General features: G+C 38.9%; 9 protein-coding genes, 1 non-coding gene and 1 pseudogene across 16 annotated transcripts; 3 read left to right on the plus strand and 8 right to left on the minus strand.

The window, feature by feature from the left end:
• Positions 1 to 583: 583 nt before the first annotated feature.
• On the minus strand, positions 584 to 4861 carry LOC137937090 (protein DCL, chloroplastic-like). Its single transcript, XM_068782142.1, has 3 exons — positions 4323 to 4861; positions 3093 to 3207; positions 584 to 1096 (listed from the first exon to the last, which is right to left on the minus strand). Exons 1-3 carry the CDS (start codon positions 4682 to 4684, stop codon positions 920 to 922), a joined length of 654 nt encoding a protein of 217 aa, XP_068638243.1. The 5' UTR covers positions 4685 to 4861; the 3' UTR covers positions 584 to 919.
• A 2895-nt stretch (positions 4862 to 7756) lies between these two features.
• Positions 7757 to 11264, plus strand: LOC137936898 (malate dehydrogenase, chloroplastic-like). 3 transcript variants are annotated; one of them, XM_068781857.1, is made up of 2 exons: positions 7757 to 7815; positions 9702 to 11264. In XM_068781857.1, exon 2 carries the CDS (start codon positions 9740 to 9742, stop codon positions 10976 to 10978), a length of 1239 nt encoding a protein of 412 aa, XP_068637958.1. In that variant the 5' UTR covers positions 7757 to 7815; positions 9702 to 9739; the 3' UTR covers positions 10979 to 11264. The 3 variants fall into 3 exon arrangements, with proteins under 3 accessions (XP_068637958.1, XP_068637956.1, XP_068637957.1); XM_068781855.1 differs by having other exon boundaries at positions 7799 to 7885; XM_068781856.1 differs by lacking the exon at positions 7757 to 7815 and adding an exon at positions 7913 to 8020.
• A 50-nt stretch (positions 11265 to 11314) lies between these two features.
• LOC137936242 (E3 ubiquitin-protein ligase HAKAI homolog) lies at positions 11315 to 13773 on the plus strand. The gene is made up of 3 exons (XM_068780813.1): positions 11315 to 11325; positions 11863 to 11979; positions 12099 to 13773. The coding sequence occupies exons 1-3, from the start codon at positions 11315 to 11317 to the stop codon at positions 13573 to 13575; spliced, it is 1605 nt and encodes a 534-aa protein (XP_068636914.1). The 3' UTR covers positions 13576 to 13773.
• Positions 13774 to 24668: 10895 nt separating this feature from the next.
• Positions 24669 to 37309, plus strand: LOC137936140 (uncharacterized). The gene is made up of 13 exons (XM_068780696.1): positions 24669 to 25224; positions 27043 to 27217; positions 28744 to 28827; positions 29168 to 29409; positions 30521 to 30734; positions 30918 to 30997; positions 32396 to 32480; positions 32581 to 32712; positions 33574 to 33687; positions 34784 to 34831; positions 35570 to 35648; positions 36601 to 36657; positions 37001 to 37309. Exons 1-13 carry the CDS (start codon positions 25031 to 25033, stop codon positions 37057 to 37059), a joined length of 1563 nt encoding a protein of 520 aa, XP_068636797.1. The 5' UTR covers positions 24669 to 25030; the 3' UTR covers positions 37060 to 37309.
• A 343-nt stretch (positions 37310 to 37652) lies between these two features.
• LOC137937119 (ferredoxin--nitrite reductase, chloroplastic-like) lies at positions 37653 to 44198 on the minus strand (annotated as a pseudogene).
• On the minus strand, positions 43742 to 43813 carry TRNAH-GUG (transfer RNA histidin (anticodon GUG)). The gene has a single exon. It is a non-coding gene; the product is annotated as a tRNA-His (tRNA).
• A 1721-nt stretch (positions 44199 to 45919) lies between the features above and the next one.
• LOC137936380 (glycoprotein 3-alpha-L-fucosyltransferase A-like) lies at positions 45920 to 54003 on the minus strand. 3 transcript variants are annotated; one of them, XM_068780998.1, is made up of 8 exons: positions 53352 to 54003; positions 48977 to 49143; positions 47547 to 47788; positions 47275 to 47379; positions 47009 to 47165; positions 46608 to 46826; positions 46273 to 46534; positions 45920 to 46067 (listed from the first exon to the last, which is right to left on the minus strand). In XM_068780998.1, exons 1-7 carry the CDS (start codon positions 53715 to 53717, stop codon positions 46279 to 46281), a joined length of 1512 nt encoding a protein of 503 aa, XP_068637099.1. In that variant the 5' UTR covers positions 53718 to 54003; the 3' UTR covers positions 45920 to 46067; positions 46273 to 46278. The 3 variants fall into 3 exon arrangements, with proteins under 3 accessions (XP_068637099.1, XP_068637098.1, XP_068637100.1); XM_068780997.1 differs by having other exon boundaries at positions 45920 to 46534; XM_068780999.1 differs by lacking the exon at positions 47275 to 47379 and having other exon boundaries at positions 45920 to 46534.
• Positions 54004 to 57909: 3906 nt separating this feature from the next.
• LOC137936684 (heat shock factor protein HSF24-like) lies at positions 57910 to 59933 on the minus strand. Its single transcript, XM_068781510.1, has 2 exons — positions 59286 to 59933; positions 57910 to 58805 (listed from the first exon to the last, which is right to left on the minus strand). The coding sequence occupies exons 1-2, from the start codon at positions 59487 to 59489 to the stop codon at positions 58140 to 58142; spliced, it is 870 nt and encodes a 289-aa protein (XP_068637611.1). The 5' UTR covers positions 59490 to 59933; the 3' UTR covers positions 57910 to 58139.
• A 3302-nt stretch (positions 59934 to 63235) lies between these two features.
• LOC137937532 (cold-regulated protein 27) lies at positions 63236 to 67975 on the minus strand. 2 transcript variants are annotated; one of them, XM_068782597.1, is made up of 5 exons: positions 67793 to 67975; positions 66820 to 67029; positions 66470 to 66725; positions 63979 to 64058; positions 63236 to 63841 (listed from the first exon to the last, which is right to left on the minus strand). In XM_068782597.1, the coding sequence occupies exons 1-5, from the start codon at positions 67901 to 67903 to the stop codon at positions 63800 to 63802; spliced, it is 699 nt and encodes a 232-aa protein (XP_068638698.1). In that variant the 5' UTR covers positions 67904 to 67975; the 3' UTR covers positions 63236 to 63799. The 2 variants fall into 2 exon arrangements, with proteins under 2 accessions (XP_068638698.1, XP_068638697.1); XM_068782596.1 differs by having other exon boundaries at positions 63940 to 64058.
• A 1262-nt stretch (positions 67976 to 69237) lies between these two features.
• On the minus strand, positions 69238 to 72070 carry LOC137936289 (abscisic acid 8'-hydroxylase CYP707A1-like). Of its 2 annotated transcripts, XM_068780872.1 has the most exons (9): positions 71797 to 72065; positions 71364 to 71685; positions 71038 to 71187; positions 70691 to 70939; positions 70452 to 70541; positions 70259 to 70337; positions 70056 to 70162; positions 69827 to 69945; positions 69238 to 69605 (listed from the first exon to the last, which is right to left on the minus strand). In XM_068780872.1, the coding sequence occupies exons 1-9, from the start codon at positions 71997 to 71999 to the stop codon at positions 69500 to 69502; spliced, it is 1425 nt and encodes a 474-aa protein (XP_068636973.1). In that variant the 5' UTR covers positions 72000 to 72065; the 3' UTR covers positions 69238 to 69499. The 2 variants fall into 2 exon arrangements, with proteins under 2 accessions (XP_068636973.1, XP_068636974.1); XM_068780873.1 differs by lacking the exon at positions 70259 to 70337 and having other exon boundaries at positions 70056 to 70076; positions 71797 to 72070.
• Positions 72071 to 98216: 26146 nt separating this feature from the next.
• LOC137936245 (uncharacterized) lies at positions 98217 to 99929 on the minus strand. Its single transcript, XM_068780815.1, has one exon. The coding sequence runs from the start codon at positions 99927 to 99929 to the stop codon at positions 98217 to 98219; it is 1713 nt and encodes a 570-aa protein (XP_068636916.1).
• Positions 99930 to 104269: the final 4340 nt, after the last annotated feature.

Raw genomic sequence — 104269 nt, forward strand, 5'->3', positions numbered from 1 at the left:
TTAAATCTTCGAGAAGGAGAAGTGCGTGACATGTACGCGACGGATGAAGTGTAGGTCCAGCTAAGCATACGGAGTCCTACGTGGCCGGACCATCTTTGTTTATAAGTACCTCTTAAAACGGAATTATATGAAGAGACGGGATTCGTTTATGTGGACACAAAAAAATTGGTCATCAAGAGGTATGCCCATAATAAAATTAGCAAAAAAACCCCATGAAAGCAAGCACAATCTTAAATAAGGTTAATCATGGGTTTAGAGCGATTAATTAATTACGAATGTGAGCGTGGTAGACGTGTCGTGACGTAGCAATCTAGTCACTTGGGCCAAAAGACACATTAAACTTTGGCATGCAAAGTAGTAGGAAGATGATTAGGGAGAGAAGAGAGTGATTAGAAAGAAGAGGGAGAGGGGTGAAGGGGTTATCATGATGTGTCCATGACTTGGGACATAAAAATGACATTTTTTTCCTAAGGCACTATCATATCTTATCAAATGAGTGAGGGGAAAGAGGGAGAGAAGAAAAGGCAAATATCCCCTGAGACATTGTCTGTAATAACTCAGAAACTCTCCTCTCTGTCCTGAGATGAGTTTAGAGAGAGATGAAATGACATGGTATTAACTAAAATATGCTACAGAATCAGATTATACACACTTAAAAGGTTGCATCAAAGAGAATTACATTCATTTCATAAGGACCAAAGTGATGAAGCAATCAGACTAGGCTTTAGAGCATAAATATCAATAACTATAAACCCGATTTGATCACTTCTCTAAGATGGGATATAGAAAAGGCCCTTGCCAGGAGAAAATGCAACACATGAGATGCCAAGGGAAGGTGAATGCATTACTCACACTCCATACATGAATCTTCCATTGTCGCACTACTTCAAATGGCAATACAACTGTGTTTGATCTTACTTCATTCTCCCCGTCTTCGACGCCTAAAATGTCTAAGAATGAAGGTATCAGCATAAAGGGGGTAATTCTTTTGAATGAGGCCTTTAATGCACTTCCAATATGAGAAATCAATCATCTCCCCATCCTTACGGACTATGAATAAACAACGTGAACTATCAAAGTCTGGATGATATCCAATCTGTAGAGCAGAAATGACGAATTAGCTACAATGTGTTATCACTTTCAGAATCAAAATGTTGTTTCTTTCTTTATTAGAAGAAGTACCTGTTATGTTTTAAGAATTAAGATAGATAGTCTTGTCATAAAAAAAATGCCAAAAAAACTTTTAGAGTAAGAAAATTTAAACAATAATAATTCTAAAGCTCTGGGAAACAGCAATTAACCAAGACAATTCTTGGTCTCCTTTAACAAAAGCAAAGTACAAGAATGCACCAAATATAGATCACTTCCATCCTATTTTTTGACTTTGTAATGCTACTTGGGATTGGAATTCCTTGGTCTTCTTCAACTTTGTAATGATGCAGTATTCTTCTTTATTGCTAGTTTTTTTTTAAAAAGAGAGAGAGAGAGAGAGAGAGAGAGAGAGAGAGCTGTTTTTAGAAACTTATGGCAGCTACAACAGAAGACATGGGTGAACAATCTTGCCCCTCACTCTGCAAACATCCTAGTGGACTGTGTTGCCAGCAATTGTGAGGATCAATAACAGCTTGTTGTGCAGCAGCCAGAAGCTATTCCAGCTTAGATTTCCCTTTTCACTCTGTATCTTTTGTAATTTTTGTCCTTTCCTCTACGCAGCAAGGTTTTTTTAGCAGTGTTGTGTTCGTTGTAGTCCTTATTGTCTCCCTTTAATAAAATTTACTATTACAAAAAAATATAGAAAATATGAAAATTTCCCCCATCGCTCACTCACTTATTAAGTAATCTTGAAAAATGGCATAATTACAGTCAGTCCTAATAAAGATCAAAATATAAAACAAAATGTTTTCCCAAAAAGGTAAATCTTCATTAGTTTAATATTATCATCTGAGCAATCTAATTTAGCCAAATTTCTGGAGACCTTTCCTATATGAACATCAAACAAGAGGGGAACCCATAATTGAAACCATCCTATCATATATTACGTGGGAAAAGGAGTTGAAAGAGCTTGACTTTGACAAAAATCAACAGAAAATCAAGTTAAATTCTTCTTCTTTTTCTTCCTTTTTTTTTTCTTGTGCCAACTCTAGTAGCATAAGAAGTTATTCCAAGAAAAATACTCAAACAGAAAGAAGAAGAAAAGATGTTTTGTCTAGTCACACTATTCAAATCTAATACAGTAGAGGACCTGTTCAACAAAGAAATTTCTTCACCTTGGTATATAATTTTTCATGTAAATACCTTAAAATAGCTCATGTTGTTGTCTTGGACTATGAAGTTTGACACATAATTATGCTTATGCCTTGAGGAAGACCCTCACAAGCTCGGGACCCTCAAAAAGAAAAAATTACCTCAACAAAATTACAAATTCTAAAAGTCCCAAATCATTTTTTAGCAGTCGAGTTGATGGTCATAAATAACAGAAGAACATTCCTGAAAAGAAAAACCCCAAAAAAGTGTTGGACATGTTTTGAGCACTTCCAGCGAGGAAAACAATTTGGAGGCCATTTTGCAGTAAATGGCGTGATATACTAAGAGAGGCTAATGAATTACATTACTCTTCATAAAATGGGACCACAAGGTCATAAGAATTATTCCTTTCTCTCCTTTCCCCTTTTAGGGGACTCTCCGTGCCTATACATTGTCACTCTATCTGTTTATCTGTTACTTTCTGTATATCCATTGTCAACTTTTTGAAGATTTTATAGTGATCATTACAAAAAGTTCTCAACACAAATGCCCATAAAAAGTTTTCACTGACATGCTTAGAGCCACCAAGCAGTAAGTATTCATGGTCTTATAGAATTCTATGAGCACCAATGGTAGTTTTTATAAGTATTCTCTGATGTGTTTCATAAAAAACTAAACCTCCTTTTTTTCTTGAATAGTTTTGGTTTTGTCTTTAATAGTTGACATAAAAAAATATTCAATATTTAGACTCTGTCAAAGGTACTTATGAATCCTGACATGTATGTGGGTAGTTAATGAGAATGTGTGTGTGGGTTGTGAGAGAGATAGAGAGAGAGGAAAAGACTTACAGTGATGTAATCTAGTCCACATCCTATCTTTTTCTGAGCCTCTGGATGATATGGAAGCAACCTTTCCAGAATTGTTTTCTCATGTTCAGGACTTAGTTTGTCACCACTTGCATATCTGCAAAGATAGTTCATATGTGCTATAATATCTTTTTTTTCTTTTGAATCACACATTAAAAATACTAGCGGAGCAAGTAGGAAAACAAGAAAAGATACAGCAAATTATGTTCTCTGAAGTGGAAAGGCTACAATCAAACATATTCAAAGGCAGGGAAGAATCAGATTTAATTGACATCATATGATGCTGAAATTGAACCAAATGTCAAATTGTGTTCAAGTATTTTTACTCAACCTAGAAATCTTCGGCTACTAGTATTTAGGGTCATTGATAAACAAACTAATTGGAAACTACCCTAAAAAACAACAAAATGGCCGTCACTCCTCAGTATTTACAATACAAATGCTTCATCAGTAATTGTGGATGAATGATCTCCAGTAGTAGAGCATATGAAGCTGTTGAAAGATAGTGATAAAAACTTCCAATAGCTGGACTTATGTTATCCACAACATTACAGTAGAACTTGTCTTCTAGTTTCATTAAGGTATTTGTGCATCTTTTGAGTGAACGATAGCCTCTAATACACACTAAGCAATATCAAGAGATATATGGCATACTGGATCCTTCCATTTTCTTTCTTATTTGTGAAAACGTCACTTAACTAAGCCAATAGTCATCCTGAAAGAAAGATTGAAATTGACACCATGCCTGCATGTAAGAGTTTCATCATGGTAGCACAATTCTTGAAGTCCTCTAAATCATAGCTTTTCTCATCCTTTTGGTGGTATGTTTGAGATCATAAACATCGTCGTTTACAGCCATCCCCACCTCCTCACCAAACGCAACGTGCCCAAGAAATGGAATTGATACTTCATCGAGGCCACCTTCTCAATCACTGAAATTTACGCCAAGCATTCAGCCGACCACTAGTTGAGAGTAAGTACCAGACAACCTCTGAACAGCGAAACCGATCAATCTGGATATAAACAGCAGGTGCCCCTGTCACTACTTTAGGTAGTCTAAGAACGAATTGCCACAAGCTTCATTCGACACATTGACAGAATTGACATTCAGAATTGTCGAAACAGCAAAGTTCTAGAGGAAGGAGCGTGTAACAATACCACTAGGAGTCCAGTGATTCAGCCATAAACGCTACTAGAAGATAATTGACTTACCGGCCAGAGTGAAGAATCATTCTAACAAATCCTACTAACGGAACAGTGTCCTCCAAAATTTGGTCTTCCCAATCGACGCACTCGTTCTTGTTCGATTTATAACTGCCCTTGTCTTCTTCGGCCCTAAAACCCGCCTTCGTCAAGGCATCTCCATCGTCCGGCCCCGACACCAACGGCTTCCTCAGCAAGCTTGGTTCCGGGGGTTCTTGCGCCCTGGACCACGCACCTTCAGGTCCGGTTCTAAGGGCATGGAAGCGGCTTAACCGTTGCAATTGAAAAGAATGTGAAACTGAACGAAGCGGGAGAACAAATGAGTTTCTAAAATGGAGAAACGGGGGTGAGACTGAAACAGAGAAGGCCATGGGCGAGGTGGAAAAGAGTGCGGAATTCTGCCCTTTTTCAGACCATTTTTTCTCTGCTTCCCAGATTAACCGAAGGCTTCAAGATCGTTTTTCCCTCCCTTAGCACTAGGATCACCACTGCTACTATAACGGAGGAAAGGGAGGCGAGGCGATAAAGGTTTAGCTATCGTGGCCTTTCTGGATGATTGGATTGGATGTCTTCCGATTACACGTAACCAAGGTTTTGGGAACAAGGGATCGGGGACCCAACTCGGCGCCGCCGATCCCGACTAATCTGCCTGTTAGAGTCACCACTTAACTTTTACCCAATAATTCGGTAAGAAATATAATTAAAAAAATAAAAAACAAAAATAACTAAAAATATATTTATTATTATATATAATATATTTTTATAATTAGTTGAATACCGTAATGATTTTTAAGGCATACGCTTAGTGTGTTGTGGGTCTAAGTTCTTATTTGATAGGAAAAAATATAAATATAAACTCTAAATAGTATAAGCATCGTGGTCTTTTTAATTGAAATTGATATTTGGCGTCGAATGATTCTAAGACTCGACTCACCTGATCCTTTCCTCATCTCAATCGTATAACCTTTTACGAGAGAGATTTTACTAATGTTAAATTTTTTAAAAAGATAAATATTTCACTAACTTGTTATAATTCGAGTATAATGAGTTTTTTTTATAATATAAGAAACAAGTAGAATCCAATTATAATTAATTACCCTTGTCCAGTTATACCCAAAGTTATACACTAAAATATAAGTCCTAAAACAATTAAATAATTCAGCATAAATAAAAGACTAACATAACTAAAACACCTTTAAACTCTTTTGTGAGACCTCTTTCAGTGAACTCCTGTAAGACTCCACCATATGAAGTTTGGTTCTGTGAAACTTCTTTATATGAGAAGCATATAAGAATCTTCTATATTTTCTCTTAAACACTCCCCTTTAAGTTAGAGTTTACAACTTCAACTTGTAATGAAAACGATTGTTGGTCTTCAATATACGTGAACAAAATGATTAATTCAAGTTTTGCAATTTACAAGGGATTAACATGTTTGGCATTTATTGAGAATGTAAAAATTCTCAACAACATTCTCACACATTCCAAAATTAATTAAATTATTTTCACTACTGCATATACACTAAACAATGAGAACACACACACATCAAGTCCAAATTGACCGAAGACCCCTGGTAGAGCCCCATATAACTTCGTTGTCACTATGAACTATACCTCGTCAGTGATGGGGGTGGGGTTTCGTTGGCTAATGGACGCCCGTGTAGGTGACTCAACCTTGTTTGAATTGGACTAAGAACGCGTAATAAAACCTAAACCATAACCATCAAACCCTAAAGTGAAACCCTAAACCCTAAACCCGAAACCATATATACCTCATACTTCCATACCCCGTTAGGCAACTTGTTCCCTAAATTAACCTGCTCGACCAAGAGATCGAGTATTTTTCTATCGTCTTCGAAGGTCCAAATGTCATATGGTCGATCACTTGTTTGCCTTCTTGCAGCCATGTATAATCTAAATCCGAGACGGTCCTCATGGAAAAAACTTTATCGAAAAACCTTTACCTGTCATGGAAACACAAACCATAAAAAAAACCTAAACCATCAAAAAAAACCTAAACCATCAAACCCTAAACCCTATCACCTACTAAAACTCTAAACCCTAAACACTAATTCCAGAACTTAATACCTTAAAAGCCCTAAACCCTACACCTTAATTCCAAACCCTAAACCCAAAAAACCCTAGAGCTTAAAAACACAAAACCCCCAAAACCTTAAAACCCCTAAACCTCCTAAACCTTAAAAACCCTAATCCCTAAAATACCCTAAATCCTTAACCATAAACCCTAAACCCTAATTACATGACCCTTAAATACCAAGCAGCAAACCCTAAAAATAATCCATACACGAATCAAGAATTTAGACTATAAATCGTAACCCTAAATCCCACAATAATGCACAAATAACCCCCAATTAGGCACTGAAAATAAATTTAAATCAAATAAAACACTAATTTAATGAAAAAAATTAGGGTTTAGGCATACCTTCTGAAATTTGGGGAAAACCGAAGCCGAAGGGTGAAATCGATGCCTAATCGAAGTAAAAATTAAGCAATCGATGCCCAAATGTCCAAAATCGAAGAAAATCGAAATGGAAATGGGGAAATCGAACGAAATTGAAAGATATTTTCAGGGGAAAGGAGAATAGCCAGAGAGAGAAGGGAGTGGGAGGCCGAAAGGGAGAAGAGAGGGAGAAGACAGAGAAGAAAGGGAGGTCGGGAGGGATAAGAGAGAGAGAAGCGACAAAGAGCGAGTCCGAAAGAAGAGAGGGAGTCACGGAGACGAGAGAGGGGGTGCGAGAGAGAGGATGAGGCCGAGAGAAGACCGAGAGATGAGGCCGGAGACGAGAGGGAGCTGAGACGGTGGTCGGTGACGAAAATCCGATCGATTTTATGGCAGCAGCGACGTCGGGGGCGCAAGGAGACGAGAGAGGGAGTGCGGGAGAGAGGAAGAAAAAACGAGAAATGACAATGCGTGAGGGGGGGGGGGGGGGGTGGAGAGGAAAAAACCGGCGTCGTGCGTCCTTCAACTCAAAGAAGATCAAACAAGGCCTTCTTCGAGATGATCAAAATTAAACCGTAGATATGAAGGACCCCTTCATCCCCTGCATCGAGATGAAGCTTCATCTGTGCTCCACTAACGACTTCAAGTGTTGAAGGACGTTATGCAGTTGAAGATCATCTCGTCCTTCGAGTTGACTAACCCCTCAAAATGATTAATTCAAGTTTTACAATTTACAGGGGATTACCATGTTTGGCATTTATTGAGAAAGTAAATTAGCGGAATACTAATTCCCATCAATTTACTGGAGATAACAAAAAATGAAGATTTTATATCTAGGAAGATTTTACTCTAAGTGAAGGTTATCTTAAAATGTTTTTCGCCCGTAACGGCGTGTAAGCTGAAGCGTAGCAAGAATATTCCGTTGTGACAGTTAACGCACTTGGACCCCCTTTATAGGAAACATTGACGGGTCCGTTGCGGTGAAGATTAAGGCAAAGTCAGTAAACGCTTTAAAGCCGCTCTCCTGAGATTTAGATTACGGTACTATTCTTTTCTTCTTGCCCTAATTCGACATTGTCTTCTTCTTCAGTTTCGAGGGCAATATAATCTAGTAAGATACCTCGTTTATTTTCTTTGGTCATGGTGAATATTATGACTTCTCTTTGAGCTGCTTATGTGATTTTGTATCCTGTCGTTGTGGTTAGATAGCCGAGCAGCTTGAATTTCTCTATCTTGCTAGAAGTTGGTAGGTTCAGATCCGGAATTTGTAGGTTTTCGTTGTTTCTATAGGTGATTGCGGCTACATGTGTGATCTTGTCTCTCGTCTTCCTCTTAGAGGTCTTGTTTGTTCAGATCCGCAAGGATACGTGAATTGTCACTTTTATGCAGAAGATGAGATGTTTAGGAGATGCGAAGCTTTGCAGTACGAAATGAATTTTTCAATATGAGTGCCTGTAGTAATTCTTTGGTTATGTTTTTGGCTTGTTCTCGCTTTATCCTTGAGACCGAGTCACCCGAAACAATTCAATAGAAATCTATTTTTTTGGTATTTTGTCTGGTTTAGATTTGTATCCCATTTGTCTGAAAAAATTGACTATAACTTAATGAGGTTTTATAAATTTGATTTTTTTATCTTGTTCGAGATTCGACCTATGACACCTGCGTGTTTAGAGTTTTTACAATCCCATTTTCTGATTATTTGTTTGAGTCTGAAATTGATTGGCATTTTTGAAAACTGGATATTCTTTCTTGCACTAGAAGATAGGTTGCTGAAACCGAGGATGTATGTTTACTATATATGTATATGTATGTATGTATTTATATATATAAGTATGTATATATACTTATTTATTTATTTATTTCTGTAGATCTGGATAAAATGGCGTTTTTAGTTTGTTATACCTTGCATCTGTTCTCATTTTCCAAATTGAAATCTCCATTGTTGTTCTTGTAGAATCCTCTCTCTCCCTCTCCCTCTCTCTCTCTCTCTCTCTGAACTTGTAGCTGATTTTGAAAACAAATTCTCTATTTCAAAATCCCCGAATTTCCCAAGCATTTGTGTAAGTCAGGGATTTTGTGAAAATGAATTTGCCTCTGACTTTACTAATGACGGCCAAATTCACAAGTTTTGATTTAGTTATGATATTTAGTAGCTTCAGATTTTCACATTCTCAGAAGCCTGAGATTATTAGTAGGATCGAGTCATGTTCAGAAAAGATAAAGAGAATATAGTTATTAACCTGGTTAAATGAGCGACCTGCTACTTAGATTCTACACTTATGTTGTATCTGTGGGTAACTGCTTATATTTTTTTCTTTTTGACATTGATATGTAATTATTTCATCAATTTCTCATTGCCTTCTTTGTTGACTTTATATTCTATGACAGTGAATTTGTTTGAGCTTGTGTTTCTGTTTGAGTACAATATCTCATGTAATATGAATTTGGTTATGTGAACTTATTCAGACCAATAGAGCTGAAATTCTTTAGACATTCATTGAGATTGAGCACCAAATTACCTTTATTTCTTATTGTAGATGCCACTTGTAGGATGTTATTTTATTTTTTCATTGTTACTAATATATTTTCTGTATGGATTCCAGAAATTGTACACAACAATGCTCAAATTTGTCTTTTGTATTTCTAATTTGTTGTGTTTGATTTGGATGTTCTTTCTCTCAGGTTATTTGTATAAATTATATTAGATTTATATAAAAATCAATGCTAGACGGATTGTGGGTTTTAATGAGGTTACCACAAAAATATTGTAGAATCCACTAGTTTCGTGATTGGAATCACAATAAGTGTCTTATATCAGTGGTTACTTTATTTCATTAGAGATGGATTCTTGACTGGTTGAACTGCTTTCGTCTTTTTTTGTCTGTTTGCATCTTAAATAACTCGTTTTTTTTTTTTTTTTTTTACAGACTGTATCCATATTCCTAATTCATCTGCTGTAGAGAAAATGGCCGCAACTACAGCAATTACCTTTGCTATTGGGCCGGTCACTTCCCATGCTTCCAAGGCCTCAGGGGCGAAGCTCAAACCCCATGAAATGAGGTGCAGCTCAACCAACTATTTGAGGAATTTCAGTGGACTTAAAGCAGCAACAAGTGTGAACTGTGAATCAGAGATGTCCTTCTTGGGAAAGGAGAGCAGTGCTGCACTTCAACAATCTATTGTTGTAAAATCTGCAAAACAAAATCATACATTTGACTATCATCTGCAACCTCGAGCCTCAGGTTTCAAAGTGGCCATTCTAGGTGCTGCCGGTGGGATTGGACAGCCCCTTGCTCTTCTGATCAAAATGTCACCTTTGGTTTCAGCTCTCCATCTTTATGATATTGCAAATGTTAAAGGTGTCGCTGCTGATCTCAGCCACTGCAATACGCCGTCTGAAGTCCTTGATTTTACTGGTCCTGGTGAATTAGGAAACTCATTGAAAGGAGTGGATGCTGTGGTCATCCCGGCTGGCGTTCCAAGAAAGCCTGGCATGACTCGCGATGACCTTTTCAACATCAATGCTAACATAGTGAGGACCTTGGTCGAGGCAGTGGCAGATAATAGCCCTGATGCGTTCATCCATATCATTAGCAACCCTGTCAATTCCACAGTGCCCATAGCAGCAGAGGTCCTCAAGAGGAAGGGTGTATATGACCCAAAGAAGCTTTTTGGTGTTACTACGCTGGATGTGGTTAGGGCCAACACTTTTGTTGCTAAGAAGAAGAACCTAAAGCTCATTGATGTGGATGTTCCTGTTGTGGGGGGCCATGCAGGAGTCACGATTCTGCCTTTACTGTCAAAGGCAAAACCATCTGTGAATTTTACTGATGAAGAAGTGGAAGAGCTTACTGTGAGGATTCAGAATGCTGGGACGGAGGTTGTGGAGGCCAAAGCAGGTGCAGGATCAGCTACATTGTCTATGGCATATGCTGCAGCTAGATTTGTGGAATCTTCTCTGAGGGCATTGGATGGAGACGCAGACGTTTACGAGTGCTCATATGTCCAGTCTGATCTGACTGAGATTCCTTTCTTTGCATCCAGAGTGAAGTTAGGGAGGAAAGGGGTAGAAGCAATAATATCTGCCGATTTGCAAGGATTAACTGAATACGAGTCAAAAGCTCTGGAAGCAATGAAGCCAGAGCTGAAGGCGAGCATCGAAAAGGGTGTGGCTTTTGCTCAAAAGCAGGTGGCCTCTGTTTGAGTTAAAACCCGTGTGTCATGCAACGTAGCGGGAGGATGAATAAGAAGAGGAGAAGAGGAGAAGATGAATAAGAAGAGGAGAAGCGCAGAGTTTGCCCATCGCTTTATCAGTCCCTCTAATTTTGTAGCTTAGAAAAGATATTTTCTTTTCTTTTTCACCCTGGTTCTTTCCTTTGGAAGATGCCTTTAATCAGAGAGAAAGAATATGTTAAACGCCTTTGTGTTCCATTAACCATATGATCTCTCTTTACTTTTCTTATGCCATTTCGTCTTAATTATCAGTCCTATACTGTTGTTGTTGTTGTTGTTGTTTTTGTTCCCAATTTTTACTTTGTGAATGGAGTCTCCGTATGACAATACAGTGGAGCCTTTGTGTTACTGTCATAATCCAATGTTACAAGATAGTTGTAAATGTTACAAGATAGTGGTAGGCTGAAAACACGGGCATTTTTATCCCAATAATATGAATCATAATTATAACATCTTTGATATATGAATTGTAGATTTAATATTATTAAATATAAATTTTATAATTTTTAATTCATACAGTCGACAATATCGTAAATATAACATATTTGATATGCAAATTGTAGTTTAACATCATTGGATACAAAATCTATAACGTCTTATTATATATAAATTATTTATTTATCTAGGTTTAAAAGGAGTCTAAGTACACATTTATTATTCATTTTCATTTAATTCTGATTAATAACTATTTTTATAATATTTATTTAGCATGGTTTTTTATTATATAATATGCTCGACTATCTATTTACAATTATTTAAAATAATTTATTTAATGTTTCATATTTTTTAAATTTCATTAAATACTAAAGTTTTCGTTTTTAATTTTTTGTTCTTCTCGTGGCATATTTTGGCTAGTTTGCTTGCAGATATTATAGTCTCAGCGCGGAGGCGAGTGGCGAGCGTGGAAGTTATTCGGGGATCTTGGGGATCGGTGTCTCCCACCGCGGAGTGCAGAGTCGTTCTGAACCCAAGGTCGCTTTTGCTCTTCCATCCTCTCCTCTCCTCTCCTCTCCTTCGTTCATCTAGGGTTTTCTACAACACCCTTTTGTTTCCTCTGAATAACGACCGATGCTTCAAATCCGTCTGATCAGAGGGGGTGCATCGTCCGAGGGTGGGGGACCGGGGGCCAAACCCTCGGCCGTCGACAACGTCACGGTGGCCTGCTCTGATCACCTCGTCATTGCCGATCTCCCCGTCGGTAAGAGCCTCGGTTCCGTCCCGACCAACGCCGCCGTCGTCAAATCCGTCGGCCGCAGGTCCCGCCGTCTCCTCGGCGAGCGTGTGCATTTTTGTGTCCGTTGTGATTTTCCGATCGCCATCTATGGGCGCCTCAGCCCTTGCGAGCATGCCTTTTGTTTGGCTTGCGCTCGTTCCGATTCGAGCTGTTACCTTTGCGACGAGCGGATTCAGAAGATTCAGACGATTAAAATGCTGGAAGGAATCTATATCTGTGCAGCTCCCCATTGCCTTAAGTCCTTCCTAAAGAAACCGGATTTCGAAGGCCATATCCACCAAAATCATGCCCATCTCCTGCAACGATCCAATGCGGCGGCAATTGACAAGGAAGGGAACAATACTGAGTTGCCTGCTTCTTCCTCGGCTGCAGCTGGGGCTGCTTCTGATTCTCTCCACAGTAAACAACAGTACCAGCCTCCTCTTCCTCCCGGTGATTCACAACCCAGGCAGGCCGTTTTCTCGCCCTCTTCCAATTCTCAGCATACTTACGAGGACAAGACTCGTAGGTACCACCAGTCCAGCCCCAGAGAACCGCCACCAGCAGCAGGGGCGCCCATGCCGAACCCGGCGTTTTATGGTCGACATCCGAACCAACCTTTGCCCTCTGAGCCGCAACGTAGCGAGAACAACCAATACCAACAGGGCTTCGACTGGCAGCCGCCCTTCAACCCCAACAACTGGTTTCCTCCTCAACATCAGAGTGTTGACTACCAGCATGGAGGCACATCTGGGCATTATGGGAGAAATGCTGATCGGTTTCCAGACAAACATTCGGGAGTTCTGCCAGAATCTTCTCCGCTCCCAGATTACCCTCTTATGCATTCTCATCAGCAACAGCAGCAGCCCCAAAATTTTCCAGGACCTGCAAATATGAGTACTCCTGGTCCTCCTTTGATGATGCCATTTGGCTACCATCCTCCTCCTTATGTTGTAGGAGTAACTCAAATGCCTCCTTCTGAGTCTTTAGGTACGGCAGGTCAGGGGCTGACTGGGGGTTATGGGGACTCCCTGACCGATACTAAGCCTGGGGGTCCTGGGCTCCAGGGTCAGGGGAGACCATCATACTATCATGGCGATTACGGTTGGGGGCCTGGAGGAGGTAAAGCAGGGCCGGATGCCCCAATGGGTCCTGGAACTGCAGAATATAATGATGGCAAAGGTATGCTGGCGCCAATGCCCTTGCCATTTCCGCCGCCACATCCACCACTTTCTCATATAAAACAAAGCAAATTTTCATCCTCTGGCGCTGGTGGTGTTGACATGGGTCGGGAAGGTGGTATGGGCTATGCATGGCAAAATGACATGCGAGGGTCTGGAAGTGGCCAAGACTAATGATGCAAGAAATACACTGTCCGCGATGGAGCCATCTCTCTTCTGCAACGGTTAGTTCACTGTTTCTCCTCCTTTTAAATATGAAGAAAAGAGTGTAGTTTGTGTGTGTGTGTTTTTTTTTTTTTTAGCAAATTTACTTGAGAATTCCTAGCTAATGGACCAATTTGATGATATACATAACTAAGATGAAGTGGTATATTTTTCCTTTTTCAATATTGATTACACACACAGTGACACCTGAACCCAGGACCTCACATTAATAACCCCCAAGTGGCCATTGAGCTGAAGGCCCAGTCCACAAAAAAAATAAAAAATCTAATAAAATTATAAAATCAAATATCAAAGGTGGAGAAGGAGCCTAAGGTATTTGGCCAGCATCATTCAATAAAATAAAAAACAAAGAAAAAGGAAAAGGTATGCAGCTAAGATTATAATGTTGCTCCAAAGCAAAGCCCATTGGAAACATGATACTGACAGTTAAAATGGCTAGCCGAGTATTTTCGAAAATTTCATACTTTTATGTTAAATTACTTCTCATGTAATATTGACTTCTTTCTCAACTAAATGGAACGAGCACAGAACAATACTTGCAAATTTTCTAACGACACATGTTGGAACAGATATATCTTCAGATGAGTATGCTGTCAATCATCTTCCATACTCTGACACAATGTGTTGTTGAACTGCTATCCCTACCTACTAAGGCTTCATCATCCAGTGCTGCAGATATAAAAGCAACTTGTTTGGATCATTATGTTAAACTTTGTAAGAGGATGACATTTGTGCTTTCTGCTTAAGCCGTTCAGTCATCTGAACATCAAATTCACAATTAACACAAGGGAGCGGCCTAAACCACCTAAAACACAATGAGCAACTGCATATCATTATTCTTTGAGAGATGGTGCAATTAACTGGTGACTTTTTGAAGCTGATCTGTATTTCACTTTCTGAATGATGACTTTGACAGTGATGGCAAAACATGCCATATAGAATTAAGTTCATGTTTCTATTTATTCCGTCCAACCAGGAAGCAAATATGAAGCCTGGTAATGCAGTAAATTGCATTTTCATTAAAAAAAAGCTGCATTTTGATCTGGATGTGGGATTCGCTATGGGTAAGTCCCTTCTACTTGTACCTTTCCAAAAAAAAAAGTCCCTTCTACTTGTATAATGAGGCTTGAGGTTTTTCTCCCTTCCCTTTGTATTATTTTTAAGGTAAAGTTAAAAAAATAAAAGTTGACCATAGTGCACTAAAAGATAAATTTGTACCATCCAGACAAATAAGCCCTATATTATCTGCAGGAGGTTGAAAAGATCAGTGATAAAAAATGAAAGCTTAAACGATTTATTTAAGAATAATATATTAAATGGATAGTTACAAATTCCTTGAAAGAGGTTTTGAGAAGATGGCCAGAGTGTGAGAAAGTGCAAGAGGAAGTGAGAGAGAGTAAGAGAGGGAGTGAGAGGAAGAGAGAGAGATGTGGACTACTACGACCAAGAGGAGTTTATGAGTTTGAGGACTATGACTTGCAGCAGTAGTTGGATGGCAAAGATGAGCTTGAGCTGGTTTCTGTAGAAATTGAAGAGAATGAAGAGGATGATTGGCAAACTGTAGTAAGGAGAAAGAGGAAGGTAGATGGGAGAGAAAAAAAATCAACACCTGAGTCAAGAACTTCCAATACAAAGGGACTACTCTCGCAGTGGAGGATACAGGACACGACAAAAGAAAATATGTCAAGATATCCATCATCAATGGAGAAAAATGATCCTTCATCAAAATCCTCTCGAAGATTGGCACTCTTTTCCATGTAAGCAACTTTGCAATCTCAAGGACATACTGTCTGTAGCAAAGAAGTCTGGGCTGAAGACTCCCAATTTGTTATCTTTGTCTTTCATTATTGTCAACAGAATGCAAAATAGTTCATATCTGAGGTTCTAAAGTTCTAGCTAGACTCTACATTCCCAAAACCACCTCTGATGGCTTTGATTGGAATCACTTTTTGGTAACATTCAGAGCTTTCATCCTAGAAGAACCGAGACCAGAGCCTCTTCCACTTTTCCACTCCCTGAACCATCTAATCCACCTCCATCAACAACATTCGGATTCAAACCTGGAACCTACCCAAAACCAACCTGGAACCCACCCAAAAAAATCACAACCAACCTGGAACCACTTCATTCTGGAACCCACCCAAAACCAGTCCTATCTCACCTTACCCACTGCCTGGCTTGACAATGGAAGAAGGCTCCTCTCCTATAGCCTAGTAGTGTCAATCAACTAGAACTTGGGGAATCTTGAACAACTTGGTGAATGGCTCTCCACTTTGGGAAACGAAATTACTCCTCATGAGTCTCCTTTCTGTGTAACAGCAAATGGGTCATCCGTGTAGCTAACTGAGAGGATTGTCATACACCTTTATCACATGGAACTCCTCCTCTTTGATCCTCTGTAGAAGCATCTTGAAATGAATCTCCACCCTTCCAACAGGTCCATGCAGCATATGGCTGAAAATCTCAGACCTTCCAATTGAGTTGTGGTATGAGTAAGTGTTTTAGAAGATAACCTCAAACTTCGGCAAGCTGGCCAAGTTGAATCAGAATACCCACACAGAGAGAAGACTTTGCTTTACTTGGATGGATCATTCTGCCTCAACATAACATTAAAGAAACATGGATCAATCCACTAGGGAATGAGGTATACTCCACCCTCCTCCTCCAATCACATGTTCAGTGACCCCAATCCCCATGCCTCTCACATATCGCCATATGGACCCCTCTAACCACTCACATCATGATCTAATAATATCATACTCTACCAATAGTGATTCCCAAATCACGCAAATATCATCTGATCATGATAACACTGATGTGAACAAAATTCCACCAACATCCAGACCATCAACACTTCCCCCCAAAACATAACCTTGCTTTCAGCCTTCCTAGTGGGTTCATTGGAGCCCGATGGGCATACTGGTGTTTTGGGGGGTTTAGGGTTTAGGGTTTGGAAGAAGGGGACAGTTGCGTGATTTTCAATTGACGTATGTGATTGTCGATTAGTTAGCTCTGATGGAGGAATTATGAAGGGGAAAGGAAGAGAAAACAGAGAAGGAGAATTTAGAAGAAGAAGAATAGAGGAGAAAGAAGAAGGATTAGGAAGAAGAAGATAGAGAAAGATGTGAAAAGGAGAAGAAGGGGAAGAAGATGAAGAAGGGAGAAAGAGAGAAAATAGCAGGGGCATTTTATTAATTCATCTTCAAAAGCTACCTTCAATACGTTGTTATAATCAAATCCAGGAAAATAATAATAATAATAATAATAATAATAATTATAATAATCCCAACAACAAAAAAAAAAGTCTTCCCCATTTGCAAGTTTTGGTGTGCGTGTGAATAAATCCGGACCCTGTTTATTGAGGTATTATCCAAACCCCCAAAGTTATACTTGACAGAGTCAAGTTCTCCAATAGTGGAGAGTTGGTGGAGACACTAGTATGCCCATCGGGCTCTAGTGGACTCACCAATTATGGTTGAAATTATTTTTATAATTTATTTTATTTTATTTTATCTTTAGTTTATTCTTCCTAATTTTACTGGATTTGATCAGATATTGATCTTATCTGTTTTGAATTTTAAAATTTTATTTTATTTTTAGTTTATCTTTATTGATTTTACTGGATTTGATAAGATATTGATCTTATCTATTTTGAATTTTAAATTTCTATTTTAGTTATTTATAGGCTGTAATAGCATGTTGAAGGTAGTTTTGAAGATGAATCAATAGAATTCCCCTACTATTTTCTTTCCTTCTCCCTTCTTCTTTTTCCTCCCCTTTTTCTTGTCCTTCTCAGGTCTTTTCTCTATCTTCTTCTTTCTCCTCTATTCTTCTTCTTCTAAATTATTCTTCTAAATTCTCCTTCTTTGTTTTCTCTTCCTTTCTCCTTCATAATTCCTTCATCAAAGCCAACTAATCGACAATTGCATATGTCAATTGAAAATTGCACATTTGTCCCTTATCACTTCCCACTCACATATACCAGAAAAACACCATCAGCACCTCAAACCCAGCTGCTGTCGCCAATACTCCCATCACAATCTTTGGTCAAATAATGGATCACTCACCCTCTAGAAGTGACGAATCGTCCACTGGAAATCCTACTTCTTTGAAGGAAGATGAATTCGGCAACTTGAAATTCAGACGGCTATTTGATGTCAGTGCTTACCATCGGGAGAAATAGATGGTGATAATTTTGATTTGCAACAAGATAAAGGAACAAGCTGACTGAGGAAAGGAAAAGGAATTGCTAAAGGTTTTCCAAGTTAGAAGTGAACCTCAAAACAGAAATAATGCTCATAGCCAAACTCAATTTCAAAGCCAAAAACATCATTATGATGAGGAAGCATGGAGTAAGATGACGAAGAAGAAAGGCAAGAAATGAAGATAGCTTCTCGGAATGTATGAGTAGGAAATCCAAGGAAAAGTGCTTCTATAAGAGACCTGCTTGCGTTGAAGAAGTCCAAGTAGTAATATTACAGGATACCAAAATTTGATCAATGCTTGACTCATTAGTTAAAGATATTTGCCCCATTTCCCAACCTGGTTGGCTTGCTCGTAACACCTGTGGAACAACAGGGAAAATTTTAGTAATCTGGGATACAACTATTCTAGAATCCATTGATAGCAATATTGGAGAATTCTCGGTTTCAATTAAATTCAAAGACAAGACTTTTGGGACTACATTGAGCCTTAGTGGGTTTTATGGGTCGAGCAATTACAGACACCTAACCGAACTCTGGGAAGAGTTGGGCCAAGAACCTCTCAACACCATCAGGTTCAATAGCCAAGAATGTCTCCTGACTCATTGCAGGAGATTTCAACACCATCGGGTTCATTAGCAAGAAGCCCGTCCCCCCTCACCCCCTCAATCTTGTTTGTTGCATAACCTCCTCAATTTGCAAATCCAGCAATTTCATAGGAGTTTTTGGCCTTGAGGAAATCCTAGCCTCAGGAAAAACTTTCACCTAGAGTAACTCTAAAAGGAAAGCCCATCATATCCAAATTAGATCGATTCCTAAGCACTAACAATTGGCTCCAAACCTATCTAGACCTCAACCCTACTTCACGACAGAAAAGTTTCAGACCACTAGCTGTTGTTGCTCGACACAAAGTCAAGCTTCTGGGGGCAATGGCCTTGTAGATTTGGAAACTCTTGGCTGGAGGACAAGGATTGCTGCAAGTTAATGGAGTTTTGGAGGGAAGGTTAGGGCGAAAGGGCCGATCATAGATATCATCTCCATGAAGTTGAAGATCTTGAAAGGGAAGTTGAAGCAATGGCCGCCATCGCTCGAGCTTCGCTCTTCGCCAAGAAGGATGCTTTGCACGCAAAAATTGACTCTCTTGGGGAAGGTAGACCTCTCTCCCTCTTTGAGTTCTCTGATTGCATTACTGCATGCATCACTCTCCAAAATTTAATCAATCATGCTAGGATCAAAAGGAAAAAAATGAACTAAAGTCAAATGGTTGAAAGAAGGGGATGCAAACTCCTGATTCTTTCAATCCATTGCTTTAGCCTGCCATCGATCTAACAAAATTAACTTGTTCCAAGTCAATGCAGAGTTAAAGTCTGACAGACAAACAATCCTTAATGAAAATTAAATCTTTTTTTTCAAGGCTCTACAAGGAAGAATGCTCAACCGCCCTTTCATTAACCAACTCCTTTTAAGATTGCTAATTGAATCCCAACGGATAGGCTGGAGCAACCCTTTGCCTCCAAGGAACTTGAAGACACCTCAGTGATGCCTATGGCTAAGGCTTCTGATCCAGACGGTTTTAATGGGCAATGTAATAGAGTTGTTGAAGAGGAAATATGGAAGAGTCTTACATGACTCTCACAATAAGAAGTCTTACCGAGCCAAAATTATTATGGAAGCAGGTCTCACAGAAGAGTTTCTGTTTAAAGGTGTTTTAGTTATGTTAGTCTTCTATTTATGTTGAGTTATTTAATTATGCTAGGACTTATCTTTAAGTGTTAAAGTTTGGGTGTAATTGGGACAAGGGTAGTTTAATTGTAATTGGACTCTACTACTTTCTTCTATTATAAATAGGGGTTCATGTACTCTGATTACATCAAGTCAATAAAGTTTTTCTCTTTTCCATAAATTCAACAAGAGCAACTTGGTGCTTCATGGCAGAAGATAGAAAAAATATTGATTGATTTACACAACTATTTCTGGATGGCAGTCTGGACACTCTGACTATTAAATATTTAAACGACACCATAGTTTTTGGGGAGAGGCTCAAAGGACCAGGTCTTCCAAATCAAAGATCTTCTTCACATTTTTGAGTTGATCTTGGGTCAGAAGATAAATTGGCAAAAGTCCTCCATTTATGGGTTCAATCTCCCTTCGGTGTAGTTAGATGCCTTAGCTTCCTGTTTTGGTTGCTCCGCAGCCTCTACTTTGGGCACTTATCTAGGCCTCTCCCTTTTCATCGGTAGAATTGCAAGGACTCTTTGTAACCAAATAATAGAGAAGCTCCACAATCATCTCTCTAATGGAAAGGCAAGATGATTTCGAAGGTCGGGCAATTAATCCTCATCCATTCTTGTTTGTATGGTTTCCCTGCCTACCTCCTATCATTTCTCCATTGCCCAACAAGTTGTTGTTAAAGACATTGAAAAAATTATGAGAAGCTTCTTTTGGAAAGGCTCATAAAAAAGCTTCAAACATCACCTAGTAAAGTGGGCAGATGTTTGCAAGCCGAAGCGGCAAGGTGGACGGGGTATTGGAAGAATTAAGGAGACAATTAATGAGACCAACAAAGCTCTTCTCACTGAATGGTGGCTTAATGTGGTTAGCAATCTCCCTTGGATTTCTCTAGTCAAAAGAAAATTAGGAGAGTTGAACGAGCTTTGGCACCTGGGAGGAGGACCTATAAGTCGTCTCTTACCCATTTGGAAGTACATCTTCAAGGCCTTCAGCCAATTCTCTCATTACATTATCTTCTTTGTTGGGAATGTGCATTGCATTCCTCCTTTTTTCAAATGCTTGGCTGCTTGAATCGCCTTCAAGCTTCACTTCCTATGCTTATTCAACTTAAACATGGAGATCATCAGTGCTCCTCTCTGACTTGGTTGTGAACGGTTCTCTCCATAAAGCCTACTAGGGATTTCATTTCAGATGCCATCTAAATGATTTTGAAGTAGTCGAGCTTAGTAGCCTCATAGCTGATTTGGACCTAGTGATATTTCGGCCATCCTGGGGAGACAGATGTATTTGGCACCCACTAGCTGATGACACCTTCTCCCCTGTTATGCCATGTTAGCAGCTTGGTCTCTTTCAGACCCTCTAAAGATTATGTTCTTTGTTTGGAGTGCTCTCTAAAGGAAGATTCTTACAATGGTTAATCTAATTTGAAGAGGCTATTGCATCCCTTGCATCGATTGCCTCCTTTGTGGTCAGGCGGAAGAAACAATATACCATCACCTCTTGCACTGCCGATTCTCTTGGCGATTCTAGAGTGCTTTCTTTAGCCGGTTTCAGATCTTTTTGTGCCTTCCAAGCTCCTTCCCGAGCCTCATCTCCCTCAATGTAGGCCTGCATTTTCCCTTGCGTGGAAGACTATGCTGAAAGTCAGTTTAGCTTTCATTCCCTGTAGCATGTGGAGCGAGCGTAACCAGAGATGCTTTCAGCAATCCTTCCTCTTCTTGGTCAATTGCTGCTGAAAAGTTCTGTGGAAATGTTAAATAAGAGGATATAAAGAGAGAAAATGAAGAGGGAAGAAGAAGAGGAGAAGAGAGACTTCTTGAGAAGAGTCTCGTTGGGGTTTGTCCTTGACCCCCTCTTCTATTTATTAAGTGAGGTTTAGTCAAAGTAAAAAATGCCCATACTGAAGAGCACTTAAATCCTATATCTTCCAATGTACATAATTAAATTAAATGAAACTAAGCCTATTGACATAATTAAACATGTAGAACAAGATAACTTAGACTTTAAAAAATCTACTGATGTGAAAAGACCAAAATACCCCTCAGTAGCTTTTCTAACAGTTCTTTTCCCCAAATCATCTATTGGTTGAAATCATTGAAGCTCTTTGAAGAAGTTGCAACAATTGGTACCTGGTCTACTGGCTCTCCTCTCCCTCTTGTGCTCTAGTTATTGATTTGGATCCTCCTACCCTGGGCGTTATAATCCTTAATTTTGACGGCTCCTCCTCGTTGAGCAATCCAGGTCCTTTAAGGATTGGCGGAGTGTTTAGCAATTCTAATGGGGTGGTGTTAGCCTCATACTTGGGCCCCATTGGCGTCTCCAACTCCACTTCTACTAAGTTACATGCTCTCAAACAGGGGCTCCTAATCTTCCACGGCCCGTTTCAAGGACCATTCAACATAGAAGAAGATTCCAGCAACGTTATCACTTGGTGCACCAAGCAGAAAGATCCTCCTTGGCATCATTGGAATGTATTTTATGAATTCCTAGATCTTGCAAAAAATATTGTTTGTAACTAGACTCATGTCCATAGATCAGCTAATAGGAAAACTGATTTTCTTGCTAATGAAGGGTTTCTTTTCAATCTCATTGTTAGAGATCCCCCTCCCTGATGTTCCTCTTGTTGTTTCCTTGCCTCTGGGCTTAATTAAATGCGCTCTTCTTCTTAAAGAAAAAGATTCCTTGTGAAAGAGAGACTTATTCGATGATTGGAATTTAGTGAACTGTGTTTGGCTTGTGAGGTGGAAGTGATGAATCCCTATGACATATATGAATAAGATAAGAATGTCTTTAATATTAATATTACTTTTAAATTAAATAAAATAAGATTAAAGTTGGAAATTGGTATATATAGGATTTTACTCATTAGATTTTCTTGTGCGTGAGTTTTTTCCCACTGTATTATTTTGACATCTTATCCAAATATTTGTTAGAAATGGAAGAAAAGAATGAATGAGCATGGGCTTTCTTCCCTGAGAAGATGAACGAGAAGTAAAAACCTTGTGGAGAGTTGAGGCAAATGTGAGTGGATGGAGTGCCTTCTTACTTTAATTGCTGGAAAGGAAAGAAGATGTTGATCTTATTCTCTTATCAGGATGCAATTGAAGTCTGTTTGTTAGTTATGTAGCAGTGGAGCTTTCAAAAATTTCGCGCTCTGCTTGATTGACTTGAGAGATTTACTAGAAAGCCATACACCTCTGATTGGTGAAACAAATGGTTACACCCTAAGCTGGATAGCTTCTTGGTGGTTGAGTTAGTGTGATCCTCGTTGATCTCAACCACCATCTCCATCTTTACAGGTGGATGCCTATGGATGTTGTCAATTGGTGTATTGCTTCAAAGGTGAATTGAAATAGGTTCAAGTGGGTTGGTTATGAAAATCTTGGATCTCCTAATGTGAACAAGCCAATGATATTTGTCTGCCCCATATTGGTTAATTTTAGGTTTGCATTGAATCTCCCTTCAGACTATTGATTGAGGTACTAACTTGAAATTTTATGTGATTTATGATTCAGCTTCTAACTCGAAGTTCAATGTGATTTATGATTGTGCTTCTAACTTGAGTTTCTAACTCATTGTGTAACTGACAGATAATAAAATTACTTATTTAACTGGTTGCTTGGTATGGTGGATTTAGACAAAGTTTAGATGTTCAGAGGGTTCAAATTGTTTAGTAACTACAGTCTCTACTTTTAGGTTTACTATATTTATATCCTTTCTTTTTAGAGTCTCTGAAGTTGCTGAATGTGACTAGTTATGTGAAGCGAGTACCAGTGAGCTCAACAGAGAGGACTTTTTAGGTAGATATAGGATTACAAGAGGAGAGAAATCAATTTGCAGAGAAGATACCACTGCAATAAGGGATCTCAATTCGTGCTGCACTCAACTGGTTGTCTGTGGAAGAGGAGAAGGATGAGGGAATTCTTTTCTGACGAAGGTTGGTCTCCATGTTTAGAATTATTTTTATACGGATTTGTAATTATTTTCTCTACTGTCAGGGGATCTCATCTCCCCATTAGTAAAAATAATTCAGCATCAGTTCCATAAGTGTATTTAGTTCTGCGTAGAAATTTATCTTTTTACCCCTTCACCTGTGACACATAATAACATTCTCATAAGACCTTAATGGTAAAGCTGTTTGAAAAGGCTGTCCGAGCTAAACTGCCTGAATTCTATAGAAAATAAAATAAAATCAAATTTTGATCCTTATTATTTTTTAAAATAATTAATAAAAAAAGAATTTGATTATTATCTTACTAATTATATTTAGAAATAATGGTAGTATTTTTTTTTCTAGACCTTACGGGTTGATTCTATTTCATTTTTCGCAAGACAAAGCCTAACCAACATTGGACCGGACGGAACCGTGACCCGGTACAATCTCCAATATCGGACCAAACATCATCGTGTCACCGACATCAGCGACAGTGCTACATGGACCGACTCACCAAAGCTGGCGTTATGCTGGCCTACTCGCGCGACTAATAAATGCGTTCCGCTCTGTAAGGGTCTAGTTCTGTTTCCCATATGGGTCCCACGTGGTGTCCCATGATTCGTTGCTTACTCGGCGTCGCCATCTAATTTTCGACTTTAAGACAGATTACTACCATTTTCCAGCTAACAAAACCCACTCACAAGTCACAGGCACCGCCGGTCTTTACGATAACATGTTTTATTCTACGTTCTTAATGCGAGACTCGTCTGACCGAATACTTTTCCTTTTATCCGCTACGACACCCTGACTCACTAATGACTTGCAATCTGAAAGTAAGTCAGAAGCGTAGCATCTTAACTATGTCTCCCCTTGTATTTATCGAATAAACTTTTGAATTCAATCGACGCCCGCCTTGTCCATCAAAACGGATCCCGGGCGTTCACCGAAGACGTGATAATCAGTTAGAAAGTACTCCAAAAGTCGAGATATTCTTTTCTTCCACAGAGGGGTCCATCTCTCGAAATGAACGGATCCGATTACTTGAACACAACCTGGAGTGGGTCCCTTTCTTGTGTAAATTAACCCGCTATTGAAAAAATCGAGTACTCCGTCGCAGGTGTCCCCATAGATTTACCCGCACTTTCGACTCCGTTTCAGCGTTCTCTCTCTTCCTCCTGCGCGCCGCAAAACGCCATAAACTGTATCTTCTGCTCCACTCCAAACTAGATTTTTTTTTATAAAGAATTAATTTCCGAATCGAAGCCATGGGAGATGATTATAAATTTGGAGACAGATAAGCTCACCTCGATTCCTCACTTTATCCAACGCTTCGCTTTCAGATCTCGCAACGGAAATGATAAATCCTCTCGCTGTTATACACTGGAAAGCTCCTAGTGTCAGCTGAGCTATCGTTTTCTTGTCCCTTTTCCTACAATCCGCGTCGATCGTGCGGGACCACGGAGGATTTTGCGAGCTCTGAGATGTGTACAAGGGGAAGAGCATGAGAGTTTGGATCTGTGATTATTAGAGGTTAGAGATGGAAGGAGGGGATGTTGGAGGCAAGTTGAAGGAAGCGCGGTTTGCGGACGGATTCCGGTCTGAAGGCTTTGTTATCGGACACGAGATGGCTGTTTCGTCTCCCGTGACGAGGCAGAAGGCTGCGGCGGCCAAGCAGATTATTGAGAATCATTATAAGAATTATCTTCAGGGACTTCAGGAACGGAAGGAGCGGTTAGTAGCTCTTTAGTTTGTTTTAGTGCTGTTATAGAGTCCGGGCGAATTGTGCGAATTGGCGTGTGTATGAGATAAATGCGGAGGACGTTTGGCTGCATTCGCGCGAAAGTTTGCTTTTCCTCGTTTGCATGGGCTCTTTTATTTACAGATGAATTCGAATAATAATTGTCTTTTGTGATTGGAGAATTGGTTGGAGTGAGCTTTGTTTGAGTTCGAATGCTGTCTGTGACTGCTTTCTCGTGGTTTCGTATGGTTTTATTTCAGGTTGCATGCGCTGTCTTTGTTTTCCTTGTTGAAATATCATTACTTCAAGCAACTAAAGTTAGTAGGTATTTAATGTTTTGAATTTCTGGAAAAGAGATTTAATGCATTGACTTTATTTTTAATTTGAGTATATTGAGCTTCTATTTATAATACAGGAAAGATATAGAATCATAATGAAATTAAACTACTCAAGTCTCAATTACACCTAGAGTTTGACTCCTAAAGTGTAAGTCCTAAAATAATTAAACAACTGAACATGAATAGAAGACCAAAATAACTAAACCTCCTCTAGTTGATACTCTCATGAGACTTCTTACCATGAGACAGTTAAATTTTGCCATATTAATTATTGCTCTTTGAGACTTCTTTCTGTGAGAGTCATTTTAATATTCTTTCGTATTCATCTTCAATCTTCTTTGACTGAAAAAAATTCTTTATAGATGCAAAATCTGATATACGCTAGTTTTTAAATTTGATATCTTGATTAACATTTGTGAATCCATTCGTAGGGCTGACCTATATACACTAGTTTCTAGTTTTCATTTAACACTTATATCAACCTAAACTTGTCTCCATAAGCAATTGAGACTCATAGGTGGTCCATTTGCGCTTAGGAGATTCAGGCTCATAACTGATTTCATCTATTCTTCTTGATTGAAAGTATTTAGATTTTGAATAACTTCACCAGTTAATTAACTCAATGTAGAATGAAGCAATGTGACAGGAAGCTTATTTCTGTATCTACTTTCTGGTTCTACAATGTAATACTTGTCTACTAATGAGGGAAGTACAGGATTTTTGGTAAAAAAGAATTCATAACTAGTCGAGTTGCTAGACATCTACTTTCTGGTACAACTATGGTAAATGTTTCTGCTATGTGAGGATTACAGATTTTTCGGTAAAAAGAATTCATAACTTATGGAGTCGCTAGACTAGAAGAGATCACTGATTACAAGTGATAGTTCATATGAAATGAAGGGCTAGCATTGATTGCATTTTTTTAGTAAAAAATAATTCATCACTTGTGGAGTTGCTAGTCTGAAATTGATCACTTATAACAAGTGGTAGTTCACAAGAAATGAGGGGCTAGCATTAGATGCTTGAGCTAAATTTTTTATGCATGAGTTGTTGGCAGGTTGATCCACAATCTTAGGTTGATCGAGAATCTTGCAAGACACTCTTATTTGTCCTAATGGTTAGACATGTTATTCTATAAACTTTGACCTGATACTTACTTTTAGTTGAAAGAGAAGCTGGTTCAAAGTGCTGCTGTCATTCAAAATTTTGATTATCAATAATCTCTTGCAATCTTTCTAGTAGTTAATTTTTGTAAGACCATCCAAACTTCATTTGATAACTACCTGCTTTAGCCATTAAGATCCAGAGGAATTAGATTTTGCTAAATAAAAGTCATTTAACTCAGCCAAGTCAATCATAGAGGATGCTTGGCTTGGAATAGCTTTAGGCATCTTGGTTTTCAAGCATCAGACAATATAAACTTCTTATGTTCAGCTTCTTACAGAGATTGAATATCTCTTGTTTTTGTTTCAGACGTCAAGCACTTCAGAGGGAAGCACAAGAAGCTCAGGTCTCAAATGAAGAAGAACAGGAGATGCTTAGAAATTTGGAGCGGAAAGAAACAGAATACATGCGAACACAAAGGAGTAAAGTTGGCATTGATGATTTTGAGCAGTTAACTGTTATTGGCAAAGGGGCCTTCGGAGAGGTAATGGCAAACCTGTGCTGATGAATAATATGCATGTCAGCTCAAATGTTTCGGTTTTGAATACTTAGGATGATTATGTAGTTAGTGGTTTTAGTTCAATAATTCGGTTTTGAGTACCTAGGATGATTACCTATTTAGTGTTTTATTTAGATTGACATTTTAGAGATGCATGATCAGGTCAAATTACTTGAGTGACTGGCTACCTGTGGGTAAGTAGTGATTTCGTGTAGTCACTCTAGCTATTTTTGAAATTCATGACCTACAATGTGGAAAAGACATAAATGTCCCATCCTTTCAATGTTGTTACTACAAGGGGCTGGAAAGAGCTGTCTGCAATTGATGTGGCTCAGTTCCAGAAGCGATAGTCCTATGTTAAGAGGATTAGTGGAGTTGAATTTGTGGGTAAAATATCTCTATTGAAAACTTGATTGCTATCCAATGGATTATAGATAACTCTGTACGATGTGCTCAAAGCTTGTATTGCCACTGTCATATCACTGAATTTGCCAGCCCATGTAGCACTCTTTTTTGTTATTGAGGGCAACATTATTGCTATAAGAGAAAGAAGGCCAGTAAAAAATAGTGTGTAGCAACATGTATTTATACAGGTAAAATCCTCTAATAACTCTTTTACTGATGGTGAGGTTACAAACTTACAAGGTTTAGCCTCTCTCTAGGTAGAAGTTGGATCCATGATACTGCCTTCTAATGCTCTTTCCTATGGATTGCCAGTGTACCATTATGTTATGTTGTGCTTGAACCTGTATGTTATGTTGTGCTTGAACCTGTATGTTATGCGAGCTTTGGTACATTGCACATGTTATCTTAATTAATGGAAAAGTAACAGTCATATTTTGGTTTTGGGAGCTTGTAATTTCTCCAAAAGAGAGCAAGAAGGTCAACCCAACAACTTACATGAAGTACATGTATCTTTAATGTTGGGTCTAGATCCATCTTCAAATGACTAGCCAAAGTTAGAAAACCTCTTCCCAAGTAATAAGAATAGGATCTTTTGAATTTCTGATCCATGTGGGACTACTCTTACACTCTCTCTCTCTCTCTCGCTCTCTCGTGTATGGCTATATGTGGACAGTTTTAGGTAGTGACCAATGTTTAAACACTTGCTCTGATACCATGTTTAAGTTAGCTTTAAGTCCACAAAATGGTTAGTCAAAGTTAGAAATGCCTTTTCTGAAGTGATAAACATACGATTTTTCTAGTCTTGGATCCATGTGGGACTATTATTAACATACGATTGAGGAGCATGAGACATATTTTGTGGGAGGTCTGGAAAAACAGAAAAGATGCAATCATCAGTTCCTATTAGTCTTTTTGATGGACTTGTTTATGAACCCAACTTTTGCTTCCAGACTCGTTACTCTCGTGCAGGATAGAATAAGAAATAAAAACTCATATTATTTCTTTTTGACATTGTAATTGTGCTACTTCTCAGATGGTAGAAAGCCTGTTGTTATTAAGAGTTTGATTTCCTTTGTCCTGAGTATGAGCTTGCTTCATCAATGTAGGTAAGGCTTTGTCGGGCCAAAAATACTGGACAGGTGTTTGCCTTGAAGAAATTGAAGAAATCAGAAATGCTCAGTCGTGGACAGGTATAAGTTACCTATATTTTGTTTGGGCATTCCTATTTGTTGTGAGCATAACTAGTCTACAGGAGAGTTTGAGACCATGGCTAATGCATGTTTAAACCTGTCGATCACTGGAACCTCAAAGGTCTCTTATGCCATAGGTAGATTCCTCAAGGGACACTACCATGCCCATGCATTAAGTGTCTGATTACCAAAACTCATGGTTTATATCAAATCAGTTATCTGAGATATTCTGTCAATAAACCTATCAGGTTGGTGAAATGATTCAGTTTCAAGTAACCAACACATAATCTTCCTTGTCTTTTCTTACTCTCTTTTCACTTTCTTTTTTGTTAAATTTCAGGTTGAACATGTCCGATCTGAACGAAACTTGCTTGTTGAGGTTGATAGCCGCTGTATTGTAAAACTATTCTATTCTTTTCAAGATTCAGAATATTTGTACCTTATTATGGAGTACTTACCCGGTGGTGACTTCATGACACTTTTGATGAGAGAGGATGTCCTTTCTGAAGATGTAGCACGATTTTATATAGCAGAGAGTATACTGGCCATTCATTCCATCCATCAGCATAACTATATTCACAGGTGTGTTATTGGTTTGATTGTTCCCATAGAGTTATTTGTTGTTTTATCTTTGTCATTGTTGTTAATATTTGTTCAAAAATTTGTTAGCATTTGAAACTAAATTAGATTTCTTTGTACGTTGACTACTAAATTTTTTTGGGAAATGCTAATAAAGAAATCCCAATGTAGTACAAGGAGCAAAATGCTAATAAAGAAATCCCAATGTGGTACAAGGAGCGAGGCATTAACCCTCTCAGGAGTCTCTCTTTAGTAAATCCTCGTTTCTCACTGTTAACAAAAAAGAAAAAAGAAAAAAGAAAAAGTATAAGGATTTTTTTTAAAGAAAAATTACTGAGTAGTCTTCTTAGTGCATGGTCTTCTTAGTGCGGCATTAGGATTTCTCGTAATCATGGGTTGATCACAATCAATGGATCTCATTTCTCAACTGTGGTCTTCTTATCTATTGATAGGTGCTAGTTCAACTGAAACCATTAAGATGGTTCATTTTCTTGTCTTTCTTTCTTTCTTTCTTTATTTATTTATTTATATGGAGTTTTAAAAATTACTGAAGGGAAACTAAGAGAAAATACAAATGGAGGATAGAGGTTGCTCTCAAAAGCAGAAAATATATCAGGGGGGCAGCAAATCATGATCTAAGACAAGCTATTCTGTTCGCCCCTCTGTTGTAAGGGAATCAGCAGAAAGCAAAAGTATTAGCAGATTATTAATGTCATTTCAGCTATATCTTGGGCCTTATCATAAAATTGCTGAAATCTGCTGGGAGGATCAGTGGAACCACTTATCCAGCCAATAGCTGATTTTGAAATGCCTCTTGATATTTTAAGTGTTGCTTGTTCTGTCAGTTTCTGAACTAGGATCGATCAACATGAAAATGTATTTAGTAGTTATTCTGAATTTTCTGTAGACGTACGTCAAACTATTTAAATATAACTTAATGAACATCAATATAACATGCTATTCTTGGAGTAATTTACTATATTGCAACTGGATATGTGTAGGTATTTATATTTTCATGTGTGGTATTCCTAGCATAAGTGCAAATTTCATATGGTTCCTTTCTTAATGTTTACGATACTGATAGTGAAAGAACTTAATAAACTTCTGATCATAGAGATATAAAGCCAGACAATTTGCTGCTGGATAAAGATGGTCATGTAAAACTATCTGATTTTGGCTTGTGTAAGCCGTTGGATAAGTACTCCACAATGTTATGGGAAGATGAATCTGCACCTGCTGAAATTGAAGGACTTTCTGGGAGTGAAAGGCCACCTTGGATGATGCCCAAAGAACAACTGCAACAATGGAAGCGGAATCGTCGTGTTCTGGTACTGTTTGTCCCGTCATAAACTTTTCATTTTGTTGCCTATTTTCTGATGCAGTGATTTACCTGTCTGTAAAAATCAGATTACTGATTAAAGGGGAAAGATTCTGATTTTTTCTGCCCACGAGCTATTCATAGGATGGTGAAATAGTGTGTGCCTCATCAGTAGTTCTTATGTGTCTTACAGGCTTATTCAACAGTAGGAACTCTTGATTACATGGCACCCGAAGTGTTGCTGAAGAAAGGTTATGGGATGGAGTGTGACTGGTAAGAAGCATTTTCAAACTTTTTTTTTCTTCAGAGGATGACTCATCTTCAATTTGTTTATAAAGCAAAGTGGAACAAGAAAAAAACACTATACTTTTGGATTATAAGGAAATAAATCATCTTATAGTTTAAGACCAATTTTCTTTCCTCTAGCTTTATTTGGCTTAAATAAGAAAAATTTTGAGGGTATAAATGGGTCAGTATACATGGATATATTTGTTTGATCCCATAGTATCCATTATAAATAAATCTTTTATCAACGGGAGTGACTGAAATGCTTGACAAAAAAAAAAAAAAAAAAAAGAAAAGAAAAGAAAAGAAAAGAAAAAGAAAAGACCAGAGTGACATGATTTGCTAGCCTTCTCTTGTTCAGAGATTTGGAAAATAAGGTTTTTCTTTCCATATCAAGTGAGTCATTATGAGTGCAACTGTTGGAAATAACAGGTGTGGGTAGAATCAGATGGTGTTCCTTATATGATAGTCCCACTCTGTTTTGACACTTGAAAAAATTGTATGCTTGTTTAGGTGTTGACACTTAAATGCTTCTAAATGGTGTACAATGGTATGATAGATAATTTTGACCAATGATTGAGACCACATCAAGTATGGGTTGCATCATGATGCTGGGGGTGTATGCTTACCCATTAAGTGAGAATGCTTCTGTCGGATAAGAGACATGAGGAAGCATAAAAACAAGAATTAAATTGAATGAAATCATTAGAAAATGGGGTTCAATCTCTTTATTTTCTCTAAATGGTGTACAATGGTAAGATAGATAATTTTGCTCAATGATTGAGATCACATCAAGTACGGGATGCATCATGATGCTGGGGGTGTATGCTTACTCATTCAGTGAGAATGCTTCTGTTGGATAAGAGACATGAAGAAGCATAAAAACAAGAACTAAATTGAAAGAAATCATGAGAAAATGGGGTTCAATCTCTTTATTTTCTCTAAACGGTCTAAGATGGTTGGATGGGATGCATCATGATTCTGGTGGGTTTATGCTTACCCATTGGGTAACAACCTTTTTGTCAGATAAGGGACAAGAATTGAATGAAATCATGAGAAAGTGGGGTTGGGGGGTTACAATCTCTGGATTTGCTCCTCTCATTCAATCTTCACAAACCGTCTCTTCAGTTTGTATGCAAATTGATAGCTTGAGATAGATTCTTTTAGTTTGTTAACGATTTGATTTATTATTAGTATGTTTGACAAGAAAACTTTGATCATGTACACACCCACACACACACCCCTTCAGATTGTCACCTCTGTTGATTGGGGGTCTTTTTATCCACCAACAGTAGTTACATGTATTATTGCCGAAGCAATTAATGCTTTCCTGTATTTTATAGCAAAATACTTTTTTTATTCCATACTCTTCCAAATCTATGCTAGGTGGTCTTTGGGAGCAATCCTTTATGAAATGCTTATAGGCTACCCTCCCTTCTGCTCCGATGATCCAAGAATAACATGCAGAAAGGTACTTTTCACTTGACTCTTTTAAAAGTTAACCATTGTTTTGTTTCATGGTTGATATTTCCTCATGAGAAACTTTCTGAACGTTTTTATTTTTGTATCAGATAATTAACTGGAGAACATGCTTGAAATTCCCAGAAGAACCAAAAATATCACCTGAAGCTAGAGATCTGATCTGCCATATGCTATGTGATGTTGAAAATAGGCTGGGAACTCGGGGTGTAGAAGAAATAAAGGTGATTTTCTGTTCCAGTGAAAACATGATGACTTTTCTTTAGTTTCTTCATGGAATTATGAGAAGATGGTAATGATAATATGTGATACTTATTGTTAGTATTTTATACAACTTTCTTGGAATATCAGTAGTTAGTTAGATGCTATATTCTTGATCTTCTGAAATCTGATATGGTTCCATGCAAGGTATTTTATGCCTTTGTAACTAGCTGACAACTCTATAAAATTTATACATATCAGTGGTAATTGTGTGGACATTCATTAACTAATCCGGTCTTTAAGCTTCTTTGCGATGAGGATATACTCATTTGCAGCTGGATACTCCTCCCCTATTTTGTGCTTTAAACCATTGCATTCTATAAATTTTCTTTAATGAAATACAATAAATGCAATACCTCGTCTATTTCCTTATTTGGAAATAAATTGATATGAAATTTTGTGTCGGTATAACTTTATCTTTAAAAAACACTAGTAATGAACAGAGTTACTATGAAAAAACGTGTCCTTTCTGTTTCTTTATTTTCTTTGTAAATAAAGGGTGGAAGGTTTTATAGATGGTTTTATCAGCAAAGAATAGAAGACACAGACTATAGAGTCATGTCCCATTACACCATGTTGGGCCGTATTGATTCTGAATTTTGAATGTTTCAAATTTTTAGTGTTGTCTTTGAACTGAGGCATCACAAGTGTCATGTTTCTTGTCCAAGACGTAGTGCATATGTGGTGATGTGAGCTTTGCACACATTATCCTATGAAGTTCCTCTTAGAAGTGCATATCATGTTTGCTTCTAGTTTTTCATTAATATGGATAACTTTCAGTAGATGCCCAATGTTCTTTATTTTAAGCGTTTTATTTTTGCTAGGCTCATCCATGGTTCAGAGGCATTCAGTGGGACAAGTTGTACGAGATGGAAGCTGCCTACAAGCCTGTTGTTAATGGAGAGTTGGACACACAAAATTTTGAAAAATTTGATGATGTTAGTACTATATTTATCTTTTTTAATAACTGTAGCATTTGGTGCTTACGTTTTTCAACCTAATCATGCCATTATTGCTTATATGAACCCTCTCCCTTCTGTTTCTGTCTATTAGATAGTTGGAATGGATTTGGTAGAAACATTTTGCTAAGGGATTCAGTTTTACATTTCAAAAAACACCATAAGATTTTTGGTCCATGCCATATGCTGGAAGATGTGAGAGGTTTCTGCTGCACATTATTTGTCAATCATCCATTTGGTCATAGATACTTTAAAATAGAGACTGTTATTTTCTATCATATTTAGCTAATCTGTCAGTAAATTTATGATATAGCAAATGTTCTTAATGTAACTCTGGTCATCATTAGTTGATAGAGGGAAAGAAGGCTGTTTGCTTTTATATATGACATCAAATAAAACATTCCTGAAAAATTGATCAACCCTGCTTGTTACATTTCTGTTGCATCCTTGGTAATGGTTCTGCTTACTGGTTTCTAAAAGGTGTAAATTATCCAGAAAAAGGCAGTCAGCGAGATGAAATATTTGAGTCTTTCTTTTTGGATGTCTCAGCTTTTTTACTTTTTTGCTGTGATCGATCATAAGTAAAGTTGGAATAATATTATATTTTGGCAAGGTGAGTTCTCACATCAACACATGCCTCAAATCACACTATTATTATTTTTGAAGCGCTAACTCTCATTGTTTCATTTTACAAAATTTTAATAAAAATAATTGCACTAGTTAAAAAAAAGTCACAATATAATTGTTACATGAAAAATCTTTCCATTTATCAAAAAAGAAAAAAAAAAAAACTCACAAGCATTATTACATATAACCTTTCTTTTCTCAAACTAAACTTATGAGGACTTATGTTCACGTGACACAGGTGTTTGAGATATCTTGGGTAACCACTATTAGGGAAAACAATTCTGACATTATGTGTTGTTTCCATTAAAAAAAGAATATTATGTATAGTTTATTTTTAGCATGCCATATCTTCTGTGCCTAAAACTAAACTCTCTTTATGTGGCCCACTGGGTTGAGATTATACTGTAATGAATCTATCGGTCAAATGCTGAATTTTGTTCTTTTCTAGGTTGAAGGTCCACCACCAGCATTGCCAAGAGGGGGACCCTGGCGCAAGGTATTGACTGTTTTCAATTGAGCGACCTTCAGGAAACATCTTTATCTCTGTGTAGGATAAATGGTCTTTGCATAAGACAGCTAGATACTTCCTTTTGATTTAACCTTTTCACATTTTTTCAGCTTCTCTGTTCAGATTTCAGAAGTTTGAACAGCTTTCATTTGTGACTAAAAATGGCCCTCCAGTTGTATTGGACTATGCAAAACCATCCTATCCAGTCTACTTTGCAAAAAAAAAAAAAAAAAAAAAAAAAACTATAAAAAAATTACTCAAGGAAGATGATATCTATATCAAAGGAAATGTGGAACAGATTCCCCATATGGCTCAAATATGATATGTTTGTGGCTTCTACTCTGTGCAACTGCACACCCATGTTTAGGGCTCTCAAAGCTGCTGCATTTTTACTCTTAATATAGATAAACTTAAGGTCAGACCAAACAGACCTTGTCAGTATTACACTTTGGTGTTGTAATCCATCTAAATTAGTGAAACATCACATGGATTTTTGTTCTTTATTTGGTGTAAAGCTGGAATTTCTGATCGGCAGACATAGCTAACACTAGAGATTTTTCTTATTTATGATTCAGTATTATCTTGCTTAACATTTCTAAAAGTATTGGGACCTGAAGTTGGATGCGAGTCAGTTGACAAAGCTATTGGTTTCATTAGTTAAAGAAATTTCTTGGCTTTTATTTTTTACTTGCTTGATTAATATGTGTATCCTGTGTGTCTGTGCAGATGTTGACATCAAAAGATGCCAACTTTATAGGGTTTACCTTCAAGAAGTCAGACTTAGTTAAATCAATAGGAACCTCTGGTATGCTCATTATCAAACAGTTAGATGCTTAATTTTATGAGACAATTATATCCTTTTTTTTGGTTCACTTCTTATCGCCCCATACTTTTGTATTTATTTCTCCAATCCTTATTCTACAACTAGATTTCTATTTTCTGATTTTATTTTCAATTCACAATCAAAGTAAATGACTTTGGGAAATGCTTGTATTCCCTGATGGTGCCTCTGTTATGCTCGTTATTTAACATTAGATGCTTAATGCTATAAGATAATTATATCAGTTATTTCTGGCGGCATTTTGTTTTGGAATATAATTTTACCATAATCTATATTCTAAAACTTGATTACCATTTTCTGACTTTCTTTTCACTTCAAAAAGAAAGTAAATAATGTTCTGAAATGTTTGTATTCTCTGCAGTGCGGAGGCAAAGTTTTATGCTATTTACTTTTTTTTGGTGATTATCTTCATATTTTTAGTAATTAGTAACTAGTTTGTATTTGTGGAATCTTACTGTGGTAGAGATGATCGATCATGCCTTATAGCATGAAATGACCATGTCCTGGATTATTGATCAGTCAAAACCTTGCCAGTAGGGGACTTAAAACATGATCGATCATACTTGTATTACACAACCAAAGAAAATCTCGATTGATCGATCATCCACTGGTAATGATCGATCAACTTAACTTTTCTTTACCAGCGATAGTATATTGATCGGTGAGTCCATCAATCAATATATCTGACAAAAAAAGTAGCCGTTATGGATCTGATTTGCATATTAGATGTTTTATCTTTGACCCAAATGGATAGAATTCTATAGGCATATCCATTGTTTGACTGCTTTCTGCTGTTTAACATATATGTGCAATTACTGCCAGCTCTGGTGAAGTTTTGCTTAGTTGATAACTATATTGCCATTGCTCGTCTTGATAGCCATTAGCCATAACCTCACAAAAATCTTGCTACTTACAGGTACAGACATGAAACAAAATGGTTCAGTAAAGAGACCATCTCTGACTTCCCTATTTGGTATGGTACTTGCTATGCTTTGTTTAGTATTTTTTATTCTAACATTAGCTACAATGTAAGGGGCAGGACATGCTGCATTCATATATCATTAGCTTTAGAACTTGCAAACAGAGTCTATAACCAACATGTTTCCATTCAATAGAGAGCTGTTGGTATGCCATCTTAACTGTGAGGGAAGAGTTCATTATTTTGAAGTTAAAACTGACACAGATATTGAAGGTTCTCTTTGTTTTTGAAAACATGAATTAGAAAAGATAAGTACCCAACCAGTTAGACTAGTCAGAGGTAGCTAGACAGATTATCGAATCTTTTTCTCATTCTTTGCCTTTCTTTGCTTTGGTAGACCGAGTAGATGTACAGGAAAGCTCGTTTGAAAGCGAGGACCAGAAGAAGCACACCTGAACTTTGTATTCTTTTCTAGTGCTTTTTCTCTTTCCAACTAATCTTGTTACAGCGTTTTCTGTTTACAAAATTTGGATCTTTATCCGTGTGATGGTTCTTTGGGTCAATTGTTGTCAAGGATGAGGTCCATTTGATCTGGTGTCTTGCAGATGTAATTTGAGAGTTGCAAGTGTGAATAATAGCACCAATGGCAAGGGAAGGTGCTACTTCTCCCGCTTCAATCATTCAATCTATTTGTGGGGAAAAGTCACACGGTTTTCTCCTCTCTTCGTAAGTTTTTGGGACTATCTTAGAGGGAGAAGGGGGAGCCCTAGATAAGGAAGGTAGGGCTCTCCCGTCGATGTCGAAATGACTGGAAGGGAAAATTACCCCCTTTTGCGCTTGCGTTACTACTAAGAAAGATGAATTCTTTTCATTCTATTAACAGAATTCTGAACACTTCAACTGTATCCATTCCTTTCTGGTTTCAATTACTGAAAAGTGACAGGGTGAATGATTTTATACAAAGGGTACTGTCTTTTTCTTAATAGACATTGCCTTTTGGGGGGAAAGAAATTATCAAAATCAAAGAGAGAACAAGAACGGAGGCTTCATCAATCTTCTTCTTCTTCTTCCCTCTCTTTAGGCACTGCTCCAAACTCTTCTACCAAAATCTTCAAAACTAACGGAACCAAGTCCTTACAAGGAACAGCTTTCTTATACACTTCCCCCAAATGTGAATCGCTCCCGATTCTCCCACCCAGGAAAACATCCGCTCCTTCCACTACCTTCCCATTTTCATCCCTCGTCATGCAACCCATGAGCCCGATATCAGCCGCCTGAACCTGCCCACAGGTGTTTGGGCACCCCGTCCAGTGCATTCTCACAGGCTTGTCCACAGTAACCAGCTTCTGCACCTCCTCTGTTACCTTCAACGCCCGCGCCTTCGTTTCGATGATTGCTTGTCCGCAGAACTGGTTACAGTAGGGGTGGCTTCGAGCCGAGCCGGTTCGCGAGCCGGCTCGGTTCGGCTCGATTCGATTCGTCATTTTTCGAGCTCGAGCCGAGCTCGAACACCGAAATCGGCTCGTTTACCTTAACGAGCCGAGCTCGACCTAAGCTAGGTTCGGTTCGTTGGCTCGCGAGCCGGCTCGAAATGAGTCGGATCGGCATGAATCAGTACGGGATCGCGAGCGAGCGGGGGAGCGGGAGCGGGAGCGGGAGCGAGAGCGAGGGGGGGAAAAATTTTTCCTCCCCCCTCGTCACTGCCGACCCCTCCCATCGGTTGTTGTCGCCGCCTCTACCGCCGTCGTAGCTGTTCTTCGGCGTCTATACCGCCGTCGCAGCTGTCGCCGGCCGCCTCTGTGTCCGTCCGTTCGATTTCTTCCTCTCCTCGCCGTCGCCTCTGTTTCCGTCACCGCCGATTCCGTCGCCGCCGACTCCGTCGTGGCCGTCATCTCCGACGATAAATCCTCCCCGGTGCCGTAAGCCCCTTCCCTCGGGGTCGTCTCGGCGGAAAGCAGAACAGGGGAGAAATAATCTCCCCCTTCCTCGCGAGAGGATGATCTCGCACGTGCTATTTCGCACGTGCGAGATCATAAAATAAAAAAAAAACTTTTTCCTCTGGAAAAAATTAAAAATAAATTTTATACAAATAATTTTCTATAAACTATTAGTGTCTCATGTTTTTTTAAACACTTTTCTAATTGAAATTTTTTATTAAAAATCATATAATTTTCAAAGTAAGATTTTTTGTACCAAGATGGGGTAGAAAACTGTATAGAAAATTTTTGAATAAGTATTTAACAGTTGATGCTGTAATGCTTTTAGCATGAAATAATTTTCATTGCAATTTTGTGTTTGATATTTTATTTAATTAAAAATTTATCGATAAGTATAATAATATATTAGATTGATTATTAATTTTTATTTATTTCCCTAGAAGAGACAATAAAAGGTCCATTTAACTTTCCTAAGAAAATTTTAAAATATTTCCTATAATTTTCTAATAAGTCACTAATAGTAATAAGATTTTATTTAAATATTTTTTTGGGAATATGTATCATAGGAAAAATATTTTTAGTTTTTCCTAGAATATAAATTTTTATCTAGGGGCACTAAGGAGGCCATAATATGGCCAAATTCAAAAATTACAAAACAAGCTAGACAACAATTGGAGTAAAAAATATTAATATTGGTGCATTTTAATCCATTATTGAAATTCAATCCTGAACCTCCCCTATCATTATATTTTTTAAAAATGTATGCATAATTTTATATATAATTTATTCAAAGCCACCCCTACGTGTGAGATCATAAACAAGGAAAAAAAAAACTCTTTGTCCCTTCCTCATGGCTCTTAAATAAATTGAAAAGATATTTTAGTAGAAATACGTTTCCAGAGACTAGTTTTTTCAATAAATGTTGAAAAAACATTTTTAATAGAAATATAGGGACCATTAGTGCCTCGTATTTTTTCAAAATATTTTTCTAATTATAAATTCTTTTTAAAAAATCCTATAATTTTTCAAGTAAGATTTTCTTGCCAAGATGGCTTAGAAAACCATATAGAAAAATTTTGAATAAGTATTTGACAGTTGATGATATAATACTTTGAGCATGAGGCAATTTTCATAGTAATTTTGTGTTTGACATTTTATGTGATTAAAATTTTATCGATAAGTATAATAATATATTAGATTAATTATTAATTTTTATTTATTTCCTTAGAAAAGGCAATAAGAGGTCCATTTAATTTTCCTAAGAAAAATTTAAAATATTTCTTGTAATTTTCTAGTAAGTATGTAATAGTAATATGATTTTATTTAAAGAATTTATAGTTTTTATTTGGGTGATTGTAAATTGATAGTGATATTTTATTTTATTTTGTTGTGTTTGATTATTGTATGGAGTTTATTTATAATGTTATGTAGTGTATGGAGTGTTTAGATTATTTTATGGAGTGTATAAACAATTTCATGAAGTGTTTATGGAATGTATAGACAATTTTATGGAGTGTTTATGGAGTGTTTATGCAGGTATTATGTATATTGATTATGCCCAATTTTAAGTAAAGGTCATGCCGAATTTTATACAAGTATTATATATATAGATTATGTTCAATTTTAAGTAGAGGTTATACCCAATCTTATACACATATTATATATATAAGTTATGCCCAATTTTATGTAGAGGTCATGCCCAATTTTATATAAAATGTATGCATAATTTTATATACATTTTATTCGATATATATTTTTTGAAAAGTTTGAAATGTATGTTAAGGCTCGAGCTCGGCTCGAAGCTCGGCTCGAACTCGTTGGGCTCGAGCTCGATAACAATTTTAGGCTCGAGACGAGGCTCGGCTCGAAGCTCGGCTCGAAATATTTAAATCAAGCTCGACTCGAACATAGGCAGGTTCGGGCTCGGCTCGGCTCGGCTCGATGCCACCCCTAGTTACCAAGTGCAGGCGACCAAACCTTTCATCGAGATGGGTGGCTCAGGACCGAATCTCTCTTTCAGCGGAGCCTCGTTCAGGAGAGTTCCTACGGAGGAGTCTGTCACATTCGGGATGGTGATGTTTTGCTCGACTGTGAGACGCAGCTCGCCCGAGCCATATTGGTCGGCCAGACGGGCCAGTTCAATCAACTCGTGTATAAACACGGCCCACAGGTATATAGAGGCCTACGAAGTTCAATCCGGTCTGCTTCTGCCGGTGGACCCCAAAATAATCTTGTCTCTCCCAGTCCTTCCGGATCAGATCCTCCGGCGACGATCTTTCTAATTCTTTGTTCGACATTCTTTTTGAAACCTCAGATCTAAACCCTTCGATCCCCTGAAGGACGAAAGATTAAGTTAAAATCATAAATGGACGGTGCCGATTGACGCTATGGCGGGAATGGAATTAGGGCCTCACAAGTTCGTCAATCAGCCACATCTTTCGGATCTTTTGTTGGTTGCTACGGGTTCCAAGGTCCCGGTAAGTAGGGGTGGCTTCGAACCGAGCAGGTTTGCGAGCGGCTCGAGTTCTGCTCGGTACCGGCTCGGTTCGATTCGTTATCTATCGAGCTTGAATACCAAAATCGGTTTGTTTACCTTAACGAGCCGAGCTCAACCAAAGCCAAGTTCGGTTTGTCGGCTCGAAGTAAGTCGGATCGGTCGGGATCGGGATCGGGGGAGCGAGAGTGGGATAGAGAGCGGGATCGAGAGCGAGGGGGGAAAATTTTTTCCTCCCCTCATCACCACCGAGCCCCTCCCGTCAGCTCTTATCGTCACCTCTACCGCCGTCGCAGCTGTTCGTTGGCCATCTCTATCGCCGTCGCAGCTGCTCGTCGGCCGCCTCTGTGGCCGTCTGTTCGATTTCTTCCTCTCCTTGCCGTCGCCTTTGTTTCCGTCGCCGCAGCCTCCGTCGCAGCCGTCATCCCCGACGATAGGTCCTCCCCGGCGCCGTAACCCCCTCCCCTCCACGTCGTCTCGGTGGAAAACCTGAACCTAAGTTCAAGGGAGAAATAATATCCTCCCTCCCCCGCGCGAAGTTGATCTCGCACGTACGATTTCGCACGTGCGATATCATAAAGTAAACAAAAAAAAACTTTTTCCTCTCGAAAAAATTTAAAATAAATTTTATAGGAATAAGTTTCTATAAACTATTAATATCTCATTTTTTTTAAATATTTTTCTAATTGAAATTTTTTATTAAAAATTATATAATTTTCTAAGTAAGATTTTCGTACCAAGATGGGGTAGAAAACTGTATAAATTTTTTTTGAATAAGTATTTAACTGTTGATACTGTAATAATTTTACATTAAGCAATTTTTATTGCAATTTTGTGTTTGATATTTTATTTAATTAAAAATTTATCGATAAGTATAATAATATATTAGATTGATTATTAGTTTTTATTTATTTTCCTAGAAGAGACAATAAAATGTCCATTTAACTTTCCTAAAAAATTTTAAATATTTATTGTAATTTTCTAATAAGTCACTAATAGTAACAAGATTTTATTTAAAGTTTTTTTTGGGAATATGTATCATAGGAAAAATATTTTTAGTTTTTCCTAGAATATAAATTTTCATCTAGGGGCACTAAGGAGGTCATAATAAATTATGGCCAAATTCAAAAATTACAAAACAAGCTAGACAACAAAGATTAATATTGGTGCATTTTAATCCATTATTGAAATTTAATCCTCCCCTATCATTATATTTTTTTAAAATGTATGCATAATTTTATATATAATTTATTCAAAGCCACCCCTACATGCGAGATCATAAACAAGGATTTTTTATTTTTTTTGTCCCTTCCTCATGGCTCTTAAAAATTGAAAAAATATTTTAGTAGAAATACATTTCTAGAGATTATTAGTGGTTTTTTCAATAAATGTTGAAAAAAAAAATTTAGTAGAAATATAGGGACCATTAGTGCCTCAAGTTTTTTCAAAATATTTTTCTAATTATAAATTATTTTTAAAAAATTATTTAATTTTCTAAGTAAGATTTTCTTGCCAAGATGGGTTAGAAAACCATATAGAAAATTTTTGAATAAGTATTTGACACTTGATGATATAATACTTTGAGCATGAGGCAATTTTCATAACAATTTTGTGTTTGATATTTTATGTGATTAAAAATTTATCGATAAGTATAATAATATATTAGAGTAATTATTAATTTTTATTTATTTCCTTAGAAAAGGCAATAAGAGGTCCATTTAACTTTCCTAAGAAAAATTTAAAATATTTATTGTAATTTTCTAGTAAGTCTCTAATAGTAATAGGAATTTATTTAAAGGATTTATAGTTTTTATTTGGATGATTATAAATTGATAGTGATATTTCATTTAATTTTGTTGTGTTTGATTATTGTATGGAATTTATTGATAATGTTATGCAGTGTATGGAGTGTTTAGACTATTTTATGGAGTGTATAAATAATTTCATGGAGTGTTTATGGAATGTATAAACAATTTTATGGAGTGTTTATGCAGGTATTATGTATATTGATTATGCCCAATTTTAAGTAAAGGTTATGTTGAATTTTATACAAGTATTATATATATAGATTATGCTCAATTTTAAGTAGAGGTTATGCCCAATCTTACACACTTATTATATATATAGGTTATGCCCAATTTTATGTAGAGGTCATGCCCAATTTTATGTAAAATGTATGCATAATTTTATATACATTTTATTCGATATATATTTTTTGAAAAATTTTAAATGTATGTTGAGGCTCGAGCTCGGCTCGAACTCGTTGGACTCGAACTCGATAACAATTTTAGGCTCGAGGCAAAGTTCAACTCGAAACTCGACTCAAAATATTTAAATCAAAGCTCTGCTCGAATATAAGCAGGTTCGGGCTCGGCTCGGCTCGGCTCGATGCCACCCCTATTGGTAAGCCTCGAGGATCGCCTTGCAGATGAGAAGGACTTTGTCTCCCGGGACCCACGCATCAAGAGCAATCGCCTCCGCACATCTCTTGGGGTTGAAAAAACCTCCCACTAGTATATTGAATCCGAACCGTCCGTCTTTCATGGCGGGCATGTAAGCAAGATCGTTGATGTGGGATGCTCGTATAGTTCATGCGACCCCACCACGCACACGTTCCATTTCCGGGCCTGAGATTGAAAAGACAAAAACCATGTTTCAGTTTGGGCCCACTACAAACTGGGCTCACCAATAAAATACGAAAAAAATGTGTGGCTGCTGGGATTCGAGCCCAGGTCTCCACGGCCACAACGTGGAATTCTAACCACTAAACTACAGCCACCGACATGAAAAATAACTGCGTGGTCAATCATGAACTCACAGATTAGAGAAGTTGGGATTGCCGCGACCGTTGTTAGTGATAAACTGAGACAGAGGAGATGAGTGTATGGAGTGTCGACGATCTCGTGGCGGTCAATGCCGGCGAGAGGATTTCCGACGGGGTTTCAAACGTTGTCCATGCCGCTCTGGAGGCTGGTAAGTCCAACTCCGGCGAGACCGTTCAGAATCTCTGGCACGTCCGGCAGCTGAACCCCTCGAATTTGCCAGTTCTGCCTCGTCGTCACGTTGGCGCATCCTTGGTCGCCGTACTTGGTTATCACTGCACCCAGGTAGCGAGTCTGTTCGCTCGTCGTCACTCCGTTCGGTAGTTTCAGTCTCATCATAAATCGCCCGTCTGTATAGGATTCGAACCAATGTAAGATCAAATGGAGACTAATTTGTCTTTCTTTAATGTGGTTCCGTGATTTATGCATTATTATGGATTTCGTGACCGATCAACGGCGACGGAGAAGAAAAAGAAAGAAGACACTTTTTTTGTCTTTTTCACTCGAAAATCTAATCATGTGTAAGACTCTATTGGATTTCCTTTTAAAGACATATTTAAAAATAAAATCCCCAGGTGGCCTATGTTATTATGAGGATGGTCCATGTTCTTGATCAGAATGCGGTCCACTTTTTCTTGGATGAACTGACTAGGGCAAAAAATGCCAAGAATCAGTCGTGGTAGGTAGAAGGTGACGGACTGCCATCCATTCGACGGTAGAGCTGGATTTTCCCTTCTCTCTGTTAAGCGGGAATAAGTTGTTTGTGAGGACGGACTGCCCCCGGCGCCTCACTTTGTTTTTCCAAATCACGGGGCGGAGTGCTCTTCTGGTGTGCTTTCTTCTTCACTCGAAATTCTGTTTGTTTTGCAACCTGAAATTTTGTCAGGGAGTGATAGGAAGAGGTTCGCGGTTAACTCGGTCTGCTTTTCGACTTTCCGTTGTTTATTTCTTCTTGTTTGGATAAGAAAGAGGTTAGCAGACTGCAAAGCTTCTTGTGGGAGCTTGAGAGAGTTGCGCTTTTTACTGTTGTATATAGTTAAGAGATTCTTATGATGAAAGAGTTCTAGTTTTCTTGTTCGGGACTTGTCATTGTTCAACGCTGTCTCTCTAGATGCGCCATCATCTTCCCGTTGTGGGTCGGAGAATTTTCTGTGATCTATTTCCTTATGTATATGTTTCGCATTCAACCGTTTTCTCAGGTTCACAGTTTCCCAGGCGAAAGGAATTTACTTGTACCCGATTCATGTCCATGGCACCAATGCTTCGTAGAACTCCAGACGCCGATGACCCGTCCTCCCTTATTGAAGAGGATGGAATTGCCATCTGTTCATCAATATGGGTTGAGAGCTTTAAAAATCCTGATGTTACTGTCACAAACCTCTCGTCTTATCTCCGACGCTTTGAACTGTGGGTCATTGCTTTATCAAAAAGTTTGCATTGATGAGACGGGGTCTTACGTCCCCCGTAGCTCAATCCAAAAATCTGCGCTTGAAGACTTATTAGCTCTTCGAAATGCTGTTCTGGATTCCAGATTCAAATGGGGTGCCCGTTTGGAGTTCTTTATAAAGTCTCCCAAAGACAAAATCGATTATGAATCTCTCTCAAAAAGGAAAATTCGTACTCTTTTGACTACCACTCAGCCAACCCCCTTCCAAGATCGAGTTGTCCAAGAAGTTCTTCTTATGATGTTTGAGCCGATTTATGAGGCTTGGTTTTCTCAGAAATCTTATGCTTTTCGCCCTGGGAGGAATGCTCATACAGTATATCCTGTAAATGATTTTATACGAGTCTCCTGTTTCTCAGGTCATCAGCAAGCTTCACTATTATGGGATCCTGCCAGTCTTTCTTATTTTTAATTCTGAAACATTCTCTTGAACCTGTAGTTGGAAGAAGACGTTTTGTTCGTCTCCGGATGAAAGTTTTAATAAACAAACAAATGAAGTTGCTGCAAGCCCTTAAAAGGACCAGATACCATTATATCATTTCATTGCATGAATCCTATTTTAGTTTTGCGATTACTGACAACTAGCAAACAGGGCAATTCGATGATCAATAAGCACCAATCCATTCATTTGAAATTGCAAAACAGGCCGTGGAAAGGCCAATTTCGATACAAACAGTATAACTAAAATATAAGAAGAAACAAAATCATACTCTCTGGGAGGGAAACTGGAAAAGTTCAGTCATCTTCGTCTGACAGGAGAACTAGCTCTGCATATAAAAAGTGATTCCATTACCCCTCCCAAAGGTGTTTAATAACATCACTAGTTATTCTACCCTGTCTCAAAGTAACGAAAATTTCAGACAAAAATACTACTTTACAAGAACGTGAGACACCAAAGAGGAAAAGAAACGTACCCACTTTGGATTAAAGCCACAAAAATAGGAGCAATGAAATGTAAAAAGAGAGACTCACCCATTACTAAACAAATATAACTTCAAACTTGGCGCAAGGGTTCCTCTCTATGTACTGACGAAAATCTTCATCCCCATGGAACCTAAAAGTATACAAAGCTTGTCTTTGTGTCAAACCAACTGGATATACCCTATATATTTTCAATTTGTCTCCTCCCCTTAAAACTTCCGGTCTCTCTTTCTTCCATACGGGTACATGGTTCAACAACTGGAACTTCTGCAGTACTGCCAACTCCATAGAACTTAATGTCAAATTGTCCGACCTGGTCAGAGCCAGATGATCATTTAGATTATTTATCCCCAGAACCATATAAGATAGATTCTGAAAATATTTACCTCAAAAAAATGGACTCCATTTCAAACCTCCCTCTTTCTCTCACAAACAAATGATAGACAGTACCAACACCTCTAGTGCATCTGCAAGGACGGATTTGGTTTCTCTCATCTCTTTCCCTAATTTTTGTAGCAACATAGATACAGAGGCGGCAGGATGAATGAACTGCAGCCATGTCCACAAGGGCCTTGAATGAATCAGATGGACCTTCATACTTCCACCTACATAAAATTTCAGAGTCAGAAACAGGTATTGGCATACAACACTAAAGCTTCATTTAGCCACCCTGAAAGGCGCCTACCGTATTTAATCTTCCACTTGTTTAAAATAATAGAGAGAAATTATTATTTGTGTTTCTGTCAAAAACAGAGAGCAGTAGGTTGCTTGTATCAAACATTGCTACCTCAATGAGTTATTGAAAGCCTCTGGATTTCCTGCGAGATACTTCATTTTCTTTGCAACCGGACCAACATCAGACAGCTTTCTGATGTGTAAAATAGAACGTGGTGAAGGAGCAAACTCTTGGATGTTGGGAGCACCCACAACCACAGGAATTGTGCCTGAAAAATAATTCAGAGATAAATAAAGGAAAAATAGATGAAAAAATATCACTAGAGACAGACAACTATAGAGCATAAAACCCAAATTCCATGGTAGTGACTTAAGTACCAGCAACAAGTGACTGAAAGAATTTCTCTGTGACATAATCCTCCTCGTTTGAATTTTCAAAAGCCAAGCTGAATTTATAGCGCTTCAAAGTTTCAACTTTGTCCACTGTAAGTTGGAAAAAATTACAAGTGTATAATCATCTTACCTACAAGTTATGATAAGTCACATGAGGGAATGAACCTCAGGCAGCCAAAACAAGTTAGAAGACATGTCATTCATCTGATTTGAGAAAGGAGAGCCTACCAAAACATTTAGAAACAATGCACTCATACCTTGTCCATTACGGTTCCGATGACAGCTACCGTAAGAATCTATTTTGATATCCATTTTCTCCAGCATCACAAGGGCTTCCAGACGAAAGTTGCGAGCTCCACAATTTGAAACGAAAGCAGCTGCAAGGGATTTCTCAGTTTTGGGGGTCATTGGTTCCATAATATCATACTCTGCCCATGAGAAGTATCCAACTGGAACATCTGATGACAAACTTGTGGTCATCACAATGTTGTAACCTCTCCTATAAAAGAAAAATAAGTAGGCACTGTGAATCTCTATTGCAAAGGGAAGCAAGGTTAAAAGTTTAAATGGGGTGCTTGTCGAACCATCACAAAGTGAGGAACTAGCACAAGAAAAATTGGACCATCATCATCATTCGAACCTTGGTTCAACTATCTTAGATTTTATCTGGATGTATCCATCCAAAATATGCTTTATAGTTTGCTAGTTCTTTCACAAAAATGTTGTACAATGAGTAACAGTCCTGTAACCAACCAATTTTTTTTCTGTAGGAAACACATTTGTGGTATGCACGACTAAAACACTGAAAAATTACAGAAACTTAAAGAAGAAAACAAGTGTATTCAATAGCAGTTATTTTACAAGGTATTATTTTCTCAAAACAAAATTTTAAAGGTATTTCATAACAAAAATATAAACAAAGGCAAGTTAACAGAAAATGTATGTTCTCAGACGCTTTCTTTCTACCTTTTCTGGAGTGCACTACATCAAGCTAATGAGATTTGAAAGTAAAGTCATCATTGGCATAAGTGAGGAGTGCCCTAAAAAAGACTAAGATAAATTAAAAATTCAATAAAAGTAGCAGTCAGGAAGGAGTTGATCAGAACTACCCCCAAAATACACCTACACACAAAAGGGTATCAAGTTCAGTTTGCAGTCCATATAAGGCATTTGGCTCGATGGTTATTCAGGCGTCGTGTGTGTATAATTGACATTCAGAAGAAAAAAAATGGAGATCTGGTGTGTTTCTACAGAAAGACACACTTTGAGGTATCTCCGGAAAAAACTAAGTTCCATTTACCAAACAAGGGCTCCAATCAATCTTCCGTAATAGACCCCAGCAATCGCAGTGAACAGTGAGTAAATTTATCATCTTCAGGATGAGGAGTGGCAGGAGAGGACTCAAGGGGCAGATGGGTGGGTCATAAGTATGAAGGCTTTCTACCAAAAAGGAAGTATGAAAAAAGAAAAGGTATCATCTTGGATACGAAGTGGGCCAAAGTAGGCAGGTCTAGGTGTCTCACAGGTGGTAAAAGGAGGAAACCAATAGCAGAGAGATAAAGAGCGAGCCATTTGTTTTTAATAGCAGAGCATCCACATAATTACAGACTAATTTACTTATTCTCCAAAGGATGACAATTCAAAGTGCAGTTTGAAAAAAGACAACTTTCAAATGATGCTTACCCACCGTCGTGCCAGATCAATTTTATTCTCTGAATAATAGTGAGAAGATTCCATTGAGCGGAGGACACAAGCTATGCCAGGGTCTTGAGATAAATCGATAGTAGCATCTGGTTTCTTTCCTGATTCCGCAGTATACATAAACCTACAGCCAAGTGAGCAGGATATCGACTCCTGGCCAACAGCATGCAGATGTTAAAGGGAATATCTAACCTTAGCAAAAATTGAGAGAGAGAGAGAGAGAGAGAGAGGCCTTTGAGAAATTCCAACATAAAAAGATGAACACTAATTTGCATGAGAATCTTAAGCAGATTCTCCCAGAGAGCTTGAACAATAGTCTAATAATTAGACTTGCAGACTAGAACTAAAGCCATTGAGACAGAAACATTAACATAAGATATATGTTGTAAACACCTGGCTGTAACCTGAGGGGTGAACCATGTTGAATCTGCAGAAAGGGTTGCAGCATTATGGTATAAAATGATTCAAGATTTTAAAAAACCAAGCACCAGGTTAACTGGTTTAATTTAAGAGCCAATTGATCTTGCCTGCTATCGTATACCAAAAAACAAATTTTTTTTTTTTTGAAGAATGACAAATAGCTTTATTACTAGAGAAAATTTGACATGACAGTCTTATAGTGACAACTAAATAGGAGAAAAAGAACATGATGAATATCCTTGTGTCTAGGTAATGTTAACTGTAACGGTACGGTCAGCTAGATTATGCAATGATGCATCTTGAAACGATAACAGAAGTTTTAATCTTCCATCCCTTTTGACTATGATGTAGATAGTATTCAATGGAACAACCATACTGGAAGTCTTTTGACACTATTGACATGCATCTGAAGATTTACGGTTACCATCTCATGAGTCTAGGTTGCACAATTGTATGATCCATGTCTTATTTAATTCTTTTATAAAGATGGCTGGCTGACTGCAACACTTTGGACCTCAAAATGAGAGTTCCAATTCTTATTTAATCTGTTGATGCAAGCACCATAATATTGCAAATTATATTGTATAAGTTCCAATTCTCACTTAATCTGTTAATGCAAGCACCATAATATTGCAAATTATATTGTATAACTTCCAATTCTCACTTAATCTGTTGATGCAAGCACCATAAACTGCAAATTATATTGTTTAACTTTCTTTAATAGAATAAGGTTGTCAAAACACAGCCAAGTCAGATAATGGTATGATTTGACCTAAGCCCTTAGTTCAATGACCACATGAAGAGGTTTCTTACAACAAGGTGTTGAGATTAAGTCTCACAAGTGTGTGGGGTACCTCTCAGATATCGCTCCTACCCCACCCCCCTGGGTTGCTTATTGGGTGCCTCCTCCGCTTGACCATCTCAAGCTCAACTTTGATGGAAGCTCCATTGGCAATTCTGGAGTCGTGGGATTTGGAGCTGTGTCTATGACTTTAAGGGCACCCCCCTCATCTCCTACTTTTGACGGACCTTTGTTGTTGATTTTTCTACTGCTAAGCTATCCGGTCTTCTCCATGGCCTCTATATCTTCCATGATCGTTTCAATGGACCCCTCATTGTGGAAGATGACTCCCATGTGGTAATTGGTATGTGCTCGTCTTCCTCATTCCCCCCCTAGCAACACTGGCATATATTTTTGGACATTTTGGATCTTGTATCTACTATACCTTGTACTTGGTCTCATATTCCTAGATCAGCGAATTCAAACTCTGATTCCTATGCTAAATTGAGTCCCTCACAATCTCTTGGTGTAAGGGGAGGTTTCCCTTGACGTGATTTTTCTCTTTTTGCAATAAAATCATCACCATTTCAACAACAACAAAAAAAAAAAACAGGGGTATGGGGTACTTAATTGAGTGCAAGAGAGGTAAGTATCTCAATATTGCTAGACATATCAGAAACCTTAAAACCCGATATGTATCAGCAATATATATTATGTATTGGATCTTATCACATGCAAAAAAAACATTATAAAAATAATGAAAACACAAGATATAACATATCAGTGTATTGTACTTAGTACCTCGAAAATCCAAGACATATGTCAACCCCATGGTGTGCAAGTGCAACCCCTATTTACAAAAACTCTTAACCGGCTGCATTTGATGTAGTTAAAGAACAAAACTCACTAGAATTTCTAGCACCAGATGGGTGATTTTAAATGGAATCCCATGCTTTCATTAGTTTGTTCTTCTCAAAAGAAACAAATTAATTCAGACAACAACACCCAGGAATCGAAGAAAATACTTGAGAGTGATTTGTATTTACAGTTTCTTCAAAATTTTGAAAGGCAAACCAATACCATACCACACATTCATCATTGTTATTAAAAATTATAATTTATTTACAAAGATGACAGCCTAGGTGAGCCATTTCTCCATGAGTTTGTTTGGTTTTTCTAATGAAGTCCATCACAAAAAGAAAATAGACTTACAAATTTATCTTTTTGATATATAACTCTCCATATAAAGTCTCGTTCTTGATGGCATAAAACGCCTCGAAAGTTGAAGTTTTCTACTACTGCTCGAACCTCTCTTACAGTCTAATATTTTTTGTTTCAAATATTAATTTCTCTATGTAGAAAACTCTGATTGCCAAACTTCTTTTTGCATTGGAAAATATACTCGAAAACCTTTCCATCAATATGAAATTTGTAATATGAAAAGTTCATTATGGAGGTGCAAATGCCAAGAAGACAACAGGTACTAGGACAAGAAGAAAAAAAAATACAAACCTCAACTACTAGAGATGATAGATCAGAAAGATCACATTATCTTTGTAGGTGGACCGAGTCAACTCACAAAACTGGCTCTAATACCATGTTGAATTTATGGAAAAATGAAAAACTTCATTGGCTTGATGTAATATGAATACAATGAAGTTCTATTATAATAGAGGAAACAAATAGAATCCAATTACAATTAAATTACACTCATCTCAATTACACCTAAAGTTAAACACTAAAAGATAAGTCCTAGAACAATTGAACAATTGAACATAAATAGAAGACTAACATAACTAAAACGCCTTTAACTGAGACTCTTCTATGAGACCTCTTGTAAGACTCTACCATATTAATTATGGCTTTGTGAGACTTCTTGCTGTGGGAGTCATGTAAGACTTCCATACTTGTTCTCCAACATTTACAATATGAAAAGTCAGTATAGAGGTGAGAATGCCAAGGAAACAACAAGTACTGAGACAGGAAAAGAAGAAAAAGGTAGAATACGAACCTAAACTACTAGAAACGTTAAATCAGAATAGAATACGAACCTAAACTACTAGAAACGTTAAATCAGAAAGGATCACATTATCTCTATGGATTGACCGAGTCAAATCACAGAACCCCCATTCTAATACCATATTGAATTTCTGGAAAAGAGAAATACTTCACTGGCTTGTTATAATTTGAGTACAATGAGTTTCTATTTATAATAGAGGAAAAAAATAGAATCCAATTACAATTAAACAACTCCTGTACTAGTTACACCCAAAGTCAAACACTAAAAAATAAGTCCTAAAACAATTAAACAACTGAACACAAATAGAAGACTAACATAACCGAAACATCTTTAGTTGAGACTCTTTTGTGAGACTTCTTTCATATGAAACTTCTCTTACACTCCATATTAATTCTGGGCCCATGAGACTTCTTGTTGTGAAAATCATGTTAGACTCTTCCATACCTACTCTTTAACACAGATCCACTAAAGAGTCAAGAGGAAGTTGACTATCCACCATTAGTTGACAACAAGTTAAACTTTTACATACTTAGCCTTCCAGTTCACACTTGAGACTTGCCATTTTATAAGATGTGTAAAATTATAAGAAAGCAAGAAATGACGGTATACAAGTTGATCAGCAGAGTGACCCAGGCTAGCCATCAATCCAATTGAAGGGATGCAGAACATAATAAAATGTAGTAGACTCATTTTTCAAAAAAATAAAAATGGAATAGGCAGTTAACTTTTCCATTACAATCTGACAACATAAAATACCAAGAGCTCAAAAGGCAGAACAGGTGAAATATCTGGTATCTTCTCACGAAGTATCAATCTTTGAAGAGGTTTCGACAGAAACCATTTCATAATAGGCCATTATTTGGAATCAAAGAACAGATTCAAAAATCGGAAAGGCAATAAGATTCACATCGAAGTCGTCGTTTTTCCTCGGTAGGTTAGACGCAGATGTAGCTATTTCCAAGTAAGCGATAAAAGAATACATACTAACAAATCCACAATCTATCACAAACTATTAATTGGCTTGGTGAGAAAACTAACAATCCTATTCCAACAGAAACTTCATGAATGAAACAGAAAGAAGCCCAGTAACAATACGTAGTTAATCAGATTAACACGAAAAAAGTGATAAGAAAAACCAACCTGCTCGAAATTTGTGATAAAAATGGGGTCTTTTTCAAAATCTCTAGTATAATTGACAGCATCTTCTCGTTCCAACCACTCCTCGCAATCATCCACACCAACCCATTTCTGATTACTATCTGCTTCAGATACATCAGGTTCCGTATTAATCGCAGTTCCAGAAGAAGTATAGAAGGTGTGAGCCCACGTATTAACCATAGCAGCATTTTTTGCCATGTCGAGTCGACCCAACAGCGTAATCTCCGCCACAACGACGAAGAAAACCAAAAGGGGCAAAAAACTCGACCATTTCCTTCTACCGTGGGAAGATAATCCGTCTTGAGCACCCGCTGGCTTATCTCGCGGAGGAATCCTTTCCCTCGCCATTCCTACTCCCTTGTCTGTCTACCAGTTCATACGAAGGAAAAGCCAGGATGAAAAGCAAGAGGCGTCAACGCCATTCAGATACGTGCAGCTTATGGACTACTGAGTTTGCTTTTGTCCTACGGGCAAGTCAGTCTCCGGAGACACGTCTCGAAACACCTCTGCTTCCGTTTCCTCACCTCTGATGGCCTGGATTCTTGGAACTTGGATGCAGACTCCCGAACAGTTAAAAAGTTTAAAATGGTTCGAAATTGTAGGTTTTAATTTTAATGCGATTATGACGAAAATGGATTTGAAATTTGGAAGGGGAGAAATCAAGGAATTTCTAGGCAATCTTCATTTCGTTTAGATTTCGATCTGCAAACGGAAATATTAAAAGACTTCGTACACCAATCCCCGTATAATTGTTAATTGAATAAGGTGCCGGGCGCGTTTCATGGAACTCGACCCAACCAAACCCGATCTAACCCGAACCAAAAACCCCAAGTTTGGGTTATGGGTCGGGGACAGGTGGAGAAAAAACCTGTTGGGGGGATTTTCCAAACTCGAGATGAGAAAGGGATAAAAAACAGGGTAGTGACAGGTTAGATTTACAACGATGAGGCAAAGATGGGTTAGGTTTATGTCGGGTTTATGAAAACAAGGAGAGGATGAGTCAGGTTTAAGTCAGGATTTACAGGAGGGGGCCAAGAGAGAGCTAAGGGACGATGATCGGATCGAGATCAAGTTTGACATTTTAGGGTTTTTTTAAGGGTTTTATGGGTTTGGGTTTCAGGTTTCAAAAAACCCGACCCAAAGCGACCTATGCCCTCCCCTACCTCCAAATGTGTATTGAGTCTCGTGACAAATACAATGTGCTTATAAAAGGTGTAATGACCAGGTTTTTCTATGGGGACTCAATACCTGACTCAAATACATGAAAAATCTAAGTCAGATCAATTGAGGGTGATCAAGACTCACCAATCTAGTGATTAGACTAGTCTTGAGGTGAGTCAAAAGGGATTTGGTTGAAACATAAAAGCTAAGTCCCTTCTCACAACTCACCCTACCTAAAATCTGAATAGCGAGTTGACTCAACCAGTTCGAAAACCATGGTAATTCAATCTAAGCTTTTGTTTAAGTCATATATAAGTAAAATAAAGGGAAGGAAAGACCCAGGAGACCTAGTTGAATTGTCAATATTGAAGAATAAATATGGAAGAGTTCTACATAACTTTCATGGAAAGGTGAATCATGGGAAGGAGCTGTAGCCAAGAAAGACATTTGGTATTTTCAAATTTCTACCATGCTAGAGTCGTTTAATTGTTATATGATTTATCTTTAAGTAGTTATTTACTTTGATTATAATTAAAAATTTTATTCTAGGTGTAACTGGGACAAGGATAGTAATTTTATTATAATTCTATGTATTTTCTTCGTGATAAATAGAGGTCCAATGTTCTCAAATTAAACCACTCAATTAATTATTTCTTTTTTGCTTCCAAAAATTCAATAGCCGGTTTAAACGGACAAATAGAGTGACCTAACTAGGTTTGCCACCACCTCCCCCAACCCCAACGAAGAGCACAAGCCCTCATTCTTGCATGATAAGAGAGGAGCACAAGCCCTCCACTTTGCTGTGTGGAGGCCAATCAATCTAGTCATTCTCATATGGTAGAAATACCTCCTCAACAAACTGAGCTCTGCAGAATTCCTCGGGCATTAACTGTTCTTCGTCTGGTCAAAGAACAACCTTAAATGAGGCTAGGTTGGTTTTAAGGACAATCTTCTTAAACACTACTTCAGTTCACTGTAGGCATGGTGTTTCCTAATCTCAGTTAATGAGGTTAGTTTGTAGATCGAATGGGTTTCTGCATAGTCAAACTGAAAACCCAAAAGTGAAGTGTTTACGGAAAGATTTCTGATGAGTCTGGTTAACTTGGTTCACCGTTCTTCTTGTTCTGAAGATGAAAAAAACCAGTAAATGGAGGAAAATATTTGAAGAAATTCTTACATGGCTAATCATTTTAGAATAAGATTTAGTAGATTTTTATTATCAAACATTTGATTTATTTTTTGCTTAGTTTGGATGATTACAAATTACAATCCAATTAATTAAAAATCGAATATACTCTTCTTGGAGTTGTTGGAAAGAGAAGGGATACTCTGGCACCAAAATACTTCTCAATATAACTAGTGATGATTGAAGAACTTCAAAAACCTGCTTAGTATATTTCTCATGAAATAATTAGAAATTTTTCTTGAATATAAAAGCTGAAAACATTCATATATCAAGAGCTATGTTAGGAACTATCTCCCAAAGTTTCACAAAGAAGTAGCTTTGACATTTAGACTTTGAAAGGAAGGTGAAATCAATGGCAACTTTAAGATCTATTAGACCTTTCAGGACACGGAGAATACAATACTTAGAAATTGTCTAATCAATAATTAAGTTAATCAAATTATTAAGGACTTAGGAGGGAAATACCTAGTAAGGATTGTAGGAAAACATATATGAAAGAGTTTTACATAACTCTCACAGCAAGAAGCCTCGCGAAGTCACAATTAATGTGGTAGAGTCTTGTAAGAGTCTCACAGAAGGAGGTCTCACATAAAAGGTTTAGTTTAAAGGAGTTTTAGTTATGTTAGCCTTTTATTTATCTTTAATTATTTAATTAAGTTAAAACTTATCTTTAAGTATTAGACTTTCGATGTAACATGGACAAGGGTAGTTTAATTGTAATTTGATTCTATTTATCTTTAACTTATCTCAAAAGAAGTATATTTCTTGAAGAAATATTATACTTGAATAAAAGATAGTAAAATCTAGTTTTAGAATGATCAACTTTCATGTCAATTTGATCTATGTATAAATAGATATTCTCATAGTCAACAAAGGTCATCTTACATAATGAAGCAAATGAAGTAGTCATAACAAATTTGACATGATAACAAAACTTAATCACTTTGTACTAAATTTTCAAATCAAGCATTTTTAAATGCAATACCTTCAAGAGCACAATGCTAAGGCTTGTACAAAGAACCGACAAACTCGACACGACCTCAAGCTTTACAACGTGAAGAGGCACCTTCAAGCAAGATTGAAGATTTGAAGACTAGAGTCTAATTTGTCTAGAAACATCTCAAGAATTCTAGCCATGTACAAAGATAACCACCAAACTCCGATTTTAAGGTACACAATAAGTATTGGAGCTTTAGGGCCTTTAATTTTTCAAAACCATATTTAATCGTTATTTTTAGACTTGCAAAACCCCTGTAACCAAGTTATCGTCCTGCTTAAAATTTAATTTTTCACTCTGGCATAAAGCATGATCAATCATACATGTGGCATGATTGATTATACAAAATGCAATTTGGTAAAGCACAAAAAGCATGCTCGACCACACCCTATCCATGATCGATCATCCCGAGAGCTGCTAAATATGAACTATAAATCATGATCAATCATACCCTATTCTATTATCAATGATCCCCGAGAACTACATAGCCAGTCCCATAAAGCATGATCGATTAACCTACTTAGTTGATCGATCAATAAGCTAATTTTGAAAATTTGAAAATTCGACTAATCGATGGGCTGATCAAACAACAAGACTAGGGAACTCGAAAGTATAGCCATTACACATGGTTGACAATAATACATTTCCAGTATCGATCAACATTTTTTTGTTGGTTTTTGAAAACGGGCAAAAATAGCTACATATTTAGGAGAGTAATATGAGAATTTATTGGCAATTCATTGCAATCAACAACCATTTTACTTGAAACTCCTTCACAAATCTATTCTTAGAGAAATAAAGCTACACTCATGCAAAAACTTCTTTCCTCTCTCAAAATCAATGTAGGATAATATGGACCTCAGGTGCTAGGGTTCTAATAAGTGAGGAATTGAGTCAAATAGAAGCTCACTAAACAAACTAGGACATAGGGTATGTTAAATGCATGCTAAAACCATAAGAAAAATAACTTAAAATGATAAATATTTTAGAGTCACTACAAACATGCACAACAAGCACCAACTAAAGGAGAAAATACCCTAGGAACGAAAGTTTTTTAAAAATAGGCTAGAAAACGAAAACAATGCAATTTTCAGGTGTGTCCAGCTTTCATTTAAGCAATCCAAACAAGGAAAAATTAAATTGAGATAAATGATCCTGAAATTGAAGAGATGTAGTAAAATTTGAAGAGATGAGGGTTAAAACAATGATCCCTTTGCAAACTGTTCAATTACATTTCTGTATCTGTGACTGCGACTCTATCCATCTACCTTGGAAGAGCAGGAAAGGAAATCCCAGTTCCACATCTACACCTAACTGCGTCTTCTAGATCCAAGGGGAATTCTAAAACAGGTATATCCTCTTCGCTGCAAGCCTTTGCTTCCAACCAAGAGGGTGCCCACTGGCCTTTCCATGCCCACCTATCTCATCAGTTGCAGACCCTGCCGCTGCCCCCGGCCGGGGAACCGATCTTCATCCACTGCTCCCGGAAACCCATCTTCATCTCCTTCATGGGTCTACCCACCACCCCGCACCCTTCTCTCTTCCTCTTCTTCTTCGACCCTCCTTCCAGCCCTTTCAACCATACTCCGAAAAGCTTCAGACACTCTTCTGCTTCTGCCTCTCCTTCTTCTTCTTCTTCCTCTTCTTCTTCTTCTTCTTCTTCTTCCTTTTTCCTTTTTTGGTCATCATCGTTCTCTTGTTCTAATTTGCAATCCTTTTGCGCCAGCAACCGATTGATGTTCTCCCCATCTACGTACCTGGACAGAAACTCCAGCAACCCCTCGAACTGCTTCTTTGTCTTTGCCAGCTCCGAGCTCAACATCTGGTTATCCTTCCGGAGCTTCTCGTTCTCGTACAACAGGTCAGGGAAGTGGCCGGCGGGGGCGGTCTCTGCCGCGACCGGGAAGGAGGTGGAGGTGGAATCCTCGTTGTTGGAGTTGGACGTGGAGGAATGGGGCCCGCTGGGTTTCACCGTAGCGGCGACCTGCGCCGTCGACTTTCGGCGGTGGATCTCGCTGAGGAGGTGCTTTTCTCCTCTTCGGAAGTATTCGTTTGCGAATTCCCATCGATCCGGTACCACCTTCCGAAAACCCTGCGAGAGTGATAGTTGTCGGTTAAAACTACATTACCATCGTGACGAAACTACCCTCCACGTCACGTCAATATAACAATTTAGAGAAGAAACGTTCAAAAATGACAAATAATGAAAAAATAAATAATTTAATGAAGTAAAAAAAAATTATCAACAATTCCAAAAGGGACAGTTTAATATCGTGGATTTATTTAAATAGAAAATTCGAAATGTGATATTCTTATATAAATTATAATTTAGTGAATATTATAGTAATTTCACCCAAGGGAATATAAAAAATACGAGGAAAAAAATAGAATTTAAAGAAAAAAAAACTGATTCTGGATACTGGACAATAAATACGAACCCAGAAAACAAAGACAAGAACACGTCCGGAATTCAGACTCTTCTGATTACCACAGAAAAATTAATGACTGTAATTCGATCGTAAACTAAAATCGGAAAAAAGAAGAAGAAAATTCAGAGAATTCGAAAACTCACATAGGTGTTGAGCTGCCTGACGAAACTGGAGAAATTATTGTGCTTGAAGAAAACGGGGAGCAGATCTCTGGAGAACTCCGTAGGTTTCCAGACAACAAACGTAGTCCCGTTGGCACTCCACGATATGATCTCGTCCATGCTTGAATCCATCACCAACTGATACGTCTTCGTCAGAAACGGTGCCGGCGAGCTCCGATGCGACATTTCCACTTTCGGCAATATCAAACCAAGAGACGGTAATTTCTAAATTAATTGAAAATAAAAAGCAAACACGAACGACTCTAATTTCTAACTTCACAATTCTTAACAAAAAACTGTAAATCTCTTTTCGTTTCTTCTTGTGGGTATTCCTAACTCGTGGCGGAGAAGAGCAGCAGCGCAGTCAAGAACTCCCACCCCCAGCAATAAAACCCAGAGACCACCGCAGAGCTCATCAAAATCCAGCAACACCGACGGCAAAAAACACAATTCTGGCAACTCCTCTCTCCTTCCATCACGCACCTTTTCCGACTCTATAGATCATAACGACCCAGAACGAGAAGAATGGAACTATCAAAGAAATCCCCCGCTCGCAGGCGAGGAGGAAGCAGGAAGAGGGGGTGGAGGGCCGGCGATGCGTTTGAGAAAATTCGAGGGGGACTGGTACAAGAGGTGGAGAAATGGAAGAGGCGAATAGCCACGCGGAGCAGATTTGAGAGAACCGTCCGGGTCAATTTCACAAGAAGCTTCGCGCACGCCGACGGCTTGGAAAATGACACGTGGCGGATATCGGGATTACCTCTGTGGATTTCTCTATTACCTAACACACTTGTCTTTTCGTCTTCCCCCGCTTTTGTTGCTTTCCTATTTTATTTTCTCGTATTTACCGGAGACGCAAGTACTTTCTCTCCCCGTGAGACGCACCTGAGATCTTTTCGCGTACTCCAGCGAAAGCCTCTTAGAAGCGTCACAGGCTAAAATCACGTCAGGGGTAAAATCGGGGCGTCCGAGTTTCCGCCGCTGAATTTCAAACCGACAAAATTGACTTTTCAGCTTTTCCGCCTCTCAACTGATTTTATCTGAAACCGAAAGGACGTCCAAACGTCGCCGGGAAAGAAAAAAACTAGAACGTGAGAAGAAGGGAGCCGAAGTTTCCAAAAAGGAGGGAAGGGAAGGAAAGGGTATTCGCCGTTCCGTTTGGTTTCGAACGAGAGGATAATTGCCTCGTTTTTTCTCAAGCGTAATTTTCACGACTTTTCGTTCTTTTTGTTTATAGAAGAGTTGATCCAGATTTGTTTCTTTTTTCAAGTTTTACTGTCAAATCATAGCAATTTTCACGGAAAGAGATAAAACTTGATCTTCAAATGCTCAAAATGAATGTGGGTGATTGATTTAGAAGAGGAAATTATGCTTCATATGATCCAGCAATTCCCATCTAGAGAAATGAGTCTTGGCATGATTCAAAAGGAAGAGAGATGAGTAGTAAGGACGATTGCAGAGAAAGAGGTGGAAAATGAAAAACAACAAAACCTGGACTGGACTGAAGGTTAGGTTCCAGGAGTCTTCACGAGAAAAAGAAAATATGGGTGACGTATAAACATAGCATTCCTCCACGAGAAACACCTTCTGGTGTTGGAATGTCATCTAGAAGAAAAAGAAGATGAGTTTGAATACTCTATTTGTTGACGAAAGTCAGAAGAGGGTAAACCAGGAGTGATCGTCACTAGTCGACTGTTTCTTTCATCACCAAGAAATCAGGACTAATAACGAACGACAAGAGCATTAAAGACCAGGACAAATTCTTCAGTTTGGTTACATTGCGTGCCTAACTGGGTGAGACTTCTACGGTTCTAGAGCTGAGATCACCAGCTTTGAATGTCTGTGAAAACGAACCATCTCTCTCTTCTTCCCAGAGCTTAAGACCTGCAGATGTTGACTGAATTGTAACTGAGAAAATTTGAATACGTTGGGATCAGAGAATGAAGAGTTATGTTTCCCTCGTCATTTCTTGAAGTAGAGGAAGGTTCAGTCTCTGGAAATTCCCTTGTAGTTGTTATCAGTATTTGTCTGCAACTTTAAAATTTGGTTCTTCCTCATTTACGAAGAAGCAGAAGAAGAGGATTTGATGCATCTGAATGCATTAAAACTACGTAACGAGTTCTTTTAAAATATCACTTAAACCCCCACGAAACTATTGAGCTGAAGTCTGCCCCCCCAAGTCTTACACAATCACAGACTTTCACGTGGAATTGAGACCCACAGTGTTAATGAAAGCTTAGACAGTTTCAGCCATTGAAACTGTCTCTTTTGATGTTACTTGGAACTTGACATTTGGATTAGCATTCTACCAACTAAGTAGGGTATTGAATTGAAAGCTTTGACCCCAACAACTTCTGAAAGGTACAAAATAGAGCAAGACAGCCATATAAGTAAATTAGTTTAGTCATGGGATCATTTATGTAAGGGCCATGGGCAAGGCCAGTTCAATGTCTAAATCAAGTTTTCTTTTATTAATATAAGGGTGTGTTTGCACCAATTGGAAACTGTAGAAAAATAAAACTTATTTGAGACTTTTTCCCCTATGTTGCAGGTTAGGATATTCCAATATAAAATGCTGAATAAAATATATCGAAAAGAGATATATTAGTGAAAATTAGTGAAAAAATAGGAGAAAGTAAAAAGTTCTTAAATTTTTATCTGTCATTATGTTTTCTTAAATTGATAGTAATTAAACCCTGTCATTAGGGGTGCATCGAGCCGAGCCTAAAATTGGAATATGAATATTTTGAACTCAAGCTCAACCTCGAGCTAAAATTGGAATCGAGTTTAGGCCCAAAAAATTTAACTGAGTTTGAAGCCAAGCTCGAGTTGGGTTTGAGCTCCAACCTATATTTAAAACTTAAAAAATAAAAATAAAATAAAAATAATATTATGATGACCTTGGTACCATTGAACTTCAAGGTATCATAGAGGAGTCCAAGACTATAGAGCATACTAATGTATAATTACCAGCTTAATAGACCAATAAGAAAGAGCGAACACCTCTAACTATAGTGTTTATTCCAACCCAAAAGGGTTGAACGAATGATCATCTTTGAAGTTTGAGGTCTATCAACTAACTAAAGAGGGAATTGATAAAAGCAATTAGTGTAAAAAGTATTTTTGTAACAAAATTAAATTAATGAATCGACTCACTAACTAACAAACCTAACTTGGAAAATCTCTAACTTGGCTTGTTATACTTAACGAGCCTTATTTTAAGTTTGAGCTCGTGCCAAGATCAAACAAAAACTGAAGTGAGCCGAGTTTTTTTACAAGCCGGTTTGTCTCGATGCTACCCCTACCGGCTACGATCAAGGCATTGCCTCCTTCAACAAATCCCTTCAAACCCAACTAAAAAGTTCCACTTCTTTTCCGCTCACTCCATAAATGCTTCCGAGATTAAAATTTCTAAAAAGAGAGCTAAAAATCAAACCCACCAAATTAAAAGAGCCCCAAGTCAGGAACGAGAAGCCCAATTGGAATTTGGGTTCGTCTCACTGGAAACCAGGAGACGAGAACGAAGGCCGACAGCTACGTAAGAAGAGTGCAGAATGTTGGACCTCTGAGACATACTGAATAGAATTGAAATGGAAGAGTCATGAGTAGTATCCAGAGGGAGTATTTATAACTGAAAAAGGTGGTATATCCAGAGACGACCTATGTATATATGGAGGGCCTTAAATCCTAAACCCTAAACCCTAATCAACCGCTAGTGATCCACCCACTCCCCACACAAATGGAACCCACCACTTCGATTCATCGATTACATTGACTGAAGTAACTCAAAGTGGCTTTTGTCTCCGAATCTATAAGAACACCAAAGATAAACTACAAGTAATAACTACAATTTATGCAAAGATGACAAAGAGAAATTAAACCTCTCCTGCATATTTATGACCTTCCACTAGAAGCAGCTGGAAAGTTTCAAATCACTCAGAACCATCACCTAGCCATGGGTTTGTTGTGTAAGGGTCAAATCAATGTACAAGAAACCACAATAAAAGAAAATGAATCAAAGAAATCCCATCTGAGACAATGCTTCATACTGTAATTGATTGACAACAATTCACTCTCTAAAATGCCAAAAACTGTATTCCAACATAGAGAGAGAAAGAGAGAGAGAGAGAGAGAGAGAGAGAGAGAGAGAGAGAGAACTATTAGAATGATACAATTGACTCCTTTTGGTGATGCATATAACCAGATGGCTTGTTGGTCAGCGAAAATGTACCTGCCAAGAACACGCACCATGTCTCCTGCAAGCTCGTTGGTCAGCTGCTTTGGCTTTCACAAACCATCATGGCCAAAAATTTCCGTGTTACCAACTACGAATCTCACATCTTCTTCTTGAAAATACGTTATATCACAATCAGAAAAGGACTTGTCTCTGGGACTTCTTCAATTTGCTTTAACCACTCGATTGCCAATTTGAAAAGACACGGATACTGGACAGAATTGCATTTGTATCATTTGATTGCACTCATTTACAGCTTGCATCAATCTTTCTCAGGAGCTTTTGAGTTCCCAAAAGGAACAACCTGAAAGCGGAACAGGAGAAATCAATATGAGATCTTCCTCCATGTACTTTACAGGTTGTAGCAAACGTCAGTTGACAATAGAAATCAATATGTATTACTTGATCATTGCTGGAAAAGTTAGCAGTGGTAGTCCTCACCCTTTCCTTCTTACTTTTGCTTTGATCTTGGTCTTCTTCACAGCAACAATTTTCATCCGCAAAGTTCTGATCCGACACCTCTGTAGAAATCCACACAGGTCAAGTGGGTTTAGCTGCAAGTGAGCTATAATTTGATATGAGATAAGCACTAACATTTTCATTTTTCATATGTGTGTATATGTTTGTTTTTTCAATTTCAGATCCTTATTGTAACTTTAAAAAATCACAATGACAGGTACGAAATAATTAATTCAACCAATAATTAATTTCCATGACTGTGGACTCAATTGAGAAGTTTGGTTTGATTTGAAGAACATATTATGCTCTAGTAACTGAATCAGCACAATCCACAAGCTCAGTAATGTTTGGGTTGATGATTCAACCCTATCCCGTACCTGATTGAAGATCATAGGAAGCATTGCTCCTTCATCGGGTGGTAAGTTTTTTGGTGCAGTGGCCAACAGATTGTTTTAAAAAAAGATTATGTGACAATGTAAGTTATTGATTAGACTAGAGCTTTTGATTGCCATGCCTTTCCCAGCCATGTCCAGAAAAGTTTAATTAAGAACTGGGCAAAATGCACATCCCTTCCCTAAGTGGTGGTTAGTCATCTACAAATTATAAGTTTGTAATTTGAAAAAATAACTGAAAAAAAATGATTCAACCATGGGCAAACAAATCTCTCTAGCATATTTAAGGCATCATGATGACTACAGTAACATGTTGACTTTGCTCGCTGGAGAAGTCTTTGTTTAATATCCATAATGCACCTTCAACGAATATGAAATACAACTTCCCCTTATCCAGGAAGAACGGTGAAGTAAAGATATATTCAATGCTCACAAAAAATGGCCTGTTCTAAGTTCAACTTAGTATGCCAGCATTGCCTAGTTCCAGTAAATTGCACTGGACCATCATTGTCTACTCCCTTTCATGATGAATGAATGAAATCGCAGAGAACAGAGAACCACAAAATATATATATATATATATTACATACTATATTCTCTTCCACACAAGCTTTATTAAAAAAACAGAGGAAGGAAGAAAACTCAGGCTTAAGAGTCAAAGGCCAGTTACTTGGTGCAAAATGCTAATTGCAGAATATTTAGTGTCAAGTCAAATATTATTTGTCTCCACAACTTATCAAATAAATAATTGGGTCAATATGAACAGATTTTAGATACTGCTGACTGACAGGTCTCTAGAAAAGAGATTCAGTACAGTGGCTAATAATATATATAGGGATTATTAAAGTAAGGGGAGAGCTTTATTTTCTTTACAAGTGGTATACAGCACCAAATCTCCTCCTGCTCAGGTGTGGATACCACCACGCCTTCTGAAATGGACTGAAGCAATACTCTCTCTACAATACAAACATAAAGCGTTTGTAGAGACAGTAAGCCCCACCTCCTTGTGCCCACTCAAGCATAACTTGCTTTTAAATTTGTGTTTGATTGCTACTCTTGTCTTTCTTCATGTTGTAGCTCTGAAGTTCGTACTTCATAATTTGCTTAGCTAATACTTGACCACTTGAGTGTGAACAAGCTCATCTAAAACACAACAGTATGAATAATTGAAACAGTCAGATGATAGTAGGAAGCAAGGACTGCCAATCAGAAAACAAGGACTGTCTCCTAACTGCATGTCAACAAAATATTTAGTTAACAGTAGCAAAAAGGGGTTATCTATTGATCACATATCTCACTCCTCAAGTTTGGAAACTTCTCAAGTGTTTGAAGCCCATCACATCAACTTTGGGCAAATATACGGCAGTCATCTTTTATTTATTTGAAGTTAGAGCAATTATTTTCTCCAGCAGTTTCAAGAGAAATGCTAAAAGATATTGGGGTTCGGCGTTTGGATGTTGGCATCCATCATTTATAGATGCTTCGTATGTCAGAATGAAACAAAACATGATGAGTTAAGCAATTCTTATGAGAAAAAAATAGAATAAAAATCATTTTCTCATCTTCCTCTAGAATGGTCCTTTTATCACAGAAATCTTTCTGTCATTGGCTTATGTCTCAATGTCCTAGAATCCTCTTAATGTCCTTTGTGTTATTGGCTGCAAAATAAACCTCCAATTAATTTCAGTGACTACTTTACAACTATTTTCAACCTGGATATCAGTCCATCTCTATTTTGGTTGTGTCAAATTATATTTTTATTTTAACTGTAATAAATTTTTATAGAGTGTAAAACGTTTATAGCATCAAGCTATATTGATAGACCGAACTATATAAGCGGAAATTTCTACATGCACTTGAAAAAATTAATATGTAGCTAGAAAATTTTAAAACCTAATTATGAAGTGCCTGGTAATTGTGGATACGTTTTTCAGTTTTTCCCCAAACAAACTCATCAACAGATATCACATTTAATATGAAAACACAAACCTTACAATTCATTGTCAAAATTTATGATATTAACAATCAAGAAGACAGTAAAGAGAGTCAAAATGATAAGAAAATTAGAAAGTGTTAGCTTACCAGTATCTTTGCTGACAAAGTTTAGATCATAATTTTTTGAGGCCAGCGTTGAACATTTTGGGATTTTCTGCTTTTTAACCAGCCACCTATTCTCTTGAAGATGTGGCAGTGCCTCTTCAGGCACTGTGGTACTGGAAGGTGGCCTGAAGTGTTGGACCCATGGGTTTGCCAATAGACTTCCATTTCTAGCATCACGTTGACTACAATCCTTTTCAAAATTGAGTTTCTCCCAGCAACCACTTCGAAGAACCTTAAACTGGCAGAGGGCATGGGAATAACACATTTATATAAAAATTGAACGAAAAGACAAAGATATGTAGGCTAAACGAACATTAGGTATGATGTCAGACCTGACCAGAAGAGAGAGACCTTTTGGAACTTGACTGGGAACAGGTAGGACCTTTTGGCTCTTTTCCTCTAGGATACCGACCAAGCGACTCCATCGAACCATACTCATGGTTGTATAGTTGATTGACAAAAGATGCTTCAATGAAATTGAGATACAAACTATGTTTCTCATCTGTCCATTCTGAGCACGCGGACTCTGCAATTGGATGCTCCTGATAGGAAAATTTTCCGTTGTCAAAATTATAATACATTTTAGCTGAATTAAAACAGAAAGGAACAGAAAAAATTCAAACAAACAAAGGAATCAATTCACAAGACGTCAACCGAGTAATTAATCTTAGAGAAATAACTGTTTACTGACTCTGGTTCTTACGTGATTGAAAGGAAACTCGCCAAAAAAATCTAAGCATCAGATCAAAGGAAAAATCGAAAAGTTATCCTTTACGTTGAACAGAAATTTCCAATTAAAAAAATATATTTAAAACAGGGAGAAAATAGACACCAGGATTCGCTTAAGATCTTGAAAAATACCCGAAACCTAACACCACCCAGAAGACAACGTTATATTTCCTAAATATAGAGATAAACCACCGATTTAAACGAATGCACGGCAAAGCTCTCTCAGAAAGAAGCATTCCTTTTCAATTTCAATCAGTAATACCCAGAAGAAAAAAAAGAAAAAAACAAATCTGAACCATCAGTATCCGGCAAACTCTTATTAAATTTAACCAGCAGAAGAACAGAAAAACAACATATTATAGTTCTCTAGTAACTAAGCGAAAAGATATTCAAATAAGGAACGAAAGATTACAACAAGAATCAACAATGGATCCACAAAAATGACAAACTTGGAGCCAAAAGTAGACCAAATCACAATATTATTAAGCTCAGGGAGAGAAAATCATGAAACAAAGTTCAATCCATTTACCTCTACGCAATACATTAGAAATAAAAGAGAATACGTCCGAGAATTACCACTCCTGCGTTCTCTTTGGGTCCGAAAACATCCTTAGCATTATCGTCCGTAAGAACAGACATCTCTGCTCCAGAACTCATCCGATTCACCGCTCCCGAACCGTCACTCATTTCAAACGAAAGAATTCAGTACCACGAAACTCTCAAATCTCATTCGCCGAAGAGAGAGGAATATTCTCCGACTTCCTGCGTTCTTTTTCGGGGAAGAGAGGAGGGAATGGAAAAAGAGTGAAAAAGAGCAGAAGATGTGGGGCGTGTGGGGTCGGCCAGTGCCCACGTGGTATACTTTTACACATGTCAACACCGTCAGAGAGAGGACACGTCAGAGCGGCAGATAATATCTAAGCCACACTGCCTCATCCCAGGCCAGATATTTTGTAAGGAGAGAAAATATCTCAACAAAAAGTGAGGCCACGTGGCGGCTTCGATATGGTCGGTGGGCTTGATGTGTGACCCGCAAGGCGGCCCAGACGGGTGCGACACTAGCCCGTGCCCGGCGGGCAGAGCTGTCGGACCGGAAATCAGGATTCCCGAGAGACTGCCCCGGGACGGGGGAACTAAACCGGATCTGGATGTATCGTGAACAACTTTCAATTAAGGTACAGTTTTAATATTAAAATTAATTATTTCCAATGCATAATTATTATAGAAGAAAAGAACAACAAAATAAAATTTTAAATAATAAATAATAATATTAGATGAGTAGTAAGTGACTTGTCCGGTTCTCCATACTGGAAACAGGAGCGAAAACAAACCACGGTCCATGATCGGTTCAAGAGAGGAATAGAATTTGGGTCAACAATCGCATCCATTTTATTATGATTTGGTCCTCCTTTCTTTCATTATTACCAACAAATTATTATAACCCTGTTGAGGATTTTTAAATACAAAATCAAATCCGGTGGGCCCATTTCATTATGCGCAGTGTTAGTCTTAATAGAAATTTAATTGGACCTGCCAGCACTCTAAGTGGATGGGCCTGAAGCTGAGATTTTTTTTCCCTATATTAATTGGGCAATAATTCGGTTTCTATCGGTTGCTATATATAGTATGTAACGCGATAAGACACCGATACGTATCAGCTAACTTGGATGCCCTAATTGCCACACTTAGGTGGTGGGCCCCCATGATAGACACCAATTGTCGTCTACTTCCCTTATTTGGATAACCACCCACCAGAAAAGCCCACCAAATTCCCCTTCCTTCCACTTTCCTCTTCGCCCTTCACACCTTTACAGGGTGCCTGCCAGCCCACAGGCATCAGACCCACTTCCACCAATGACTGCCAGGCAGGTGTCCTGCCCCCCGCATCAGCCAATTATTACACAAAACGTGGCAGTTCGGTATGAGAGTCTGATGTCAGCAAATGATTTGTGGGGCCCACGGCATCTGATGTTATTATTTCCAATTTTGACCAAAATAATGCAAAATGGAGGGAATTAGATAATTCATTAGATCAGATTCAGATCATTTCTCACTGATTATAAAAGGTGAGAAGAAATTACAATTTGAGAGAGAGAGAGAGAGAGAGAGGAAGAAGAAACACTTTTTTAAAAGGCGGCTTAAATGGTAAATAGAGATAACAATAGAGCAAATCAATGAGACAGGAAGATTTGCTGTTGATTCTTTCATCTTCTCCCCTCTTTGCTTTGCGTTGATTTGGTTGCAGTTAGATGAGGAAGTTTAATGGAGGAATGACAGATGTCCTCATGTGCTCTCTGGTTTTTGCTTCCAAAACTTTGCAGGGAGGCCACCCATGGGGACCGGAAATGGGCCATACTGAATCCCACTTTCAGATCCTTCCACTTCCCACCTGCGCACATAAATTAAGAGCTTCAGTGCCAATCAGCTCAACAGTTCCGAGATCCTCTCTCCATACCTACTCAGATTCTGCTTCTCACACTCTCTCTCTCTGTTCCTTTTTTCTCTTCTAATTCTCTCTGGGTTGATTGTTAGAAAGAAAACGTTTGTTACCCAGTTTCTGCTCTTGTGATTGAAGAAGAGAAGAAAACTGATGAATTATTCTCTGATTACCTGAACTTGGTGACCAGATGGTGGATCAAGATGAGACTTTCCAGCTTGGCAAGCTCGTTGCCTGGGCATGCATGAACTCCATTGCCAAAGGGCATCAAAGTGTTGGGTTTTGGAGGGACCTGATACGAATGATTAGGAAACGAATTTATCAGCTCCGTGGAGAAGATGATCGGAAAGGGAACAGTAAAACTGAAAAAGTGGAAGCCATGAAAAAGATCAACTGTCATACCTCGAACCTGGAAGGGTCAAACTTGTGAGGATCGGGAAAGAATTCTGGGTTGTGATGAATGTTCCTGAACAAGGGCATCACCTTCCAACCTTTGGGAATTAGATATCCTGCATCAACAGCAGTTTCCGCACAACGGAGATTCACTTTTAGAAAAGGAACTCACCAACCAGAACATATCCATTTGATTCAAATGATCTGCTCACCTTTGTACTCGACATCAGCAACCGCCTCTCTGAATGTGAATGAGATGATGCTTGACATCCTTAAGCTTTCCTGAATGACCTGAAAATCCTTGCAGCTTTCAGATTTCTTCTTCTTCTTTTTTTCTTTTTAACCCATGGAAAAAAAAGATGAAAAGGAAACAGCCATGGATGTGACATGAATGTACAGTTCTACCTTGTGAGTGAGTGGCATATTTCTTGTTTGGGCCCATGTCAATGGTCGCTTTCCTCCATCATTTGCTTCATGAATTGCTCTTTGTTCGACCTGAAAGGAAAAAATATTCTCCTTAAGTTGAAGATTCTGTTATGGTTAGTTAAATGCTAGTAAGTGAATGAAATTGATAGATAAAGCAATATTTTCAGGCTCTCGTCTTCTCCTTCTTCTTCTTCATTTTCTCGTTTTTATTCCCTTACCCTCACAGCTTGAAGCAGCTTCGGATCATCATGGAGATACTTAACAATCCACGTCATGACACTAGCGGTGGTATCCTGTGCTGCGAAGAGAACGCCGATGATGTTGTCGGCGATCTGATCGTCTCTCAGGAGTTTTCCCTTCTCGTCTTTCGAATTCATCAGACAACCCAGTAAATCCTTCTCGGTCAATCCCGCTTCCCTCCTTTCTCTGACAATTTCGCTCAGGATCTTGCTGAGTCTCTTTCTTGCCTTGTGAGGAAGTTGCAGAAGGAAGAAAAGAATCAGCAGAGAAGCGTAAGTCGGACGCAGGAAATCGAGGATGACGATGGGATAGAGCCTTTGCTTACCAGAACGGCGTTGTTGTACAGCGTCCCTGGTATATTTGTAGGAAATGAATTGTAGCCTTTGTCCACTATGCAATAGTTCTTCTTCAGTTCTTCTTTGTACCTTAGGCTCAGTTGACCGAAAATAGCGAGAATTCCCACATCAAATGAGTACTGCAAGGAGAAAACGCAGATTAAAGCGTTGAAACCTCTTAATCTTTTCAAAAATAATTTAAAAAAACAGGAAGATAATGGGACTCGGAGACCGAGACAAATCACAAAAAGTAAAGAGAACCCCGATTACAGAATCTCTGCATGAGATAAAAAGAGAAGAAACAAAAGCAACCAACCTTCTTCATTTCATGAAAGGTGTTAACTTCCCGGCTTCCATTCCACGAGTCGAGAAGAGCGACAGCCAAGGTGTCAATGTCCAGGACGAGATTTTTAATGGCTTCCGGCATCAGCGAGCCTTGTACGAGCTTCCTCAGGCGCATGTGGTAATCCCCTTGATGGAAAAATAGAGCAGAAGGTCCAATCATTTGTTCTTTGCTTTTAGGATATGTAGGCTTAAAGAGATGCGCCTGGTTAACCAAGACGAACTTCGCTGCTTCAGGGCTCGCCAGCATGACACAAGGACATCCCAGCAAATGGGTCTTGAAAATCTCTCCATACCTACAATTCCAGTCACATTAAAGTTCAGTTCATGTACAGGAGGAAAAAAAAATCTATACGGAAAGATAGAAAGACGAAAATTAAAAAGGAAAAAACGATTTCTCAAGGAACCTTTTCTGCTTTCTGGCAAAGAAGTCGTTTGGGTTCTGCGAGTAGAATTGATGGGTCTCTCCTATGTAAGGCCATCCCATTGAACCAGGTGGCAGTTTTGCTCCTCCAAGAGATAATTTCCACTTCTGACTCCCCACCCACAAATACGAAATCACAGTGCAAAGAAACAAGAAAAAGTAGAACAACAAAGAGACTATCTCCATCTTTCGGGGAAAAAAAAGAAATGAAGATGGAAGAAGAAAGACGCTTGTTTCGTGAAGTTTCTCCCTAATGCAATCCGTATACGGCGAGGGCAGTGACAGCAGTGGGTGATGATCAGAATCAGAGAACCCGGTGTCTTGTCTTGTGGGTTTCGAGAGGGAGGCCTGGGGGGGTTTATATAGATCTTCAGAACCTCACGAGACGAGAGATACCGAATAGACCCATCTCATGCTTGTTCTACGCTACGCCAACGCGTTGACCAACATAACTATATATTTACCCCCCTCGTAAATTCTTTCAAATCACAAACCGATAAAGACGATAATCCTAGAACTGGAATCCAGAATGAAAGAGCAAAGATGGAAGGGAGATCCTGTTACACAGAGATTACAGCAAAGAAAGAGCAGTAGGTGTGCACTTCAGTTAATGCAAGAGATAAGGCCTTCCCCATTACTTCCGGTGATGTCCTAATCAGAAATTATGCGTCAAACCAGTGTCAATCTTGCAGACCCAAAGAATCAGAGAATTGGTTTCAGTTCTACAGCCGCGGCCTGACCAGGCCAGTTTAGCGAAAAACAGGGTTCCGATGAGGAGTAATGAGAAGATCAGCGCCGCCGGGTGGGCTTTGTTTTTGGGCTTACTTAAACACGAAATAGAAAAGCAAACTCTGATTACTTAAACACGAAATAGAAAAGCAAACTCTGATTTGTCTTGAGCGAGAGCGATTACTTTTAGAGATTCTTTTTGTTTCTCATCCCCATGGGCCATGACTCATCAAAACTGTCTTTTACTCGGACCTCATGATTAGAATCTTTGCAACGATCCAGATCAGCGAGATGGGTCCTCCTGAACGGTCAAGATCCCACTGCTGGACACATTTTTTATTTATAAATTTGGAAGAAATTTGGGAAAAAGAGGAGAGAGAGGGGTAAGTTCGTCATTGAATAGGTGCTCGTATGACTGGTCCAAGTATGCTGGGACCCGGTTACTGTTTAATTACAGCGCATTTTCCGTCCCTGGCCCTTGGATCTTGGTTGGATGGCAGGTGTGGCTCGTCATGTCTAGGACACCTGTCACTTTCCCACCTCTAAGTGGGTCCCACGTCGCTGGGTGTACGGAAAGAAGGTCGCGCGGGGAGCTTTTCTGAAGTGGGCCAGGTGGGCCCTCCTTTCTGTGGCGTGGATTTCCGTTAGCCAACGTCAGGCGGAAGTCGAGCTCAGTCTAGCTTGCTAAACACGTGTCGAAATGTCCGTGGTCAATTCCGGAGAGTTCGGATACGAGAACTCGAGAAGGAACGGAACGGCGTGCCGGGGTTTTCCCGAAGACCACAAGTTTCTTGTAATTACCCTTTTACCCTGAATCATGGATGGTGAGAAAAAAGGAGAAGACGACGTTAGTTTCCTCACCTGAATCTTCTCCACACTAATAAGTTTCTTCTTTTAGCTTCACACGTCGTTCCGTGAAATCATTGGTAAATTTCCTTATAATCAACCAGTTCCAGTGAGAGATGCATCAAAAGTCACCACACGGATCCCTCTAGAGAGTAAGGAGGGTGCATTTACTCAAGAAAAACGATCTAGAAAGAATCCTGGAGAAGTCAGCCTCATTAACGAAACCTCCGAGCTGTAGTTCGTTGGCTTTTGGCAAAGAAGCTAGCCCCCTGCTGCAAGAGGAGGGAGAAAGAGTGAACCTACTTTCCTCTGTACTTTAATAGCTAATCTGTTGATTGTGCTAGTATAGTAAGCTTAACAGGGAAGCTCCTATAAATTAAATTTGGAGGTTTCCAGGCTTTGACGAAAACAAAAAGAAAAAGAAAAAAGCAGATGTGATTTGATCCAACATAGCCTCACTAATCACTCCTATATCGGGTTCTTCGGCATCCTCCATGAATGAATTTTCAGCAAAATCATTCATGTAAATGTCTGCACAAAAAGGACTTGTATCTTATTTCAGTTCTAATCAATGAAAGACAAAATAAGGATAAACAACTGTCTCCTTCCATTCTGGCTTCAGCTTTGACACGTGAAACAGTATTCTTTCACATGCACAATTCTACTTGTCCTCACTCCCTTCTGTACTCAAATATCTCCCACTGAGTGGTCATCCGGTTTTTCCTTTTAATATATGATTGAATGATTCCAAACTTGTGGAGCTGAAGCTTTACTGTCCTGGGTTTTGTTTGGTTTAGACTTGTAACCAGAAGAGTGATCATTTGATCTGTAATGAACTTACGTTCATGCAGGGACAAGGCTTGCACAGAAGAATTATATCTATGAGAATAACGTCGAACGACTGATCTAGGAATCTCAGAGAAAAAATCCGGTTGGCTTTTCCGATGGGCAACCACCTCACCCCCCTCCCCCCTCATACCCTACATCAGTACCAAACGTACCCGACGATTCCTTTTGTAGGCTCTCTCTCTCTCTCTCTCTCTCTCTCTCTCTCTCTCTCTCTCTCTCTCTCTTTCTCTCTCGGATGCTCAATGGGAAGTCACATCCACCCAGAAAAACTCAGTTCACCGCTTCCATTGGTGTTCCCCAGGGACCCACCGAAAAAGAAGAGAACTCACCCTCTCGTGACACTACCCACAGGGTCCCCCTCCCCACCTTGCGTGGGTAAAGGGAGCTGTGACGCTTTCCCTGTGTGTGTTCTTACAGGGAAACCTTCTCTGGGTGTGCACAAGCCGCAGCTCGGGCTTGCCTTCATCTCCATGAACAATCCTACATCGTGACTCAGAAGATCCGACCAGAGATACTTGGATCCACGCGTCGAACCTTTCAGATCGGCACGTTAAAGTTTGCTCTTGATGAGTCGCGCAAGTGTCCAATACCAATAAGCTTCTTGATTTCCTTGTACTGAAGCTGTGTACAGTGCAGACAATAATGGCCGTTCTATCTGCAGTAGATCTGAGTTTGAAGCACCGAATGGTTTTCGAGAAATGGACCACGTCTGAAGTTTGTATTCTTGAGCATATCAATGTGAAACGAATGATGATTGTTGAATTCTAGCTGGGGAAAATTGAAGTTTTTCTGCAAGAAATACATGAATCATATCTACATCTTACAGAGATTGAATATAAGCTGATAAGACATCTCCAAATGCGAATCCTTGAACAGGGCCTCCCTTTTCAGACAATCCCATGAGAATATGATCTAGTAATTAAAGCCTAGCAACAGTATCTTCCACACTGATTTCAGGTTCTATGAAGTTTTCCCTCTTACTAAGAATGAGCTTTTCTTTTCAGATTCGAGTGATCAAATAAAGAGCAAAACAACTAGGTGTTTGCTATGTGTGTTATTGAAAGAAACTGCATGAATTCTAATATATAGTTGTCTTTATCATTATGGCAAAATGTTGAAATACTACTTTTGCAGGAAGGAAGACTTGCAAAGCTTGAAAATAAATCCTAGGAGGAGCAGAAGCAGCAGCAGCAGCACTCAAGTCATGTTTTGCTTTAAACTAATGGACAAGGGAAGGAATTATAGGAGTTCTGTCACTGTGAGTGTGAAGTTTTGTTTCACCAAATATAAAGTTTGATTTATTAGTTGCAATGATATAAGAAAACCTCTTACAGATTGAGACATTGTGTGGTCCAAGAAGAGAATTTTCAATTTTTATCATGCCAGAAATGGATCCCACACATATCATCAGATGAGAGTGAAAGCTCCCAAGTCCTCTTGGGGACCCTTGACCACTTTCCTAAAGCCGAATTACACAACATCAGAAAGAACCTTTGTCACTGGTATTCGACATCCATGAAAAGATGAAAAGAAGGAGATGAAGAAAGTAACAAAATAAAGGAAAAATTATTGCAAGTTTTACAGCTGGATGCAATGTTGTGAGGAGGCTCTTTTGGACTTCCAGGTCTTCGATTCCTTATTCTATTAATCAAATCTTGTTGTCTGCCGCGTGGATATATGTGGTCTCTGAAGTATACTTTTTACCAGACGCACGAGAGGCACCTAAGATGCTCCTGCCTGCACGAACCAGGACAAAACGCCATGAAACCCAGTGCTTAAGACCGCTCAAAATGCAAACTACAAGCGTCATGAACATCAGTTATCGATATCCTTGACCATCTCCTGCACTGCTTTTGAAAAGGATAACAACCCTTTGAAATGCTTATCGTCTTCCTCCTCATGTCGGCTGATTCCACCACCCAGCAGCTAGCAACTTGGATAAGCCCTCCCATGCTCTTTCCCCTGCTCAGAATATAAAAACCCTGGTCACAGTCAAATCTGACTCCAGAAAACAACAAAACCCCTTCTGATAAGAAGATCGAAGGAGGAAAAGATCATTACGTCCGGAAATCTGATTCTGGCTACTTTTTCTGTTTTTGGAGCAAATAGTTTCAAAATTTAGAGCTGCTGCCATTCAGCCGAGTCTATACGTGGTTGACTTTCCAGGAGAAGAACTCAGTATCATTTTGGCAGTTAATAATGATGGAGATAAACCAGAGCGTGCCTGTAAGATGATATGCAAATCTATCTATCTAGCTCCCATATCCCACCATATCTCTTGCGAAGGGAGGAGGGCTAAAAAGAAAAAGGGCTATCGGCCTACAGATACTCCTTTGGAATATACGGCTGCCCGGTTTCAGATAGTAAGAGAGAGAGAGAGAGAGAAGTGAGTGGAGCGGCCAAGATGGATGAAGACAAGTCAGATTTGCCAATCCAATCACTGTCAAAGGAGGGTTTGAATAGCTTGGAGGAGGAGAACCCACTTCACTCATGGCATCATCAGTCATAGCAAGGTTTCGATGTGAGACCATTAGAGGAGGAGGAGGAGGAGGAGGAGGAGGAGGGGGAACTCACCAACCTGTATGAATTATTGCCTCAATGGTGGGATCCACTCGAATTCTGGAACTTGGATTCTGACAATATGGGGAATGGCTCCCTCTTCAACGAGGGCGTACTCATATCTTCCCTCTCCCTCTCTCACAGTATCTACAGCCAGCCATTGCCAGAAGCAACAGGCAACAACAAGCAACAAGCAGAAGGCACTTGCTCCAAGTGATCCACCCGACGCCTGCCTGACCAAATATAGCAAAGCTTTAACACGTGTCACCTGCAGAGTTGGTTCTTGCTCTTATTGCTGTCGCTGGATGGACACTCCATTCAAGATCGAGGTTGGTCGCTCATGGCTGACATCCAGTCCACAGATTCCTGCTGTGGCATGGTCAGCTCATGACTGTTTAGCTGGCAACCAAGGTTGAAGGAAGGTTAAACCGAAAAAACGAAAGAAAACGAGAGATAAAAGGTTAGAGTTTGTTTTCGAATGGAGGAAGGGAATTTTTGTTGAACGCAGGACAAAACCTGGTTTGTGGAGAAAAATTTGCAACTCTATATAGAAATTCAGAGAGAAAGAATAAAATAAAATTTCACAGTATTTATAGTTTTTCAGAAAACGCTGTGATGGGATGAAGTTTACAATTCCTATTTGACTTCAGCTCGTAAATGGATACAAAGTACAATTTGAGTTCATCCTTTATCTCTATCATACCCCTACGAGATGGGACTTCGAGAGAAGAGTCCAATCTTTGTCTTCAAGATGAGGAAAAATTTGTTCGCAGAAGCGGTTTGGCGAGAGCATCAACCAACTGATCAGCAGAAGTGACATGAGTAACCCGAAGAATGTTACTCTAAACTTGTTCACGAATAAAGCGGTAATCCAAAACAATACGTTTCATGCGAGAGAGAAATACTAGATTGGAGCACAGATTTATAGCACCAACATTGTCACAATAAAGCACTGATTGTTGTGGAAGAAAAACACCGTGTTCAATGAGAAGAGAGAAGATCCAACAGATCTAAACTGCAATGGTTACTACATAACAATATTCCGCCTCAGTAGAAGAACGACTCATATCCCGTTGCTTCTTAGAACTCCAAGAGATAGGATTATGACCTAGGTAAACAAGATAGGTACCTGTGAAAGTGAAATCACCCTTGTTTCCGGTCCAGTAAACATCAAAGAATGCATGGAGAGACAAAAAAGGTTGTCGATGTAGGATAACACCATGATCCACAATCCCACAAAGATAGTGTAACAATTGATTGACAACATCTCAGTGGTCAGTAGTAGGGCAATGCATAAATTGAGACAACTTATTTACTATATAATCAATCTCAAGGTGAGTAAGAGACAAGTATTGGAGAGTAGCAATAACAGCCTGATATTCAGATAGATCAAAGAGTATCGTGCTAGAATGAAGTGGGGGTGTAGATGTCATGGTAAGAGGCGTAATTACAAGTTTTACATTTATCATGCATATGCGAGCAAGTAGATAAGAAATATATCGGTATTGAGGCAGAAGTAATCCTTGAGAATGAGGAACAACTTCAATTCGGAGAAAGTAAGTCAAGGAGCCAAGATACTTGAGTGAAAATTGTTGAACAAGAAAGTGGATGAACGTTGTCATAGCTTGATCATTGTCACTTGTAATAATGATGTCATTTACATAGACATAATGTATAACACACCAATACCTGTGTGAAAGATAAATAGAGAGGAATTTGCACAAGAGTTGGTGAAACTAGAGGTAATAAGAAATAGGTATAACTCATGATACCAAGTACATGGAGCTTGCTTGAAACTGTAAATCGCCTTGCGAAGTTTGAAGACATGATGGGGATGATCACTATTAATGAAGCCTGGTGGTTGTGTCATAAAAACATCCTCATACATAGTACCTTGGATAAACGCATTATTTACACCAAGTTGCAAAAGTGACTAGCCACGATTTACGACAAGGCTAAGAACAACACAAATAGTGGTAAGCTTGACAACATGACTAAAGGTGTCATGATAATCAACCCCAAGTTGCTAATGAATCGATTGGCAACTAAGTGAGCCTTGTACCTATCAATAGAACCGTCCAGATAGATATTTAGTACCAAAAATCTATTTGCAACCAAATAGATTCTGTGAGGGATCCAAGGGAACAAGTTCTCATGTCCCATTCCGAACAAGAGCATCATACTCATCATACATAGCCTGACACCATTTGGGATTGATGAGGGCTTGAGTCATGGTTGTTGGTTCACAATCGCCAATGGAGAGAGCTCAGGTGTAAGGCTTAATTTGTTGATGGGTTTGTAAATGTTGTTTTTGGATCTTGTTACAATAGCACGAGGAGAGGAAGGAGAGGGGTTAGAAGCAAGTAGGGAAGGTAGGTGTGGGTCAGTCAATGAGGAAGGTGTTGGAGGGGGGACAGGTAGTGGAGTGGGATTAGGTGTGAAGTCTTGAGCATATCTTGTAGAGGGCACAGAGGTCAAAGTTGTGGTTGATGTGCCAATAACCAGAAGTAAGAACACAAAGGAGCACCAATAAGAGAATGTGTTAGATGAAGGAAGGTCAAGGTGAGACTGAAGTGTAGCGAAGGGAAAGATACACTCAACAAATTTAACATGACATGACGTATAAAGACAAGAGGTGGTGGTTTCAAGACAAAGATAGACACTTTGAGTGATAACTAGTAGGAAGACGACCCAAGTTGTCTTGATTATGATTACCTAACTTGCCAAAATTGGAGTAAGAATTGGTGGGATTTGTAGAAGCTAAGAGTGGAGATGAGTGAGTTTGATGGACATGTAGCGAGAGTTTCTTATTGATAAGTTTTTCATGCAGTTCATCAAAATAAATTGGCATGTCACAACATTGATAATATCAATAAGTGGTTTGTAATCATTGTCGAGTCCATCCAAAATTTTCTTATTGAGATCCTATTCATCCATATGTTTTCTTAGGACCGCAAGTTCATCAACACTTGTTTTAATAAACTGCATATACTCATAAATTGTTTGAGATCCCATAGTGGTATGATTGACTTGTTCCTTGATTTGCTTGATGTGACCGTACGAAAGCCAGGCATAAGTACGAGCCAAAGTATTCCAAGAGTCATGATAGCTCCTTGATTTAGTAATAAGAGGAATGAGAGACAAAATGAAAGAGTTGACAAGAGCACAAAAAATCAGTTTGTCCTAACGAAGCCATATATGGTATTCTAGATTAGGAGCAACGAGATTATTGACTATCTTTGTGGCTGAGGGTGCATGATTGGAGCCATCAATGAATTTGTAGAGATCATAACCAATAAGAATAACTTCCATCTAAAGATTCCAACAAAGATAATTTGTAGATGTGAGTTTGAAAGAATTGTGGATGTTGATCACCATAAGAGGTTTGGTTGGGTCATGGGCATTAGGAATGGTGGTTTAAGTCTCCTCAAGAGTCGTGAGCACAAAGGCAGATGAGGCTTTAAGAAGCAGGGGAGGAAAGGTTCCAACTGTTGGACGACTGGCCCATGGTGACGATGGCAAAAATGTACAGTGGTTGTAGGCGACGACATTGATCAGAACTGAGAAAAAATGAGCAAGCAGTTGTGGACTGTGAGACTCTTTTTTTTTCTCTTTCCGCATGTGTGAGAATCACACGTGGGCCTCACACGGACAGCACACATGTCGTCTTCAACCTTGCATGCATCACCTGGTTTCTTCCTTTGGTGGAGTCGAAAGCAAAGTCTTGCAGGGACTACTGGTGCGGGGCATCGGAAGGCCATGTCGGTGGCTCAACTACGATCACCCAGAGTTGGGGGGACGGTGAAGGGCTGAGACTTGCAGAGAGGGAGAGACATAGAGGGTCGTTGTCGGACGACGGAAGCCCATTCCAGTGGCTAAGTTGTGGTCGTCAATGACGCTTGGAGGCTACGTCAGAGCTCGGTTTATGCATGGATAAGCATGTGGTGCATAGAGGAATTTCTAGAGGGTTACTAGGGCAAGGTAGAGGACGAGAAAAAAAAAATGGAGGTTGGGATAAAGAAAAGAGATGATGGACCGATGTTGCAACAACAAACAAGATAGGTCTTCAGCGATGGGAAGCAAAATTGCTCAGAGGGATCGATCAAAGGGCACGATGACGTCTCGTGCAAGCTTTGATACCATATAAAAATTCAAAGAAAAAATAAAATAATTTTCACAGTATTCTTCATTAATGAAGTATGCAGGTATTTATAGCTTTACAAAAAGCGACAAGTTTACAATTCCTATTTGACTTCAGCTAAGTGCAATTCGAGCTTATCCTTTTATCTCTATCACTCTAACACCTAGAAAATGTTGAATATGTGATAAAAATGGATGAATACAATAAAACTTTGCAACGAAAAGAATCTCATTTTTTTCATATGAAAAGTCGTTCAGGATTTGTTGTGTCATGATCCCATGTTTCAGAGATTTGTGTTTTCGAGGACTGTCACATAATGACTTTATAAGAACATACTGTTCTTTGTTCAAAATGATCTTGGACCCACTTTCTGTGTTTCAAACGAAGGTTCATTGGGGATCTTTAAAGGTAGATCGTACTGTTTCTTGGACACATTCAGAAGAAATCCTCACCAGTGATGCATGGAAATAATTGTAAAGGAGAAACCTATGGTCCCAATCTGCATGGCAATAGTTCGCAGCATGCTGGAAGGCGCATATAATGGCTGTTGCAGTGGACTCTCTGTGCATTATGCAGAACTTGACCGATCCGCAGATGCCATAAAGCATTACTGTCATAGATTCATTTCTGTGACAAAAATCTGTCCATAGCTGTCTGTGCTTCGGCATTCATTTTTCATTTCAGTGGCGTCAGTCAGTCGTATTTCCAGCAAAAGCTGGTTCAGTTTGCGCTAAAGACAGGACCATACAAGCAAGTGGCTTCTTTTTTAAATAAATGAAGCAATTTAAGTCTTTCTTGTCCATATAAAAGATTAACATGTATCAGTCACAGTCTAATGCTTTCGCATTCCACTTTTTCCATAAGAAAGAACGGTTCTTCGTCCATTCATTTCCATCCGTTCCTCAAATGAGAAAGAACGGTCGTTCGTCAACTCATTTCCTATCATTCCACAAATGTTACAACTTGGTTTTGTTTAAAGTGAGAGGAATGTTCCTTTGAACGCTTTCTGGTTCTTCGGCTCTTAAGAGCTGGAAATGTCATTGTGTATGTATCGGTCCTCAAAACTTGGCTGTATCTCTACTGCTACTTGAGAAGTACAAATCTGAAGATTTTTTGCTCTGTATTTAGTTCTGGACAGTTCAGTGGTGCTTATCCAGAAACGTCCAATAAGATAAGCACAAGGGTAAACTGCATTAGTGCAGAATTTTTTTGTCTTTCCCCTTTGGAGTATTCACTCCATTTAGGCCGACAAAGATCATTTTATACCCCAAAAAGAAATAAACCTTCAGTCACAAGCAGTCATTGTGGAGTTCATGAAAGCACTCATTATTCTCCTGTCGATGTCTCTTCTGTGGACACACCATGATCATCTATTTGATCATCTAGAAGTCTGAAAGTTAATCAGAAGAACTCTGCTCAACATAATTTGGATCTTGACACGGATGGATCATGAAGGCCTGCTAGAAATTGGATGTTTGCCTCTTCTCATTTTAAGTTCTTCATTGAGCAGCACCCACTTGAACCTCCTGCGCTTCCTAAGAAATTTTTTAACCAAATGAGAGAGAGCGAAAGAGGGAGCAAGGCAAGACTTCGCTGTCTTTCATTTGAAAAAGTGAAAGGGCATAGACTACTGAAATATAATTCTCAGGGAATGAACACTCATTCTCTGGGCATAACCACAAACATATACAAGTATGATATTGGTAGAGCAATACAAGAGTTTTTCCTCTCTAGCAAATTCTCCCATGTAGAAGGAATTGAGAAAGCCTGGGTTTTAACTCAATCGTTCTATTTGCAAGATTTTTGTACTAGTCATTATTTGTCTGAATTGCTTGTTTCAGGTTAAATCTCTTTCCTCCACTCAGCTTCCTCAACTACCAGTCTCATATTTGCTACCACTTACTTCAGTAGCCAACCTGTTATTGTTAAGTAGGAGACTTTACCCACCCAAGATCACAGTGACCCACAATAATAAAATTGCAAAGACAATAATAGAGAAACTGACGAGGAAATAATTAAATAGATCAACAAACATTACCACATAAAAGACATGCAATTTATGTGATTCAGCAAATGGTGCCTACTTCTACATGGAGAGTGGAAACAAATTTCCACTATTTCAAGATAATAACACAAGCACCAATCGAGAAAATGACGAAAATAGCTTAGAGTACAAGCTGAGTAAGAAAGAACACGACAAATAACCTCCAAAAAACCCTTTTCTCCCTTGTCTTGTTCCATCTTCTTTTCCTTTTTCTCCTCTTTCAAACCCTTGTTTTAGGTCCTCTCAAATTGACTCCTATTCCTATGGTTAACAGCTCAAACAGAAAAAAAGTCAAATGGTTAGAGAACCCAAGTCTCTCCATTCACCAGTTACTGGGGTGGGTACTGGATGCAAGACATCCCACCAGTGTTTTAGAGTTTAGATGCAACATTCTCTACCTTATCTTGTATCCATCCCCTACTATACATGATCGCTCTCTCCATTGTTCACCTCCTCGGCCTAGGATTCTCAACTACTAACATAACTGAGTGATAATCAAAGTCCAAGCAATGCTTGAACTTCCTGGCCACTATTGGTTTACCAAACATGTCTAGCACATTATCACCTGTAAAAATATTCTCTAACATGTGGAGTTGGTGTATCGTTTTCCAATACTATCGGACACGTAGAAATCCAATATGTATCGGCCAATATGCTTCCTATATCAACAGATGCACGATAAGTATCGGTGATATGCTCATCCCTACTAACATGATTTTCCACTTAAACACAAAGTCACTAAAGTTTATGGTATCTCATATCAATTTTGTTTTGGAATGATTCACAAGACATTTAGCCAATCAAATTACATTTTAACTATCACAACAAATAGAAACACCATTCAGAACAATCTCCATCTCTCCAACCATCCTTTTGAGCAACACTATCTCTTTTGCCACTTCAATAGCTGCCATATATTCAGCTTTAGTTGTTGACAATGCAACTGTATCTTGCAACATAAATTTCTGGCTAACAAGCCTACCCGCTAAGACAAACAATTAACTTGTCATAGATCTCCTGATATCCAAGTCCCCTCCATAATCAGAATCCATTTGACCATGCAAAACAAATATCATTCTCTATCGTACAACATATATGTATAAAATATCCTTGTAAATAACCAATGTTATAAAAAACGACCAGGTTGATTGGATCCAGGTCGACTGGCAGTTGAACTGGGATGACATAATTATGATGTTGTAATTTAAAAATAAAAAACAAGAAGTTGATTGGGTGAAGGAGCTTCCCCCAATCTGGTTTTACAAAACCTCCACACAGCAAAGGCCCAACCCCACCACACGCACCCCCTGACTGCAACATCGAAGAGGAGGGTATCGGCTCCTCCTTCATCGTTAACAAACCCCCTTCCCTCCGCAATCTGCACTTGCAATGTTCTGAGGGGAAAATACAACTTGGCTGCCCATCCAAGTCAACTGGGTTTCTTCTGTAACCCTGTTGAACCCAAATACAACTTGGGAAAATACAACTTTGATTACGATTAGCAATTTTATTCTAAGTGTAATTGGGACGAGGGTAGTTTAATTTTATTATGATTTTATGTATTTCCACTATTATAAGGAGAGGCCCAGTGTACTCAAACGAAAAAAGCCAATGAACTATTTTCTTTCCAGAAATTCAACATAACATCGAAGTAGATTCAATTAGTTGACTCAGTCAACCCACAGAGATAATGTGATCCTTTTATTATCTGTCATCACTATTAGTTTAGGTTTGTATTCTTTTTTCTTCCTCATTGATGTTTTCCTAGCCTTTTCCTAGCCCAACACCTATTTTTTCCTTGGAGTTCGCACCTTCATACTATAGTTTCATTTTTTTTTTTTGAGAAAAACTACACTTTTCATATTAAAAATTATATATTGATGAAAATGACTTTGAGTCTAATTTCCTATGCAAAACGAATTTCGGCAATCAAAGTTTTGTATACAAAGAGATATCAACTTTTGAGGCAGCAAAAGTCGACCAACAGGAAAGGTTCATGCAACAACAAAAAACTTTGTTTTTCGAGATGTTTTATGCTATCAAGAACGAGACTTTATATAGAGACTTATATCTCAAACGAAAGCTCTGTGAGTATATTTCCTAACCCATTAAACAGTTTTTCAATCTGATGTGTTCAGAGAGAAATATCAACATCAAAAGAACCAAGGTCATGCTGGCAACCTATTATATGCAAAAATCTGAATTTTAAGTCGATTTTTCCTTCTCTTTTTGGGTTGTTGTTCTTGTTTTCTTGCTCTATTGTTGCTAACGCTTGATTCTACCTTAGAGTTCCTTACTTTGGTGTTTCCAAATGTTTTTGAAAGGGGTGCTTTTGGTTATTAGTCATTGCATTGTCATTAAGCATTTTTTGCTTAAAATTCCATGCTCACCATTTTTTTTGTTGTTGTTGTTTATTCATGCAAACTCAAGTATTTTCCTACTATTTCATGAATTTCGGAACCCTCTCTAGTCTAATCTTATTCTTCTTTATCCCAAGAATTGAAAATCAAAACTTAGTTTTTTTGCCACAACTATGTATGATCGATTAATCGGGGTTCCATCAACCGATCATATGTTATAAATTGTCTCTCTTGCTCTCTGTCTGATCAATCAATTGAGTCTCATTGATCAATCATACATTATAAATTGTTTCTTTTGCCCTCAGTCTAATCAATTATCCTTTATAAACCATGTTTGCTATTGTTCTTCTCCTTTTAATTTTATCACATTGTCGTTTATTATATCTAACTTTCATCCTCCCATAACTTTTTTATTTATTTTGTCTACCTTTTCCTACCATCTCTTTTTACTTTGGACTCTCTCTTACCTTTTCAGACCAATCCCTTGTTGGGTCTCTTGGGTAGGTTCCTACTTTTTTACTACATAAGGGTGGTTTTTAATCCATTGTGATGTTTTACTACTCCTCTTAAGTGGGGTTTTTACTACTACCGCTGTCCTTTGAGTGAGTGATATTACCCTGCTTAGAGATTATTATCACTATTTTGCAATTGAAATCCATTGTCTTGGTTTTGACTCTTAATTTGTTTATCGCCCATATTTTCTACTATTTACCAAGAGCTTGTGTCCACTTTAGTGCTTATTCTTGGGAAACCTTGAGATGATGGAGGAGATTATTGCTACAATTCCTTTTATGTTCAAGTTGGGAAAACTGTCATTACCCCTCAGCTTGAGAGGGAGAATGGAAGGAAAAGTATGAAGAATGAGGTAGGTGGAAGAACCTACTGTGAATAATTCTACAAGTTATAGTCAAAGTATCCAACAGGAAGAATTGAAGATTGAAAATCAAAAGCAACTGACCCTTAGTGTTTGTTCGCAACATATCATGGTCCTTTCAGGTCCTTTACAAGATTTTGGTCAACTTTGAGTGATTTATTCCTGGTATGTGTTAATGGTTCTTGTCAAGCTCTTTGCCTCACCATACATTTCCCAATGTTTGATTACATGTTTTATCTTTCGCATGGCATCTCATATTGTGAAGTTGACTCTTCTTTTCTTCCTAAGATCAAACTCATTTTGTATGGGTTCCTTGAGTTGATCTTCTCATTTCATATGGGTAACTTTATTATGTCCTTAGTGACTTGCTTGCTACCCTTTTATATGGGTAAGTGTTTCTTAAATGAAAGTTGTTTAGGAGGTTGCAAGTGGCGCCCCAGCCTATTTAAGTTATTTTCGGAGTCCTAGTCTTAGTTTGATTTTATTTGTCACGTAGCCTTCTTGTTGGCCTTTTTTGAGTTTTACCCTACAAGTTGGGTTTCTGAGAGTCATTGTCTTCACTTATCTATCTAGTTTGGAGGTGGTTTATTTGGAAATAGATACATGTGTTTTCTTCTTCCATCCAAGCTAGGGCTCTATGTGTTTTTGCTCCCCAACTTGAAGGGGAGAAGTAGAAGAATATAGTAGTGTTGGCTAAAATTTATTATGAACAAAAGGCATTATTGTTGACCAAGATATTAATACTCCAAGCAAGGGGGAGAAGGGAATAAGAAGAACATGAAGAATTTGCATGGATGAAGAATTTGCATCAGCAAAAGTAGATAACCTTTTTTGTTGCAAGCTAAAGTTAGAAACTCTAGCTTGAGGAGGAGTGTTGAAGAATAAATATGGAAGAGTCTTCATGTTACTCATGGAAAGGAGTCTCATGGTAAGAAGTTGCAGCCAAGGAGGAAGTTAAGTATTTTTAGCTTTCTACTTTGTTAAGAGTTGTTTAATTGTTCTAGGATTTATCTTTAAGTAGTTATTTACTTTGATTATGATTAACAATTCTATTTTGGCTGTAATTGGGATGTAGGTAGTTTAATTGTTTAATTTCATTATAATTTTATGTATTTCCTCTATCATAAATAGAGGTTCAGTATACTCAAATAAAATAAGTCAATCAATTATTTTCTTCTCTTTGCCCTCAGACGGCTGACCGGATGATTTGGTTCCCTGATGACAGCAGGCGATTATCGGTCTCCTCGGCCTACCGTCATGTTATGGGATGGACCCGGCCTCCCACCCAACATTCGGTTGCTCTTGCCTAGCTCCGCCTAAGGTGAAATTTTTCCTTTGGAGAGCCTGTCATAACAAGATCCTTACTGCAGACAAACTTATTAGGCGTGGCAACACCACTCCCAATCCTCTCTGGCCCTTCTACAGGACGGTGCCTGAAACTTTGAATCACCTCTACCTCCACCGTGTTTGCCTGGAAGGTCTGGACCTACATGATTAACAACATGGGACTCAACTTCTGCATCACGCTTGACCTGAGCATCATGTGTCGTTTGCCTAGGTAAGCTTCTACTGGTTGCCTGCATTGCTTTCGTTCCTTGGTGCCTCTAGAAGGAAAAGAACTTCAGACAGTTTGACTGTACTTTCCGCTCTGCTGCTGAGGTTTCCTTCACCACCACTGGGCTCATATCTACCTGGATCCGCACCCGGAAAGAATTTGCTTACCTCTCTTGTGCCCCGATCCGCACCAATTGGAAGATTATCGCTCAGATGTTTGTCCCCACTACCCCCTGCCGTGTTGATGTTTGGGAGCCTCCTCCCTCCGGATATTATAAGTTAAACTTTGATGGTAGTGCCTTTGGGAAGCTGGGTTTGGCTGGGTTTGGTGGGGTGATTTTTTTTCCGAGGGGCACTGTCATCCTCTCTTACTCTGGCCATCTGAGAATTGTTGACTTGACCACTGCTGAGCTCTCCAGTCTCCTTCACGGCTTGCGAATTTTTTAGAACCGCTTTAGTGGTCCCCTTATCGTAGAGGGAAACTCCAAGATTGTCATTGGATGGTGCTCCACCTCATCCTTCCCCCCATGGCGTCATTGGCAGATTTTTCTTGATATTTTGGACATTGTATCCACTATTTCTTGTACTTGGTTTCATGTACTTAGATCAGCCAATTCGGCTACGATTTGTGCACAAAATTAGCCCCCCTCCCCTCCCCCAACCCCCTTCAATCTTTTGTTGTTAAGGGAGGTCTCCCTTGGTGTATCTTCTCTTTCTTTGAAATAAAATTATCAATCGTCCTCAACTTCTATTGCTTCTCTAATGTGGTTGGATTACCCATACACTTTGTTAAAGCAAAAACAATTGCATCCTCAAACCTTAAGCGAACTAGTGCTTCCACAATTCCCCCACCCTCGCCCCAAACTTCAATTCCCCCAGTTGCAATTGTTAAACTTAAACTCCACCTAAAAGATTATCTAAATTCGGCTCAGTAACATATCTTCCATATTCACCATCAAACTACACATGGCTGGAAGTACTACCATTCTTGACACCTTGGTCATGTTCATTAATTTTCTTTTAGTTTTCTTTCTCACTTTCCAACTCCATTTGGATAGTAGCCTTACCTTTCTTTTTTCTTCTTGGACTTTAATTGCACACCTTTTAGCAGAGAAGCTTAATCAAACACCGTCTATTAATTTCAACTTTCTTGGAATTAGGGCTCCTACACATATAACCATTAACCTCCTTTTGAATCCTTCAATGATACACTATTTGGATTCAGGGTGAACTTGACCTTTGACCGTCCCCACAGACAAACATAAATAGCACATCCAAATATCCTCATATTAGAAGAATCAACAAGCATATTAATGACACAATAAGTTGTATTTAGTACGTCCATGCAAAATGCCTTAAGCAACCCAACAAGTAACCTCATACACCTCAACCTTTCAAGCAATTCTAGTTTATTCATTCAACTACCCCATTTTGTTGAGTCGTCCCAAAAATAGTAAACTGAAAAATTCCTTCTTACAAAAAATTATAAAACCTATTCCAGTGAACTCATCACCATTGCCGATTTTTAAACACAAAACCTATTTGTCAATCTTTTTTGTACTTTCACTTTCTATTCATTAAAATTTACAAAAATTGTCACCTTTTGCTTCATGAAGTACACCCAAATCGTCCTTGAAAAACCATCTATAAATGAAATTTTTTGTCCCTTCCATAGATAGTACTACGTCTGCCCCAAACATCTATATGATTATACTCAAAAATTCCCTTGCTTCTATGAGTACAAATCCTAACTCACTTTGCATTATTTTCCGATACCATAGTACTTGCATAAATTTACTTGCAAGTATATAGCAGAAATTCAATGTACTTCGACTATTGTCCTCAGATCAGCTAATAGCATGGCTAACTCCTTAGCAAAAGAAGATGTGTCCCTCAAATCCCTTGGTGTTAGAGACGCCCTTCCCAAGATTTTATTTGTGTACGCTTAACTGGGAATAGAATCTTCACCCTTTAAAAAAAGATTTAATATCCTTCAGTAGATTTTGGCTATGCAACTATTGTAAACATCTCTCACTCATGTGACCCAAACACATATGCCACAAAACTATAGCATCATCAATCACAAGTTATGTGTTAAGCACCTAGCCAATACTACCCAAAAGACCGGCCTGTTAGGAGCGGAAGGCATAGGTACCTAACCCCAGGACCATAACATTATGGTAGCTCCACCTATTACTGCATTCTTTACCAAGTGGTAGAGATTCTTCACTTTTTTTCTCCCTCCAAAACTATCATACTTTTTTTCTTCACTCTAATGATTCCCATTAGTTGCATTATATGTACAACCATTAGAATCTAAAGCACCAAGGGAGATAAGGTACATTTTCAACTCTAGCACATAGCTTACATCTGCCAAAACTTCCAAACTTATCATATAATATTCTAATATTGAATTGTTTACCTCCGATGCTTTACAAACTGCATCATTCCCCATAAGTATTTTACCACCATTATATAAAACAAATATGTTATACCAACTTTTATTAAGACACATATAATAAGAATATTTGCCACAAGTACTATACCACCATTATGAAACAAATATGCTAAACCAACTTTAATTAAGACACATATAATAAGAACAACCAACATCTAGTATTAATTCTATAAATAGAGAATCCATACATGTCAAGATTTTGAGAGCATCTCCTTAATCTTCCAAATCTGAAGCCACACTAGCACGGTCTACATCTTTCCCTTTATTTTTATTTTTTTGCATCTTCGAACATTGCTTTTTCAGGTGCCCTTATTTAAATTGCTTGCAAACAATCCTTCTCCATTGCTTAAGCGAGGTAATTTTGAGTGCCACTGACTTCTTCTATATCCAATATTTCTTTCTAATATAATATGGTCATCACTAAATATTTGTAAGAAGATAGAAGTGAATTCAGAAGAATAAACAATTTGCATCAACTTCAAACTCCACAACTACGTAAGGAGCTGCATAAGAATCTTGTTGAACTTATTCAAACGATCTTCATAGATTCGTCTCTTCTATTGTATTTGAGTATCTTCAAATACAATTATATGTAAAACTGTCACATACACAATTTCTCTAATTTCAACCACACACCCAGTGTTGAAGTCTCATTGATGACATTAAATGCCACCTCATCCGTTAAAGATATCCTAATGGTGTTTACTGTCTTCATTTCCAATTCATCTCAATCACCCATCATCACCAAGAATGATTTATTTCTATCCAATGCCTTAAAGAATTCCTTTTGCACACAATGTCTTCATACTACTATACCAAAACCTGAAATTTCCTTTTCCATAAAAATTTTCAATACCATATTCGAACGACAACATTTTTGCCACACACTAATGTTTAGTTTCCACACAAGCAATTTCACGAACACCTTTGGGTAAAACTGTTACATTCCCACTTGCATGCAAAGGTTCACAGGGCAAGAGAATGATCTCAAGTACCTAGTGGACATGTTGCATGAAAGATTTGGAGAGGTTTATACATAGAACTTTATCAAAGAAGACTAACCTGCATTGGAGGTAGAATAAGGTTTCAATTTCTCATGCTTTTAGAATAAGATTGGGAAATCATAATGGAAAACAAAGAGTATGGCTAGATAGACTGAAGAGTTAGAAGAAAAATGGTTTAGGTTTTATAGAAATATGGGGAACGGAAGTCTGAGAACTAAGTGTTTTCTTTGCTTAGGCTGGATTGTGATGGACTAATCAGGATTTTTAGGGTTTAGAGACTCTACGTGGAAAGAGGGACTTAAATAGACTCTTTGGGCTCTAGGGGCATCGGAGGAAGGATCTAGAGGATTGGAGAATTCTCTAGACACGTTTTGGAAGAGTTTGAACAGGAAACAAGGTCTTTTCTAAAGTGGCGCCAACTAAGGAAACCAAAACTAGAAAGTCTTGATGGACGTGAACTTGAAACGACTTAGGGGGCAAGACTAGGATACATGTGAGAAGGAAATACTCTCCATTAGGACGTGAGGGACTCTAGAAAGTATTAAAACTAAGAGATAGAGAACAAGGGAAGTACTTAAGATAGGAAGACTGCCAAGCTTCTTACTAAATAACTTGACTAATTAGGACTCTACTCATTGACTAGACTTAGAGATGGACAAGGATACTTCTAGACGGACTCATGGATGATCTTTTGGGAAGAATAGGACTCTTGGGGGACTCACTAGGATAGGTTAGGAATGAGATAATCATATAAGAAAAACAATAAGCTTATGAGAACACCTTGGCCCACAAGTGTCACACTAAGATAAACTAATCTCACTAGAATTAACTCCAGACACCAACAAGGACTGACTTTAGACACTAATTTGGCTATAAGTACCTACTACAATTCTGGCTATAGTAATAATGAAGGGACGGCAGGGATATTGAATGGAATAGGTTGATAACAAATGGAAGGATGGTATAGTGAACCAAAGATTCTTACATTTGCCGAGGGTAATACCTCCTTGAGTGGATGGATGGAGTTGGTGAAGTTCCTTATACCCATAGACACCCTTAGATCAAGGGTTAGTCGCCTAAATGACCTTTATATCATCGGACAAGACACCTTAGCTTAGCCGAAGCTAGATAAAAAAAAGAATTGTATTTGAATCGATTGATTCAAAGGCTATGAGAGCTTACATATTTATCGTGCTTGAGTAGCAAGTACTTCTCTTCTTCTACCTATACGGGAGTAATGGTTTCCCTGGTTTCCTACATTGAGCAATAAGCAAACTATCTCTAGATTCTTCCTTACTCACATGGATTTACTAGAACAAAGAATCCTCCTCGAATCTTACATAATCTTCTCATACTTAATTTAGAACTCTAATTACATTAAAAGAGATTTTCTTAAAGAAATCTACTTCTACTCATCCTATTGGGCCACACAGAGGTGAGTTCATCCTTCATTCTTCTAGCCATCCTCCACAGCCTAGTCGAAGCAATTGAGACTAAATCACACAAAACCTCAAGGACCGAGTCTTGGGCTGAGTCAAGGACTTAATAAAAGGGTCATAGCAAAACCACAGCTTTAAAACCAATTTTTCGATACTGCACTCATCCAAGATCACCCAAAACCTCAATAGTAATAATGAGAAATTGACAAAGAAACAATCAAAATAGGGCAAGAAACATTACCACCATAAGAGATACGCAATTTATGTAGTCCAGATAGAGGTGCCTACTTCTACGAGGACAGCAGAGAGAAACTTCCACTATTTGAAGGGAATAATATAAACACCAATAGAAAAAAATGAAAACAATAGCTTGCAACACAAGCTCTGTAAGAAGAACATGACAAAGAACCTCCAAATAACTTTCTCTAGGGCAGTAAGCAACTGGATACAGATTGGATATGGTACCATCCAGATCCAATCCATTTACATCCATCGATATATCCAAAATAGACAAATAGTAATCTATCTAAAATCTGATTTCAGGATCCAAATCCGTCAAATACTGTCTGAATCTAAAGCCAGTAAAAACAATTACTAAAACACTCATTTAAAAAAAAAATTACTAAAACAGAAAAAAATAGAAACAAAAGTAAATAAAACAGCTAAAAAAGGGGGAAAATACAAATTTAATTAAAAAAACAAAAAAAAAAAAAAAAAGATCAGCTCACCTGGTAAACCAAGAAGACACACTGCTTGATAAGTGAGAATGGAGAATCCTGTCACCGATGTTTGATGTAGTTTTGGTTCAGATTTGTGAGCTGGTTCGGCGAGAATGAAGAGTTAACATTGGACATCAGATATCGTTTTGGTTCAAACTTTCGAGCAGGAGAAAGAAAGTAGAAAGAAGGGAAAGAAGAAGACTGCTTGCTTCATTGAAGTGGTTGGACAGGACAGAAAATTTTGTCTTCAGAAGCCCTAAACTTGAAAATCTATAGGAGGTAAAGTAAAACTCTCTCAAGGAGGGAAACTAAAAAGTTTGCTAAAAGAGGCAGTTCAAATTGAAAATAAAATGGGAAATATTTCGGGGCATATGAGATTCTAGATCCGGATACTAATGGGATCTAGATCACTAGATTCCAGTTACACTTGGCAACTAAATCAGATGTCATATCAGATAAAGGAATAAGGTCTAACGGATGTAAAATTTTGGATCTGTTTATACCACTACCTGTCTCCCTTCTCTTCTCCCTTACTCTTTTTTCCTTTTTTTTTCTATTTCAAACCGTTGTTTTAGGTTTCTCTTTCATCTGCTTCTTTTTCTTTGGGCAGCCGCTCAAAACAGAGAGAAAAATCAAATGGTCAGAGACTCTCTAGGTCCTCTCCATTCTTTCACGAGAGATGTAGAAATACAGATATTTCAAAAAACACAAACACATACAGAATGAAGCAACAAACCATTAACTCTTAATGCTATATCCATCAAATAACTCACATTGTGTTTCAAAAAGATAACAGGAGCATTTTGATCGCCAGATCTTTCAAATAATTTTGCAAACCCCTGTTCAATATACTTGTAGCTTCCACATGCAATTCGATAAAAAACCACCACAATTAACGTACTCGTTTCCTAGCTTTCTCCAGAATTTTTTAAAATTCTTTGTCAGATTTAAATTCTCTTACACACTCAACTGGACAAAGTTCATCGGATGATTCTGCAAGGTCCTCATCCAATGACTCCTTAAATTCTGCAGCTTGGATCGCATTATTAGTTAGAAATATTGTTGCATTTGATAACCAGATTCCAGGATTGCGTTGTTGAAGTTTGCATGCCAAGATGGACAGCATAGAGGCAAACCTAGAATCCCATAGCCTATTAGGGACCTTGGCCTGACAAACAGAGTGTGACACGGTTAGATTTGGACTAGGTCCGTCTAGCCAAGCGGAATATCTACCCCGTGCGACCTAGCTCTTCCCAAGAACTAGTCAGCCTCCTTGAGCTTCGAATCTTCCAACCAATACTTCACACAAGAAGTTACAAGCCAAATGGGACAACCAAAAGACCAAGATATAGAAGAGAAAAAACCTACTTTGTATTGACAATACAAGATTACAGAGGGTGACCAAACACTCTTGAAGGCCAAGGCTAAAAACTCTCTCTATACACTAAAAGAGTAAAGAAGGCTAAGGATTTTTCGACCCTTTTACAATGGGAGAGGCCTCTCTATTTATAGTCTCTCCCCTGGCCTTTTGAAATCTCTAAAAACGCTCAGAAATCCGTCAGATCCCAAAAATTTGGTTTCTGGGGTCAAGGGTGCCCTGCCTGGAGTCCTGCCGCGCGCGCGTTGGCGCTGGCGTCCTGAGGAAACCCCATTTCGCCCTGCCAGAAGTGTTTGCTGGCGTGTTGCCTTGTGTCTGAGCTGGCTGCTGGGGTTGTTGTGCACCTTGTTGCTTGGTCATCCGTTTGGCAAGCTCAAGTGTGTCTTCTTTTGCTGAAGTTGATGTCGGGTCAGCCATATGTGTGCGCCCCTCTGGGCCGTGCCATTGCACTTGGCCTTGGTCGTTGCTTCTATTGTTGTACATTGGACTTGCATAGTCTTCCACCTTGGTGTTTGGCCACACCATGGCTTCATCCTCCGTCTCATACTCCCACCGCCATAAGGCAAACGCCCTTGTCTGCAACCCCTGGCGATAGTCGGCTACCTCCTTTTCGAACTGCCATAACTCGGCAGCGTCTTACCATGTTGCATCGCTTTTCGGTTGACCTTGCCACTTGACCAAGTATTGCGTCCTCTAGGGCTTGCCCCTTTGGTGCTCCTCTCTGTCCGCAATAATATATTCTACCCTATTGTCAAAGGTAGTAGATATATCCATGGGAGCTCTTGGGTCAACTACTCTATCTGGGTCTGGGTCTTCAAAATAAGGTTTAAGGTTCGATACATGAAAAACGTTGTGGAACTTAAACCTTTTTGGCAACTGCAATTTGTAGGCGAGATTGCCCACACGTTCAATGATAGGAAAGGGTCCTTCATATTTCTTCAAAAGACCTTTGTTCCTGCTTCTTAGGTGACAAAATTGCTCAGGTCTAAGTTTGAGAAGGACCTGGTCATCGATATTAAAAGAAGACTCCCTCCTCTTCAAATCAGCATGTTTCTTCATCTTTTTAGCTGCTTTATGCAATAAGACCCGTGCCAACTCCATTTTCTCTTTCCACCTCTTCGCCAGCTGATGAACTGCTGGACTTTTCCGTGAAGTGTCTGGAAAGAGACCCGTGGGAGCCAAAGTTGTCGTCCTGTCGCCAACTCGAAAGGACTATGCCCGGTTGATTCCGATTTCTGCAAATTGTATGAAAACTGGACCACGTTTAACAAGTCTGGCCAGTTTTTCTAATTTGCTGCAACAAAATGGCGTAAGTACTGTTCTAACAAAGCATTTACCCGCTCAGTTTGGCCGTCACTTTGAGGATGAAAACTAGTGGAAAAACTTAGAGATGTTCCCATTAGTTTGAATAACTCGGTCCAGAATTTTCCTGTGAATCTGGGGTCACAATCACTGATGATCATTGTGGGCAATCCCCAATGCTTCACCACATGTGCCATGAATGCTCTAGCTGCTCCGTCTGCTGTACAATCACTTGGCACTGCTACGAATGTTCCATACTTCGTAAATCTGTCTACCACCACCATGATAGACGACAACCCATCTTTCTTACATAATCCAGAGATGAAGTCCATTGAAACAGACTCCCACGGCCGATTTGGAATAGGTAAGGGCTGTAGCAAACCCCTAGGCTTGTGTTGTTCGATCTTATCTTGTTGACAGATAAGACAAGTGCGCACAAACTCCTCCACATCATTCTCCATGTCTGGCCAATAATACTGGCCAGACAACAAGGCCAACGTCCTTCTTTGACCTGGATGTCCTGCCCACAAGGTATCATAGCATTCACTCAAGAGGTCACGCCGTAGGTTATCGTACTTAGGCACATAAAGTCAATTACCTTTGGTCTTGAGCAATCCGTCGTCAAGCCAGAATCTTCTCATCTTTCCCAAGGCAGCAACTTGTACAATGCTGTAAGCCTGGGCATCTTGGCGAATTCCAATGCGAATCTTGTCTAGCAACTCCGTATCAACTTGTGTAATTGCGACTAAGGCTTGTAATCGCAAAGTTCCATTTTCTGTTTCTGTGCCAAGATGGTCCTCCATGCGCGCGCACTTGCCTTGCGCAAAGCGCCTATCTCCTGCGCCTACGCTTGCTCCGCGCGCCTCTTCGTGTACTGCCGCTACCGCACCGCGTGTGAACCAAGTGTCATCTGCTGCGGTATGCGGGGATTCAGCTACATGCGTCTTCTCCTCTGCCGCATGCGTGCATGGTGTTGGTCCTTCTTGCGCCATGTGCGCCAAGCTCTGGCTGGTCTCTTCCTCGTAAGAGATAGGTGCGTCCACCTTCCTGCTCAGTGCGTCGGCAGCACCATTTATCTTCCCCGCCTTGTACATCGTCTCAAAATCAAACTCGGCCAAGAAATCTTGCCATCGGGCCTGCTTTGGACTGAGCTTTTTCTGTGTAAGAAAGTAACTAGAAGCGACATTGTCAGTTCGTACAATAAATTTGGAGCCTAAAAGATAGTGCCTCCAAAGACGTAAACAATGTAGTACCGCTGTCATTTCTCTTTCTTGTACAGTGTACCGTTGCTCAGTTTCATTGAGCTTCCTACTCTCATAAGTGACTGGGTGTCCTTCTTGTTCTAGCACACACCCAATGACATAATTTGAGGCATCGGTATGTACCTCAAATGGCTTGCTGAAATCAGCAAGGTGAAGCACTGGTTCAACCATCATGGTATCCTTCAGCCGTTGGAATGCTCCTTGGCATGAGTCCGTCCATTGCCACTTTTGGTCCGTCTTTAGGAGATCGGTCAAGGGGGCTGTTATAGCTGAGAATCCCTTGATAAACCTCCTATAGTAATTTGCTAGGCCAAGAAAACTTCTAAGCTCATGCACCTTGGTAGGGATAGACCATTCACGCACAGCCTCCACCTTCTTGTTGTCCATCCATATCCGTCCTTCCCCTATCCAATGTCCAAGAAAGGACACCTTTTGCAACCCAAAGGAGCACTTCTCCTTCTTGACATATAGCTGATTGTGTCTCAATTTCTTGAACACTTTTCAAATATGTTCTTTGTGCTCTTCCATACTCTTGTTATACACCACAATATCATCCAAATACACAACGACAAATTTGTCTAAGTACTTGAAAAATGCCTCGTTCATGAGAGTGTAGAAAGTTGCTAGTGCGTTGGTTAGGCCAAAGGGCATAACCATGAACTCGTAAGCCCCATATCTCGTTACACAAGTAGTCTTCCCCTCGTCTCCTTCTGCAATTTGAACTTGGTAGTAACCACTTCTCAAATCCAGCTTGGAGAAAACTCTAGCCTCCTTCAATTGATCAAAGAGATCAGCAATAAGAGGAATAAGGTACTCTTTTGTTATGGTTACCTTGTTGAGCGCCCTATAGTCGATGCATAGTCTCATACTTCCATCTTTTTTTGTCTAAAATAGTATAGGGGACCCATAAGGTGCTTTGCTTGGCTTTATGAACCCAGAATCCAGCAGCTCGCTGAGTTGTCTCTGTAATTCATCCAACTCTTTGGGCGCCATCCGATATGGTGTTTGTACTGGCTTTCTTGCTCTGGGCTCAAGCTCTATGCGATGGTCCACCCCTCTCCTAGGTGGTAACCTCGCTGGAAGTTGTTCCGGCATGATGTCTCCATACTCATACAAAATGGTTTGTATCTCCTTAGGGGTAGGCAGTGCCTCATTCTGCTCCATAGCACAAAGAGAAGCAATGTAAGTAGAACAACCCTGCTTAAGACCTTTCTTAAGCTGGAGGGCTGATAACATTAAATCCTTGTTTGTTACATCTTTGTTCTCAACTTCAGAAATTGTACAAGGACTTTGCTCGTCCATAATTTCCACTACCCCCACATGTGGCATTATAAACGCCTTACAAACCTTGAAGAACTCCATTCCAAAAATTACCTTGAAATCATCCATGTCAACAATGGTAAAATTCAGAAATCCTATCCACTTGCCTATCACCACCGGGACATTCCTGGCAATGCCTTGGACTTCACGAGCAGCAGAATTTATCGCCTTCATCTTGCTTCCATCTTTCTCTCCTCGTATCCTTAGGCGCCTAGCCTCCTCCTCCAAAAGGAAGTTGTGGGTAGCGCTCGTGTCCACCATTGCCTTAACAGTGTGTCCAACAAGTGTGAGAGAAATAAAAAGAAGTTCTCTTGAGGGTCTTATCGAAAGTGGAGCAGCCTTCTCCTCCTTGGAACGGACAACAGCATTGAGAAGGGTTAGAGAACCCATCCTAGGTTCAATTCCTCCATTGTCCATTTCTGTTTGAGTAGCGTTGAAGAGTCTCTTTTTAGGATAATCCCTCGCATAGTGCTCTCCCTCACATATGAAACAATGTACCTTCTTCCTCTGTTTGTCCCCTCTCTTCTTCTCTTCCGGCCTAGCCTTGGTATCCTTTACCCATGACTTCTTCTCCCCTTTATCCTTCTTCTTAAAGTTTGTTTTACCATTATTTTCCTTGGACACCTTGTTAACCAAATCATTCCTCCTCTCGTATTCGGTTAACTTTTCAGTCGTAGATAACGCTAAAACTAGTGTCTTTACCTCTCGCCTTCTCAATTCTTGCTCAGCCCATGGACGAAGGCCAGCAAGAAAGGAGAAGAGACGGTCTTCATCCGTCATGTTGGAGATACAAAGCATAAGAGAAGTGAAGGATTGTACATACTCTTTAATAGTCCCTTTCTGCGTCAACGCACGTAGTTCCTTCCTTGCTTGGTACTCGACATCCTCCGGAAAGAACTGCCTCCGCAGCTCTCTCTTGAAATCCTCCCAAGTGTGGATGGGACTCTCTCCCTCTTGTTCATCTCCCTTGCGTCTTCTCCACCAAAGAATAACATCATCGGACAGAAACATGGCAGTCGTACTAACCTTAGCTTGCTCATCGGTGAGCTTGCTTGCATGGAAGTATTGCTCCACTTGCCATAGAAAATTATGTATGACCTTCGCGTCTCTCCTTCCATTGAAAGACTTCGGCTCAGGCACCTTTATCTTTGCTTGTGTGTGAACAACCCCTCCATTTGCTAAGGCTCGTTCGCACAAAGTGAGTCTTGCCCCAAGCTCTCCAGAGAGGTCTTTGACATCCTTCCCCAATCGTTCCATCTTCATCCTCATGATAGCCATGGCCGAATGGACGTCCTCCTCAAATCCTCAGCCAATTCGGAGTTGGCTGATGCTCCTCAATCGTCTTTTGAATGAATTCCTCCCAATTCGTACAAAGGTTCTCAACACTGTCCAAACGATGTTCAAGAGTAGAAAAACGAAAGTTAACATCACTTACTTGATCTTTGCCTCTTGAAGCATCTTCTCCACTTGTGGAAGCCATTGATTGCAACGTACGCTTTGATACCAGTTGTCACGCGGTTAGATTTGGGCTAGGTCCGTCTAGCCAAGCGGAATATCCACCCCGTGCGGCCTAGCTCTTCCCAAGAACTAGTCAGCCTCTTTGAGCTTCGAATCTTCTAACCAATACTTCACACAAGAAGTTACAAGCCAAATGGGACAACCAAAAGACCAAGATATAGAAGAGAAAAGTCTACTTTGTATTGACAATACAAGATTACTAAGGGTGGCCAAACACTCTTGAAGGTCAAGGCTAAAAACTCTCTCTATACACTAAAAGAGTAAAGAAGGCTAAGGATTTTTCGACCCTTTTACAATGGGAGAGGCCTCTCTATTTATAGTCTCTCCACTGGCCTTTTGAAATCTCTAAAAACGCTTAGAAATCCGTCAGATCCCAAAAATTCGGTTTCTGGCGTCAAGGGCGCCCTGGTCGCCAGGAAACCCCATTTCGAGCGCGGGCGCCTGGCGCCTGGTGCCTCAGGAAACCCCATTTCGCGCGCGGGCGCTTGGCGCCTCAGGAGACCCCATTTCGCGCGCGTTGGCGCTTGCATCCTGAGGAAACCCCATTTCGCCCCGCCTGGAAGCCTGGTCGTGCGCGGGCAACCCCATTTCGCCCCGCCAGAAGTGTCTGCTGGCGTGTTGCCTTGTGTCTGAGCTGGCTGTTGGGGTTGTTATGCACCTTGTTGCTTGCCCATCCATTTGGCAAGTTCAACTGTGTCTTCTTTTGCTGAAGTTGATGTCGGGCCAGCCATATGTGTGCGCCCCTCTGGGCCGTGCCATTGCACTTGGCCTTGGTCGTTGCTTCTATTGCTGTGCACTGGACTTGCACAGTCTTCCGCCTTGGTGTTTGGCCACACCATGGCTTCATCCTCCGTCTCACAAAGGCTCTTATATCAAATCAACTTTGCCTCTGCATGGCCAAAGTAGTAAATAACAGTTCTCTAGATGAAAATCATATTAGTTATCACTTAACCATTATTAAGGCAATTTCAGGTACTCATTGGTGCTTCCTATGTTCTATTAATTCACCATTACCGGTAAGAAACACAACAAATAAGTGTCACACTATTACCTGTACTACTTTTGTCACCTTTTTGAAAATACCACAACTAAAATTCAGAAGAAAAAGGAAACAGGGGAATATAACTTGGCAGAGGAGATGGCAGTTCATAGAAAATAATAATATTTTTGAATGTTATGCTGCTAAATGTAACCCACAATTGATGACATAGCAGAATAACAGAAAGATAAGAAACTGTTTGTATAATAGCTAAACAGATTAAACGAATTACACAGGAATGAAATACTTTCACTCATAAAAAGGAATTGTTTATACATAACAAAAAAAAAGGAATTGTTGATAGCATGATGGTCTGAGAGGTAGAAAAAAGGTTATGTGATTTCTACAAATGAGATTCTAGTGAAAAAAAGATGCATACGAGCAAGCACATTACACTCACCAGATTATATGGCAAGATTGTGTACATAGACTAGTTGTTAAGATTTACTATGAGATTTCTTCCCTTAAAGGAGAAATCATGTAAATATTCTATAAATCTGGTGATTGTGCAATCCCGTTAATCACTCATAATTCTTCCATGTATATTCTATAAAACGCCTATTTAAGCCGATGATGTGAATGAGAAAATAGGACTGAAATTGAAGTATTATTTTCAACTTGGTATCAGAGCACGAGAATCTTTTCCTTGTCATCTCCGAAGAACAGAGCGAAAGCTCTATCCCGTAGTCTCTCCTGTAGCCTAAGAGCATAGTTGCAACTATGTTGCCGAAAAAAAAAATAGAGCAGGTCTGCTCCATGAACGAAGAAGACGTTGTTTGCGTTTCTCTTCGGCTGTAGCCGTAACACAAAACCGCCGCCACCCAAACTCCCGAAATTCGCCAACGAACCACCTTCCAGCGATCGGCACCAGCGTCATCGACGCAGAAGACGAAGAGCCGCACCAACGTCTCGAGCTCAATTTATCTCCGTCGTCGCCCCCACTCCGGCGAACCGTCCGGACGACGCTGACAACTGAAGCCGAGCCATCGCTCGGCCTTCTAGCATACCGCCAGCCCGAAAGTCATCGGCGAAGAAGAAGCCGCACCGTTGACGAAGAAGACGAAGGTACGAAAAAAAATCGATTATGTTAACTTAGGTCCCGCATTTTATTTTTCTGGCGGGTCGCGACAATTTCTTGAACAGGATTGGAAATAGAGACCCGGACCACTTTTCAGACCGGTCTGGACCAATTTTCGGACTGGACCAAAAAAATTATTCAGAAAGCGGATCGGACCAGTATTTTCTGGGTGATCATCACCGATCTACCGATCTCCTTGCATCATGTCGAAGGAATCAAAACACTGCGTATTTGTAGGCATACAAAGTCAAAATGTTATGAACTTATTGGGTATCCAAAATGGTGGGATCCTACTAAAACGCCTTGCAAACGGAACACTAAACCAAATGATCATGTTTCCTTTGCAGTAGCATAACCCTCCGCCTCTCCTACATCTAGTAAGGTTTTTAATACTTCCACTCCTAGTAGAAATAGTTAATGGATAATTTATTCTGGTGCTACTGATCATATGACCTTTGACAATCATCATGTTGAAATTATGAAACCATCTGAACAACTTATTGTATCTACAACAAATGGTACTCCCTCTCACGTTATTGGAGAAGGTTCCATCACCCTCACTGAAAATCTGAGTCTTGATTTTGTATTAGTTGTTCCAACCGTCAATCATAATTTATTATTAGTGGCTCAAATAACTCGCACTTTGCATTGTATTGTGATTTTTTGGCCTAACCTTTATGTGTTAAAGGACATTCGAACTCCAAAGACAATTGGTTATGGTATTAGAAGGGGAAAATTCTATTAACTTGATCTGAAGCCAGAGAGTTCTCATCAGTTAGCTCAAACATTCTCCATGAATAAATCTGCAGAAAATGAGATTTGGTTATGGCGTAAAAGGTTGGGTCACTCATCTTTTGGTTATTTAAAGAAATTGTTTCCCAAACTATTTGCTAGATTATCTGATTCAGATTTTAAGTGTGAGGTATGTAAATTGGCTAAAAGCCATCATGTTCCATTTCAAATAAGCATGAATATGAGTCCAACACCTTTTATGATTATCCACTCTGATGTATGGGGTCCAACAAATATAGCCTCTCTGAGTGATAAACAGTGGTTTGTTTCCTTTATTGATGATCACACCCGGATGACTGGGATTGGCTTAATGAAATCAAAAAGTGAAGTTAATTCTTTGTTCAAACAATTTCACAAAATGATAGCCACTCAGTACCATTCTACAATATAAATTCTCCGTAGTGACAATGGTGGAGAATTTGTTAATCAAGGTTTGAAAGAATATCTAGATGATCATGGTATTAGTCATCAAAATACTTGTCTGTACACCCCTCAACAAAAGGGGGTTGTAGAGTGAAAGAACCACCACCTTCTTGAGGTTGTTCGTGTTTCCTTGTTTGAAGCTCATATATCGGCTAGTTATTGGGGTGAAGTCATCACAACTGTAGCTTATCTTATCAACCGAATACCCTTGAGTGTGTTACAATTTAAGATTCCCTTGAGTGTACTTCATTAAACTATAAGTTCACTTACTGTGCCGAATCTGCCACCTAAAGTTTTTGGGTGTGTAGCCTTTGTTCGTCTCCATAAGCCATTGAGAAATAAATTGGAACCTCGAGCTCTCAAATGTGTCTTTGTTGGTTATGTTCAACATCAGAAAGGTTATCGTTGTTATCATCCTCCCTCTCGCAAATTCTATGTTACTCTTGATGTGGTATTTTATGAAGATCACATGTATTATTCCACTCCCGAATCTTCAATTTAGGGGGAGAACATGATTGAATTGCAGACCCTTAATCATCATTTGGATATCTTGGATACTACAAGTGGTAAGTATTCAGATTACAACAGTGAACATCAAAATGATACGAATGAGCATGATTCACAGGATGGAGATAGACAAGACCAGATGGAAGTGATGCAACCAGAGTCTCAACCGACATCTTCCCCCTTTCATAATGTACCAATGGATCAATTGCCTTCTGCGTCCGAATTCATGTTTGAGTCTCAGGTAAGTTCCGAAACTCAACT

Source organism: Aristolochia californica, unplaced genomic scaffold, assembly GCF_029961685.1.
Source record: "Aristolochia californica isolate CCGP_79_NKW_82.1479 unplaced genomic scaffold, dmAriCali1.0.hap1 SCAF_7, whole genome shotgun sequence".
In the NCBI taxonomy this organism is placed as follows: domain Eukaryota; kingdom Viridiplantae; phylum Streptophyta; class Magnoliopsida; order Piperales; family Aristolochiaceae; genus Aristolochia; species Aristolochia californica.

What these genes read in the sequence shown, in the direction of transcription:
- LOC137937090 (XM_068782142.1), bottom strand. Translation starts at nt 4,684, where the DNA reads ATGGCCTTCTCTGTTTCAGTCTCACCCCCGTTTCTCCATTTTAGAAAC. An exon ending in ATGATTCTTCACTCTGGCCG is followed by an intron (nt 3,208 to 4,322) that starts GTAAGTCAATTA and finishes CTATCTTTGCAG; the next exon opens with ATATGCAAGTGGTGACAAAC. An exon ending in GTGGACTAGATTACATCACT is followed by an intron (nt 1,097 to 3,092) that starts GTAAGTCTTTTC and finishes TCTGCTCTACAG; the next exon opens with ATTGGATATCATCCAGACTT.
- LOC137936898 (XM_068781857.1), top strand. Translation starts at nt 9,740, where the DNA reads ATGGCCGCAACTACAGCAATTACCTTTGCTATTGGGCCGGTCACTTCC.
- LOC137936242 (XM_068780813.1), top strand. An exon ending in AGAGTCGTTCTGAACCCAAG is followed by an intron (nt 11,980 to 12,098) that starts GTCGCTTTTGCT and finishes CCGTCTGATCAG; the next exon opens with AGGGGGTGCATCGTCCGAGG.
- LOC137936140 (XM_068780696.1), top strand. Translation starts at nt 25,031, where the DNA reads ATGGAAGGAGGGGATGTTGGAGGCAAGTTGAAGGAAGCGCGGTTTGCG. An exon ending in AAATGCTCAGTCGTGGACAG is followed by an intron (nt 28,828 to 29,167) that starts GTATAAGTTACC and finishes GTTAAATTTCAG; the next exon opens with GTTGAACATGTCCGATCTGA. An exon ending in AGCGGAATCGTCGTGTTCTG is followed by an intron (nt 30,735 to 30,917) that starts GTACTGTTTGTC and finishes TGTGTCTTACAG; the next exon opens with GCTTATTCAACAGTAGGAAC.
- LOC137936380 (XM_068780998.1), bottom strand. Translation starts at nt 53,717, where the DNA reads ATGGCGAGGGAAAGGATTCCTCCGCGAGATAAGCCAGCGGGTGCTCAA. An exon ending in TTATCACAAATTTCGAGCAG is followed by an intron (nt 49,144 to 53,351) that starts GTTGGTTTTTCT and finishes GCTGTTGGCCAG; the next exon opens with GAGTCGATATCCTGCTCACT. An exon ending in ATGGAGTCCATTTTTTTGAG is followed by an intron (nt 46,535 to 46,607) that starts GTAAATATTTTC and finishes GGCTCTGACCAG; the next exon opens with GTCGGACAATTTGACATTAA.
- LOC137936684 (XM_068781510.1), bottom strand. Translation starts at nt 59,489, where the DNA reads ATGTCGCATCGGAGCTCGCCGGCACCGTTTCTGACGAAGACGTATCAG. An exon ending in TCAGGCAGCTCAACACCTAT is followed by an intron (nt 58,806 to 59,285) that starts GTGAGTTTTCGA and finishes TCACTCTCGCAG; the next exon opens with GGTTTTCGGAAGGTGGTACC.
- LOC137937532 (XM_068782596.1), bottom strand. Translation starts at nt 67,903, where the DNA reads ATGAGTGACGGTTCGGGAGCGGTGAATCGGATGAGTTCTGGAGCAGAG. An exon ending in GGTCTCTCTCTTCTGGTCAG is followed by an intron (nt 66,726 to 66,819) that starts GTCTGACATCAT and finishes GCCCTCTGCCAG; the next exon opens with TTTAAGGTTCTTCGAAGTGG. An exon ending in ACTTTTCCAGCAATGATCAA is followed by an intron (nt 63,842 to 63,939) that starts GTAATACATATT and finishes TTCCGCTTTCAG; the next exon opens with GTTGTTCCTTTTGGGAACTC.
- LOC137936289 (XM_068780872.1), bottom strand. Translation starts at nt 71,999, where the DNA reads ATGGAGATAGTCTCTTTGTTGTTCTACTTTTTCTTGTTTCTTTGCACT. An exon ending in TTTGCCAGAAAGCAGAAAAG is followed by an intron (nt 71,686 to 71,796) that starts GTTCCTTGAGAA and finishes CTGGAATTGTAG; the next exon opens with GTATGGAGAGATTTTCAAGA. An exon ending in TTGACCCTTCCAGGTTCGAG is followed by an intron (nt 69,946 to 70,055) that starts GTATGACAGTTG and finishes CATTCGTATCAG; the next exon opens with GTCCCTCCAAAACCCAACAC.
- LOC137936245 (XM_068780815.1), bottom strand. Translation starts at nt 99,929, where the DNA reads ATGGCTATCATGAGGATGAAGATGGAACGATTGGGGAAGGATGTCAAA.